At 40.3% G+C, this 126734-nt stretch overlaps 4 protein-coding genes across 4 annotated transcripts; 1 reads left to right on the top strand and 3 right to left on the bottom strand.

The window, feature by feature from the left end:
• Window positions 1-16203: 16203 nt before the first annotated feature.
• On the bottom strand, window positions 16204-45959 carry LOC139129876 (putative transcription factor Ovo-like 1). The gene is made up of 5 exons (XM_070695561.1): window positions 45824-45959; window positions 31661-31789; window positions 28968-29158; window positions 19069-19351; window positions 16204-17406 (listed from the first exon to the last, which is right to left on the bottom strand). Exons 2-5 carry the CDS (start codon window positions 31740-31742, stop codon window positions 17114-17116), a joined length of 849 nt encoding a protein of 282 aa, XP_070551662.1. The 5' UTR covers window positions 31743-31789; window positions 45824-45959; the 3' UTR covers window positions 16204-17113.
• Window positions 45960-69970: 24011 nt separating this feature from the next.
• On the bottom strand, window positions 69971-73194 carry LOC139129233 (uncharacterized). The gene is made up of 3 exons (XM_070694877.1): window positions 72949-73194; window positions 71277-72851; window positions 69971-71173 (listed from the first exon to the last, which is right to left on the bottom strand). The coding sequence occupies exons 1-3, from the start codon at window positions 73192-73194 to the stop codon at window positions 69971-69973; spliced, it is 3024 nt and encodes a 1007-aa protein (XP_070550978.1).
• A 109-nt stretch (window positions 73195-73303) lies between these two features.
• On the bottom strand, window positions 73304-74563 carry LOC139129232 (uncharacterized). The gene has a single exon (XM_070694876.1). It carries the CDS (start codon window positions 74561-74563, stop codon window positions 73304-73306), a length of 1260 nt encoding a protein of 419 aa, XP_070550977.1.
• An 8828-nt stretch (window positions 74564-83391) lies between these two features.
• On the top strand, window positions 83392-124784 carry LOC139129231 (scavenger receptor cysteine-rich domain-containing protein DMBT1-like). Its single transcript, XM_070694875.1, has 26 exons — window positions 83392-83487; window positions 91354-91442; window positions 92849-93002; window positions 95578-95753; window positions 103466-103619; window positions 105950-106102; window positions 107580-107680; window positions 107772-107910; window positions 109153-109322; window positions 109863-110007; window positions 110512-110690; window positions 111436-111577; window positions 112551-112723; window positions 113364-113508; window positions 114344-114516; window positions 114702-114852; window positions 115840-116009; window positions 116428-116566; window positions 117882-118069; window positions 118196-118346; window positions 119406-119575; window positions 121003-121147; window positions 121298-121470; window positions 121893-122037; window positions 122589-122781; window positions 123765-124784. Exons 1-25 carry the CDS (start codon window positions 83447-83449, stop codon window positions 122767-122769), a joined length of 3747 nt encoding a protein of 1248 aa, XP_070550976.1. The 5' UTR covers window positions 83392-83446; the 3' UTR covers window positions 122770-122781; window positions 123765-124784.
• The last annotated feature ends 1950 nt before the right edge of the window (window positions 124785-126734 follow it).

Below are 126734 nucleotides of genomic sequence, written 5' to 3'. Positions count from 1 at the left end.
GCAATGCATGAGGGTAACCGGCAGTTACGTGTTGTGTAAAAGGCAACCCAATGAATCATAATCCCCCCTCTCCCATCCCATCCATCCCCTCCTCTCTCTCTCTCCTCTCTCCTCTCTCTCTCTCTCATCTCTCTCTCTCTCTCTCTCTCTCTCTCTCTCTCTCTCACTGTCTGTTGAACTGTGTCACAAACTAACAATACTATGGAATTTTACGAAACGGTTTTTGAGTGACATCTCTAATTATATTCTTCGTCTCGATATTTCTACCCACAAAAGTTACACCAGTAGATATTTCAGATACCATCCTGGCTACCGCACGTTGGTTGCTATTTGTGGCCTTAGGAGGCTGTGAAATTTAGCGACCGAACACTGCCCTCATCGTGCAAAGTCAGGTACAGGTATTCCGTTTGTTGTGGACTGTCTTGAGTATCTGAAGGATATTGTAATGTAGAAAGAAGTAGTCCGTTATGCTCTTCAATCTCTTCAAAGACTACCTGAGTACAACACAAACTACATTCTTCATGAACTCCCGAAGTCCCATTGTAACCGCATTGCCGAAGAAGGTAACTCACGCGAATCACCGGTTCCTGGCCACCAAAGACGTCGCACTTTTTTCACGAATATCCGCTGTCTGTTGTACCTTAATGTTGAGAAGAATCTATTTATTAAATGTTTCTTGAAGAAGTTAAAATGTCTAATTGAATCGTTACGCCGCAACGATGCCACTTTGAAAACACTTTCACATCCTTTCCCCTTTTGTTTGTTTGTTACACAGATTGTGGGCTGCTAAACGTGATGTGCCTGTCGCGATGTCGAGCTCCGTCGGCCCCGTAACGTGAATGCTACCAACCCCTCCTTTCTTGCTCTTCAATGGAATTGTAAGGACGCAATCAGGCAAACTTGAAATAAGTCATAAAAATGAAATGTTTCTTACTGTTTTTGTTGTATTTCACAGCACATGTATGATCGGGGATAGCTTATTAGGTGGCTTTATTGGCGGGAATTTTCGAGATAATAATTTTCGCAAGGACACTGGGAAAGGCCAAGTAACGAAGCGACTGACGTAATCAATACAGAAAAAAGAGGAAGAAAATCATTGAAGCGCTAATCAACGGGGCATTGAAAGACCAACTTCAAGAAAAACTTGTTTTTAGGGCCAGCCGTGCAAAATTTGGCACTGGAGAAAAAAATATACAAATAAATATTTACCGATATTTGAAATTCAAAACGGCCTACATCCCTGTGTTAACTCCACGGGAAAAACTTAAATTAGCGATTTTCTCAAGGATGAGGTGCGATAAATTCACTAATACCGTGAGCTTTATAATGAGCCCCCAAGTGGTGGATCAAAAGAGTATTGTAAAAAGTTTGAGAGTCCGAAAATCTATCCTGAATATTTGTTCTACCTTAAACAGGAGTTGAATCAATTAAATTTAAAAAGAGGAAGGACAGTGACAAACAAAACAGATATAAATAAAGCGATAGCATGCAAGAGAACAGAAACTACGACAAATCCTTCCATCGGCCGTTGACCTATAAGGCACTTACGTCATCGGACGGAGAAAAGTTTTATCGCGAATTGAAAGTGGAGTGTTGCGCGATGTGGGATCATTGGCCCTGCCGACAGTGGAGACGTTTTAATTGGATATTATTGCGTGGATGTGACGCAATCGACGCGGAATAATCAGTTTGTCCGGACAATGTGAGGCAGAAGAAAAGGAATCCAGAACAAATACATCCACTAAGTGGCTAAGACAGATTATGCGAGTGAATTAGGACACCGAGAGGAAAATAAAAATCTTTACAGACTGACCAGTGATTGCATTGATTTCAACATAAATGACATAAGAGTGAGAGACAGACAGACAGACAGACAGAACAGACAGAGACAGATTGAGACTGAGAGAGAGACAGACAGATAGACAGATTGAGACTCAGACAGACAGACGACAGACAGACAGACAGATAGACAGACAGACAGACTAAGACACAGAGACAGTGAGAGGGTAGGGACAGAAAGGCAGAGACAAAGAGAGACGGAGGGAAATATTCACATTGTAATGAAATAGACAGACAGAACGAGAAAGACAGACAGACAGAACGAGAAAGACAAACAGACAGAAAGAGAAAGACAGACAGATAGTCAGAGGAGAGATAGAGAGAGATCCACACTATAGTAGGAGCGATGAGATCTCGAAGGGGATAATGAAAGCTCACGGGGACCGAAACAAGTGCTGACATGAATGTCCGTAATAGAGAAAGTATTTAGAAGAAGATATTGACAGTATATACAATATAAAACGAAGGGTAAACATTGGAACTATATTAAATTAACATTATTCAAAGGCACATAACACTTGATTGAGCCGGACGTCAATGGTGGGCGCTTTCAGTCCCACGGTAACCTGTCGTCAAGCGCAGGGTAGCAGTCGGCCGAAAGAACAGTCGATAAAAACATCGAGGGGGTAGTTAGCAGATCATTAGCCCATTATCGTTGCTTAATTTGCCACCGGGACACAATGGGATTGTTTTGACGAAACGCCAACACCCGTTGTTCAATGGTATGTGCATTGACGGAGAGTTCAAATAACGTTTGAGAACATCGCATGGGATAGGTATGTGACGGACACGGTGGGTTTCTGATATCGCTACCCCTAACAGAGGTATTGTCTCCCAATCCAATTATATGTCGAAGCACGCACAAACTCTCTCTCTCTCTCTCTCTCTCTCTCTCTCTCTATCTCCTCTCTCTCTCTCTCTCTCTCTCTCTCTCTCTCTCTCTCTCTCTCTCTCTCTCTCATATACATATAAATGTTGAGTGTCATAGAATAAAAAAAGAAAAATAAATTTAACAAACTGAAGAAGGTGACATTTTAAAACCAAAGTTTAACAGTATGATAGCAAAGCTTTACAAAAACAATCTAAAACAAAACAAATTGTTACAAACTACAACAAAACTACATCACATCGATAAACTTTACTGCAACTTATTATAATTCGACTCCTCTCACTCTTGAATTCGGCGAGATAAGGTTTATCGGAACTTGCAGCTGAAAAGTGATGGTATGGTGAGCCATTCCCTTCACAGGGACGACCTTATGCATTGTTCCGATAGGGAATGACAGCGGTGTACTCCCTTGGGGAAACAAGTATCAACTTGTAAATCCAAAACGACTCCATTTCGTACTTTTGTAAGAATGATCCGCGCGTTTAGCGTTCCGCAATAAGCTGATATAGAAGTCTTTTCTGCACGAATGTCGACGATGTAACGCTGACCAACCTGGCCGACAAGGTCGAGATCATGTGTAATAAACGCGTATTGCCGTCTGAAAGTCTCAGATCTATAAGGTGAGGGCTTGCGCAATTTAATAACGGCTTCGTGCACCCCTCCCAGCTGTAAAGGCTTGAATACAAACGCAGAGTTTTGATGATGGGGCAGGTGACGACTACTATAAGCTTATACACCTCCAAATATGGTACTATTAAAAACCAGAAAGTCAGCACTGAGAAGACGCCCACATCACTACATATTGTTACAATAAGAGCAAAACAAAAATACCTCTCGCGGAGAGTAAGGAAAATTATTGTGTAGGAGATCCATTACACGTCTTGACTGAATTACTTGGTGAGATAAGTATGTGTTTCTTCATTGGCAATATTTGCGTGTAGAAACCACAATGCTCCGCTCTCTCCGCTGCAAGAGAGGGGAGGGTGTCTGGAAAACACACGGAAGATCCAGAATTCCCACAGAGAGCTACGAATCCACGCTTTACGGCGAATAGCACAAACCATAGCCACCGGGATTGGATTTGTGAACAAGAAGACACGGGTAGTCTCAAGAAATGTTCACGGGTAGAGTGGGATCGATCAATAGGTACACGGGAAGACAGTAGATGGGAACGAACACACACACACACACGTCTCTGTCTCTCTGTCTCTGTCTCTGTCACTGTCTGTCTCTCTGTCTTTGTCTCTGTCTGTCTGTCTGTCTGTCTGTCTGTCTGTCTGTCTGTCTGTCTGTCTGTCTCTCTCTCTCTCTCTCTCTCTCTCTCTCTCCTCTCTTCTCTCTCTCTCTCTCTCTCTCTCTCTCTCTCTCTCTCTCTCTCTCTCTCACTCCCACACACACACACATACACATTACATACATCTACATACACCCTATGCTATGTCCGGAATTGTTGTCTCATAACCACTCTGTACATAGTGAGGCTCACATATACAGAGACACTCCTACAGCGCGCCTAAAACAGTCATAAATAACCCGAAATAACGGGTAAAGTGCTATAGTTCTACAACTACAAACGTTTCAGTATATACCTAGGTGATTCTGTAATTCACATTTCGACGAATTTAAATACGGCGCCTTTATGAAGATCGCACAATAACATCGGAAATTATAACATCAACGCGGTGAACGCCCAGGCGGACTGTTGCCAATATGGGAATATTGCAAGCGAACAACATACAACTGTCAGTAGAGAGGGAAGCATGTCCTGAGTAGTATTGACTGAGAGGAGAAATCGCTAGTTGATAACCTGGTCATTTTTTTTCAGACAGACATACAAGATGTCGTTAGATGTGGAGTTGTCGATCACGATGCGACGCTAAATTTGAATCGCATGGCACTACTACAGGCGTCCCGCCGAATCACTTGTATGAAAACGCGGATATCAAAGCAGACAGAAAAAAAAATCAAACAAACAAACAAACGAATTGATAACATCGACTTCAACGATTTAATATAGCAGAGGCTTGAATTTTTGTTATCAGCTGCCGGCGTGCATTGCGACAGTTACATATGGTTCTGTGTATCCGCTACCTCGTACGTACGTATGTGCGTGACGTAGACAGTTTTGTTCAGGTCTGTTTGATAAACGGGTTGACATTCCTATCGTTTTTAGGCCTACATGACTTTCCGTTGAGCAGTTTTATAACCACAAGTACATGTGCACAGCCTCAGGGCGGAGAACGAACGAGCCCTTACGATAAACGTCACGTCACTTGAATCCTGAATTCTAGTATGGAGCGGGATTTTGTACAGCGAGATCATGATGTTTAGGACCTCGCGTAACGACTCAACCTTATTGATTGCTTTCGAATACAACACCACTCATTCGTACGGGGTAAATTTTCACAACATTGTCGTTCGCTAGTTTGTAAACATTGACGAGCGCTTTCCAAATGAAACTTATTCAAAAGTCGCTTAAAATTATTCGAGTCCACTTCCATTATAGGATTTTCCACAAATGGTCACCTTGAAACCCCTTTTGTTAACCCGGCCATCCGATAACAGTGCTCGTCTGACGTTATTCACAAGATAACGGCGGTAGGCAAAAATCAACCCCGCAAAAATCCTGCCTAATTTTTACGAGAGAGAGATAGAGCGATTTGCAGCTTCTAAGCTTTTTCACAAAATCACGCAAACTAGAACATCGATAACCAAGTGTGCACAAACGCACAATCTAAACGTTTTTAACCCTTGGGAAAACCCGCTTCTGGGATCTCATGCGTTGGAATCGCAGTGGCTTTCCCCGTACTCTTTGATTCGTTCAAGAACAATCGAGTATTACTTCACCGCCAATAAGACTTGTCGCCGAAAAGAACAAAACTTGATGAATATTTCATTATTTCTAGGCATTATCTTTCTTTTAAATGAGTCGTTCTATACCTTCCCCCTTTTTTTCGTCCCCCCCCTTTCTTCCCAGTTGCAGAAGTTACTATAAAAAGCCAACGTCTAGACAGCCCAGTTGTTCCCTCACAAATTTCCTTTCAGGATGGCACTGTTTCCCAGGCAAGTCTTCGCCTATCTCTCCTTGGAAGGAGAAGAAATAGAATAGGTGATAATCGTATAACAGAAAGCCGTTGTGAAAAAAAAGCCCTGCAAGTTCTGACAATTCAAAACAGGTTTTCGCTCGACCATGCGACACGACAGCCGCACGACAATATGTCTGAACGCCTCATCTCTGCAAACGATGTGTGGTTCCCATTTTCGGAGGCACCTAGATTTTATGTCACCACTTCTTACTCTGTATTTTTGTGTTTTTTTGGTCTTTTTTGTTTTGTTATTTTGGCAATGGTAGCCACTCCATAGTCAATTGGATTCGGTGCTTCAAAATCATCCTGAAAGCTAAGAATTAACAACCACGAGCAAGTTTTTTTTCTCGTTCTTATGCAGTACTCAGCACGTGGATGCGGTGGCTCACTGGCTGTTCGGATATGTTGGTTTACGCGGGTGGATAATCTTGCGTGCGCGCGTAGCGTAGTGGGGGCATGATCCTGATACGACCATGAGCCACCGGTTTGGAAGATGACGAAGAAGGGGCAGAAAATAGCAAAGGAGAAGTCTATTATATCCGAGCAAAGTCCGTGAAGTCAGAAAAAAGGCCGGGACACAGCTAGCTGCAATGAAGCGGGGATTTCAATCAAGCGAACACACTTCCCTCCCCCGGAACACTGCTGATACTATTTAAGCCGCAATGAACAACAGGAATTTGTCTCTGCGAGAAAACAAAAACAAAAAAATTGTACAAGCAGTCAGAGATATCTTTTAATATTTCAGGCTTTTATGATTACAGCTATGAGCTACCTTGTACCCATCCAATTTTCTCATCGTTTTTATTTTGGGCTTATTATTTCGTCGTTTTAGTAATTACAGAGTGATTGTTTGATTGTATTTTGTTAGATACTAAAACTGGTGAGAAGTCGGGTGCCGACAGAAATTATGTGGGCGCTGGGAAAAACCAACCTCGCATCTGTAAATTTACTTTAATTTCTTGCCATGTGTCACCTGGGTCCGACGGCGATAGCTTGTGAAACCATTGTTTTGGTTACGAGTACAGTTGTACTGTCTATCCAAACAGACGAACGTGTGCAAACTTCCCGGTTGACAGACGACAATATGTGCACGGGGAAATTGGCGGGAAAAAAGTTGGCACTTTTTTCCTAACAGTAAGTGATACTCCCACGGGGCATTACCGAAAGCTGGGAAAATTGAAGCAGCTATTCATCAGAACTGTGTTGTCTGGGAATAACACTCCCCACTATTTGAAGAAACAGTTGATTAGCGTTGGCAGACAAATTTATATGTTTACGCGTCCATGTTAGACACTTGGCCCTCTTTATTCAATTACCGCGCCGCAAGGCTATAGAAACCTTCTTCTCCAAGATTTACAGAGACTGCATGGATACGTGCAGATACGGTATGAAGCCTGGGAGATTAAACTGACAAAAGCAAACGGTTAAATTGTAAACAATGCCCTGACTCAATGGATGGCAATAAACAGCTTAAAGGCCTGTGTCAGGCGTCGGATTGTCTTGCCAGGAAATTTACTTACAAGATCACAATTTTGGTGGGAAAACAAAAGGCTATGACACCTCCATAATCCTCTTACAGACTAGAACAAACTCGGTCCTTGGATCGAGTCCCCTGCCTTTAAACAGTTTTCTGACCACTGTGTCCGGCGAGGTTGTTTGTACTGTGCGATCACTATGTAAACATAGTTTTTTCTTGCCAAAAAATCACATTCCGACTCCCTGATAACTAAACCATATTATCCCCATTTTCCTGATATACAACTATTCATGTTTATATGACCAGTCTCTGACCGACACATATCAGTAACCAACGCCCACTCGGACTCTGTTCGCACTACGTTGACGGCAGTTTTCCCTTTATCTTGGCTGTCCCTCTTCCTTCTGTCTGTTCACGCTCTTTGTTCTCACAATCTTCCGGGACCCTCCCCTATCCCCTCCCTCCCTCCCTTTCTCTTCCATTAAATAATAAGAAGAACCATATATATATATATATATATATATATATATATATATATATATATATATATATATATATATATATATATATATATATATATTGAAATTTAAAATGCTGATCTCATAGTCTTAGATTTGGTACTATTATAGTTGAGCTAAACCTTTCAGTGCTGTAATTTCTTCCATCAAAATTTTACTGCAATTTTACCAATTTTTATAATTTTTCTGTAATATTTTTGATAATTTGGAGCCCATGAGATCACATTCTACAGGCTGCAATTTTGTAAATCAAATTTGGCAACAATCTGAAAAAATTGGTATATATTTTATTAGGGCGACAAAAACTGACTATGGCGTTCAAAGGGTTAATAGGGTGGACCGAAAAAAACGATAGTTGCAATTGCGATATATATTTGAAAAGATATTTTTCCTTTTGTCTCTTTAAGACTTCAATGTATCTTCGATTTGTTTTCGAAATCCTCCTTAATTTCTTCTACTGATAGCCTGAATATCGCCAGAAGTTCGCTTTGTCATTTGCTTGTCGTTTACAGAGTGAGGTCGCCCGGGCCAAGCGGGGAGTGACGTGGGCACGCAAGACCATGCCAAAGGTGTGTAAATCAACAACAACAGATCCAAACAAGGAATTAATACGGATTTCCCATTGTGTGTGCGTCAATGTTCACGATGAGAGTCAAATACGATATGCGGCAGTGGCCAGTGAGAATTGAATAATCGGACGTCTTCGGTTCCTCGTTCGCTCTTGCGGCGTCGAGACACAGCAGGTTCGAATTCTCGTCGGACACACGGTAATGTTATTTTGGCAGCCTGGCACGCGGGTGAAACATCGTCTGCAGATGCTTCACGGCGAGCCAATTGTCACGCAACTAATACGTCCTTGATATTTTTGACGCCATGCGGCTTGTCCACGTTACACCAAGTACATCACACCATACATTAGACGCGTTTGACAACGTCACTTGTATAATTTATTACTAAATGCTCGGCTTTTCCCGCCGGACTTCTCCAAAAAATATTCTTGCTCATATTATTTGAAAACTCGCCTTTGTTTTACTTACACATGTTCTGCCTGTAAATTAACTTCTGCGCGATGTCGCGCACGATCAGCAACGAGCAATTTTCAGCGGGTGTGAGCAGAAAAGCGCGCTTTACTTTGTGAGGTCGTTGATAGCTGGGTTGTCGTTCGTAACGACATTTTTTTGTCATGAAAGCTCCTCACAACAACCGCACAAGGCTGCGCAGAAATTCCACTTTCTCTTGGCGCCCTTAAATATTGCAACTATGGAAGACCGGTCTCACGACATGCGAAATGCGACCTGCGACTTCAAAACTGCGACCTGCGTCCTGCGAGTTTGAAACATGCGACCTGCGACTTCGGCATTTAGACCTAGGTGTAACCTGCGACTTCACAACAGCGACCTGCGTGTTTGTCAAACTGCGACCTGCGACTTCACAACTGCGACATGCGACAACAACACGTAACGTTTCATGGTGTTTTCCTCAGTATTAGATTGGAGGCGTCTTGCGTGAACTTTAATCCTTTGAGCGCCAAAGTCTATTTTTGTCCCCTTTATATAATAAACCCCTGTCAATTTTTCTCCAATTTTTGCAAAAATTTGGGAAAAACCTGTAGCCAATGAAATGTGATGTCGATTTGGTCCAAAATTATCAAAAATTACAGAAAATTCATACAATTGGTAAAATTTTGCACTAAAATTTTTGGTGGGAGAAAATTACAGCGCTCAAAGGGTAAAACGTGGAAAGGAGATTTAACGTTCAACATCGATCAATTAATAAGCCATTGCTTTCGCTTTGGTAAATCGTTCACCAAGTCTGGCAAAACTCAATTCATGTACACACCAGTTCACTCATTTTCATCTGGAGAGATAATTTTATGACGGAAATGTTGACAGTACGTGTTAATGCATGGAAATAATATGCTACGTGATCTAGGCATTTATATGTTTATATTATAATTTCAAATTATTTTAGATATTCTTCGTCTGCCTTACCTCGCTTCTTTCCTTATGTTATCGACAAACCTTTTGATTTTTAGATATCTCTGGTATTTATCCTCATTTCACTGTGGTATAACCATCTAGCTGTCTGTTTAATTCATTGTCCCCCTGTATCATAACTGCGTCAGTGTCATTGCAAACATTCGAATTTTCAGTTATTGTCGTTCATTTTCTAACATTTCCAGTTTTGTTCCAATTCTTCAGTGATTGATCATCGATGTTGCCATCTTTTCGTCTAATTTCATTTTTACTTTTCGTCAAAAAATCGAATTGATCCAACTTTTGTTCAGTTGGAAAAATAAAAATATCTTACTGGTTAACTTCGGACTACATTTGTCTACACAAATAACATATGCAAAGTAAAGCAGTTAAAATAATACTGATATTGACAGAAGTGCAAACATATTTGCTAACCATGAATAGCCAGAGACCGACTCAAGTTCTTTATAGATAACGCGAGTTAAAACTGTAAAACAGGACATAATTAAACCCTCCTACAATCCTATTTTCAGTCTTTAAGCCTAATATGTACATACTATAATATGTACATATTATTTTTTGTGTGTATATAATATTTTAGATCATGTAGGCAGAAAAGTTCCAGAAACTATTAAACACTGATGTAGACGTTTAAAACCCTATTGCTATTGCATTATTTCAGATCGGTTTGCCTTTCGTAAGAAGGAAAATAAATTTGTGCTCTTCGTTTGTGGAATTCTCTACCGTCACAGCTTCATGCACTTCTATCGCTGGTTGAATTCTTTCGCTGGCCGATTTTTGCGTAGGCCAGCGGTGCGAAAATTATGCTCTGGTCGCGAGAATGCGGTAAACCGGCTGTTTTAATATAGTGCAATGGTGTCCCTCGTGTTTTTCAGGCTCGTGTTCAGAGCAATGGTGCGAACAAATCAAGACTGATATCGCAGTTTGACAAACACGCAGGACGCAGGTCGCGTTGTGAGTCGCGGTTGTGAAGTCGCAGGTTAGGCCTACACCTTGTCTAATGCCGAAGTCGCAGGTCGCATGTTTCAAACTCGCAGGACGCAGGTCGCAGTTTTGAAGTCGCAGGTCGCATGTCGCATGTCGTGACCGGTCTTCATACAACACATAATAGTCTGCGCGCTAGACAGTTCGTTTACCGGTGTTTTCCCTCGGCAATGAAAGGTTCGGCGCCATTTTACAAGGTTCAAAGGTTAACTTGTAGTTACTGTAACTTTCCATGTATTTGCGTTCCGTTTAGCAAAATACGGTTTCATGAATTTACTGCAAAAACTCGAAATTGCACGGCGTCTGAACTTGTCAACACAGCTGGTAAGTATGCGATGCCGCTATCGTGTTGTTATTGACGTTCCTTCGCCAACAAAAACATGAAATACATTGTGTCGGCCAAGTTAATACCTGATATTTCCCCATTCTTGATGAGAAGAAGACAAATGGACTTGTTTTCGCAGATGTAGAAAAAAGATGAAAATATCGTAAGTGGTTATTGCAATTGTTCCTTTAAGCAAGGTAAATAAGAAAGAAAAATAGAACCATTGTTTGCGGAAACTTACAGAATTTTACGGTTTGTTTCCATAATTCGCGTATTCGTTACATGCAGACCAGCTTCACAATTTGTGTGATATTCCTCCGTCATGTCAATAAAGGACATATCCACCAGCGCACAGGTCGACAACTGGTTATATTTTGATTTTCATTTTGGATTTAGCGTTCTTTGAAAAGTTTGTCGACAGATAATGGGCTTTTTTTGCACGAAAATAGTGGACGTTTTATTTCGTAAGACCAGGTCTCTCTGTAGAGGGACCGTAGACAGACGTAGTACTGTACAGGCAATTTATATTTGTGCAGGGGAAGCTTGTACTGACAAATCCCTGGGTGCTTAACTTTTCCCACCAAACTTTAAGTGCAACATTTTGCCAGTTTCATGAATTTTTCTGTCATATTTTCATAATTTTGTACTAAGTAGACATCACATTTCATCATTGGCTACAGTTTCTTATAAGAATTTTGGCAAAAATCTGGAAAAAATTGACTGAGGTATATTTTATACCGAGGCAACAAAAACGGACTTTGGCGCTAAAGGGTTAAAAGCTCAAATCTTGCATGGGGGACTTTATGTTTACGGGAGACCGACCGCGCTAGCTGAGTGGACAGTCACAAACAAGACAAAAATCTCATAAGTAAACCTCAGTCGCGGGCAATTTCCCAACACAAAAGAGTTCAACACGAGCGTCACCTCGCCTTTTGACCGACCGGTAAGATCGGCACTGACGCGGACTTAATCCTGGCAGATTACAGCCGGGTTTGTGTTTCAGTAAATTAAAAGAGCGTTAACTTCATTTACACATCTAACGAGGACTAAGTAAGTGTCCAGAGATTTAAACACTTTCTTTCAATTGCACGAAATTACCCGGATATTGTTCACTGGTCCTCAAGTGAATGCACCCTGGCGATGGATGTCCACACTGCACAACATTTGAAGTCTGAAAGTGCATTTGTTGAAATAGAGAAACGTCTAATTAGATTTCCATGCCACCTTTCAACTTCTTACTTACAGACCGCTGTGGTGTCAAAGTCGTTTTTGTTCCAGGGGATTTCAAAGAACGATTACTGGTCGCTGTGTTTGTACAGCACCGTTCATGCCCTGCTACCAAAGTCTGCCCGTACCAGCACTCGAGTGATGATCAAAAAACCTTTCCGTCTGCGCCCGATTGGCTGACGCGCACCGTTGCACGCACAGCGGCATCCGGAGATTCATTACAATATGGCGCCTTTTCCGTTTTACGATCTCGCGACAGTATCACCTGTCGGTTGGTCTCGATGTCAACGAATGAAAACCACATTTTCCCTCCTGAAGTTTGTATATCCATGGAGGTACGAAGGACTCTTCCTTCTACCTCGATGGTACATCTGATGGTGGGTGACCCGGCAAAAACAGCACAAGACAAAATCAAACTCTTTGTATTTTCCCGTCGTGTAGAAGAAAAAATGTAAGGCGCCATGTATCAAAAACGCTCGTGTGAGCACAAGGCGGGAAAAGAGAAAGTGACAAAGCCGAGAGTAACAGGTAACTGAACACCTGAGTGCCGCGCCTTGACCTTTGACCCAAATTCGAGCTAAAATATGATTGGGGCCTTTTCACATCCCGTCCCAGGAGAGTGATTATTGACATAGTGTGTGGTTAGGCATGTGGAAACTATTTGAATGACTGCAGGGGTACGGCCATAGTGTCAACAGGTGGGTTATACATCAAACTGTGATATATAGCATGTTCGTCAGGACTGCTAAGACCAAAGACGGTGGTCATCAGTGTGTGGCCAAGCATTAGAGAGTAATCGTGGCCTTACATGCGGGATCCAAGTTTATTTTGGGCCATAAAAATTGGTGTTTGTTTACTTTTTAACGGGACAAGAATTTGTGATCGTCTTTCCCGCCTTCCTTCAGACGACATTCGTTCACTCGCCTGTCCGGTTGTTTGTAGCTATTCCCCAGTACACCCTCGTCTCTCAATTTTGTTTCTTGTCAATATTGCGCTTTCAGTGCATACTTGTCCTTTTTTCCGACAAAGGTCAATAACGGTGGACTAAATAGAGTCGTCAAATATCATTAACCAAGGGGTTCAATCGGTAGTACTTATTCTGACTCCTCAGCTATTGACTTTTGACAAGTACTTCTCACCATGTCCTGCTGGTCATTTATTAGTTCCCGTCTTCCTTTGTTCAGCAACGACCCTTCTCAGCGAGTTTATTAAAAAAATAATTGGAAAAAAACCGACTGAACATTAACTGTGCTTGTTCAGATTTATGAACTGTCTGGTGAATGGGAACGCGTGTAAAGTGGTGACTTTAATAGACATATTTGACAATCGGCTGCCCGTACTTTTGAATCGTCGCCTGTGAAATGTAGAATATTCCCATATACTCGTCCCGAGGATGGCGACGACAATTTTCCCAATTGTACTGTCATAATAGTAAGTTTCACCAACTGTATCCTCTGTCTTGGGAAAATTAATCAATGTTTCATGACTGAAAATATCTGAAGGACATCAGTTTTCTGAATATTCTTAATGCGAGGTACATTCCACTTGAAAGTTCAGGACAATTTTACTACTATTCGAACTGATGTCTCTACACTCCCCGAAACCACTCCTTCCCCTCCCCCGAAACCACTTACCAACATAGTAAACTCCCTGCTGCGAGTTAGTTTTTTTAAAGTTGTCAGCTCTGCACGAACAATGGCGTAAAAACGAGTGTAAATCTGGCAGAAAAGTTTTATTTGGACCGCTCTCTAATCATGCCACTTTCGACTCACAACAAAGCAGCGTGCCCTCACAGTTAACGTGCTTTACCACGGCAACGCTAATCCCGACTTAATCCGAGGTAAAATCGCTTCCTCCTCATCACCGTCTCGTGGCCAACCGATAGGAATTTATTGGGAGAGTTACCGAATAAACGAACAAACTCTTGGCGACATGACCTCAAAGATAATGCAAAATCGATATGCACTCTCGCACAATACGTTTGGCCAGAGTAATTAAATTCTTTGTTTTGCCTCCACTCAAAATGTCGACAGGTAGGCAGGTAATCGGTTATATACTAAACTTGAAGAACACACAGAACACTCTCAAGGTTTATCTTTACTTGACTGTCATTTCAAGAATAAAAGCACAATTTCTTTTTCACTTTTCACCTGAATATGACATTCTTCAAGCACAAACAGAAACTGAGGTCGTTTTTGTCTTTTGAAAGCCTCCAAAAACGTACGCGCGCGGGGACGCAAAACAAAAAAATCTATTACGTACTCCTGTCCTGTGCAAATTTTTTTACGAAACTCGCCCGTTGACCGTACTTTTGCTGACCTATTTGTACTGCTTTGTATGAAACAAACGCCTCATGTGGTGTTCATCGTGTTTTTTTAAAAGGTGATCAAATTTCGACATTGTTGTTCACACCATAATTACAGCATTAAGACTAAGAGTTCAGCCGTGTAAACTACCCGTTTTCTTTCACATAGCAACGGTGACCGAAAATCACATTATTGTTTCGGAACCGTCACGTGAACAGACAAGCCATGCATTAGTTCACCGCTTGAACAAGAAGTACACACAACCATTACTTTGACAATTTCGCAAGTCACAAAAAAATAGCCCGAGGCTTCCCAGTCAGTTTTCGCAGATCTGAAAAAAATTCAAACGGGAACAGCTTATAAATCTTGGCACAGTCGCACACTTTCCAGGTGTACACTTAAGTTAACGGACTATTTCTTTACTGAGCCGTCCAACAGGGATCATGGCGGCCGGCGTGCGTGTACTGCATTTCTATGTCAGCCATCCAAAATTCCCGCGCTATGGCTAAGTTTTGCCGCCTGCGTGCGTCTAGATAAAATTGTCGCGTTGACGGCAAAGACTGTAAAAAAATTGTACCAATTTACAATGAACATTATACAATATACAAAGTTAACACAAATACTTCGGTGACATGCCTTAATATTTGCACAATTTTCCGCTGACGGCGACCCACATTTGGCGCGTTCAACCACACGAGGGGTCGAAATTGAAGTTGGAGACACGCCGTCCGATCTTCGCAGACGTCTATGAGAACAGGTGCACTATTTCATCTCGCGATCGCCGTGTTTGCAGATGTCTGCGTTTCTGAATGTGAAAGCCAGTCATAAAAAATGTACCCTTTTCTCCCGCACAGCCAATAACTTTTGAGAGCAAACTGCCATAAAACGTAAACACTGGGCTCAGTGCTTTCTGGTTCAGTACAAATTCCACAGAAATAATATTCTCTGCGGTTTACAACCCAACGCTATCTGTACACGTCTATATATATGACTTGGACTCAAAAACACAGAGGTTTTACGGGATGTCGTTGTTAGAGTACTTGGCAGTGCATAAGTCATAACTCAGAGACGACGCGGCGCGAAATAGTCTACTTCTCCTCAGCGACCACCGATGTTTGTTCAGCAAAGCGAGACCGTTTCTTTTTCAATTGACTGTAATATTTCTTGTCTGAGACTCGGCATTTCAGGTCTACGAGTACTCACTCGCAGATGAAACTTCCAGCAAAAACATTCGCAGCAACAAAAACAGTAACAAACGGAAAACAAACGAATATATAAAAAAACTCCGATTGTGACAACAATGAACAAACAAAAAAACAAAATGGATATATCCACGAAAATGTCACTTTTCCCTGTCAACATCACACATACATACTTAAGCATGACAATACTTAATCTCTCTCTCTCTCTCTCTCTCTCTCTCTTCTCTCTTCTCTCTCTCTCTCTCTCTCTCTCCTCTCTCTCTCTCTCTCTCTCTCTCTCTCTCTCTCTCTCTCTCTCTCTCTCTCATCCGCATACAAATGAACGTCCAAAGGAGAACAATAAGATGAGGGCATGGTTATCAAATCAATAATCGTACAAAGATTTTTAATATTAAAAAAGCGGGAAAAAAGAGGCACATTGATACAATAGAAATAAAAATGTTACATCCAAGAAACAAGAAAAACTAAAATAGACAAACCTATTTGTTATTTTCTGTGAAAAGTACAGAAAACCATAGAGTGTGTAAGAAACAACATGAATATGTCAAAACCGACTGTTTCAAAACTTACTGATAAACATACCAAACAAAAACAAACAAACAAACAAACAAACAAACAAAAAACACTGATAAAAGTCGACAGTATGTATGTATGGCAGCTTTTGGTACCTTATTTGCATTCTAATATTGCTACTCCGTTTACACACACAGACAGTGGAAAGTTTACATGAGTCCACGAAATGCATTGCACTGAAATCTTGAAAGACTAATAGTATTGAGAAGGTGGTGTGTATATGTGTGTGTGTGTCTCTGTGTGTCTCTGTGTGACAGTGTTTACAGTAATCTTCCCCTTTTCCCTGCGTCGGTAGATCTATCTCTTTGATCTGTTATTGTTGACGTCAACTGGCCTACTTATGCGCCAAGATTCGTCCCTCTCCTTAACCGTCACATGTTTTCCTCAGTTCCTCATCAGTCCTTTGTCTGTCTGTCTGTCTGTCTGTCTGTCTGCCTGTCTGTCTGTCTGTCTGTCTTTCTGTTTTCAGTCGTTTCTATCAGTCTTGCTACCCAGCGAAGCAAGATGTAAATATGCTTTGAAGAACGCCCGTAGAACATCGGCAGTGCGTCAGGCTCTCCGGATTCTCATTCCATCACTCAACAAACGCAAGACATCTTCCGTTTAGTTTTTAATTTTACAAAAAAAAAGATGGCGTACTGACACAGTCTTCAGAGTTAGGGTACAGCACAATCAATGTCAGGTTCCCGGTTATGACATCCTGTTTTGCTGTTGCTGCGTCATGACGTTGACGTCGCTCGTGTACGTCTTCTTTTGGATTTTCTTCATCTCGGTGCTGAACGGGTGAGTGTCCCGGATGTGTGCGTAGTGCTCCTCGGCGCTGGCCGTGGTGTTGCCGCACTCCTCGCAGACGAACAGCTTCTCCCGCCGCTGCTTAAAGGCGTATGATAGTTCGACACAGTGCACTTTCCTCAAGTGGGACTCCAGCGAGCAGCGCTGCGTGAAGGCTTTGTCGCACTCGTTGCACTTGTATGGACGCACACCTGCGAGTGTTGGCGGGAAAACAAAAGAAGTATCGCATTATACTTGAAATTAATATTTGCTTTCCATTATTTTTCTCGGGGTTTGAGATAATGACCTCGGGAGTGATGCAGAAGATTGAAGTTATTTTCACCATATTGACCCATTTTTCTCGTTTCTAGTGATCAAAATGACGTTTCATTCCATGGCTAGATAAAGGAAATATAACCAAATTTCGATTTACAAAAAAAACTCACGGCAAGTACGTCTCCCCCTGGGGCAAATAAAGCAAAATATAAAGTTCCTCACTGAAAAAAATCGATGCTTTCGTGTTATCGCTTCGGTCCGATGATTTGTCATATTAATGTTTTCATATTTGTAAAGTACACAAACTAACCTACGTGCTTTACAAATAGTACATTTGTAATGTTGTTATCTTTTAATTTGTGATCACGGCAGATAGCATAAATATCATTTGAGTAATGGAAACAGCAGTCTAGTGTGTTTAATCACACACTTAGGTAAATGTTGGATATAAAAAAATCATCTTCAGTTTGTTTTTTTTTAGAGCACAAAAGGCGGGGACAATCTGGTTTTTTTTTCTCATCTCATCATAGATGGGGAACAAAGACTGTCTACCAAATGACGGAAAAGTTGTCTCGAAGGTATTTCGCGCCTCAAAACTGAAAGACAAAATTTTGCTCAAACTTTCCGCAAGGAAAGGTATCCCTTCCCTTTCAACATCAAGAAAAAAAATGGGTCTCCATGCAAACTTTGGTCCTACACAAACAAATTACCCAATATACACAGACACTTCAAATCCAAAATGGCGGCCATCCCTATGTCGACTCTGTAAGGGGGATAATTTAAAGGTTCGATTTTCACAAAAATAAGCCATTGAGAACTCTGTTTACTCAATGCGCTTCAAAGTGAACCCCCTCCCCCCCCCCGCACGAGTGGTAGCCCGACAAAATGTTGTAAAAGTTTGAGAGTCCGGATATCTGTGCCCGAGGCGCATTCTACTTAAAGTGCCACCCTGACTGGAATTACTTTCTATCCCTTTCACCCTTCTACGATAAAACATCGATGTCTTTTCAGCTTGTCCTCTCTCATTTGAAATTTTCACGAACAAGGGGGGTCACTGGGAAAAAAAAGATTGCGACACTGCCGCGGGTGTGAACTTATATTTTAACGGTTTCCTCACAGTCGGAACCGATATTTATGTACTACTTTTATTTTGATTTATTACACGTGTTTTATCGACCTAAAAAAGCGGGATAATTACAACTCAACCGACCAGTAGGAATACTTAAAAACAATGGCTCAGACTTTCCTCAACGAAGCATTAAGGCACTCTCTTTCAAAATCAAGAATAACACACTTGGAGTCACCGTGCAAAGTTTGGTACCATGGAAAAAAAATTACCTTAAATTTACCGATAATTGAAATTCAAAATGGCAGCCGTCTGCCTGTCTTAACTTTACGCGGGAGTTATTAGACTCACAAAATGAAGCCTGTGAACATTCAATTTGCCATATGAGCTTCAAAATGAGCCCCCACCCCAAAAAGTGGTAGACAAAAACGTATTAAAGTTTGAGAGTCTGGATATGTGTCCCCGAAGCGCATTCTATACCTCCAGATGACCTCTGTCTGGTTTCTTTCGTTGCGGGGTATTGTTGACGTACCTGTGTGAGTCCTCACGTGTCGTTTCAGGTCAAAATTGTCGTTAAATCCCTTGCCGCAGTACGAACAGTGGTGCCGCTTTTCGCTGCTGTGGCACTTCAAGTGGCGCGTCAGAATCCTCTGCACGAAGAATTTCTTGCAGCACAGCGGGCAGGTGTAGAGTCGTTTGTTCTCGCCGCTCTCCGATGACCTGGAGTCGTCTTCGGACGACGATTCAGAGAGGGTGGCCTCCTTGTCGTAACCCGTTGGATCCGGGGATTTGAGAGGGATGGTGTTCACTATTCTCTGAAAGATATAAAAAAGAGTGAATTCAGTGTGACGTCTCTAAGTCAGCACGTTCCTGGTGCTTTTTTATATCTTCTTTAATGATAAGAAAGCCACGTCGATTTTAGACGGGCTCAAGCTTTCAAAGAATGATGTCCGCTTTTGAGCGTCGCATGGTCGTCTGGCGGCCACAGAAGACTGACTTTAGGCTCTTGTTGTAAAGATTGTATTTACAGTAACCTATGTGTAATAGGAGTAAATACTTGACGTATGAACAGAAAATGGAGAGAGAGAGAGAGAGAGAGAGAGAGAGAGAGAGAGAGAGAGAGAGAGAGAGAGAGAGAGAGAGAGAGAGAGAGAGAGAGAGAGAGAGAGAGAGAGCTGATATGAACACAGATCGATGTACGTTAGATGTTCAAGACCGAACGTTTACGTTTGGAGAGCGCAGTGAACTAATTTTCTTAAAAGTTTTTTAGACAACGTTACTCGCCTGCTCCTGAATAAAATGAGGAAAACATTTTCTTGTCAAATTGTTTGTTTTGATGTAGACGTGTCCTTTAAATGTTTACGCAAGATCTCCAAACAAATTACACCCATGTTTTTCAAGCACACATACGAGGGTCCCCCATCTGTCGTTGGACTGCCAAACCGGATTCGCTATTGTTTCGATTTTTGTTTTTCTTCGATCCACTTGGCAAAAGTCGCCAGGTGCTGACACGAACGCAACGTCACAAATTTTCTTTGCCCGAACCTACATACTTTCTCCCTTTTTTGACTTCTTTCTTTGTTTGTTTGTTTCTTCGTGAGCAACCTTGCGGCACGTGGTCATCAAAATTTTGGACACATCATCATCTCTCGTCATGCAAATGAGCGTTTATTGGACTGATGAAGAGTCGGCGATAATCCCATTACATGAAATTAAAAGTCGCTCCACCGCGCTCGTTCACGATGGCTAAACACGACACATACTTCTCGAAATTATTGAATTGTGTCTGCGAGTGTTTGTCGACAATTGTTTTTGGCGCGTATTTTTTTTTCCATGTGTTATATTTGAAACCCCGACGGTGATCTAGCTCCAAGCTGGCTGCATCGTCTGCCCGATTCATTGTGCGCTCCCACGAAGCATGTCGGCTCTCTATCCCCGCAGCAAAACAGCTCTGAAACTTCCTGTATGGCAGTTAAGTCGCACAAAGAAAGACAAAACGGAAGAGGGTCTTTTATTTTGCCCGCGATAATGTATATCTAAATCTCCGACGCACGACATGAGCCCCGCCGAGACGTCAAACAGATGTTCTCGACTTGGGCGTGAACGACAGGTGAAACTGAAGTATACGTAAGGGATTACCTTGACGATCGGCGAGTTGTTGTTTTTTATATTTATTCCGTCGATCGTGTGCTCCCCCAGAGACGTGGGGGAGTGAGGGAGGCGTCTTGGACGCTTGTGTTGAGAGGTGTAACCTTTAGGGCACACGCCTGTATTATTATCGACTTGTAAGATTATTATGAACAGTGTCGCTCTATTTGCTGCTGTGTCTAAAGTCGCTTGGGATGAATGGCACTTCGCTCGAGTGGCGGAGGCAAATAAAACAAGATTGAGGGAAAATAGCAGACATACTAAAAGAAAACAACGACAGAGAAGAAAAAAGGTACACCCCATAACTCACGAATATTGACAGCATAACCACCCGAGCGAGCCGCTGGCTGCCGGCGAAAGCTTGGCTGAAATAAAAGAGAGAATAAAAGTGAGGGGACCCCCGATGTGAACCTGGCGATACATCAAGTGTTTATGGACAGGAACGGCCCCTCACAAAGGCAACCACGACAAAACAGCCGGTGACGGCGACACGACACGGGAGGCAAAGGTCGTGTTAGAGTTTCTCGCTAGCCCAGGGTCAGCATGGCCCGGCTTTTCCGTGCAGGGCGCATCAAGAAGCAAGACCCCCGGGGAAGCAGCCAATGCACAATGGCTGTGGTCAGATGAATGGCAAAACACGGGGTAAGCCTAGCTGGCGAACAATTGAACATCGCCTTCAGGTCAAGCAGCGGGTTTTTGTGTGCGAGTCAGGTGTTGTGAGGGACAGCCGCCATCATTTCGAATGATTGTGAGGAGAGAGAGAGAGAGAGAGAGAGAGAGAGAGAGAGAGAGAGAGAGAGAGAGAGAGAGAGAGAGAGAGAGAGAGAGAGAGAGAGAGAGAGAGAGAGAGAGAGAGAGAGAGAAGAGAGGGAGGGAGGGAGGGAGAGGAGGGAGAGAGAGAGAGAGAGGAGAGAGAGAGAGAGAGAGAGAGAGAGAGAGAGAGAGAGAGAGAGAGAGAGAGAGAGAGAGAGAGAGAGAGAGAGAGATATCTGGGGAGTATAAGTTGTACGTCGTGAGCATACAGGTATGGTATGCCGCTGCTGTATCTGTATTTGTCAATACTCATGTTTTATAGGAAGTCTTAGCCAACGAGCATTTATTCTTCAAGTCACATAAATAGGCCATCGACTCCAATGTACACTTACAACGAAATTGACACAATCTATTTCCAGAGAAGTTGTCACAAATATAACTTATCTTGTAAAGTATCATATCTACTATCTATCATATTCTTACAGTCTTGGTCTTACTCAGTGTATGGCTTCATTAAAGATCGGCGCTTCTCTGTTTTTATCGAATGAAATATACAAATTGATAAATTTCATAAAATACAATTATTTTATACTGTGTGGCGAAGTACTATAGTTATCTGTGGACGGAATAGTGTTCAATTTACACGGTAAGTATCTAAGTCCGAGTTCGTGATACGATCATGAACAGATCAGAAAAAATAGTGGTTTTTTTATGCTCGATACTGCGAGTGTCACAAAAAATTCATGTTCTGTCAGAACGGTTGCTGTGTGTGCGGATCTGTCGAATTCGATTCGCGGAGAAAGCGCTGGAACTCAAAATGACACATTCAGAGCACCATCAACAAAATTGGGTTACTAAAACGTGACTTTTTATTTAATAAGATGAACATTTGATTCCACGCTTGGCACCAAGCTCGGTGAATTCAAACAACAGGACTAACCGTCAGTTTTTGATCTCTTCATAGTTGCTCCGATATAAATATATAAACGTACTCTACAGACCCTCTTAATCGTCACGGATGATTAAAAAACATAGCGCCTAATCCCAAAGAGAAAAAAAACGGCTTTCATCTTTTCCCCAAACACTTTCCATCCCACCTTTGCTTCACTCTGTAAAAAGGATAGCGAAGACGACTTGATTTTGATGTTAGCAATTTATCTTCACAAGTATAGGTTAATTAAACGTTAACTTAAAAACAACAAGATGACGAAATTAAACCCGACGAGCCTGGCAGCGGTGTTATTTTTGACCCATGTGCCGCCAACTAACACTTGTTTGTCAGCGGATGTCTGAGTGGGTCTCAGCGGTGCTGTGAATAAATCGACTCCATAATTAGTTTTGTTGAAAATGGGGTACATGCGCTATCTTTGTAACACCCGTCGAGTATCAGTTTTAGACAGGGTGCATCAGATGTGTGTCTGCTTATCGTATTCGGTACAAAATAACAATTATGTCTTTCTTCCTCCATTCAGATTCAGATTAGCACAAACATCCATAAAGTGTGTCGGTAGAGTGGTTCAGAACGACATTCAAGCAAATGTCAAAAATTATTCCCTCGAGATATAGATCTGAGAAATAAAAAAACTTAATAGATGGATTGCAATTTGTTTAATTCCATCATAACCTGTATTGAAGGTTCTCATTTTTCATTTCATTATTTTTCACAATTTTCTGGGTTTGTTCGTAATTTTCGTTACTTCATAAATGTGGTTATTGTGCCAATATTGGCAATAGTTGGCAATAGTTGCCTCGTCTTGCAGCTATTCCTGGTTTCCTGTAAGTCTTGAATTTCCGATACAATGCAATGGTCGCCATTTAAATTAATTCAAAGTATTAATGGTTATAATTTTTATGGCAGAGCTCGATTACTGCCTACGGCAACTATTTCTCAGTCTTGTTCTCATTACAACACTGTGACAGCTAGGTGTTATTAATGAAGTGTTTTATTAACCACTTTGTTGTTTTCAAATTTTATTTTAGAGTAAACTATTATTATTATAATTATTTTGTTGTTCTTGCTACTATTGCTGTTGTTGAGCTGTTCTTGTTGTTGTTTTTGTTATTGTTGTCGTTGTCGTTGTCGTTGTCACTGCGTGTCTGTACCAGACTGTCGCCATCTCTCTGAGAAAGCAAGCGTGTCTATTTAACTGTCCCCACCATTCTCTGCGTGTTAACAGAAATAAACAAAATACAAATAGGGCTTGGCGAATGAATCATTCTTGCCACTCACAAATGAATAATAAATAGATAAATAAATTAAATAAATAAATAAATAAAATAATAAATAAATAAATGTGAAGTGCCCTTAATGAGGATACATGGACACATTCTTTAACTGATGAGAGAGAGAGAGAGAGAGAGAGAGAGAGAGAGAGAGAGAGAGAGAGAGAGAGAGAGAGAGAGAGAGAGAGAGAGAGACAGAGAGAGAGACAGAGAGAGAGTGTGAGAGTGAGAGAGAGAGAGCCATCAATGGTACATCGATGACAGAGAAAGAAAATCTAAAAGAGGGACGCAAAGTCTTGGAAACGTAAAGTACTCTATAAGCTTTATTCAACATGGAAATGATGTGTGTACTGGGCATACATGCTCATGATTTTAAACGTCCGGGGACAGTTTTCATCAGGCCGTGTAAATGTCTCTCTGTGTGGCAGAGCGACACACACACGGGTGAGTTGCTGCAAACAAATATGAACACCATCCCCCAACGGAATGGACTAGCGGCAGCTGTTTAGTAAACAACCACGCATCGTTTCAACAGCCGTCAAAGTGTACTTGCGTTTCTAATCTAAACTATGGGGAATTTTTAGTATTGCTTTTCAGCAACGTCGTCGTTCCTTTTGAGATACGATGAAAAAAAAGAGGTCTATCGAGCGAAGTCTTTTTTGACAAGGTGATTTCATGTACCTTATTGTTTGTTTCTTTGCCCGCGTGCCTAGTAGTAGCCATACTTGAGCGCTTTCAACATCGTACCATGGAAACAAGTTAGCGATGCGAAACCTCTGCAGTTCCAGCCGACAGTTTCTACACACGGTACTGGTTTTTATTGAGGGGTTTGTTTGTGTCCCTTATCCGGGCATACGGGGCCAGGTCGGGAGGGGTTTTAGAGGGGCAGCTGATACCACACCACGTTTACTGAAAATCCCTTCCTTTTTGTCTTCGAAGACCACATATTTTTTGTCACCGATTTCGAGGATTTTAGGAGTTGATTTGCCGTTACTCCGAGTCAGCGACGATTAGCGTTTGTCTTCGTGTACATCGCCGTTCGCCGATCTTCGTAAACAGCCTCAGTTGTACCTCAACCAACACAATGCTATATTTCTTTCTCTTTCCCTCCTTCTGTCTTTTCTCCACTCTTTTGTCGTCTCTGTCTGTCCATCTGTCTGTCTGTCCCTCCCAAAAGTGTAATAATGACGAAACGAACAATCATTGTTCATTGCCTGCCCGTTGAATCCGTTTTGATAGTTACGAAATACATGTACAAGCGAAGAAACGAACACAAATACATAAACACGTGCATTTTATGTAAGCTTACAAGCTTACATATATGAGCTGACATATAACTGAACATATATATATATATATATATATATATATATATATATATATATATATATATATATATATATATATTTACAATACCATATTGAGTAATGCAATACATACATTGCAATGCATTGTAAATTATAACATAATATGTGAATATATATATATATATATATATATATATATATATATATATATATATATATATATATAGCATACCATATTCAGAAATACAAACAATATGTTGCATTGTAAATTTTATATGTTACGTATTATATATGGCCATAAATAGTGGATACAAATATATTTACATTACAATATCTATTTTTTTGTTCATTACATAATAAATGAAGTTAGTTTATCGGTTTAAAGCGACTTTAAGTACCGCTTTGGCAAACAGTCAGTCATACCAATTAACGGTAATCGCTGGGACTCAATGAACTCATTGAGCAATGCTTCAAGAAAGGTGAACTGCTGAACTAGTCTGCAAACGCGGAGGTGTGGAAGAGGGCAAGGAGTCAAACAAGAGCCTTCTTTGTTTGAATGGATACTGTTGGTCATTTCCACCGTTGATACCTCGCCCGTTGTTCTGAATGGACGGTGAGTTGCAACAATACGTTTCAGGTCTTACGGTTAATTAAGTAATCTGCATAAATGAATCCTAATGCCAACCGCCTTCCCATTCTCATTAGCCATCCTCTCCAAAAAGGAAAAAAAGATAGGCACAGACGTGCACACAGGGAGCTAGAAACGTAGTAATTGGTCCGATCGATAACGACCAATTTGATATCCCAAAACGCAGCGAGAAAACTGGAACCCCTGATGAAATTTTCATGAACGCAAGTCAGTCGAACAAAAGTTTACCTTTTCGGTGACTTGGTCGACAACTCTGTCCGCTTTGCGCGAGGCCAGTTTGTGCGTGTCTACTTTTTATTTGCTTCATTGAAGGTTGTTACTATGTAAAGGATCTTGATATGGTGCGCCTAATCACTCAACCTGTCGCAAGGCTATGGAAATTTGACTCCTCTCTTTAGAAGACATGTTTTAATGTGACTTTGTTCCATTGCAACACCTTTCTCGGGGGAATTTGCGTAACGTTTCGCTTTGCGGTCGAAAGAGGGTATCTTTTTCCCCCGCTACACTGTCCGCTCTGCGCTATCGAATACAAAAACTTGGCCACGCTGTTTCTACAAACGTGTCTTGTTTTTTATCTCGCGAGGAGTATTATCGGTTGATTATCTCTTTGTTATCACGATTAAGGGTGTCATTAGCGTGTAAAACGCGGACTGTAAACATTTCAAGCCCTCCAAGAACCTGTCGCTACGCATCGGGTGGCGGACTCGACATGATCGAACATGTATGTTGCGACCATCGGTGAACGCTGCACCTACTACAAACGCCACGGTGACGCCGCTGGAAGCACCGTTACTTGCAGGCGAGCAGTTCGTGGTTGAAGAACTGCGAACGTCCGCAAATTACCAAACATAAAACTTTTATTGGTCTCTCGGACTCTCAAAGTAGAGCCTTGCACAGTGTTTATGAAGGCTTGGGTGCTACTGGACACTCAATAATAGAACCCAAAAGACAGAACCTCTGGGAATATTTTAGTGCCTTTTTTATGAATTCTATGATCTCTTTCCATCGGGATTGGCATGACCTCGAAGTTTTTGTTGCTAAGCAGTCGGGGACCGACTTCGCAAAACTTCAGGACAATATCTCAGGGCGAAGCATGACGGAGTCGGCTAACAAGCATGCGCAGGAGATTTCTTGCGACCTGTTTCACCTGGGAACGAAAACTCCTTACTGCTTAGCAAAGTATCACTTAACGACTGTTTTCAATTCTACATAATAATTTTTTTTTCAGATTTTCCGCAAAATTTTGGTCCAAAAGTGTAGCCAATGAAAAGTTATGTCCGTTTGGTCCAAAATTATAGAAAAAATTATGGAAAAATCCATAAAAGCTGGGACAATGTTACACTTAAAATTCGGTCGGAAATTTCACAGCAATCAAACGGTCAATGCGTCGATAAGGTTCGGATATTCTCCGGCTATCTGATTAATTATATTTTCGCGAAATTACACTCTCTTCAGTATAATCGCGAAATTACACTCTCTTCAGTATAATCCATATGGCTTTGTTTCACATTCTCACACCCGTCGACCTACACTGGATGGCAAAAATTCGTTTTGCCATCGTCTCTCGAGTAGAAAAATTAGATCAAAAATTGAGAGTGCGTTATGAACGGCGGGAAATGATAACGCCTGTAGATTACGTGTTTAGATTATGAGCAGTGACTCTACAGTCGTCAGTATACCGGCTGTCAGAATTACTACTGCAATGGCCTATAAACTGTAAACATCTGTTATGATATCAATCTGTCCTCAGCAAAATTAATATTTTCGTTTTAGATCAAAATCTCAGCACATTCGTTGCTTTTATGTACGTGGCCGAGTCTTGTGAACTCAAAACAAAACAAAATAAGACGATCAAAACATAAAACCAACGCGAAAATAAAGTGATAAACCGAGTCATTTCATCAGTTTTGTTACAGGAACAAGATAAGAAACAAACCCATTTGTTTTTTTTTATATTTTCCAAGTTTGTTCAAATAATTCGTCCGCTTGGCTCCGAATGATTTTGATGTAACCAGTGATGTGTGCCGACATCGTCGCAGCTTTGCCATCACTCTTGCCTTCATAGTTGACTTTTGCTCAAATCGCTACAACATTACAACATTTTGAATTTTGTTTACACACTTTGCGTATATGTTTGGGCCACCATTTTCGATGACTTAGTTCTATCATTTGGGGGACCGCTATGTCTGCTACAGCGTCCATGGCGACTATAGCGACTTTCCTCGGGGTTGTAAGACTGGGTCGTTTCATCTGTACTTCAATCTTGGCGAACTCAGGCTCATTTCTTCTTTCCCCATCGAGTTTATGTCTTCTTTCCCCCTTTATTTCCCCCCCTCTCTGTCTCTTTCTCTGTCTCTCTGTCTGTCTCTCCGTCCGTTTGTCTCGCTTCGCCCTGTATCATTTCTTTCTGTTGTTGTCCATCACAATTCTCAGAATACTACACGAATGTATTGTCCCCCCAGCCTCAAGTTTTCGCCTCTCCTGTTTCAATATTAGCCTGTCCAATGCCATCTCACTATCTCGCTCCCCCTCCCTCTCTCTCTCTCTCTCTCTCTCTCTCTCTCTCTCTCTCTCTCTCTCTCTCTCTGTATATCTGCAAACCCTCTACATCTCTGTGTGGTTGAGTTCTTCAGTCTTGTCTCCCTCATTCTTTCTGTCTATTCATGTCTGTTTTTGTTTCTGTCCCTACCCGTTTCCCCATATCTATCCATGTCTACCATTGACTGTCTACCTATCTCGCGCCTTTGCCTTGTTGCCTATAGTAACAGACCTCCCCCGAGCATTTAAAAAAACGCAGGGAAATATATCTCTGTCTCATTGTCTCGCAAATCCCTGAGGATTGAACTCCGACATGAACTTATACTTCTGTACGTTCACTGTGACAGAAATCTACACATTTCCAATTTCGCTTAAGCTTCTGCACATAAGAGTGTCACCTCCATTATATAACCACCCAAAAGAACGCTATCTACAGTTCCGTTTTACCCCCTCAAACAAGGGCAAAAAGTCAAATAAAAGACAGACATTCAAGAAAAAAAATACAACAAAGAGACCCCATTAAGGTCAGATACACGATTAGTGCAGAATCAACGCACATTTTTAAGCGAACCACAGTGGGCTATAAAAAGTGTCATTCGCGACAATAACGGCAACAGGTGATAGGTGACCGAGAAAACAACCCCCTAAGCCCAGGTATACACACGAACAACGAGAGTTTTCATTGTTAAAGTGCGCCCTCTTTAAAAGTGATGGATGGCGACATTAAAATAAACCAAGGTAATGAGAAGGCTTGGACAGGTGTCCTTGAAGATAGTCGATCCTCCTTATATAGTAGATAACAGATTTACGAACCTCAAAATGGGTACACAAGTTGCCGAAGGCGTCGCCGGTGGTTTTGTCTGCGCATGTGTAGTGCGCGTAGTCCCCCGGGATGATGCGGTGATCGTCCAGCGCATCTGCTGGGGGCCTTCCTCTAGCGATGGGCTGCGGAGACGGCAGGATGTTGACAGTGGAGCTCAGAGGCTTGATGAATCCCGTGTGATCTGAGAATAAGAAGAATAAAATAAAAAAATAACTTGAAGTGGCTATCCTATATTCTAGCAACCGCCTTATCAGATCATTTTCCGTCGGCAGACAGTTTTCATAATCTACTGAAACGGTTTCAACAGAAAATTAGAAAATTAATGTTGTAAAGAAACGGTTTTTTCCCAGTTTAGTACGTGGGTTCCAAGGATACAGATGAGAGACGGAGGGATATTTGCTTGTCTCCAGCATGGAGGCCTAAAAGACATGATAGCCTTAATGCTACCATTATGAATACTTCATAGACCGTTCAGTCGAAACGCTCAAGAGAACGACAGTCGAAGCCGCCCCGGCGTAGTTAAGCACCTTTCGCGCTATTCAGCCGTCGACGCGCTCAATGTGACCTTGGAGGTGACAAAAAACGGATCGACGAATTGTTTCTGGATACAGAGTGGACGGTTGTACACACAGTTTAACGGCAAATTTCACATTTAACGTAAAAATGCACGAGTTGTCCTCTCTGGCGGTGCCGATTCTCTTGGTCGGTAGCGCGCACCCAGGAATTTTTCGAACCCACTGTTCGCAACAAAAGGTGGCATATCGCCTTCCAATTACATCTATAGATGGTCTATCTCATCAAAGAACTTAACCAACAGACGCCAAAGTGTGCTACTGAGTGGACAAATTTCCCCAATCTTCTCCAAGACGATAACTTAACTTGCAGGAAAATGAAAGGAGATTTTTACCGTGGCTTTATTTTGTTTTGTATGACCGCGGACATCAGAGACTTCGCCGAGATACCTGGTCGGAAGAAGTAATGAATGTTTGAAAAAAGCATAGCAGATCAGCGCTCGGTGGCCGGGTACGTTTAACGGTTTGTGGACAACTGTTATGCATACGGAAGATGACGTTGATATGTCGGGTCAGGCCCGGGGCGTGTTTTGGTGAAGTTATAGCAAGGTAACAGGCTGAGCGGGTCCGCTTTGTTCCTATCGCATGCATATTACATTGAGCCCGCTCCAGGAATTCATGATTTACGCGCAAGACGCTTTAGAACGTCTTTAAGCAGTTCGCTAGTCTGTTAAATGAAGCGTGTAGCACATAGTCCGGCGTAATGGATGTCATATCTCGGCCGATGATGCCTTATATATTTTTTTTTCTACCCCTGCTCCTCGACACAAAAACCGCGAATTCCAGGTATGCGATTTGCGAGTCCCCCACTTAGACAAAATAAGGGGGCGGCCGCGTTTTGTCTTGTCGTGAGTGCACTAGCTATTAGTAAGTAGAGCGGTGCGTTTTAACAAGTTCGCGTTGGTGTGTGGGGCCATAGACACCCGTCAACATCCTTAATTGTGCCTAATTGGACTACCTAATTGGGTGAAATCGTGGAAATTACCTATTCATCGTTGTCCATGAAAGATATTCGTCGACCTAACTTTTTGAGTGTTTTTTTCTCTCTCTTTCGCATCGTTTGGAAAATGTATTCGTCCTCGCCTGCTTTCAAATGTCTCTGTTATGAGCCCATAAACAACACAAACACTTTGTGGTTCAATAACAGTAACATACACTTGTTAGAAGCAATTGCGAATCGTGTTTCGGGGGCAATTTCCCCTTTTTGAACGGTGGCCATTTTGTGTTTTAACCACCGGCTCCCTGAACACGATCGCTCGTATCGCAGAGGCCAGGCTCGCTAACAATGGCCTCAAACACACGCCATGGTCTCTTCGATTAGCAGTTCAATTTCTGCATGCATACCTTTGGCAGTGGCTGATCACCGTTTTTTTTTTCTTTTCCGTGAAAAAAGGAAGAAACGCCCTCACCTCTTATCTTCTCTCAAAGGAAGAGAAATCTCTTAAGGGACATTGGTTTCAAAATGCATAGATTAAACATCAAACGAGCTCATGTTCACCAAAAGATGCCCGCCGCGTCATTCAGGGTTTCGTTTCAACGGAGGGGCAAAACCGTGATCGTAAGAGATGAGACCGTAGCGTCATCGCTATAGACCGAAACTCGACGATTACAACAGAGCATTGAAGACGGAAGCGACATCTCTCCCCTTCGAAAAATTAAAGATTTGGAAGTTTTCCTTCCCCCAACTAGTTTTTTTGTACTACACCCGTCTTCTTATATCGGCAGTTTTAGGATGCTGCGCTTCAAAGGATCATCGTGAAAATTCGGAACAGCTCGGACATGGCGATTCTAAACGCCCATACACTGAAAATAACAGGTGTCATATACGCTCAGTGCGTTACATTTTTATCTCACCAAACTGGGTATTTAGCATGTACAGGAACACCATAAACCTAAGTCGATTTCGCTTCTGCTGTTGTTTAGTACATACAGCGGAATCGCATCGGCTCCTCCTTCCCAGAATTATGATTCAATACATCAGGATCGAACAAGGATCGCGCCGCCGGGATTGGGCGGAGAGAGTGGATTATGCCGATGCGACTCCAGTGGGAAAATATCACCGGCGTTCAACAACGGTGTCACATTTCAATGGTTTTAATGCTAAAACGTACCTTCGTGCATAGAGAGGCGAGCCCTCTTCGCCGAATGCGTCATGGCCCGTTTGAACTTCTTGATCAGGAAAGCCTTCGGCATGGTGAATCCGGTCGATTTTTTTAGCCCAGTCGTCGATTTCGATCTGCCTGGAGGAGAGGGTTGAACGGAGAAAGGTTGAAAAAAAAAGCGAAACCAACAGCTTGATGAGCGGAGGGAGAGTCTGTTGTCCCGCAGAGAAGAGCTTGTTATGTACCGTTGATTGGGCGAGTGTGCGCCCTGCGTGTCCTATGTATAGCGTGAGTGATTGGGCAGGTAACGGCGCTGGCTGGCTGGCTGGCTGGGCCAGGATGGGACACTGTTATATCGCTTTTCAAAAAGGGGACTGACTTCACGGCCCGCTGAGCAATTTGCATGGAATGCCGCTGAGACCAACACGGTGTGTAAAATAACAGATCTGGCGGGGCAAATAGCCTGTCATCCCTGTTTTTCAACAGGTGGGGCCCCGATGGGACCCCGTTGTCTGTCTAGGAGAAGTTCAAAGTGCGAATTTGACCGGCGGGCCAATTCAAAGCATATGCAATGACGGTGAACACTTGCGCTTTTTCTAACTCATTCGTCTCGGTGAAGATTTTGATACAGTAAATATACTATTTGATCTTTATTGTGAGTTCATAAGTGTTTGAAATTTAAGATGCTGAAGCTATCCCAGTACACTGTATACTACATACCAGCTGAATGATTCGGACAGAAAGGCAAAATATTGACACTTAATAAGGACCTACTGTCGCAATTAATTGTTACAAATGTGTCAGCTTTGCACTGATGTTGGTATGCAGTTAAATGGTAGACCTTGATACATACTTTGTATGCAACCAGATCGACAAACTGGAGGATAGTGACATACATACAAAAACGTACACATATACAGTGTCACATAGATATAAATACGTACATATATGCATATACATACATACATACATAGAGACAGACAGACAGACAGACTGACTGACTGACTGACTGACAGACTGACAGATACACACATGCAGCTGGACTTACGAACAGACAGACAAAATGGGATAGTGTAAGTATGTTGACAGACAAATAGATAGATAGATAGATAGATAGATAGATAGATAGATAGATAGATAGATAGATAGATAGATAGATAGATAGATAGATAGATAGATAGATAGATAGATAGATAGATAGATAGATAGATAGATAGATAGATAGATAGATAGATAGATAGATAGATAGATAGATAGATAGATAAACACCACTCACATACATGCGCACAGAATACTATATGTTGCCCCGTTCTTGCACAGGGCAATGGTATCGAAAGTGAAGCGTTAAGTTGAAACAACACACTCTTCCGTGTTTTTGTCCGGGGACGATTACCGATGCTAAGAATGTATAATGTGTTCGAGCTTCCCTGTTGCATAGCCGGAAAATAACTCGGCTCTTTGGAATCCGATTGAATTCGCGTTCAGTGTTGGCAGTATATTTTTGTATTTTTTTATTCACATTTTACTGTAAGAATGATTGAACTATTTCTATCAGTTGTAGTGGTGTTAGGAATTTAAGGGGGAACAAGTTAGCAAGGTAATTTTCGATTTGAGAAGTCATTCTGGTTTTTTTTTGGACGATACTGCATAATTTGATCAACAGAGCGGAGCCAACATCCTGTATTTGTGACTTAATTACTGTACAGTGATGGTGAGAGCGGCCATTTTTAAATTTGTGCGCCTGACGTGAAATAATTGCCAGCCCAGACCCAAACGGCAATCAGATTTCACCGAACTTGGCTTCTGTGGTTTTTGTATTGCAAGTTCCGAGCCGTAGAACGGAAGCGCCGTACTGCGTCGAATTTGTTTCGAAACAAATGCTACGAAACGCCTAAAACCGTTTATCTGCTCAGTGCTAAGAATTGTTTGTTTGTATGTTTGTTTCCTCACAACGATAACTTCTTATTCACGAGTGAGTGTTGTGAGGTACACGTCTCTCATCTCACAGAAGTACGAGTTTATTTTAAGCATGCGCATAACATTTTCGCTGGTCAAATACTCGGCCGAATCGTGTTCCAGTAATGTGCATGCCATTTCAAGAATACACAATGAACTTCCCGTTAAAGGTCCAGTAGCTGTGACCTTTGAGGATATTTTCCACTCTTTTTGTTTTGAATGTCAACTTCAGAATCTTGTTCTACTCGCCAAAGCACCTTGAGATACACAGTATTCCGCTTGGCAACTCATCCTGCACCTGTATAAACTGCATTGTTAGTTGTTGACGTGGGTATTCTGGTCCGGACTAGAATGCAAATGTAAACGGTAACATATCATTTCACATGTATGTAGACGCTGTACAGCTACAGTATAGACGGTAAACGGTGATTTTTTGCAACATGCAATGGTGAGTCGAACGAAAACTTGCAATATAGATACAAAACAAAAATAACGGGAAGAAATCATCAAAAATTATAGCTCGAGACCCTCTAAAAACAACATTCACCTTTTTCTATCATAATAATTGTATCATATCATGGAACATGGACATGGACATGCGCATTGGCAGATTGTTATTATTTACAGCAACTTAGGGATCTGAGAGTATCGTTTTCCTGTACCTGATTGGCTATTTGGCAAAAGACTCTAAAACGACCATGAGTTTCAGCCAACGAGTTGGCGACAAAGCTTCACGACGCTGCACATCAGCCCGAAATCACAATATCTGCTCGATCGTTGGACCTGGCATGCTGAGCTGTTGTAAGAAAATTTTCCCACCTGCCCGTTCCCGACCTGTGGTACAGGAAATATATATTAAGTGCCCACCCTTAAACCCGCCTAGAAATCGTTTACGAACAGTTTCATTTGTTTGTTGTTTCTTTTTCACGACGAACAGCTTTGTCGGATGCCCCTGATTTCAACATGCTTTTCGGAGTAGAACAAGAACGCGCGTCTTATTGCAGAGCAAAAGTAATCGAAATAGTTCGAAAGTCACCAGTAACGAAGTATCATAAGATGTCCTTGCCAATTATCTACAAAAAAACCGCGAAATGACCCTAAACAAATTCGGGATCGATGATTACCGCTTATCGTCTGCCTCTCACCATGCTCAGAGCGAGGCACTGCGTGGGAGTACAGCAACACACGATTTAGTTTTCGAACATCGCCATCGCTTACATTCTGTGCCAATTATCCGCTGCCCACTGTTAGTACGGTTCGGTTGTTTTCGGGAGTTGCAGGCAGTGGAAAAGCCTGCGGCAAAAATGGTTGGAAATTTCGTCATGGAGAGAGTGCAATGGGGAATTTTTTTTATGTTAAGAGAAGGAAAGCGGAGAAATTTGCTAAAGGGCAGTGGGGGGACGTACGAGCGGGAGTGGATTTTTTTTTTTCAAATAGTCGCGCGAGGACAGTTACAAACAGCTATTAGTTTTCCCTCCAAATTTTGTGTTTAACTCATAATACGACAGTATAGCATACTAAGATGGAAAAAGAAATATGCTTAATATTTCTCAAAATCGCCTCTAGGAAATGCCAATTTTCAACTCGTCAACGCAGCCTATATGATGTTGTTCAATGTTTAGGCTAAAAATATATATTTGAAGTCATGGCTTCCTGCCAATAATGGAGGTTTTATGTAGTTCGGTTTGTCTTCTGCTTTCCGAGCACATAGTCAACAATCCATGTCTTATGTTGTACGGAGTTCGGGTTATTTGAATGCGGGGGAAGAGGTAGTATACGATAAGGCCAAAATTGTTTCTGGTCCTTGACATTCAGCAAAAGTGATGCGACGACGCAATTTTCTTTCTTTTTTCTTTCGTTTTTTTTTATTCCTAACAATGCTGGTTTGGCACTATTGATGCTACAGTTGTTGTCTTTTATTACTGGCTGCATAATACTTCCGTTTTCCTTTTAGCATTATTTGACATGCAAACAGGGATATCAAGGATAGCTGTACTGATGAGTATGTAACAAAACAAAAACCACATGACGCGCAGGTTCTGAAACGACGCGCGAGATGACTAGAAGCAACCTTTTTTTTAACCTAAAGCACACAGTCTTGCCACTTATGAGTGGACCATTATCCTTGGGGCTGGAAGGTCGAAGGGGTAGCATTATTTTTTTTGCCTGATCCATTTTACATTTTTTCACTCTCTCACCTTTTTTGTGTGTCAAGCCTTCTCTGGCGGATTTTCCTTTTCATTGACATTTGCTGGGAATTTTTTTTTATAATCTAACAGACCCCCAGGATATCAAATGGTCCACCCCTTAATCATCTACATCGCCGATCTCAGCGCCGCAGAAACAGAGAAACGTTGACGCAAAGAATTTGAATTGATTAATAGCGTAATTACCAGAAACGACTCTTTTTTGACCTTTATATACTTGACAACTGAACTCCAGTCAGGCCTAGAAGTCATTTGTCGACACAACAAAAACAACAACATACTTTTGTACCTCGACAAACCTTACAAATGAAATATGAGAGAACACGTAAGTGTCCACGTCACACAAACAACGAAAATGTTATCAAAATTAACATCTATTGTCCCTCTCCTTTTCAGAATTTATATTCAGCTGCGGAATTCATGGTCGATTAATTAAGTAATTGGACTGAGTGTGTACATCCGGGAAGCAGGGGACTTCGGGGACTACGGTATTTTGATAGTCCTCCTGGTAAACGTCATCCACTGAACAGAGTCAAAAAGCGATGATTAAAACAACAAATTTGTCCCTTAAAGGGACAAAGTCGGCCATTTTTCATGAATTTCGTTTGATACGAGATACTACTTATAATGTTTGACAAGTTGAAAGATACTGAATAATTGGGTGACCATGCATATATTTGACCCCCGGTTTTAGACAAATTAAATGAAACCATGGTGAAAATGAAGTAATGGTCTTGACCATTAATTCATTTTCGCGATGGTTTCATGTATCGTGTCTAAAACCCGGGGTTGAATATATGCATGGTCACCCATTAATTCAGTATCTTTCATTTTGTCAAACATTATAAGTAGTATCTCGTATCAAACAAAATTCATGAAAAATGGCAGACTTTTTCCCTTTAAAGAAAAAAAAAACAAGAAACGAACTACAAATAAAAATAAGGCGAGTTTTTTTTCGGCATGTTTGTTTGTTGGTCATTTTTCCCCTTTCCTTTCATTTTCCCCAATGGTGCACACTGCAGCTGAGAAAATAACGAAAGGTCAACAGTTACGAATAAGAGAAAAAGAACCAAAAACCCAAGAGAACAAACACACAGAAACAAAATCATCGTTACAAACGACCGCTTCATTTGTTACTATATTGCTGAACAAGTATGTTTTAAACCACTTCACTTCAATGGTGAAGTGCGCCTTTACAACGCACCTGCTTGAGTATAAATAAAATTGCGCGTTGAACTTGAAATGACAAACTATAAAAAAGATCATGTTTATCGACGAGGCACTTTTCCGACGGAGACCGTACCAGAAAGAGTAAGACGTACAGCTTTCCAGACACGCACGAGATAAATCGGCGAGAAGACACGTTGCGCGCAAGGAATTTTTTTACTACAATGGAACTATTATGCTCCTGCGTTTCAAAAATCTCGGAAAGGATTTCGTCTTTCAGGAAAGCAGGTACCGATTCAACTATTCCAGCATTGGATAGAAAATATGCGTTTCCTGACAAAAGAAATGACAATAGCTGCGCATGTGTCATACACAGGAGCAAAACAGGAAACAACGAGACATGTCGGAACAATTGTTTCTATTTTATTCATATTCTCAGGATGAATTCAATGCTGAGGAACAATTGCTAACCATTTTTTTTTGTTCTAAAAATACCAGTGTAATTTCCGCTATAAGTTCCGTTAATGAATATTTTTGGCTTGGGAAGGGAATTTTTTTCATTTCTTTTCGAAGTTCATATCTGGAATTAATTTTGTGTCGCATGAGTACTGAGCTTTGACCATGACTGCTTCTCAGCTGAACGCCATTTTCCTCGCCGTAATCAGTCGCTCAGCAGTCAAAGATTAAATCGACATTTTAGCTCGATTGAATGAAATATTTCAACGGACTGTATAAGTACAAAAAATCCACCTTCGAAACATTCAATTCATTTCAAAATTTAGTCACATACGAAACTCGAAGTCGAAGGAAACAAAGCCATTAAATTTGGCCTCGCAAATGTCAAGACACACTGTGCATTATAAGGCTAAACCCGTGTTAAGCAAATTGAAGTTAACGGTGTACACCAGAGGTTAACTTGAAACAAAACAAACTTGCTCGGAGTCGACCATTTTATTTTGTCTTTTCTCTCTCCTTTTTCTTTTTTGTTGTTGTTGTTATTATAGTGTATATTCTTAATGAAACAAAAGGTGCAGACTACAAGAAGCAAGCTTTTAAGAATATGACCACATCACGGCTCGCTTTCCGTCATTCGTCACTCACGTCATGCCGTGCAAATTTAGGCGGGAATTTAGTACGTCCGATACCGCTGACTATACACGTTACTATCGTCTGCTTCACTACAGTGAAATGGGAATGAGAAAGATCGGGACATGGCCGTGGATCTGACCGTGAGATCGTCGTGTTCAATACAGTTTGGGTCAACTGCAGTGGCACTACGTGAGGCTGCCGTTAAAAGTAAAAGCAACACGGGGATAGATATCGGACTCTCAGAGTTTTACAATTTTTTTCTGAAATACAACTTGTGGGAGCTCAATTAAATCTCTTGAAGTAAGAAAAAATGTCACTGTCTTAGTTTTGCGACATTCGAAAATTTAATTTTTCCCGACAGAGTCAACATCGGGATGGGAGCCATTTTGAATTTCAAATATCGGTAAATGTCAGGTTATTTGTTTCTCTATAGTACCAAGCTGTGCACGATGACACCTGATTTTTATTCTTGATTTTGTAAGAGAATGGTTGAAAGTTTCAATTCAGATTTGTCGAAAGTTTCAGTGGGGACATGTTGAGGAAAAAAAAATCAGTTTTACACTTTAGAGGCACTTACTATATTGAAATTGCAAATGTCGAACTAGTGCGGTTGGTGGTCTTTCGAACTGTTTTTCTTGCTTCTCAAAGCATAAAGCTTGTTAAAATCTACATGACACAACTTATTTACTATCGTCCCTTTTTCATCTTAATCGTTGATTACACTGAGAAGAACTTTGAAGGACTGTCTTTGAGCTAAAGAGGGAGAGAATTTTTGACTTTGTGTAATAGTTCGGTGTTAGAGATTAAATTTGCTAAAAATGTATTTGTTTTGCAATGATGGACAATCACATATGATTGGAAAACGAACATCATTGTTGTTTCACTATAAAAGAGAAAGAACCAGTTGAAAAAAGGAAGAATAAACTCGAAAACACAATGTGTTGTAACAGTGCAGTGTTGTTGTCGTTAAACATGAATACACCGTCCCTCCATGAATGCAAGCCCTCTTTGAAATTCCGTTGTACGCAGCATTGGGGATTCCGCACACACGAGCTGTGTTCACAAACTGACTCTACGCATTTTGATACACGTTTCAGACGTGCGGACACAAGAGAAACTTGTACTAAACGTTTGACAATATCCCAGAATTAACAGTTGACAGGGGTCAAGAGCTTTATATCACGCCAGCCACAGTGACAATGAAATTGCAAAAAACATCAGATTTTGAGAACGTTCGTTGTTAAGAATCTGAAAATGGCTCCCTAAAATTAGAACCTGTTTTTTTTTTGTAAATAAACTAACTCCAAAGCAAAGACCCAGACACCATACAGACCCGCATCGACGTAACGTAAAATGAAAAGGGTTTTAACCCATTTCTTTTCAACTGGTAATTTTGCGAAACTCCGGCTTCCGTCGTTTACAGATGACGACACAAAAAGCACGGCACCAAAATAGCGGGAAATGCGGGCCACGACACAGACCAAAGATTGACATGTTTTTATAACCTTTGTCTTTTTCAAAATGCTACCCCCTTTACGGATATATAACGAACCCAGTTACAAGAAGACCTTTTCTGTTGCACGAAAGCTTCTTGCTTCAACGGTCATTTATTAAAATCGACAACCAGCCCTGGCTTGAGGCTGCGCTGTAGCAAACGCATTATTAAGCAGCAAACGTATATAGAAGTAAAAGAAAGTGGAGTCGCGGACATATTCCTGCACGTTTTGTCGGCCACTCTACCTTAGCCGCAAATTCGGTCAATAATTTGAAGTATACCGCGTAGCTGTGATATCGAAAAGAAGGTCGTGAGATTTCTTTCGCCATGGTTTCAAACACCGTGACCTTCACGTATTCAACGCCTATCATATCCATTAGCACAGCTCAGCACCGTTGGCCATGCGAAGTCGTGATCTGCATGGCGACAACATTCATTAATTTGGGATAATTACCAGATCTCCAAAATCTCATGAATCTTTTCAAAAACTCAAAGACATAGACAGGTATTACAATTTCCATGTGTCTAGGCAAATCACAGAGTCTCTTCCATGTTGTATGTCAGACTGTCAAGTGCGGTTCTGTTCGTATCTGTATCATACGATCAGACCTAGTGACTTGTCGCCAAACACACTGCATGCCTATACAGTGTCTCTATCCTCTGTTTCCCTTTCTTTCTTTCTCTCTGTCTCAGTACATCTCTTTATACCCTCTTTCTTCTGCTCTCCCTTCCCTTCTCCTTCTCCCCCCTCTCTCTCTCTCTCTCTCTCTCTCTCTCTCTCTCCTCTCTCTCTCTCTCTCTCTCTCTCCCTCTTTCCCCACCCCTCTGTAAGTTTCTCTTGATGATCAATGCATTCCTGACAATGACATTCGTTTAAAAGGCCAATTGTTTTCTTCAATTCATTATATCAGGGTAACAAAAAACAACAGGATGTTCGCAGGAGTCAGTAAAAGACGCTTTAAATGCGGCATTGGGGAGGTCAAACTGTGTAACACTGACCTTCAACTGAAAAAAGACGATTTCGCCACTATCGCACACTACAAGTGTGCAAATCGTACGTTGGAATAAATTACTTACCGAAAGAAGATTTGATGTGTGTTGTTAGCAAAAGAAACTTGAACGGCAATCATGAAGTGTCCTGGTGAGGGGTCAGAAAACTGTCGTTCCGTTATCTCCGAACTTCACTGGACAAATGTAACAAAGGTGATCAAGTGATATAATCAGTGCATGTGCACATCAGTACTTGCCTCAAAACCTGTTACGTCAGTGATGTGCACATCAGTACTTGCCTCAAAACCTGTTACGTCACTAGCTGTAATTTCCCGAATTAAGTAGGTGTGTTATTCTCTTTTGGTCAGAGGAATATGCGTAACAAAATTGCCTTTATTTGTATCTTTGTTGACTCGATGGCCAGATTTTGGTACCCCCTCCCCCGCCCTGAAAAAAAATCACTGTACACAAAATTTAAATGTGTTGATCAGAGGTGGTGCTGACAATAAGACGAGAATGTTAAACAAAGCATACTTCAACGTATTCCAATCCATCCGTTCAGACGTGTAGGGCGCTTTTAACATTAGATTAAATTTCTGAAAGTTTACATGAAATTGTAAAAATATTAGTTACTTTTCATTTACACGAGTCGGACTGTCAGTTGTCAAAAATACTTCTTCAGAGTAGGACTCACACCGACAGATTAGAACAAAGCAATCTGCTCATGCGCACGTTGAAAAGGTGCGATATCACATACAAGTAGCCATAGACTAGTGAAAATTGCAACAATTTATATCGACGACTTTCTTCATATTACAACATATTAGTTTTTTTTACTACAATCTTTGTTTCAAGTAAATTTCAAAATGGTGCCAGCAACTTGTGACAATGTCCGCGGTGATAGTGAAAATAAAAGGAAACACGATTGAACTAATTTCATAGAATAGGATACTGTGGCAATGTCGATTTAATCAGCAAATTTAATCACATCAAGCTTTTCTACATTTTTGCAATTCACTTGTTTTTTATGAGTAATCTATAACGTTGCAGCTTACAGCTATATGGCACCTAACACGTTTGATAAATTTGAACAATTAATTAGATCCAATTCACCCAAATTAGTGGTAATCGTGTTAGGTGTAACTGCTAAACTTTTCACAGTCAACAATAAACATGAAGGGGCGGTGAAACTTAATTGTGAAAGCAACTTACTCCAAACACTAGCATGCCACACCTTTGATTGACTGGAGGGGGTAAAAACAATACAAATTTTCGAGCTTGAAATCAACAATAGCAATGCTGTTAGAAGTTGACTCTTTTGTCCTAAATTTCTAACCCATACAAGCTGTAGGTCAGCAAAGCATGTTTGACTCAGGCTAAAAAAATCTCATTTCCGTCCGACGCGCAAGCCACTTCGATATTGCCATGGCATGGATGGTATCACGTGATATTTCTATCGTTACCTTCCGGAGAAAATGACAATCCTTGAATTTTTTTCTACAGTTTCAGTGTCGCTATTCAAAGAGACGGCACGACCCCTATTCTACATTTTCGGCTTCGATAGCAAATACATTCAAGCGCCTTCTTCAATTTATTCAATGTTACTAGGGTCGTCCATACCATGTATAGTTAGGTTTCTTCAACGTGATTTAGTTTGCCGTGATCAATTCTGGCCATACTGCAATGTCGACTTTTGCGGATATACAATGCATACATGTGTGAGTATGTTCATTCGCCGTCTGCACACTTGAAGAAACCTAAAAAAAAACACTTGAAGACTAACAAAGACCTCGGCAAATCGTAGCGATATCATATAAGTGTATCATTATTTGTGTAAATAAATAAATAATAAATAAATAAATAAATAAATAAATAAATAAATAAATAAATAAATAAATAAATAATAAGGTCTTGGCTAAATTTGGAAAAAAAATAAAAAGAAAGCTCTCCTTCTCTCGTCAGGATCATTGTGTACCTACAGTGCGTTTCACATAGGTACCGCAACTCAGCGTATGAGACGGACACAATCCACGTACAAAACAAACGATAAGCTTAGGTATCACGACTCATTTGAAAGTCACCGACTCATTGATTAATTACAGTAAACAAGCATGGGGCAGCTGCTCTGTCTAGACTGAGAGATACACTTGATGTACAATGTGTGGTTTTTTAGTTAGTTTCTGTTAAGTTACCTTCGCCTCTTGGACTCTTAACTGGAATCGTAAAAGAAACAGTTACATTGTAGATCAAGTCTAGTCAACTGTTTATCTCTCAGTCTAGACAGCGGCTGCTCAATGCTGGTTTAGTGAAATTAATCGACGAGTCGGTGGCTTTGAAATGTGTCCGTTATACCCAACTAATCGTGTGTTTTGTACGTGGATTGTGTCCGTCTCGTACGCTGAGTTGCGGTACCTAGGTGAAACGCACTGTAGATGTGTTTTAAATGTTGGACAACGCAGTTTTCATTTCCGTGCCACTAAAGTGTGGAATTCATTACGACCTGAATTCAGAGAACTATCCAGCCTGAGTACATTCAAATGTAAATTGAAAGAATATGTTCAAAACAACGTGCCTTTGTGATTTAATTTTGTTTGTATTTAATCTTTTCCTTTTCCTGGCGTATTTATGAGTCCCGATGAAAATTACTTCACCAGTAATTCGGTCGCTCCATAAAAATGTAATAAATAAATAAATAAATGGGAAATTCAACGCTTTCCTTGATGTAATGAAGTGATGATGTATGCTCAGCGCTGCTTTGGAGTCGGGAAAATCTGACTATATTGATTTTTCATCCCCAAAGTAGTCCATCTCGGTAGATAACTGAAAAACAACGTGCTATTTTTGCTTTGTGTCCTTCTTATAATAGACTCTAGAGAGTTCTGTACAGTCAGTGATGTTCTATTGTTCCTATTGTCAATTTATGCAAATAATGCCACACCCTAATTGTCCCTCTGATTACGATGCATTGTTCTTCCTAGTTATCCAAAAATTGACACCGACACAGTTCATGTGAAACAAATTTTCTTAGTAATGGTAAACTGTATATATATTTAGCCGTGTTAAGGTACACAAAACCTAAGTGATAGATTGTTACTTCGTACTCACAGTGATGTTTTGCTTGTATTGCCATATGTTTGCACTAATGCTTTTAATTCTTCCCAGAATACAACCAATGTTATAGCAGCGATACCAATCTAAAACCAATTTGCGACAGTTTTCGGACGGTCTATCCGGACACAAAATGACATGGCCATTAATTGCACGCTCTTTCTTTGTCAGATACTGTGCCGCTTTTCAGAAGTCATTTGACCCCATGTGATATCATGTGTTGGTGCTATACTGTCCCGCAGCCTATCTTAACCTGTTCACCCCAATTCCCTGTAAACAGGTCCAAGATCACCATCGATAACAATGGGTTTGGGACAAACCATGGTGGTGAAAGGGTTAAACACTAGTGCCCTATGGGTATTTTATGAAAATTTTCGGACAGCCGATGCTTGGATTGAGCGGGACGCGACAGCCAAATGATACGCGTTTCACAAATCGAAATTTTTTGCGACTCGCCACGCGTAAAATGTAAAATGAGGACACAATCGAAGTGTACACTAACATTCCACGCGTCGTCAAATGTGACATTAGCATTTGTTGGTTTAAAATTGTTCCAAATTTTCAAGAATATCAAGGCCGCACTACAACGTCCAGTTTTTATTTCATTATCCGATCAGTACACCCTCAACCGTCCAAAATTCTCGTTTCGTTATGTCAACCCGTCGATAGAAAAACAAGACAAAACAATAGAATTACTATAAAATCGTATGACTGGTCTCTGCAGATTTTGCCGTACATTTATCGGCAATCGTCAAATTTTGTTTGGCCGTCCACAGCAGCGTTGCTGTGAGAGTATATGTCCTCAAAAGATACTCTACCGTGGTGTTTTAGCTCCAAGCGAGACACTTCAACCCGTCATTTTTTCACACGGTGTTTGTTAGCAGTGGTACTTGGCCTCATAATTAATTTTGCTGTTGACTGTTTGGTGTTGGGATCAAGTAAACGTTAAAAAAGGAGAAACGCGTATTTCTGGAGCGAGCGGATCGTTCACACAACGCCGCGGGTCAAAAAGTCGTAGGCTGCCCGATAATCTGCCATAATTGATGTCGCCGTCGAGGACTTTAACGGTAATAACGGGACGGGACAATAGCCTGAAAGGATGTTTAATGTCCACTTAAACTGTTAGTCGGAGGTGTCGCAGTCATTTTTTAATGGCCGGACAATTGGCCAGCGTTGCCAAATGACTATCACCGGTCTCCGCATTGATGGCCCGAAAATTGAAACGTAAACTTGTTTTCAGGTCCCGTTTATTCACGGCTTTTGTCCGGCAACCTCGGGTCAAGAAGTCGCATTATAACGGGACCATAGTTTGCGCGAAGGTGTGGTTGCCTCGGTTATGCCTTTCATTCCACAGACGATAGTGTTACACAGTTGAGAGCGCGGCGTTGTTATAACGAGCCCGGCGTGAATGGGGTGTCGATTGAAGCGGTTGTAGGTACTGAGATACGACTTTATGCCAATTCCCACACCCAAATTTTGAAATAGTCTTTCTGTAACCCACACACACGCACAAAAAGAAACACAACACCAGAAAACCTCTTAATTCTGGCTACATAAACGTTGACAAGCGATGGATGTTATTAAAATAATTGAAAACTTCACGCGGTGGTTTTCGTTTGAAATTAGAAATAAACATTTTCGTCAACTGTCTGTTGTCTGACATTGTCATATCCGCGTCATCAAATTATACGGATTTCTACAACCCACTGCCACAATATAGGCGGACAAAATGACCATCAGGGCTTATATGTATAAAATACCTTGAATAATAACAGATTAATCGACGTGAAACGAGTTAAAATGCAGAGAGAGAGAGAGAGAGAGAGAGAGAGAGAGAGAGAGAGAGAGAGAGAGAGAGAGAGAGAGAGAGAGAGAGAGAGAGAGAGAGAGAGAGAAGAGAGAGAGAGAGAGGAGAGAGAAATGGGGTACGTTATGGTGACAGAGTAAGTGATATTGTATCCTGTATGTTCGACCACAAGTTACGTCAATTTGTCGATTCCATTCGATACAAAAACACGGACATGCGGGCAGCAGCCCGTAGTCCGACCAACCGAGAGTAACCAAAACTAACGGATATGCATACAAGCTTACAGAGGCATGTAAATCCACAAAAATACTCGATCGTCCCAAGTGACAGATAAAACAGAAGTATACACCTACCAGCTGGATGAAAATTAACGCCGCAGGCGAGACAAGCGAACTTTGGGAAAGTTACAGTAACTCGTGACTGTCTCTGTGGACTTCTCCCACCAAATGAAGACAGCCGTTTAATTGAGGCGTGGTCGTGTAAGTAGAATCTTCAGTAGTGCATTGAATTCACGACGTCAACATGAGTTATGGCATTTCTTAGCTAGCGACGTTTTGATGACACTCATTTCAAAACAGACAGTGTTTATCCTATCCTCTTCTACGTAATGAAGACTCCGAGACGGTCACATGAGATACACCCCACAAAGACGGGGGTCAGATGGTGACGAAAAAAAAAAGTCAAAAGAAGACAAACGTCGTTCTCAGAGTTAAAAAAATGCATTTATTAGAGAGTTAAAAGTATCTGTTCTACGGACCAGACCGAGCCAGGTTGGCCCATTCCACAATTTCGGGTTTTTTTTCCAAAATGTTTATACCTGCAACACTGCTCATGTTTAACACTGCGTGAATACAAAAAAAAACTTATATACACACGCTGCATGTTCCATTGTAAGAAAAACAAAATACTTATAAAAAAGAGATTCATGATCAAATATTTTTGGTACATGTCACTACTCAAGACGAGAAAATTTTTCAGTACATGAGGCATTTCGCACAGGATCTCTTGACAATGTGGGAAAGTACTTTAGGAGGCACCGTGGACCAGTGGTTAGGGTAACGGACTCACTATCGGAGGATGGTGAGTTCGAGACCCGGATCAAGTCCCGGTAGATCCAGAGTAACGGATTCACTGTCGGAGGATGGTGAATTCGAGACTCTAGCACGGTGTTGTGCCCTTGAGCAAAGGCACTTTACTCCTTAGTGCTCAGTCCATTGGGGTAGTGGGTTAAGGGTACCTCATCCTGTAAATGGGCTAGCACCCGTTTGATGATGGACTGAAAAAAAAACCCCAAAAAACAACTTTATAAATGATTAAGAAAAAAAAATTAGGTAGAAACGCGCCTCGGGGACAGGTACTGTCGGACTTTCAAAGTTCTACAATTATTTTCTGATCTACCACTTGTGGGGGCTTATTTAAAAGCTCTTGGAGAAAGAAAAAACTTTCACCGCCTTAGTTTATCGAAATACAAAATGTATTTTCCCTTATAGAGTTAACACAGGAATGGCGGCCACGTCGAATTTCAAATATCGCAAAATGTTGGATGACTTGTTTCGCTAGTTCCAAACTTTGCACGATGACCCCCGAATTTTTTTTGTTTATTTGGTAAGAGAATGGTTGAAAGTTTCATTCAGGAAAGTTCGAACACAAGTTTAAGTCTTCCACTTTCAGGGCGCTTACTACCTTAACGATCTACCAACCCAAGTTTGAAGCAATCTCGCCCGTTGAAGAAAATTGTTTTCACACACAATAGTGCTGGGAGCTTCTATAGCTTTAGAATATATAAATACATTTTTAATGAAAAGAAAACATTTGGTGAGGTTTCATAGTGGGCTGGCACGCGTTGAAATCGTGTTGCCAACAACATGTGGAATAAACATGTTTCACTTTCCAAAAGACAAACTTATACAGTTTTCAGTTCTTTCTACGTTTTACTTGACAAACAAAAAACCCATATAGACTATTAATTACTCATTTAGGTAAATCAAACATACATAAATGCGAAGTTCATTTATACATGTACATGCATACATAAATTACGTATGTTATAGTATATAATATACACAAATATAGGTAATCATAATTGAATGTATTTGTTTCACGGATCTTGCCATCATCAAAGAGGCAGAACGATATATATATATATATATATTATATATATATATAATATATATATATATATATATATATATATATATATGTGTGTGTGTGTGTGTGTGTGTGTGTGTGTGTGTGTGTGTGTGTGTGTTTGTAAATATATAGACACATCAGCATTACGTCGCTCTTATTGTCAGTAATCCTCTTGCGTTGGCGGGAGAGAGAGGAGAGAGAGAGAGAGAGAGAGAGAGAGGAGAGAGAGAGAGAGAGAGAGAGAGAGAGAGAGAGAGAGAGAGAGAGAGAGAGAGAGAGAGAGAGAGAGAGAGAGAGAGAGAGAGAGAGAGAGAGAGAGACAGAGACAGAGACAGAGACAGAGACAGAGAGAGAGACAGAGAGACAGAGGCAGACAGAGAGAGACAGACAGACAGGACAGACAGACAGACAGACAGAGAAACAGACTAACAGTGAAATATTGGCCAACCAGCGGGGGATACAATACTTGTTAAAAGGCAGAGGATGAAAACCGCATCAAGATAAAACAAATACAGTAAACATATTGACCGACCAGCGGAAAATAAAACACTTGCAATCGCAGAGACTAAAAACACACAGATGTTTCGGGTTCAACCTTTCGTCAGTACTAAAACTCGCTAGAGAAACGTGGAAACACAAGATTTTAAAACAGCCAATCAAACAAGAGAACGATCAAACGCATTAAAAATGCATTCATTCCGGCTGGTACTAGAGTGCCAAGTTTATATATTACAGCCCAAAGATGGGACTATGTGCCCGAGGGTGACCATTTGTTCGACGTAAGGAGGGCAAATGGTCTCCTGCCCCGAGGGTACATAGTCCCTTGTTTGGGCTATAATGTTTTATTACATGCCTCTCTTACACACATTTTTCTCCCAAAATATTTAGATTTATTGGTTAATGATAATCAAATGCTTTTATTTCCATCTTAGATGAAAAACTATTTAAAATGGAACGATTTTTACAATGGAATGGCGCATTGATATATTTAACATACTGTTATGGGGTTTATCAATTTTTTTTCTGCAAAATTTGTCAAAAACCGGATTTCCTATGTAAAACATGAAATTTCAACATTTTACATCATAAAGTTTTCAAGTTGAAAATAGTTCCGGTTCACTTTCAGTCAGTGATGACTATGCGGCCTGCGACGTCATCAACGAGTTACCATTGACTCCTATGGAGCGCGCGACGTTAGTTATACGAGGCATGTAATAATAAAAATTGTGGCCTGTTTGATTTTTATCAGACAGACAGATAGACAGACAGACAGACAGACACAGATACAGAGTCAAAAAGAGAAACTTCAGGCAGGCAGGCAAAAGAGGGGAAGCATCAATGAGATAAACGAAATGACAACAGTTTGAAGACAAGTTCGATATTTAATCTTGAAGAGCGACAAATGATTTTTATCAATGCAACAATGAATGTGAATCCTGGCTGTTTTTATCAAGGCCCTTTGTTCGCAAGGTGCAGTGTTTGCTACAAACGGCGTCTTGAAAATACCCGGTAATTGATTTTCAAGACAAGGCTGTGACAACGTTGTCGCCGCTGTTGGCAACTGAATTTGAGCTTCGTTTCGTTTTGACAATTCTGACACTGGGTCTCACATTCCAAAATTATTTGGTGCGTAACCAATTCCCGGGGAACAAAAATACGGGGAAATGTCAAATGTCTCGATTTCGTTGGCAGAGTAATTGATCTCCCTTGTGCGTTTGTTGTCGTTGTTGATAGTTAAAGTATATTCGTGCCTCGCACATGAAAGACTATAAAACTTTTGCGGAAACTTTTTCTATCAAACTTTACACCAATCTCTTTCAATCTCTTTCGAAATAAAAAGAATTAATGTTGGGAGGTGGGGGTGTCACCGTACAACTTCTGGCACACACAGAAAACAAACTACCCAAAACACGATTGGAACTAATTTGGGATAATTGGATAGTGAAGTAATGTTGGTTTAATCTGCAAATGTAAGCTCATCTGCTTTTCTTTGTAAGTTATACGACTATTTTTATAAATAATTTTGCAATATTGCAACATTCAGCGGCAGGGCGCCTGACGCTTTTGAGAAATTTGAACAATATGAAAATACGACTATAACAAATTAGTTCCAATCGTGTTCTAGTATCTGACCGATACTAGAATTGAAAATGGCCGCCATCCCTGTGTTATCTCTGTATGCATGGGGATATGTAATTTTCAACTTTCACAAAAATAAAGAGGTCAAATTACACTTATTCCACGAGTTTCAAAAAGAGCCTCCACAAATAAGGCCGAAGGAAAATTGTAAACGTTTGAAAGTCCGAGTATCTGTCACCGAGACGCCATCATGGGACAGTATTTGTAAGAGGCATGTTCCCATTATGTTTGTTCCGTATGGAAGACCGGTCACGACATGCGACATGCGAGTTTTTTTTTAACTGCGACCTGGGAGTTCTTAAACTGCGACCTGCGAGTTCTTAAACTGCGACATGCGAGTTGCAAAACTAATATGGCGTTTGCATACATGTCATTTTGTTCTCCTCCTAACGATGGATTACAGAGGTAGAGACGAGCTTATTTCTGCATACTTCTACAATGGATACACCCTGGGAGAAATAGCGGCCACGTTAGGACTCAGACATGTATGGAAGACCGGTCACGACCTGCGACATACGACCTGCGTCTTTAAACTGTGATCTGCGACCTAACCCTAACCCTAACCCTACCCTAACCCTAACCCCTAACGCTAACTAACCCTAAGTTATGCCGTTACAATTTTTCCCTCCCTTGGCCTAACCTCCAGGGTTGAGAGCGAAGTAAGGCTTTTTACCAGAGAAAACCTAACCTCTAACCCTAACCCTAACCCCTACCCTAACCCTAACCCTAACCCCTAACCCTAACCCTAACCGCAGATCGCAGTTTTAAAAACTCGCATGTCGCATGTCGTGACCGGTCTTCCATAGTTCCGTGAAATAACAAACAAACAAAACCAATAAAAATTATTTTATCCTTCTGCCTTTCAGATCCACGAGCTTTGATTTTCGATGTTACTAAAGAAGCAACGTGTTGTATATAATATGCGATTGTATCGTTGATAAATTCATTCTTATCCGGACCGAAATTCAGCTTTTACAACCCCCCCCCCCACACACACACACAACATTAGGCATTACAACTAACATTCGGGTTTTGCTGATGAGTTTAATACTGGGTGCTAGTATTTCAACATGATGTTTAAAGTGGATCGAGAAAAAAAACTGTATTTGACAAACGAAACAAAAAGAAAGGCAATTAAATGAAAAGCTGCACCCATTTAATTTAATTGTGTACAAAGTCCACGTTGTCAATTACCGTAATTATCAATGTTTTCTAACTCTACTTATTTTCCGGCAGTTGAAATTGATCATACCCGTTTGGGGGAAGCTCTGCTAGGATACCGATCAGCTAGACAGACAGGAGTACGTCTCGTGGACAGATATTCAGGTTCGCTTCTACGCGACTTTTCTGGTCTGATCCTTGCATCGATGCGCTCCGATGCTGGCGACTGAAAGCAAATGAAATTATTACCACTTGTATTCATGGAAACAGAAAATTTATCCACCCCCCCCCAATTTAACATATGGTATGGCGGCCATTTTGAATTTCACATCAGATCAATTTTGTTTCAATTATTTGTCTTCCAAGTACATCGTTCCCAAACCACATTCTAGTACCAAAATCCGCACGGTGACCCCTAATTTCTATTCTCGATTTTGAAGACAGTGGTTTGAAGTTCCCCTATGTCAAAATTTAAAGCAAAAGTTCAGCCAAACGTATTTAAAAATTTATTGAACTGTGTTAGATGTCGCTGAATGTAAAAGCGCTCGAGGGCTATTTTACAGAACTTTGTCGGTTGAGGAACATTTGTCTTGTAGAAGAAAGACCTTGAATCACATCTTCAAAATGAGGGGAAAACAATCGAATAATAGAGAGCATGAATCGACCGGGGACATAGTGTCTGTAATTCTACTGGTGCTATGATCTATTAATAGAGTTTAGAAAAAACAATAGCTTTCTATCAGCGTTTAATGAGCTCTGTGTCGTGATCTATACTTTGTTTTCTGTGTCAACAAGGGTTTTGTTTTAATCTGAGAAAAAAAATACCTGTCGAAACGCACGCTTGATGAGAGAGAGATACATACATACATACACACACATATACATACATACATACATACATACATACATACACACACACATACATACATACGTACGTACGTACGTACGTACATACATACATACATACATACATACATACATACATACATACATACAACATACATACATACATGCATGCATACATACATACATACATACATACATACATACATACATACATACATACATGCATGCATACATACATACATACATACATACATACATACATACATACATACATACATACATACATACATACAGACAGACAGACAGACAGACAGACAGACAGACAGGGGCAGAGACAGACACACATAGAGAATACACTCAATGTATTATTGTCGATGCGTATTGAATCACTGACAGATGGCACTGCGTTCTATTATTAGCGCGCAAATATTTATCTATTATTTCTTAAAAAAACATTTACTATTGAAGGAGCTCTCTTGGTCAGGATTGTGAGAAAATGTATAAACTTTCCTTCTAATTCCCGCAAATTACTCCAATCGAGAAATTGCTAATTGTCTCTCAGTTTTGTTTTGTGGATTCATTCACATATATTGTGTTGTTCCCTACAATTTGTTACTTTGCATATTTAATCATGTGACGGTTGGATTTCGTCGTTTTTCATTCAAACACAAAAGCAGAAAGGGAACGGAGAGACAACATCCAACGCTCAATTTCCTCTCGCAACATCCACATCGTGTCAGGAAGAAAGCTGAAATGTTTATCGTCAGCACGTCGCAGGTCTTAGGCCTGATGAAAAGTCAATTCATGAAACAATTCCATTTTAAAACATGACGAGTAGTGATTCAATGTTGTGCGTCGGATTAGTAACACGAAATTATTTCCTTGGTCTCAATTATCACTTGCACTATTCAGTTTATCATAGATACTTTATTTTTGATTTGTTTTTATTTTCCAGCAATTGAAATCCAATAGTATGCCGATTTCCACGTGATCAACTTTACTTCGCTCTGACAAGCATATTTTAGAACAAAGAAGTTCTATTAATGCAAGATGCGGGGTATAATGATACTCAAATATGCAGATACATTAATGAGCATTGTTTCGGTATTAAAATGCTATGCTAATGACCCTTAATCAATGTGGAATATTCATGTATCTCGGATCTTGCATTGTATAAAGAAGTTCCCATTAGCAGTATACATATCTTTTTTGCATTTTTCCCCCGATGAGACGTTGTGAAATCTAATGCACGCGCCTCGGGGACTGGAATTCGGGCTTTCAAATTTTATCAATTTGCCTCTGACCTACCCCTTATGGGGGTTCATTTTAAAGCTCAAGATGAAAGAAAAGTTTTCACCGGCTTAATTTTTCGAAAATCGAAAATTTTATTTTTCTCCACGGAGTTAACACAAGGAAGGCGGCCATTTTGAATTTAAGATATCGGGAAATATTAGGTAATTTTTCTTTCTGGTAAAAGTTTGCATGGTGACCCCTGATTTTTATTCTTGCTTTGATAAGAATATGATCGAAAGTTTCATGAGGAAAGTTTGAGGAAATTTCTTCACTTTCGAGGCGCATATTACCTTAAGTGAAAAGTCGTGCCGAAATGTGACCACAGAACGTTTTCCAAAATTGGCGACGATCGCATGAATTAGACCTGCAACTCAAATGTGCACGACGCAAATATACGCACATAAGCGCCCGAATTTAGTCGACCATAGCAATCAAGTGATGGAATTGGGTGGAATCGCGAATCGTGACATTTTCAAAGACAACATGGCTTAATAACAGGAATCAAATATCATCACCAAAGATTGAGAGTTATTATCTTTTGGTGATTGAAATGCAAAACGCTAATGGAGCGTTAAATAAGACGGAAAAGAAATTATTCGCCGTACGTTCGACGAAAGTCAATAAATAGGATACTGTGACCGAGATCTTTTGCAGGGATCACCAATATGTACATGTAGTACCGGATCTTGTCGTGACATGGCGGTGACTCCAACCGTATCGTTCAGTGTGTTAACGATAGTTTTGTTTGATAGACTGGGTTACTATAAATACAATATTTAGTTCATTGGGTGAAAAAACGATGGTGTTATCTCTGCAGTGTAAATTTTGGTAATGCGTTTCCGGGACGGCGGTGGCTGAGCGTGCATGGCGTGCCTGTAAATACTTTCGTTTTCTATGTGAATGGCCATAGATGGCGCTGCAGAGAGTGGCAGCCTCTTAGAGGTTTGACACACTACTCTGCGTTATTTTAACGTGACTGTATTTCATTAATTATAAAATTTCAGGGAAAACTTTAGGTGAAACTAACGAATGAAACAATTTTATGACACTGCCGCTAATAAAACTTACATTCTATATGTCAATCAATCAATCAATAAATTAATCCATCAATTAATATATCAACTTATCTAATATCTAGCTAGCTATGTATGTATGTATCTATCTATCTATCTATCTATCTATCTATCTATCTATCTATCTATCTATCTATCTATCTATCTATCTATCTATCTATTTATCTATCTATCTATCTATCTATCTATCTATCTATCTATCTATCTATCTATCTATCTATCTATCTATCTATCTATCTATCTATCTATCTATCTATCTATCTATCTATCTATCTATCTATCTATCTATCTATCTAACCATACTATACTACTTTCATCTCTCCTACACATCTAATCTCACTGCAGGCTTTTTGTTCGTAATTTATTGTGCACATAGGGTTATTGTTTGTATGTATATATGTTTTATATCCTGTCTGTCTGTCTGTCTGTCTGTCTGTCTGTCTGTCTGTCTGTCTGTCTGTCTGTCTTTTTCTCTGATATCATGGTCAATGTTGTTTATTGCTGTTATTTTGTTTGAGCAAGGCCGCTAGAAATGACTGTCTTAAGACTGATTAGACACTGTCATCGGACCATAAAAATTAAAAAGAGGAGTCTGCGCAAAACCTATGGCCAGTCATAATAAGGCTTCCACTCGCTGTGCTTCATGCACACACCACAGCGATGAGTGCCGACTTTTGAATAGCGCCACCACCGGCCATTTTGCTAAACGATGGTCTTGCAGCTGAAAAAAACCGGCATGAAACCGAGTAAGGTCAAGAATCGACAGACGAGCGTTGTTCCCACTCAACGACAGATAGTCATACAGGAAGCAGAATGCAAAGACTAATGCTTTCTTGGAAATCAAAAACGCTACTCACGTAGAGTGATATAACCCTTTGAGTGCTGTAACTGTTCCCGCTAAATTTTAGTGCAACATTTTTACCAATTTTTATGAATTTTTCTGTAATTTTTTGATAATTTTGGACCAAATGGACACCACATTTCATTGGCTACAGTTTGTTATCAAAATTTTGACAAAAATCTGAAAAAAATTGACTGGAGTATGTTTTCTAAAGGTGACAAAAATTGACTTTGGTGCTCAAAGGGTTAAAGGAAGCGTAACCAGGAAATAATCTGCTCTCTCGTCCAACCAACGATGTTCGCAGTGACCCTTGATTTTCGGAGAAGAAAATCGTTTCCGTGGATACAGTCGCTGATCCGCATTACCTCACAAATGACTTCACGTGCTTTATAGTTTCATATGCGTGCAGTTAATCCATTAGATTAAAGTTTAAATGTTTTTCCCAGTATTTCTGTTCTGCTCTAGATATTTATGTTAACATATTAGTGACACTGTTCATACTTTTAAAATAGTCTATGTGCGTACAGCCTGACGTTATTGTTGACAACTGAATTTTGAGTATCTGTAAATTTTGGGTTATTTGTTTCTCTAGTCCAAAATTTGCTCGGTAACCCCCGATTTTATTCTTGATTTGGTAAGAGAATGGTCGAAAGTTTCATTGAGGAAAGTTTAAGGCTTTCACTTTCGAAGCGCACGCTACCTCAATTATCCTGATGATCGATACTTATTGTAATTTCTTAGGTCGAAATATGTTTTATTGGAAGCTACGATTCAGTCTGCCCGTGCACTTGTCAAAACGCGCTTCGCTGTGAAACCAAATTGTCAGATTAACGATAGCAACATGACTTGCATCAAACTGGCATTGAAATCAACATAAAATCTGGTTGTTGAACATTCTCACCTCCAAGGAAGAAATAATAATAATAATTATTATTATTATTATACTTTATTTCAAGAGGGTAATCTGATAACAATAGATAAATATTGTAATTTACATCAGAGCCCTCGCAATTGCGCAAACGTAAACAAAGTATGTAAAATATTGCCCCTCGATCCTCCGGTGAATATTATTTATCGCCCGCCCGCGTGGATTCACACCGTCGACAATATTAATTGAGTTCCAGGGAAAATACCGGCAACATTAAAAGCAAAACTTTCAATATAATGATAATTTTTCCTCTCGATAACGATGAGAATAATAAATAATTGTGATGATGGCCATGATCTTTATATTAACAGGTGTAAAATGCCAAATATTTAAATTTTACGTGCCACCCTGACTCGGGAACGCTGTAAATTTTAACCATTTATGACGATATAGACATCACGTTGGCACGGTTTACAATCGCTTGCTGGGTAAAAAAAATCGTTTCTTAAGCGCAGTTTAAGTTTTATAGGGCGTGATTTTGATGTCTTTAGTCGTGAAAATTAGCATTAGGTTCCCCGGCGTGGAACATACACTCATTAAATACGACCATCGGACATGCGTTAAATCGGATTCGGCGCGTGTTCGTAATTTCCAGCCACCATTTCGTACCGACACTATAAACGTGCCGTCCAATGCCTATTAACACAGACAACGAGAACACGGCTGTTATCCGTGCTTTCGCGCAAAAATGGAACGCCATAACGCTTCAATTGTGACTGAGAGTAAGCAAGCAAGTAAGCAAGTAAGCAAGCAAGTAAGCAAGCAAGCAAGTAAGTAAGTAAGTAAGTAAGTAAGTAAGTAAGTAAGTAAGTAAGTAAGTAAGCAAGCAAGCAAGCAAGCAAGCAAGCAAGCAAGCAAGCAAGTAAGTAAGTAAGTAAGTAAGTAAGTAAGTAAGTAAGTAAGTAAGTTAGTAAGTAAGTAAGTAAGTAAGTAAGTAAGTAAGTAAGTAAGTAAGCAAGTAAGTAAGTAAGCTTAAGCAAGTAAGTAAGTAAGTAAGTAATTAAGTAAGTAAGTAAGTAAGTAAGTAAGTAAGCAAGGAAAGTAAGTAAGTAAGAAAGTAATTAAGTAAGTCAGTCGGTCAGTTAAGTAGATTAGTAATGCTAATAAACAAATTACTTCGTAAATAAACAAATAACGAATACGATATATTATAAGGGACCGTGGATAATTAAAACACGCGCACGGTAAACGCATCTTCTGTGTTTAGGGGGGGGGGGTTGGCTGTTTTTCGACTACCGTGCGCAAAAATCGCACTTCACGTTTTCCTATCGCAACATCTCTCTACGCGTTTTGATGTATCGCAAAAAATCGCGCTACATTGTTTGGCATATACCAGGCCAGTACGGCACCGGCGCTACACCTGCATTCTTTTGACATACATGTGAATCAGTAAAATAACGTAACAATCATTTTGGATACACAGTTTCATTTCATTCTATTGGCTGCGTCATTGTTGAGTTGGCACTGAACAGAGATTGATTTAGAGGGGGTATGCGGGGAGGGGGGGGGGCGATCGGTAGTGTAGGCATGATTTCATAGCGACATAATTACCGATTGTTGATGATGCAGACACAGAATGAGGCTTGGTTGGATATTCACACTTACAAACTTTCGTTTAGGGGAGAGAGTTGAGGGCAAACGTACTTAGTTTCGTTTACAATGCGCATGCTTTAATTATCCGCGGCCCCTAAACTAATTAGTTCAGAAGAAATCTTGCTCGCATTTATCGCCTGTCTTAGTAATATTTCAGAGAGAGAGTCAAATTTTCACCTTCTCTGCATACAGTACAGAGAGAGTTCGTCACGTTCATTTATAATTTAACTTTTTATATCGGCAAGTATTACTGTGAATTGATATTTAGTGTTGAACGACGGGGAAATAGTGAAAGTTTACGAGTACTTTTGCATTGCAATGAAAATTTTATCCTAGTATTTTCTGTCTGCTGGTTCCGTCAGCTTTATTGATTATTGTATTTCTCATGTCGTACACATCATCAACAAGAATTCGTTTTTTATGTTCGCTTTTACGACGGCTGGCCTGCTGCGTGTGGGGCCCGGGTGACACCGACGCCGTTAAGTCCTCGCATTTACAGTACTTTCCCCGCGTAATTTCGTTCGCCGTTCGTTGGTGTACAATAACTCGTTAGAGCCCTTTTAGCTGCATCTTTATGCGTTTTATTCCGATAAGATGTTTTTAAGACTGTTTACCGCAGTGTAACTGCCAGAATTGTTTCTAGAAAATTGGCGACGAACGTTATTTATACGTACATTTTCGAATATAAAAGCTAAATAACTTCGACTTTCAAGTCATTTATGGTGACCGCCGCTCGAGCAAGTACACAAAAACTGTGACCGAATCCATCGCCAAGGATTGAAATGGTGACATTTTCAAAGACAATACTGCTTATACTACGCTACTAGCCCACACTACCCGTCTCTCCGAAGTTTGAATGGTATATTTTGTAATCAAAATGAAAAGAAAGAAAGATACAGTTAGTAATAAATAACACATTAGTAATAAATAATACAGTCACATGATTCGGAATTCTTTCCCCCCGGGGAATTTAAACTTGGACCAGACCGCTGGTAGAACACAACAAAAACTACAAAACAGATTAAGAAAATAAAAATTCATGCCCCGTATTGAGATTTCTCTTCATACATACTTGGTAGGCCAATTTTAAAAATCGCGAGTCTACGTACATAACATTTTCTCAATATCGCATGCGTCGGTGGGAGGAGGTGGTCATCTAGGTTGCTCGTGGGTCAGAGGTGGAAAATGCAGCAGTAAACTAAAATTGGCAACTGAATATGACAGAAGGTGTAGTAACAAGAAGTGGTACAAAGAGAACACAAGAAGAGCCTATCATGAGAAGAATTGACGATATGCTGCAACCAAAAAAGGCAAAGCCTACAGCAAGATGAACAACGTGGCCAACAAAGTTCACATAGCGGTGACCTCCGTAACGCTATGCAACTGTCTCAGGAAGAAAGAACCGAATTGATACTGAAATTGTTGTTCGAAATCTAGGCAGATATAGCAAAAATTGAACTGGTGAATGCTCGAGTAATGGTAGTCGAAAAACAGGTTGAGGATATTGAGACTTCACTCAACCACGTGTACGAAAGACTTGAAGAAAATGAGAAAGCCGAGCAGCTGCAGGTGGTTGGCGAACAAGACTTCAAAGATCTCAAGGTAAACTCTATGAAACTGAAAAACGTTTAAGCAAGATGGAAGAAAAAAGTGAAGACATAGAAACCGAAGTCGTAGAGTTAACTTAATTTTAGAAATATTCCAGAAGGGGCAGAAGAGGGTGACAGTTGCGAAGATTTTATTCGGAAATTTGTCGTTGAACATATGCATGTGAAAGGCGTAGATAAAGACATTGCTATTCAAAGAGCTCACAGAGTTCCAGCAAAGCCACTTCCGAATAATTTGCCAAGGCCAATAAAAGTTGCATTCGTCAACGCCGCAGAAGCTAGGAAAATACTGTACTCTCGCCCAAGCTGTTTGAAAGATAACAAGTATAGAGGTCGACATGTGTTTGTCACCGATGACGTGTCCAAGAAAGTAGCAGACGAGAGGAAGAAACTGCTTTTATTTAGAAAGAATTTTAGAAAAGAAAACCCGATGAGGAAATGCTACATAGTATGGAAAATCCCTGCTACACTTGCAGTACAGAATGAAGACGGGTCAATGAAAGAGGTGACACATAATGACATTATGTAGGTATCGATTACAACGTAATCGAAATACTACCTTGAACAATAGACTGGACAAACCACCTGTTCACAGTGTATGAAATGTATCATTCAGTAGCCAAAATGAAGTAATGATTTGGTAAATTCCTTTGTACACCTCTAGCACTGAGCTTTTTGCGGGCTGTTTGCCTTTTTTGATGGACGGTGTCAGGTTTTTTGAGATTTGGTGTTTTTGCGTTGTGCTCTTTTTTCTGTGTTCAGTGTTCTTTTTTTCTGTGTCTCTAAGTTGGTGTTCAGAACTGCAAAATGAGGTAATTTATTTACAAACTACATGGAAGTTAGACTTATAACTTTAAATACAAGAGGGCTTCGTACTACAGAAAGCGTAGAAATTGGGGTTTTGGCTTAACCATAAGAAAATTAATGTGGCTTTCTTTCAAGAGACACATAGTAGTAGTGCTGACATTCAATTTTGGAAAACACAATTTAGAGGTCAATGTTACTTTGTTCATGGGTCTACAAATAGTAAAGGTGTGATGGTCATTATTGATTATCCAAATTTAGTTGTTAAGGATAAAATAATAGATGCAAATGGAAGGTATATTTTGATCTCTGTTGACTTGGATGATTGCCCTTATATTTTTCTAAATGTGTATGCACCTAATAATGAAAAGAACCACCTTTCTTTTATGAATACCATCTCCAAATTGTTAGTAGAGAAGTGTTTAAATCAAGCGACGACAGTGATCATTGGAGGGGATTTTAATTTTGTTTATGATGTAAATTTGGATAGATCAGGGGGGAACCCAAGGCCTTGGAAAGGCTCAATCAGAATCCTTGACGAAATCTGGGATGCTCACAATTTACTCGATATTTGGCGGGTTTATCATGGTGATCAAAGGCTTTTACATGGAGTAGACAGCAGCCTGCCTTAATTCAGAGTAGGCTAGATTATTTCATTATTTCTGATTTCTTCAGCAAAGTGTGGAAAATATTAAAATAGTTCCAGGTATTGAGTCTGACCACTGTGCGGTCTCTCTAGTTTTGCGGGATGAAAGTTGGAAACGTGGGCCAGGGTATTGGAAATTTAATGAAAGTTTACTTTCTGACAAAACCTACGTAGTCTCTTTGACAAATAATATTAGAAATTGGATTAACAACTACAGTGAGGGTGATAAAATTGCTATGTGGGAGTACATTAAATATAAAATTAGGGATTATACGGTAGGGTACAGTAAAGATAAAACCAAAAATAGGAAAAGTAAAATTAAGGATCTTGAAGATACAGTAAAACTATTGGAAAATATCTACTCTGTTACTCCAAATAATGAAAATTTTAAGTTATTAGAAGATGCTAAAACTGACGTAGAGAAGGAGTATGATTATATTACAGAGGGATCCATTATCCGCTCTAGAGCAAGATGGTATGAAAACGGAGAAAAGAATAATAAGTATTTTCTTAGTTTAGGAAAGATTAATAAGAAGAATTCAACCATTCAATTCTTAAAGAAAAATGACGATGTTATTTTAAAGAATGCACAAGAGATTAAAAATGAAATTAAATCTTTTTATGTTAATTTATACAGTGAAAGAGAAGTGGATAATAGAGATGTGGATTATTTTTTGAATGAAGGGCTACCACAGTTGCTTCCAGACCAGAAACTCATTTGTGAAGGCCCGTTAACCCCGACTGAAGTCTTTAAAGTTTTAAATGCCCTTCCTAAGAATAAAAGCCCAGGCAATGATGGCCTGACAAAGGAATTTTACATTGCCTTTTGGCCAGTGATAGGTGATATAGTCATTGACGCTTTAAACCTAGGTTATACCCAGGGTAAATTCTCAAATTCACAGAGACAAAGTGTTATTACCTTAATTGACAAACCAGGGAGGGATAAACAATTCTTAAAAAATTGGAGGCCGATTTCATTGATTAATTTTGATATGAAACTGGCTTCAAAGTGTTTAGCGCGTCGATTAGAACAGTGCCTTCCCTGGCTTATTGGACAAACACAGTCAGCCTTTGTTAAAGGTAGAAATTACGTTTCATTGATGAGATGTTCGACTGTACCTCAGAAAATTCAATTTTATTGGCCATTAACTCTGAAAAAGCTTTTGACACCAGGTTTGGAATTTCTTTTATATTATAAAGTTCTGAGTCATTTTAATTTTGGTGATTCTTTTATAAAATGGATCAAGGCTCTGTCTTGTAATATTGAGTGTACTGTTATGAACGATGGTTACAACACAGGTTATTTTACATTAGAATGAGGACTTCATCAAGGAGATCCTTGTTAGCATGCTATTTATCTTGGTTCTTGAAACACTTTTATGTTCTATAAAATCAAATAAGATATAACGGGTGTAAACATTCCAGGCACTGAAGCAAAAGAATCTGCTTTTGCAGATGATATGACCTGTTTTTTAGGGTCTATGGACTCTGTTTCAGTTCTTTTTGATATCCTTAAAAAATTTCATAGTAGTTCGGGTCTGAAGATTAATACTGAGAAATGTGAAGCAATTTGGCTGGGGAAATGGCGAGATAGAAGGGACAGGCCGTTCGGGGTCACATGGCCCACCTCCACCATCAAAATCGTTGGGATTCATTTTTCATATAATTCTGTTTTTGCTCAAGAAAAAAACTTTTGTAAGCCAATAGAAAATTTAAAAAATGTGCTTAAGATTTGGAAAACTAGAAAATTGAGTCTTATTGGTAAAATTCATGTGCTTAAGACGTTAGCCTTATCCAAACTTACTTACGTAATTTTAAACTCTCCGGTGTCCAATGATTTAAAATCGTTTATAAGTTTCTGTGGGAGGGCCAAGACAGAGTTGCAAGGAAGACTGATTGGGGAGGGGGACGGCTCAAAATGCCAGATCTTTTTATCATGAAAAAGGTTCAAAGAATACCTAAAATTAAACAATTACTTTTCAGCAATTCGCAGCACCCATGGAAAAGGCTTTTAATTGATAACTTTAAAACAGTGGGTGGTTCATTGTTATTTCAGTGAAACTACAGTAAGAAATCACTGCCAGTCACATATACCAACTTTATCGGTGAGTGTTTGGATGCATGGTCAGAGGTCAATCAGATAACAGGGGATAAAGACCAGTTCATTTGGAACAAACAAGTATATTTTGTTATGTGGAAAATCCATTTTTTATAAAAACTTCAATGATGTTGGAATCCATTTTATTTCGGACCTGTTTAAGGGTCAAACAAAGATCCCATGGAGAGAATTTGAAAGGAAAGGTTTAAGTTTGAATAATAAGTTGAAATGGATGGGTTTGCTGAATTTAATTCCCGATTCTCTGAAGTGTAGAAGAATAGAACAGTTTTCAAATGAAATTTTCATTTGTATCAAAGATGAAAAACTGTTACTTGAACTCTTTATCTAACCCAAACTCAAAGATATGTTGCTGAAAAAGATTATAACCAGACCAAAATCTGAAGAGCAAATAGAAAAATCTCTTGAACTACCAAGTTTAGAATGGGATAAGATGTACAAACTGATTTATAGAGTCTCAATTGATAGCAAGTCAAGAGTGTTTCAATTTAAACTTCTTCATAACATTTTGTACACAAATCAACAGCTTTACATTTAATTCTGTTAAATATCCTTCGAACTTGTGTGGAATTTGTCAGAATTTTCCAGAGACAATAGAACATCTATTTTACAACTGTAACCATACGAAAGCCCTATGGCAAAATATTATGCATGCAATAGGTCGATCACTAGCTCTCAGTTCGACTCCATCAAAGCTTTGTATGATTCTTGGTGATCCAGCAGATAATCTTAATGTGAACTTTATTTCTTTGGTAATTCGTAAATATATTTACAGATCAAAATTTGCAGGGCAACCCCTTTCTTTTCGGGGTTTTGTTTTATTCCTCAGAAAAATTCATGATATTGAATTATGTATAGCCAAGTCCAAAGATAAGCTTGACACTCATAATGAAAAGTGGTCGCCTTTTCTCGACCTTTTTCAGCAAATTTAAAAAGCTGACTCTGTACACCACTCTGTTCTTGTTTCCCAGTTTTGTCTTTGTCTCTTTTTTGCTTCTTTGTCTGCTGTTCTGTTTTTTTTTTTGTCAATAAAAATTTTGTTCATTGCAAAAAAAAAAAAAAAAACAAAAAAAAAAAAAAAAATAATAATAATAATTATTATTATACTTTATTTCAAGAGGGTAATCTGATAACAATAGATAAATATTGTAATTTACATCAGAGCCCTCGCAATTGCGCAAACGTAAACAAAGTATGTAAAATATTGCCCTCCTCCGGTGAATATTATTTTTCGCCCGCCCGCGTGGATTCACACAGCAGACAATATTAATTGAGTTTCAGGGTAAATAGCGGCAACATAAAAAGCAAAAATTTCAATATAATGATAATTTTTCCTCCTGATAATGACGAGAATATAAATAATTATGATGATGGCCATGATCTTTATATTAACAGGTGTCAAATGCCGAATATTTAAATTTTACGAGCTACCCTGACTCGGAACTCTGTAAATTTTAACCATTTATGACGATATAGACATCACGTTGGCACGGTTTACAATCGCTTGCTGAGTAAAAATTCGTTGCCTAAGCGCAGTTAAAGTTTTATAGGGCGTGATTTTGATGTCTTTAGTCGTGAAAATTAGCGTTAGGTTCCCCGGCGTGGACCATACACTCATTAAATACGACCGCATCGGACATGCGTTAAATCGGATTCGGCGCGTGTTCGTAATTTCCAGCCACCATTTCGTACCGACACTATAACGTGCCGTCCAATGCCTATTAACACAGACAACGAGAACACGGCTGGCCGTGCTTTCGCGCAAAAATGGAACGCCATAACGCTTCAATTGTGACTGAGAGTAAGCAAGCAAGTAAGTAAGTAAGCAAGCAAGTAAGTAAGTAAGTAAGTAAGTAAGTAAGTGAGTGAGTGAATAAGTAAGTAAGTAAGTAAGTAAGTAAGTAAGTAAGTAAGTAAGTAAGTAAGTAAGTAAGTAAGTAAGTAAGTAAGTAAGTAAGTAAGTAAGTAAGTAAGTAAGTAAGTAAGTAAGTAAGTAGATAAGTAAGTAAGTAAGTAAGTAAATAAGTCAGTCGGTCGGTCAGTAAAGTAGATTAGTAATGCTAATAAACAAATTACTTCGTAAATAAACAAATAACGAATACGATATATAATAAGGGACCGTGGATAATTAAAACACGTCCACGGTAAACGCATCTTCTGTGTTTAGGGTGGGGGTAGCTGTATTTCGACTGCCGTGCGCAAAAATCGCACTTCACGTTTTCCTATCGGAACATCTCTCTACACACGATTTGATGTATCGCAAATTGAAAATATCGCACTGCATTGTTTGGCATATACCAGGCCAGTACGGCACCGGCGCTACACCAGCATTCTTTTGACATACATGTGAATCAGTAAAATAACGTAACAATCATTTTGGATACACTATTTCATTTCATTCTATTGGCTGCGTCATTGTTGAGTTGGCACTGAACAGAGATTGATTTAGAGGGGGTATGCGGGGAGGGGGGGGGGCGATCGGTAGTGTAGGCATGATTTCATAGCGACATAATTACCGATTGTTGATGATGCGAGACACAGAATGAGGTTTGGTTGGATTTTCACACTTCCAAACTTTCGTTTAGGGGAGAGAGTAGAGGGCAAACGTACTTAGTTTCGTTTACAGTGCGCATGCTTTAATTATCCGCGGCCCCTAAACTAATTAGTTCAGAAGAAATCTTGCTCGCACTTATCGCCTGTCTTAGTAATATTTTCAGAGAGAGAATGAAATTTTCACCTTCTCTGCATACAGTTCAGAGAGAGTTCGTCACGTTCATTTATAATTTAACTTTTTATATCGGCAAGTATTACTGTGAATTGATATTTAGTGTTGAACGACGGGGAAATAGTGAAAGTTTACGAGTACTTTTGCATTGCAATGATTTTTTTTTATCCCAGTATTTTCTGTCTGCTGGTTTCGCCAGCTTTATTGATTATTGTATTTCTCATGTTGTACACATTAGAAACAACAATCCGTTTTTATCTTCGCTTTTACGACGGCTGGCCTGCTGCGTGTGGGGCTGACACCGACGCCGTTGAGTCCTCGCATTTACAGTACTTTCCCGCGTAATTTCGTTCGCCGTTCGCTCCATGGTATACAATAACTCGTTAGAGCCCTGTTAGCTGCATCTTTATGCATTTATATTCCGATAAGATGGTTTTAAGACTGTTTACCGCAGTGTAACTGCAGAATTGTTTCTAGAAAATTGGCGACGAACGTTATTTATACGTACATTTTCGAATTTAACAGATAAATAACTTTCGACTTTCAAGTCATTTATGGTGACCACCGCGCGAGCAAGTACACAAAAACTGTGACCGAATCCATCGCCAAGGATTGAAATGGTGACATTTTCAAAGACGATACTGCTTATACTACGCTACCTAGCCCACACTACCGTCTCTCCGAAGTTTGAATGGTATATTTTGTAATCAAAATGAAAAAAACAATTGACACAGTTAATAAACAATACAGTTTAATTAAATAAAAAAATAATGAAATGGTGGGAATTCACATGATTCGGGATTTCTTATTCCCGGGAATTTATACTTGGACCAGACCGCTGGTAGAACGCAACAAAAACTACAAAACAGATTAAGAAAAAAAAAATTCATGCCCCGTATTGAGATGTCTCTTCATACATACTTGGTAGGCCAATTTTAAAAATCGTGAGTCTACATAACATAACATTTTCTCGTTTTGCTGCAATGCGCGCTAGCACTTTCGGTGCCGGCTTGAATTTGACCTGTTCGTCACTTTCGTTTATGTATGCATATTCATTTGTTTGAAACAAATCTGTGGCTTTTAAGTCGTTGACGCTTTCGCGCCTCGCTATACTAGCAAGCAGCTTCTTCGGTATGCGACAGACGTTTCTAACGGAGAACCACATGGTGTCTGCTGACAAGTGTGTTTATTTGACCATCGTCGCATTTGGCTCATGGGAGGCCACGGTCAAGGACAGCTACAGACGTAAAATAATGTGCGACCAGACAAGTCCCTGGAAAATGTTCTCTTCAATTGTTATTATAAAAGAATTGCCCTAATATGACGGTTTGTAACCAATTAGAGGTTGCATGAGCGTTAATATGAAGATGTCAATAAATACAAACCTATGCACTTGTAAACCTCTCGTCTATCCTATACATTTGCATGTAAATGAATAGATACAATGATTTCCACGCATGAAGACAGACTGACAGATAACTGCGTACACTAACATAGATATATAAATACATACATACATACATACATACATACATACATACATACATACATACATACATACATACATACATACATACATACATACATACATACATACATACATACATACTGGAAAACCTGTTTGTATAGCTCCTTGTCATGCTGAAGGTCGAGGCAGTATGACCTTTTGACCTATGCTTACCTCACTTGTAGGTCAATTTGTCTTCGGAACTATTGTATTTTAATGGATGACAATAAAACGCGAACGGATCAAAACATTTATCCTATAACCTGAATCTCTCGGGAGTGCTCACTTCCAATAATGCCTTCATAAAAAGAGTGTCGACAGGCCACCCATGTTTTTTATTCACGTTCTTTACTTCAAAACGATACTTTGAAACCACTGGACTGTCAACCACCCTTGAAGATTTCTTGAGACAAACGACACATTTATTACACGTCTTTTGTCTTGTGTCCTTCTGGTACAAAAACCGCAGCTGGAGGCACCTCTCGCTTCTACGCCTGAGCGGCGCTCTGTGCAAAAGAAGGACCGTTCATTTTGGGAGCGAGTACTCGCCGTGAGTGATGACCGTGCTAATTTAATCTGTTGCAACGGCGTGTCTATACGGCTTTCAAGATTGACCAGAATGTCGTGAAAGGCACGTGCAGCGACCACTACAAAGACACTTAAAAACAGATACAATACCAACATCAACATATCCCAACATACGGGTAGGGGGACAGATTTTGTCGATAGAGAAATCGATATATCGATCGATCGGTAGATAGAAATACACACGGAGACTGTGAGTGATGTCTGTTACACACGGACATGTGTACATACCTACCTCTGTACATCAATCGATCCATCCATTCATACATACACAGATAGATACATACATGAATATATGTATGGAGATCGATAGATAGACAGATAGATAGATAGACAGGCAGATAGATAGATAGACAGGCAGATAGAAGATAGATAGATAGACAGGCAGATAGATAGATAGATAGATAGATAGATAGATAGACAGATAGACAGATAGACAGATAGATAGATAGATAGATAGATAGATAGATAGATAGATAGATAGATAGATAGATAGATAGATAGATAGATAGATAGATAGATAGATAGATAGATAGATAGATAGATAGATAGATAGATAGATAGATAGATAGATAGATAGATAGATAGATAGATAGATAGATAGATAGATAGATAGATAGATAGATAGATAGATAGATAGATAGATAGATAGATAGATAGATAGATAGATAGCCAGGGACTTTAATTTCACAAACCACCAATGATGTGAACCGATATTCATCACGTGCAAGTTTTAAGGTCGACCTTCTAGACTTTCGTCGATATGAATCGATTCTGTCGTCGCTTTCTTTGTCGGTCTACAGAAAACGTGATACCAGAAGCAGATGTTGGCAAAGTGTTGGTGTGCATACGCTGTCACGTCACAGCCAACGCTGCACGTGTCAGTCAATAAACACACTATTTCAGATTTTATCGCCTGCTGACAGATTATGTGTGACGAGAGTTCTGCAGAAAGGTCAGCTAAACCCAGAAATCTGTTGTTTTTTTACCTTTCCATTGCCGTTTAGATGTCGTATGCCCCTTCTTTCCCATGCAGACGACCACTTCAAATTTAGCCGCTGGAAATGGCGCAAAGTGACAAGGTTGGACCGACAAATTCAACGATGTTGCATTCTGGGTAAACTCTGGCGAATTCGATGAACCGGGGAGCCTAGACCTTGTCGTAGAGTTAAATATCTTCCTTCACGGGGGAGCCTTGTGCCCGTCTTGAACTGTCCGAAAATCAATTTATCGTTTTCTCCGGAGATTTGCTTCTGTGCTGAACTGAAATAGATATACCTAAACACCCGACATCGCTTATAAAACCTCATACAAGTGCCAATTATAGCAATTACACGTGTACTTGAACTTGAATTATTATTATATGTCAAGAGTGTCTGTGTCAGGATTAAAAGGGTTGATATCAGAATAGTGAAATCTAACATAAACGATTGTCATGATTTTCAAAATGTCTCACCATTCTTCGGCACTTGACTAATTTTCAAAGTCTGAGATTATTTATCTATTGAATTCTTTAGATTTGCGATACAGATAATGCAATGGTATGGAGGCAATGTCGATAACTGCCTTAGACCAGTATGGTTTGGGTTACAGCAAATCAGAAAATCTGATTTAACTCTCCTAAAGTGAACGCGGCGACCAGTAGTTCTCATTTTCATGGTATGTATGTATGTATGTATGTATGTATGTATGTATGTATGTATGTATGTATGTATGTATGTATGTATGTATGTATGTATGTATGTATGTATGTATGTATGTATGTATGTATGTATGTATGTATGTATGTATGTATGTATGTATGTATGTATGTATGTATGTATGTATGATGTATGTATGTATGGATGTGTGATATAACCGAGGTTACGTTGGTATTGACGGTTATGTGGTAGCGTGTCGGGGCCGGCAAGGCTAGTATTCCAATGATGAAGGGATGTAAAGACGACTGGAAACAGCGAGTACAATATAATCTAAGATGCTACTTTATTACACTAAGCTCTAAGCTACGTACATAGAGTGATGGTAAGCTGGAGACTGACTTGAGTACACGTGGGCCAAGAGAGATATACATGCCCTCATGAATAGTAATGACAGCTCATGAATAATAATCACATGACACTACGTCACATTCCTCCCTCCTTATTTGATGGAGACAGGGAGTCTACATCACTAGTACGGCAAAATAATTCAGAAAATCAGCAAAACTCAAAATGAAATAATACAATGCTAATACTACTGAATCTAAAGGAAAGTACATGACAATAAAAAAAACTACTGACTAAGTCGGGTACAGCAACCTGGGCAAACACCATTACTATAAGGGTTGAAAATTCAACATGCATTTTCGAAAACAGTGTATATCAGGTCACTACAGCCCTTTCACTACATCATTCATGCACCTTCACACACTACCGTACATCCGAGCTCCACATTCGCGACAATGCGTCTGCATTTGTATTTTCGCTGCCCTTCTTGTACTCAATCTTAAATTGATGCTCTTGCAGTATTAAACTCCATCGCAACAACCTACGATTTTTACTACACATTTGTCTAACCAAACCAACGGATTGTGATCTGTTTGAACTGTAAACTCTCTCCCGTACAAGTAAGGATTCAAAGCTTCCACAGCCCAAACAATGGCTAAACACTCTCTTTCTATAGTTGGGTAATTTCTCTCCCTGGGGAGGAGTTTTCGGCTAATATACTGAACCGGATGTTCCTCTCCCTTGTCATCATACTGACACAAAACCGCACCAATACCATGGTCAGATGCGTCTGTCTGCACCACAAACGGCTTATTATAATCTGGAACTGCCAGAACTGGTGATGATGCTAAAGCATCTTTCAGCTTCTGGAAAGCATCAACACAGCTCTGAGTCCATTGAACATTGGCTGGGCTATTTTTACATGTCAGCTCAGTCAATGGGGTCGCAATGTCAGAGAAATTTGGGATAAACTTCCTGTAGTATCCTGCTAATCCTAAAAATGATCTGACATCACGCTTTGTCACTGGTGTTGGATAATTGACAACAGCATTAACCTTATCTGCCATAGGTTTTATTTTTCCACTTCCAGCACCGTAACCAATGAAAGAAACCTCACTGCCACCAAGATAGCACTTCGTTGGTCTAGCAGTTAGTTTACAACTACGTAACCTCTCAAATATGCTACGCAGGTGTTTAACATGATCTTCCCATGAATGATCATGTGGACCCAAGTCATCCATATATGCTTTTTCTCTTGGCTGATTAAATGTCTTATCCATTAACCTCTGAAAAGTTGCTGGCGCATTTTTCATCCCAAATGGCATAACAGTAAACTCATACAGTCCAAAAGGAGTGATAAAGGCAGACTTCTCCCGAGCACGTTTGCTCAAGGGAATTTGCCAATATCCCTTCGTGAGATCGATCGTCGATATATAATTCGATCCGCCGATTTCCTCAATCAATTCATCTGGTCTAGGCATCGGATATGCGTCAGATACCGTGACCTTATTTAGACCTCTATAATCAACGCAGAATCGAACTCCGCCCTGTTTCTTCTTGACTAAAACGAGAGGCGAGGCATAGGGACTCTTTGATTCAGTGATAATTCCAGCTTTCAGCATTTTCTGCAGTTCCTCTTTAACTGTCTGTTTAGCTGCCTGCGGTAGACGATATGGTTTCTGACAAATTGGCGTTTCGCCAGTGGTTATCACATCGTGTTCTACCTGATCAGTACAACCGGTACCCGTCAGTTAAAACATCACTGTACTCTTGCAGTAAGCGTAACAGTTCCGCAGGCTGATCCGCAGTTACAGAATCCGCAATTACTACATCTCTCCAAGTCTCTGTGCTCTGATCCTCCGGTGTGAAGTACATAGAGTTTTCTATGTCCTTGTTGCACACAGCATCAACAGTGTCAACAAAATACACCGGTTTATTTCTTTCTTTCCATGCTCTCAGCATATTGATATGATAAACCCGCTTTGGTTTTCTACGGCCACCTCGCTCAATTTCGTAATCAACGTTTGAGACTTTCCTCACCACAGTGAATGGTCCTTGCCACTGAGCACTCAACTTATGCGTGGAGGAAGGTAAGAGTACAAGTACTTTATCACCGTTCTTAAAAGAACGTTTCCTTGCTCCCCTATCATACCACCGTTTTTGTCGTGCTTGGGCTTTTTCCATGTTCTTTTTGACAATTTTTCTCATGTCGGCAAGCCTTTCTCGCATCGTTATTACGTATTGCGCCAAGTTTTCCTCCTGTGAACTTTTCTCAGTCCACTGATCCTTGATCACAGCGAGTGGTCCTCTTATACTTCGACCATACATTAGCTCGAAAGGTGAGAAACCGGTACTCGCTTGCGGTACTTCTCTGTACGCAAAAAGAAGGTACGGCAAATATCGGTCCCACTCCTTCGGGTCTTCCGCTACGAAACGTTGCAACATGGCCTTGAGCGTTCCGTTAAAACGTTCCGTTAATCCATTGCCTTGTGCGTGATATGGTGAAGTACGAATTTTTGAGATCTTCAACTTCGCACACATATCCGTCATAAGGCGTGACATGAAGTTTGTACCCTGATCTGTCAAAATTTCACCAGGTAGTCCCATCCGACTAAAAACTTCGATCAACGCTGTCGCAACAGTCTCGGCTTCCTGGTCTGGCATAGCCAAAGCCTCTGGATACCGAGTCGCATAATCCACGATGACTAAAATAAACTTATTTCCTCGTCGAGTTCTTTTCAATGGACCCACAATGTCCATTGCAATTAACTCAAACGGTATATTTATAATAGGCATCGAAATAAGAGGCGCTTTCTCAGACGCTCTCCGTCTTGCAGATTTTTGACATGGACTACAAGTCCTGCAGTATTCTGCAACATCCTTAAAAATACCGGGCCAATAATAGTATTGTAGCAGCCTTTGTTTAGTCTTTTCAATGCCAAGGTGTCCTGACAGAGGTATGTCATGTGACACTCTTAACAATGCATTGCGACATTCCGCCGGTACTACAATTTGTCTAACTTCACGCACCTTATGTGAAGAAATCCACTTACGATACAATAATTTCTCGTGCCAGAAAAATCCAGTTTGATTTTCCGATGATTGATTTGCATCTGCATGCTCTCGCACCTTTGCAAGAGTAAGATCCGCCGATTGAAGTTCTCTTAACTTATCCCGATCTAATCTTAATATTTCAGCATATTCCTGCTGACATTTTAATCCAGTGGAAATATTCTTGGACACTTTTGAAGTGACGTCATCACTTTCCTCGTCATCACTGATGTCACTCAGATCTGATGAAGTCTCATCAAACGGCTCGTCAAGGGCTGATGCATCATGGGAGGTATCATTACACTCACTCTCACTGTTTACATCATCCGCTTTCAAATCGTTTAAATTGTCCTCATCAAACAATCTAGAGATACCCAGTGAATCATCACGTGACCCATTTACCTCTTGGATTTCATTGACCTCGTCGATGGTTTTGAAGCACTGTTACTTTCTCAGATGATTCTACTTCCTCATCGAAGTCATCATCACTTTCTTCCGCTTCACTGAGAGTCGGCAATTCCTCAACAGGTATTGCTCTCACGCCAGACGCCAATTCATTTTGCTTAACTATAGCCTCGCGCTCGTCCTGCGCTTTCTTTTGACGTCTTGTGACCACTAATGCACGGCGATCCTGCAAGGCAAGCGCGTCCTCACCTAGCAGAACGTCCTTGGGTATACCTTTCCATACCCCCATACGCAAAGGTCCAGTGAAAATTTCACTTTCGATGTGGGCTTTGACAACAGGCGCCTCGTGCACTGTTTCGTCTGCAAAACTAATATTGCAAGTCTCTCCAGGCAAATAGTTAGATTGTTGTACGGCCTCTGGCGTTATCAAAGTTTGACAACAACCTGTCCCTCTGTATACTCACTGGTTTACCGTCTAAACACCCAATGTAAGTATTTCTCCCAAGTAGATAATCGTTACCAAATTCAGCCCAAATATCATAGCCTTTGTCATCCTGACTTTTGACATGGCCAACGACCTTTGTCTTTGCTGAACCTGCATTTTTATCAGACTTTTGTTCGGGACAATTTCTTGCCAAATGACCAGTTTTCCCACAAGTATAACACGCAGCTGAGGGCTTTGACTTCTCACCACTCTGAGATGAGTTATCAAACTTCTTTCCCTCACCCTTTTGCTGCTTATTTTTATTGTTAAAACTTTTGAAACCCCGCTTCCGCTCAGTCTGATCGCTAGCAGCGCCAGAATGTGCAGACTTATAAGTCTCACCAAGTTTTACTAACTCCTTATAGTTTTCAGGATCTCTTTCCTTCAAATATGTTTGCATTTGCTTGGGCACGCCCTCAACTAATTGCTCCATAAATAGTTCACGTAACCGTTCATATTTTTCTTCACCACTTAAAGACGGAACCCCACTTGTTTCCATCCAGCGGTCAAAAGTATCGGCAACAATATCACCCCACATACAGAATGTCTCCTCATCTGTATGTTTGCAAGCTCTGAATTTAACTCTGTATGACTCTCTGGTGAGCTCATACTTCCTAAGTATAGCAACTTTGACCTTATCATAATCTAGGGCATCGTCTTCTCTCAACCTAGAATATGCCTCCTGGGCCTTACCTACAAGAGTCGGAGCTAATTTCTTTGGCCAAATCTTCTTAGGCCAACTGTACGTTCGAGCTAGCCTCTCGAATGTACGCAAATGTGTGTCCACATTGTCACCTTCCTTGAACTGAGGGAGCTTAGCAGTCCAATCATTGAACTCACGATCCGTATCAGGCGACTTTGCTTTCGCTTGTTGTACATCTAATTCTTTCATTTTCAAATCGTGTTCGCGCTGTTCCCTTTCTGCCTTTAGTTCAATCTCTCGTTTCGCTTTTTCCAGCTCAAATCTTTGTTTTTCTGCATCTAGACGCATGCGTTCTCTCTCTAAATGCTGCGTGTGATTTGCCTGCTCCTGTTTATACAGATTCAATTTGAGCTGAAGAATTTCTTTTTGATGCAACAGGTTTTCAGCTAATTCTTTTCCACTTAAACCACTTGTTGCGCCATAATCATCGACAGGCTCTTTTTTAACTTTAGGGTCTTGGTTTTCTGTCATACTGGGAAAGTATACTTCATGATCACCCTCCGTATCGGACATACTCATTCATTCACTAGCACACGGCTGTAGTAAGAGATATACACTTACCTGGTCACCCCTAGAATGCAATGGTATCAACCACCAGTGTGTCGACCCCACCCAGTCAGTGTAAATTTCTTAATTGAATGCAACTGAATGATAGTGTTTCCCACGGCTTCTTATCTTTGTTTTTCACTGCTAATGAAAAGATACTCAAGTGCACAATCACAGAAATGCAAATTTCTTGTCGTACGATTTGCACAGGTACTTAGTTAAGGGGCGTTCACCCCAGAAAAACAACCTATCTTTAGATCGTTAAGACTTTGTTTCAATAAGTGTTTATATTAGTACTTACAGTCTTTTGTGTCAACGGGTGTGTCTTCCCGCGTATACTGAAAGATTAATTAAACACTGAAACAAAAAGATTGTGAAAATTCTCTGCACACAGAAATTTTTTGAGAAATTTCAAAGTCATAAAAAAGCAAGTCCGGTTGCTTCATTGACAGTGTCCACGGCAAGGTTCAATTAAGTTCACTTCACACAAAAGTTCTTTTGTCTTCTTTAATTGTCCCCCGTCTTCTGTGAACTTGCTTCTGCTGGCTTATGGTTGAGTTCTCTTCAAGGTTGACACTGCTCACAAAATCCAACTTCTCGTCTCTGGTTTATCAGCTACGTCCACACGGCGACGTCTGCACCAGTATTAAGTTGATCAGCAAATTCAGTTCCCTGGGACTATCTCAGGTATCGGAGATTCTGCTATGATGGTATGTCCACATACCAATGCATACATAAAAATGACGACAGTTGATCTCCCCCTGCAGATAACTTTCCAAAGTTCCGGCAGATATTTAACTTGCTGCTTGTAGCAAAGTCAGGTTAAAACAACCATAGAAGCGTTCGTTCCGAGTCTCTCAGCTTTTAGTAGCACACAGTTACTTTTCAAAGTTCAGAGTGTGTCTTACACACGGCTTATAGTGTCTTTAAAGTACTCACGGGTTAAGCTTCGTTACAACCAGGTTTCCTCCAAGTCCGTCTTGAAAATGTGAGTTAGAATCCCAACCGCTGGCTCCAATGTGATATAACCGAGGTTACGTTGGTATTGTCGGTTATGTGGTAGCGTGTCGGGGCCGGCAAGGCTAGTATTCCAATGATGAAGGGATGTAAAGACGACTGGAAACGCGAGTACAATATAATCTAAGATGCTACTTTATTACACTAAGCTCTAAGCTACGTACATAGAGTGATGGTAAGCTGGAGACTGACTTGAGTACACATGGGCCAAGAGAGATATACATGCCCTCATGAATAGTAATGACAGCTCATGAATAACAATCACATGACACTACGTCACAGTATGTATGTATGTATGTATGTATGTATGTATGTATGTATGTATGTATGTATGTATGTATGTATGTATGTATGTATGTATGTATGTAATATGTATGTAGTATGTATGTATGTATGTATAAATTAGACATTTCAAATATCTCGATTTAGGTCACTCTGTCATGTTTAATGTACACATGAAAACCAATGCTGAAAACCGAAAATTATATAAATTTCAACCTTTATGCACGACTAAAACAGCACGTCCGTCCTGACTCATCGATCGGGCATTTGTCCAAAGTTACTCGGCAAGTACGGCGGATGTGAGTATTTGCACATATGCGTGTCCATCGCTGGGTGTGTTTATTTAGGACTCATGTGGCCTTGGGTGACAGTGATCGATTGGTTTCAAGTTTAAGGACTCACTTGACGCCATTGTAAATTTTTATGGCCCATGACATGCTCACTGTCCTAATGACGAAGTGTTTGTCATAGAAAAAACAAAATGTATAAATTCACAAACATCATAACTTACAGCGATACAGGGCAGCAGTCGACCTCCGTACACGCGGGAAATTGAACTTGACTGGTGTTCATTTTTGCAGTCCCGTGTTTGGGTAAAAATTGCGATTTGTTTTTCAGCGGCGGATAATTTTCGTTTCTCACGTCAACTAATGTTTTTTATTGCATTATAATGTTACATAAGTATTCTTTCAACCAGCTACATCTGAGTATATACACCTTTATTTGACCAGGGGGTTGGGTACAACGCTGGAATGTTGTGTTGTAACGGTGCAGCTGCAGTAAATTGGCAACTTTCAGCATCTTCATTGTGTTTGACTGCCTATCACGCTGTCTCCCCAGGTATTGGTTGCGTCAGGAACAGGAGTACTATACTGTAAACAGCTTGAGCACTGCTGGTATCGTGTGTGACGTCAGAACGTAACTGCTTGACAATGACACTGAATGTGCTGAGGAGATCCGAAACCTGACGACAAATTTGTCATCATAAAGATTGAAAATTGTGGCCGAAAGTTTTTTAATAAAGTTTGACGTACCTCTGAGTGACGTATATATCTGCAAGACGTAGCTAACTTTTCTTTTGCTAACCGATTATATGAACGGTCACTCTTTTTACAGAGCAATAATGATTTCTCATGAGAATACCAACTACCAACCATCGGGGATCTGCACCTGTCCAGCGTTTAAGCGCCCTTCTCCGAATTCCCGTTGATATATGGCTTCACACGGTTTCTCACGAAAAGAAAACTCATTAAGTTTTTAATCATAGCCGACGACGGACAGAAAAGTCTATAACACGTCACGGTTCATCTCTGATTATTCTCCGAGGTCCACTCAAAAGCCATATCAGCACTCCTATTTGGAAGTGTTAACTGCCGTGTCGTCGAACGCCGTTCTCGCAGAAAAGAGGACGTCGAAAAATTCCGCAAAAATCCAGAAATTTTGTGATCACCAGTTGGTGCTGCCAAACAAACCGACTATAAAATAGTGTGATGGCATTAAAATCCGTCCAAAATGAAGATATAAAAATTGAGAGAAGAGGTCACCATAAGTTGAAACACATCAGTGAACAGACGGCGGGAAAGAGTTAGTTTCTCATAATACTAATATAGGTTACCATACATCAGTGGGTATTTGATCGGAGCGCGTTTGATAATTCACAGGAGCTCAAAGATTAGTATCTTGAAATGTAGCGTTGAAAGCCGTAGGTACCCCACCGCGATACACGATAAACGGGTAACCGGAGAATGTAAAATAAATAATTTTCCGAATTAATGCCTTTATGAAATACATATACTTTCCCTTGAGAAATTATCTCAGAGTGCATTCGAGGCTATGACAGACGGCGTGGCATTTTGCAAGACGTGGTTTGAAAATTCTTTGATAACGAATATTGCCAGACTTAAAACAGATAACATGTGTCGGGGAAAAATAATCCTTGTGGGCGAAATGGAAAAAATGAGTCTAACTAGAATTCAAATTTTGCATTGTCCTCACCACCAGCCAATCACGCCTCGAGGAACGAAAATGTCGGTCAACGCGTTTCTCTTTGAAAGATACGTCACTACTACACTGCACGGAGATTGCAACATCGGCTGTGGTTTTTTTTTGAAACGATCCAGTCCGTAGAGACTTTAAACAAGAAAACAAACCCGGACACATTCGGATAAACAACAGAAGTTAGCATATGCGAAACGACCTTTGACACTGGTCAGCGTTGAATGATAAGAGAGCGTTGAAATTGTCAGTTGGACGCGTTAAGCAATGACAAACAAACATAACGAGTTAGGAGTTCGGCGGCTTAGTTCTGAGAGAGAGAGAGAGAGAGAGAGAGAGAGAGAGAGAGAGAGAGAGAGAGAGAGAGAGAGAGAGAGAGAGAGAGAGAGAGAGAGAGAGTTGGTAAAGCAGAAAGGATTTTGAGTTATAGGAAAATGTCGGAAAAATTGACATCCTGGGAACAAAACCCGGTAGCCTGTTCAGGTGAAAATAATCATGTTTTCACAGCATCAGAAATATTGTATCAGGATAGAACTCTTAAAAGAAAAAGAATGTACTTTATTTGATGAAAATCAGATTATCCATTTTGAAGATATGGATTTTTGAAGAATTAAATTTTCAGCATTAATTTGGAAGGGTCTTTGCCATTGTTAACCATTGTTGAATAGGAAAGACAATGGCACCAATTTAGACAAAGAAAAGTAGTTAAATGCTTGTAACTTTGCCATTTCATGACCGATTTGCATCAAATTTTCAGCAGATGTAGTACTTAGTGAGATCAATTTTATTAAGTTACGTATACTTTTGCATATCCACAAACACATTTCCATATAACCATGATATTTTATTGAAAATTATTTCAAAACAGGCCAGTTCCAACTTTTGTGTACGCTCCAAACATCGAAAAATTAGTTTGAAATGAAAAAATGATCGTTGGTCAATATTTTACAGGCCACAATACTGGATCGAAAGGTTAATTTTGGTAAAGTTTCATGTCAAAGTCTTATTTTGATGCCGTTTCCATATTTGTTAGCCCAGTGTCGATTGTGACCCCTCATTTTAAGGCTTATATACTGTCCCCTCCAACTGTGTTACTTTCATAATGGAACATTCCACATCAGCCTTAGGAAATACATTGGCAGTTTTGTGTTTGGCCCGGCTCATTAGAAGAATGGCGGCCATGCTTATCAGTGGGGCAGTGTGTGGATTTGAGGCCCGTTTTCAAACTCATTACTCAATCCACAGTCCGTTTTGTGGAGGGACCGTGCTCAATCTTGGCTAAATGTATTGGACCAAACTTTTTCACAGGTTATAGTATATTTACTATAGAAAGCCATAGGCTATTTATTTCTTTATTATTTGATTTGAGCATACTCAAAATATGGACAAATAAAAATGGTACATCTGTAATCCAGTGTGTTCTGAACACATTTGTCATGTCACTGAACAGACTAACAAAGGCTGATTCTGCTTTAGAAAAAGAAATAAATAGAGAAATTATATCGATTTTACTGGTTCATCGACCTCAGTCGAGCGATTTATAATAAAACAGGCGTATGCTAGTTTAGAACGGTTACCATCGCTAGCTTTCATTTCAGATACGTCAGGTTGTGGTCGCACAGTTTGTATGACTTTATTTGAACTACTTTGCGAACCATTTTCTTGGTTATAGACCTCTTTCTCTGGTAACTCAGCATTATCAGAGCTTGGTACAACAGGTAGTCGGCGCGGAGGCTAGCAACACAGGAATAAACTATACACAGATCTGTATGTGGGATCGACTACAAGAAAACTTGGGCGTTGATTGACAAAGAGATAACTTGTTAAATTACTTCCAAAGTTCTCTACCCCTCCTTCGCCAAAATCTTGTAATACAATACTTTTTTAATAGTTTTCTTTATTTGTCCAATCCCTTGCCGCTTTCTTAAAACAACGGATACTGACGTTGAAGACGCTGTCTTGCGAACGGAATTTCAGCCATACACACAAAAAATTAATTTTCCTAAATTGTACAGCTATTGACTGACCAGACTAGAAATAAAAATGTAAGCGCTGAACATGTCAGAATTAAAATCTTGGTTTGATAACCAGTTCGCTTTTTCATCTCAGTATATACCGTGACAGTTTTCGTGAAACTTTATATGTTACGGCGAACAGTACATGGAAAAGGTCACATTATCTGCAGTAAGATAGAGTTCGTTAAGGACAACTAAATTCTAACATACGTCAAACCTTTACATGTTGAGATGACTTCTTTAAGGTAGTATGCGCCTCGAAAGTAAGTGCCCTAAACTTTCGCTCAAACTTTCTTACATGAAACTTCCAACATTCTCTTACAAGATCAAGAATAAGACTGAAGCGTCACCATCCAAAATTTGGAACAAGAGAAACAAATTACCTAAACATTTACTGACATTTGAAATTCAATATGGCCGCCATCCATGTGTAACTCAACTCTACGGGCAGTATTTTTCGAAAAACTAAGACCGAAAATTCTTCTTACTCCAAGAGCTTTAAAATGAGTTCTAACAAGTGGTAGATCAAAAACGAACTGTAAAAATATGAGTCTGAATATCTGTCCCAAGGCGCGTTTTACCGTTAATGTGATTGTTGTACACACAATAATCAGGAACAAGGCGAGATTCGTAATACACTGGGACCAAACTGCTAAATTCCATTCTTATGGCTGTTTTTTTGACAAGTAAAAAGACAATTCTGCGGGGTCCCTTTTACAAGGAAGGTTTGGTGTTTATTACAGATTTGATCGCAAAAGACCGCGACTGGATAATTACGAGCGTGCAGCTCAGAGGGCATTCTCAGGGAGAATGCGATTCAGCGATTCGAGCGATTCACCCGATTGGAATGTAACTTGCTGAACGAACATGACGAACGGCATCTGAAGGACAGAGTTTGGTTAAGAAAAGAATGCAAAGCAGAGAAATGAAAATGTTGTGGAAAATAGTCAATCAAGTGATATCTATGGGGACGTGAGGAGCCAGGAGTGGCAAGGAAAGGACCGGGGAATCTTACTAAGGTAGAACGCGCCTCGGGACAGATAGTCGTACTCTCAATTTCTACAATTCTTTTCTAATTTACCACTTGTTGGGGCTCATTTTGAAGCTCTTGAAAAAAGAAAACTTTACCGTCTTAGTTTTTCGAAATCCACAATTTTATTTTTCCCCATAGAGTTAACACAGGAATGGCGGCCATTTTGAATTTCAAATATCGCAAAATGTTAGGTAATTTGTTTTGCTGGTTCCAAACTCTGCACAGTGACCTACCGATATTTATTGTTGATTTTGTAAGAGAACAGTTGAAAATTCCTTAAAGAAAGTTTGAAGTTTCAGTCTTTCACTTTCGGGGCGCATACTACCTTAAAGGCGTCTTTTCAAAGATATTTGGATAATCTCCAGTTTGAAGATAGGTTTAGTGAGATAACGCGCGCCACAAAAAGAGCAAAGTATACATACAGAGTTGGGATAGGGATGGGGGGGGGGTAGGGGTCATTAATACCTAGAACACGTGATATCTTAACCCTTCACCACAGGGGTTTTTGTAACTTGCTTGTCGCTCCAAAAGAAATTATAATTCCACCAACACGGGAAGAAGGTGGATGTGGGTTACGGATGAGCAGTACCCGAGAACGAATGATGTTATTTATCGAGCAGTGTGGGTTTTCCTCTTGGAACCAGAAATGTCGACCTTTTCCAACGTCAGTGGATAAATTGTGTGGTAAATGTCATGAGCCTGGCTGTTTAACTTGATCCCCTCGCAGCATATATCCCCGCGATATGAAAATTCTTCAGATAATTGTCATCAGTGGTGTTCTCGCCCCAATGGTTGTGACGGGGGATGATTACCATGGTAACCGGACAAACCCCCGATGCCGACAGGCGGGGTTATCTTCGCATCTCTCTTCGCGAGCTCGAAAAGAAAAGTGCTGGTTCTTTTCCGGATAGTGTACTAGGGGGTTATCTTTCGAATGTGCGATGGTGATGCGTTTGAACGTCCATATTCGATATATAATCAGAGTATAGAATTTCCATCGATATCTATATCATCCCAACCTTTCATCAACGTGTTTGATTTGTAGGCCGTGAGGTGATCCCCCACACAGATGTAGGCCCCTTCCTCTGACTCAAGACAAGCCCTAATATACGGGCAGACTGGACGCCAATCTGCTTTCAGTCGCAGGGAAAAAAACAATAAATCTGCTTCAACCTAGGAACTGCACAGCTACCATGTGAACAAAGTGCAAAAAGTTCGCAGTGTCGACGCTTTGACAGTTTACAGGGGGCGCAATCAAAACAGCAACACTGAGCAGGCAATGGGGATATTGGCCCAGCGACGGACATAAACAAGATCGAACATGAGTTTCAAGATTTACACATATGAATATCAAAATTACGGCCCCCGTGCCTCGGCATATTTATGTTGCGAAATAACCGTTTAACCGCTCTGTTTTCTTTTCGCGCTGTCGCATCAGCGTAAAGAGAGTCCTGCGGTAGCTTGGAGGAAACAAGTGTTTGTGTGCGTGATTGTGTGTGTGCTAGGATATATGGGCCGGAGAGCGGACACTTGGAATTTGCGCACGTACACCAAGCGATTGACTAATCTAGCCCTGTAGTGGGCGCCTGTGGGATCACTTTGCAGGAAGGTTTTACCGTGGTGAAAGTGGATAGAAAGCGCGCAGAGGACCAAACCAATCCCAGTGAAGGTAATGGCGAATTTCGTTTACATCCTTAAATAGCATTGGCTCATTTCCCCTATCTTTGAGCACAGGGTACTTTCTTGGAATCATGTAGCATCTCTCGTGCTGACGGGCTAAAGCTGTATCATGCAACGGCTCTTGACAAACACTTTGATGCATATGCCAAGTGCAATAGAGAGAGAGAGTTAAGTGTAGGTCGCAAGCAGCACTGCATCGATTCGAAAGCATCCCAGGCGTCAGAGACACTTGGCCCGTGAAGACAGATGGATAAATTACAGTCGCACTGCGGAGAAAAATCATAAACGGCACGAATTAGGAACTTGCGTCGAGATACTAATATCCATCGACTGGTCTGGTTTCGTTCAGGTTTCGCTGCGTGGCGTCTCCATTGCGGTTGAAATCTAAGGAAATGGTTCGAATCGTTTCGATAACCTATACGTCCATGTTGACATGCAAAAAGTCAAGTTGAAGCCAGTGTTTTCTTTCTTGCTTGCACTTTGGTCGCATCTTTCTCTTGTTTTGTTTCGTTATACATTTCTTCGGTTTTTAAAAGGAGAACACCGTAAGTCTCCCTGAAAAGTTTGTACAGTAAATTTATGCATGCGTAAAACCCGATACAAGACGCATTCCCATGATTCAGCTGTGTTCACAGCTTGACTGTGAAACTTGCTACTGTTCGGTCGCTCAAAGTCGCAAATGTTTTCCCGCCTTGTAATTGTTGATTTGAAAACTCGTCAGCGCGTCAGCTGCAGTATCTTAAACCTCCTGGTCCGGAGAATTTTATCGCGACAGCCTTACTGCGCATGCAATACCGTCGGTCGGTCCACAACCACAATTCGTGCACGTAAGTCCATTTGTCTGTTTTTGTTGTCTGTTTTGTCTCGCTGTCTGTATGTCTTCTCGTCTGCTGTGTTCTTATCTGGTTGTCTTTCTGAATGTGCCAAAGTACAAGCTCTCCATTTGCCTTGGTATATGTTGCACGTAATCGTTTCATTTGTTTTAGTTACCATGCATATGGAACGTAAAAACAAAATCTTTTGCGGACTACACACGCAAACCAAAACATTTTCTAGAGCGAACCGACCCTCCTAAATAAGCAAACTACACAGCGAACCCTCAGAAACTTCATCGATTGTATGTCGTATACACTGATCTAGCATAACGGAGGCAAAAATCTATGATGTTTAGGGCGAAATCCTCGGTAAACCATTTTCTTGTGACCCACTTATTTTATAGAGTGCTGGTACCACGTGGCTCCTTCATAAACAGACCACAGTTGAAATATCGAGTTTGATGAACGCCCAGGTCTAGGGTGATATGGCAAAAGGCCATCTCAAAGAAAACTAAACACGGGTCTTAAAATGTCCAAGTCCCGTAGAACGAAGACAGATTGGCGGAAAGTCTTGAAGCTTTCGGCTTTGTGGTAAATTTTCTCGTCTTGGTAGCTTTTTTTGCTTTCCGCGGTTAGAAAATGACTTGCTGGAATCATGAGGCATTCGATCCGAGTGACACAAACTACAAGATCAATCATTGACGAGAGAGAGAGAGAGAGAGAGAGAGAGAAGAGAGAGAGAGAGAGAGAGAGAGAGAGAGAGAAAGAGAGAGAGAGAGAGAGAGAGAGAGAGAGAGAGAGAGAGAGAGAGAGAGAGAGACAGACAGACAGACAGACAGACAGAGACAAAGACAGACAGACAGACAGAGGAGAAAAGAGAAGTTATACAACAGAAGCGGCCATACCATTTGCCTTTCATATTTGACATTATTCTTTCGGCGAATGCACCATACACAAACGCCCTCTCTTGCCGTCTTTATTTGGAAGAAGCGCCGAGTACCTACAAATCACGTGATGACAGGCTGAAAAATCAATGTCGCCGACGCTATATTTATTCCGGTTCAATACAGGCATCCAACATGTACAACTAATAATGCGTGAATTAGCACCGTCGGATATAACGATAGTCATCCTACGCGTCTGAGATCACCATTCCTTTGGAAAAAATGTCGCTGGTTCACCCTAGCGAGAAGATGTATAATTTAGTAGGGATTTAGGAGCAAACAAACATAGCGTAAATATAAAACGATCATAATCGTAAAACGCCGAAGCACAACATTTTTATATGCGAATAACTGTCACGTCAGAAAGGACGGGAATTCCTCGGCTCACATTAGGGTCAAGTACGGTGTCCCTCTCAAATCACGTAATTCGGCTTTATGTTTCCCTTGTTAGCTGGCACCCTGCCGTGATAATTGCAAACTGAACTGACAGCATAGTTCGTGACCTGGAGGAGCGAAGAAGACAGCTCGTACAAAGTGTGTCACATTCTGAAACATTGTTCTGTCTCCAAAGGGTCGTGAGCCCGGGGCGTTCTTATCACGGCCGAGTAGAGAAACTATCTATTGCGCCGTGTAAAATCAAACAGCACGTCGGGCAGAGCCGAACACTACAGTATGTAGTGTAAACTATATATCTCTATACTCAAGTTTGGGTATCCCGATTGTATATTGACACTTATTATCAACATTTAGTTTAAATTTGTTGGAATTGTCTGTCGGTTTCATTGCAAATATTGTTTTGCAGAGACACTGAATATTCCGGGTAAATATTACAGTATATATTAGGACTGAGAGAGAGAGAGAGAGAGAGAGAGAGAGAGAGAGAGAGAGAGAGAGAGAGAGAGAGAGAGAGAGAGAGAGAGAGAGGAGAGAGAGAGAGAGAGAGAGAGAGAGAGAGAGAGAGAGAGAGGAGAGAGAGAGAGAGGAACACGGAGGACTGAAATTTGTGCTTTGGGATAGAGAGACGGACGGACAGACAGACAGTCAGACAAGTAGACAGAAATAGAGAGACTGAACATTGGCGCTTTGGGGTAGAGAGGACGGAGGGACAGACAGACAGAAAGACGACAAGTAGACACAGAAATAGAGAGACTGAATATTGGCGCTTTGGTCCAAACTTGCGGGTTTTTTCTCGGACGAAGTTGAAATATGGGTGCTCCAAAAAGTTACTGAATTTGCAATATGCGTGTTCATGATGTCTGACCTTTTGAAGGCTAACTACATCCACACGCCTATACGCTCTTAATAATGTCGTTAATAATGTTTGGAATGAACGTTGTTATTTCACGTCGACAGGAACGGAAGAGGAATGTAATAAAAATTATGACAAAATACATTTTACTTTCGCAGAGGCCGTGGGTTCAAGCGATCAGAGTTTTAGGATAAACTTTCTCGGACTCAATAGAATTTTGCTGTTTCATTTCAAAAATATTTCTTTGTTTTAAAGAGCTCTTTCGATGAGGTAATATATCGAAAATACCGAAAAAAAAACACGGAAGCTGGTATGAGCGTATCAAATGTAATCAAATCCCTGTGCATGTTTCACAAAAGGGTGCGTTGTATACGTGCAGACATTTGGTATTGTTGGAGGTATGTAACGCATGAGGGCGCTCGCGGTATGTCACTAATTCTTTAACCTGCTTCCAGGTGGCCCATTGGGCGCCAAGGCAAAATCTTCATTTCGTAGAATTACTTCATGTGAGAAAATAACACACTTTAGAGTAAGGAATCAAAAGTTTGTCAGCTCGGATACTGAAACATACACACAAACAAACAAACGAACGAACGAACAAACAAACAAATAAACGCGTGATTAAGAAGTACTATGGTTGCTGAGCATTAAGAAAACTAGCATGTTTTCAAACCTTAATCTATAGACCCCGAGGAAAATCTCGAGGGTCTATGCTTAATCCGAGACAGAGGAGACGCGAACAAATAAACCACAAAACCAAGTAAAACGTAATGCGAAAAAAGAAGTATTTCATCAGGTCGACAAGAATGCCATATAGCTCTAGCAGGCTGGCAGATGTGATGACAATTATGCTTCCTGAGAAAAAAAAATGTAACTTCCAAATATCTCAATCGAACACTGTCCGTGACAGTTGGTGTTTCGTTTCTTTCTCTAGCCTAAATTTAACATTTCTGTTTTTTGTCAACCATGACTGCGCATTGTTTTGATAATCTACTGTTGAAGATATTAATAGTAGTTCAACCCCTTAACGTTAAAGCCAAATACATTGGCAAAACGAGGTTCTGAATTTCATAATCTCGTGTTATGTCGATTGATAGATAGATAGATAGATAGATAGATAGATAGATAGATAGATAGATAGATAGATAGATAGATAGATAGATAGATAGATAGATAGATAGATAGATAGATAGATAGATAGATAGATAGATAGATAGATAGATAGATAGATAGATAGATAGATAGATAGATAGATAGATAGATAGATAGATAGATAGATAGATAGATAGATAGCAGCGGGAATGGCGGATTCTGACAAAAATGCTAACTCTTCTCAGGCAGAGGATCCGTGAGGGTTCTCAGCACTTTTTTGCGAATGACATGTTTAGAAACAAAAGTAAATGTATTTGGGGACGGTGGTGACTTTTCTTCTGTCCCTTCAATCACATGACCGCGTTTACTTAACCTCGAAGAAACCCCCCGCCGGAGGAGTCAAGAACCCCCAACAAATAAGACGGTTGGTTCTGCACTTGACGGGAAACACTGGGGGCGGTGTATACTTTGTGTCGGTACTGAAAGGTGCGACAGGGTCATGGCCAGCGCCCTCTTAATGAGGACAAAACCCTAAAATAGCAAGTGCACAGTGCATCCGAAGATATATCTCGTCATAATATGCCACTTACATGGCGTGTGATTCTGCGCACGTAACTGTGATTTACTCCAAGTCAGCGCCACCGCACAAGTGTAACACCGCTGTTAGCGGTGAGAGTTGCTCAAACGAGGGTTACGCCGGGAGGGCTGTGTTTGTTTGTTGAATTATGCCAAGAGTGTCTGGCAGGGGCGAGTCGTCTTATATTGTTATCAAAATAAATTTTGGCTGCCCAGATGTCATAGTTGACACCGAGCAATGGCAGGGTGGGGAACCCTTTTTTTCCTTCTTCTTCAAGGAGTTGCACATGTGACTGATCGGTACTTCCGTGAGAACGAGCGCGTTCATGTGTGCTGTGCGACACGTAAGTTCTGATGCGCACTTGAGCGTAGGTAGAAAGAAGCCAGGCAGACTGCAGCTTCTCAAGACCTTTGATGGAATTCTTCAAAGGAAACTGAGGTTGCCCCATCATTCACGAATGCCTGTCCGTTTGTCTATCCATCTATGCTCACATCAAACACACAAACGAACAAAAAAGCAAAACATTGAGAAACACAAATTTAATTCAGGCAAAAAAAAATCCCGTTGCCATTACCAGATATCTTTGTAATAAGCTGACCAATATAGGATTTCATTCTGGTAGCGGCTAGCTTATTTCCTTTAATTTGTACTTACTAATTTTATCGAACGCTGCAGGTGTCTGTCCAAATATTTATCGAAAATACTCGCAGCATTCTCTCGGTCTTTTAATGTTGAACAAGTGACAGAACGTGTTAAAATCATGCTGACATTACTATTATAGTAAGTCGAGGGAAAATTGAGCGACTGTATTGAAGCAATTGGCGAAGTCGTGCTTTGCTTTTTACATGACCGTGTATACTTATATACTCTTCAAAATTCGCGAGAATTCTCTTTTGTACTGAGACGTTCCGTGTAAACTTTCACAGTGGCTTATTGTAGCACCGACAGAAGAAGTATTTCCGTGGTTTGCATACCCCAATGAATGACGGGAGTGTTGTGACTTCATAGCCAAGACTACTGATTTTTTTCATGCAGATGCGATACTAAAATCCTGCGACATCTTAGCCATTCCACTCACATATTTGTTCCATGTGTATCATAACGCGCATCTCATAACCATCGCTATTTCATAAACTCTCAACTGGCTTCGAAGTTCGACAGATTATCGGCTGCATCTTAACAACTAACCACAAAGTGACTTTGAGTTATGCCTTCAAATACTTTACGTTGACTTCAGGTCGGAGATGTCACATTCGTTTTTTATGAGCGTACCATCATAAACGTCAGATAAGTTGTCGATTTTAAACAATATGAGCTCAAACGGTGACTCCCGCGATGGGGACTTGTCAAGACAGAAGACAGAGTGCTTGTTTTTTGTTTGTCTTACGCACACCCATCTCCACCAAAACAGTGCTTTCCCACATCGACTCAACATCTAAGATTTTGATACAGCCTGTAATCTTAGTCATTTATTTTAGCTTTCGATTTACTTATGTTTGTTGTATTCGAAGTTATTTGCCTTTAGAGAAACATGATAGAATAGTTTTACTGTGGAAAATCTGACGATGTTGCTTCGTATACGCGCTTCGGCGCATGTTTCATAACATCGTGTTCTTCTGAATCTTTGAAGTTTGAGCAAAGCAAACCACACAAAAAAGAAAGCAACAAAACCATAAAATCAAAAATCAAAAACAAAGTCAAAAAAAAAAAAGAAAACGTCAAACATTTCCCCGAACAGTGTAAATAAAGACATTGAAGATTCTTGCAGAAAGGTTTACCAAAAAACAAATATACACGCGAGCGTTTACTGAACACAATTTTTATTGAAACTTTCAGCAAGTGCAGGGGGAAGATTTTACAAAATTTTCAAGTCGCTCTGAATTATCTCAGATGCTATCGTTATTTGTCTACATCATATATATATATGCTACTGCTTGCTTATTCATGTATTTGTGTCTGCCTGTCTGTTTGTGTCTCTGTGCCTGTCTGCCCATTTATGTGGGATTCTGTCCACCTGTCAATTGTAAGTAATTAGTCGTGTATCTGCTTCGGTTCTGTCTCCATGCGTACGTTTCGCCAGACCCTCACCGGAACAGGTCATCTTGGTACATTTTATTAGTCGTCCAAAATTACGCACGCTCGGTTTTAGTACCGTTCTGCGTGATTTACACCAGCGTAAATCTCTCCACCGCGGTTTTCTGACGTCCATCCTCCGCCAAGCTATCGACGTGAACGTCAAAACAACTGAAAAACGATTTTCTCGTGGCTAAACCCGCAAGCATTTCAACAAACTGCCAAAGGAGAATCCTTAAACCTTTCCAGAACACAATTGAGCTTGAACACGCATCGTGCGATGCCGGACACTGCCAGTCTATCATACCACCCACAACTATGTCTTCAGCGAAAAATTATTACTTCTTTAATTCGCGTAATTCGACCTTTCCCACCGGAGGTCAAGTACCCTCTTTTCAATTTTGACGGCGAATAGAAGTCCAGGCTTCGCATCTGGGAGCCTTAACCCCAGGGTCGCTGCTCAGGTCACGTGTGTTCTGTAATTTTGTAAGTGGAACGTGTCGGATCGCTTTTCAAGTCGTTTACGTCGGTGTCACAGAATGACCCCCCGAGTAGGACTTTTTCGACACCAGAGCCCTTAAGGCCAATAATATTATGCTTCCTTCCGAGACTGATACATAGCGTCATGTCTGCGGTGCTTTAAATCTCGCCATCGCGCCCAAAATGTCCAGATGTGTTATTTTGGAATAAATCTGAAGAGGGGTGCGATAGACGTCCCTTCCCATCGCTTTTGAACACATGGTTCGACAGAAGGAGAGAAACGCAAAATATGTGTTGTGATTGGGTACTTTTTTATTGCTCAAATTCCGAATTCCAAGCTGTCACCGCGGCTGAAAGGAGGGCGGGTCGAGGACAGGACGGTGTCGAGATAATCAATTTGTAAATGAATGAAATATTTGGTCTGCTGGCTAGCGCTACTAGGCTTTAACCATCCGCTGTCAGAGACAGCAGTTTGTAGCAAGACTCAGGTCCCCGACTGCCTCTGCAGAGAGATCGCACAGAGTGGATAGAACACGTTCAGTTCGTCCCGAGCGCTTGCAGTAATATTCACACTGGGAGATCAGACAATCGGTAAGACGAACCATTCCGAAAGTGAACCACCTTTCGTCGGCTAGCTATGTAATTTTTCTTGCAATTTCGGCGCTGTTTGTTTTTTCTTCTTGATGTTTGTATTATTCTGTACACACAGAATAAGAACTCTACACTTACCTTTCACTCACAGGTACTTCAATTCTTCGCCTAAAAACATACTGGAATTCCACAATATAGATATTCTGATGCGAATGTAGCCAAGAAAGTTTATGGACAAATGCATAGGCAATTACTATGAAAGAATTCTATAGATATTTTGGTTGGGACGGGCATGTACGCATGCATGTATGTATGTATGTATGTATGTATGTATGTATGTATGTATGTATGTATGTATGTATGTATGTATGTATGTATGTATGTATGTATGTATGTATGTATGTATGTATGTATGTATGTATGTATGTATGTATGTATGTATGTATGTATGTATGTATGTATGTATGTATGTATGTATGTATGTATGTATGTATGTATGTATGTATGTATGTATGTATGTATGTATGTATGTATGTATGTATGTATGTATGTATGTATGTATGTATGTATGTATGTATGTATGTATGTATGTATGTATGTATGTATGTATGTATGTATGTATGTATGTATGTATGTATGTATGTATGTATGTATGTATGTATGTATGTATGTATGTATGTATGTATGTATCTATGTATGTATGTATGTATGTATGATAGTATGTATCATTGTATGTATTATGCATTGTATATATGTATCATTGTATGAGAATGAGGCATGAACAATTCAACTTTTAGAAAATGATAAAACAAATATAATATCGGCAGATTTGTAAATATCTATTAATATTTTGTTTTAATGTTATAATGCAGATCTTCAAAAGTAACGATGCTCTTCATACCGTGGCTTGCCGTTTTCTTATATACGTCATGCGTGACGTCAAAGCCTGCTCTTCGTTCAGGTGAGTAACAATTTTTCGCTGATTTTCCGTCATGTTCGTCAATTCTGAAGAGGGCGTCACATGTCACGTGTGTCTGTATTAAAGTGCATCATGAGAGAGTTGGCAGCGACGGCTATTAGCGGTAGTTTTAGTTATGATTATCTGGATTTTTTTAAATGCAAGGCTCGTAAAGTTCCCACGAAAATCTGAAAAAAGGGAACTTTTATGAGGATTAATAAACATTAGCAACACATGCAACAAACTAACTTCAGTCAGTCTAGACATCCAGTAAAACACGAGCTGCTCATATTCAAAAGTTCCAGCCTTGTGTGTGTGTACAGCCAGAAATGTTCAAATTCAGTTTGCTGCGAAAATGTGTTTTTAGAATTTGAAGTGGTAGCAAGATTGGGGAATTCTGGGCCCACACTGAGCAATTTCACATATACCCATAATCCTAGAGGGTCAAGTACACCCGTAGATGTGGAGGACCCCTGGGAAACCCAGATTGTTTGCGTGATACAGTTTTGGGCCCGGTATTGTTCAGGTGCACCGAAGTGATATTATTCTGGTCAAAAGATCACAGTTTTGTTGTTAATCTCAAATCAGGTCAAAATGCACGTCAGTTCAACTTGTCTACTTAGACTATTAAAGGTATACAGTCACCTGTAATCTAAATATACCCATATATGGTCAAAGGGGCGTTCCTTGGTATTCAAAATACCGATGTGAGGGCGCTGTTTTTTAAAAAGCGGCCACCTGCTTATAATCTGTGATTGGTCATATTTTCTCTTTCCATGGTAACTGTTGCAAAATTGGAACAGGTGACAGTATACCTTTAAGGTGCATAATGTCCAATCGTTTTGTTCTTTCAAACTGATTTTATAAGCATCTATCAACGATAACATAACAAATTGAACACAATGTAACGTATTTGAAAAACTGATACTGTATACTTCTACCATACTTGGAGCAGAGGTCTGTCCCATAGGGTGCCAGTAAAATAGTACTTTTATCGGTCCCATGATGCATTGCGCACTAGGGTATACAAAGCCTACGTTTAGACTTCATAGAACTTTTTAGCCGTAAGGTATACGCAGGGTAAGTTACCATAGGCTAAAGTGGCAAATCACACCCTGACCTATATTTTCGTCCCCAGTGGATGCAAAATAAATGAGACAACTTTTGGCATTGTAAACAATCCGTTGTACAACACGAAGTCAGTATGTTTTTGTTGTCTTGAGTCACTGGGTGGAGGGACTGTTCTTGAGTGTCCACGGCGTTTGATACAGCCACAGCAATGCATTGTGGGATAGCCTGGAAAAGGTCTATTGAGCCTGTGTTGACTGACCGGAGCTATGAATTTTCAATTTTCTTGACTCCTGCAAGCTCAAATTTGATTTGGCCCTTTCCCATTAAAAAAAATTCAGTACAGGAAAATCAGACGGTAGTGAGGCTGGTCAACGGTACTGTTCCGAGTCAAGGAAGAGTTGAAGTCCTTCTAGACGGTGTATGGGGAACTGTGTGCGGCGACGGGTTCGATAACACCGCCGCCCACGTGGTATGCAGACAGCTCGGCTACAGGTGAGTAAACAATTTAGGTTCTTCGAAACAAGCAAACAAACAAACAAACAAATAAATAAACAAAAGACTGACACATGAACATACAACAAACAACGACGACATGAATGAACTAAAACAAAAATACTGGTAGTGATTGCGTCGTTATGACTTTGTTCTTCATATTTGAAGGCTGTAATATGCGTTCGGGGCGATCTTAACTGCATGAAATGGTAGTTTATAGAGGTATTGTCATATTACCGTTGCTAAGACAACTTGAGTGTTGAGTGAGTGAGATGCATTTATTGCAGTCGTTGGTAGTTTTCAACGAGATTACAGTGACCTTTCCGTGTGTCTCCGACATGACCCTGTTCAGGAATGCTGTTCTACCGAGCATTTGAACTTTTCTTTGTTGCCGGTGGCTATTCCAATCATTCTGATATCAAATTTAGCCATACTTGATATGAAATGATTTCTTTGTATGTTCTTTTCGAACCACTTACCTTTCAAAATTATGAGTGGACGCAGAAACAAAGGGTTTACTATACTGTACTATTGATTACCGCTATGTTACTGAAGTCACTTTTTGATAAACCGTTATCTCCAGTTTATGGTAAATTTAGGTTTTGGCGTCGCACTTCACAAATACTACAGTATTTTTCAAAGCAATATTTAGATTCGAAAGGTCTTTTATTCAGTGATTTAAGGCCATCGGCCCCATACACTCTAACATTACATGAAGGAAATTACATAAATTGACATGTAAATAGTACAAAAATGTACTCAACATCTCAGTACTGTTCAGTAGTTTCTTTTCTAAATTTCATAGCAAGGAATGTAAATGCTGCCAAACGCTGAATTATATGTGAATCAAGTGATTGTCAGATTGCATCAGAGATGAATTTTCTCTCTGTCGGAGGGTTGAAATAACGGGGAATATGTGACCCTTTAACTATCGAAAAAGTTACACAGTAAAACAAAGTGATACTCGTTTTCAACCTCGTTCCTATCGCATAACAAGCATATTCGTTCATGTACATCATTTTTAGTTTTCTATCTGTTTCAATTCGTAAGTGATGAGAAGAGCGTCTCAGACAAGCTAGCATAACCATGTGTATCTTAATTTCACAGGGGAAATATACTTTTCCGGTATAAGAGAACTCTTAAATTCCCGATAAAATGAAAGTTCAAAGCAATATTCTTGTCAAGATGACATGGAAACCCCCTCACACTATTTTCAAATACAGAGAGCCTAACGTTTAGTATGGTGGTAATAATTTACTCGAAGAATGAAAGCGATACACACTTTGGGTAGGAAACCTCAATTGTGGCATTAATGCTAAAAATTTAGTTAAACCAAAGACGGTACTACTTTGTGAAATTTAATAGCTCATTTTAAAGTAGTATAGTAGAAAAAAAGACAATTTTTTTTGCATTATCTATTTTCATTCTTAAACAGTAGGGCTTAAAAGACTGAGATTCATCATAGGTGATCGAAATCTTGATAAGCAAATTTGAAATGGCTCTGTCATTTAAAATGTAGGAACTTTATTGCCAATTAAAATTGCCTTTTTATATATGGTATTAAAGAAGATATTTGAAAATTTCACAAAATTCATTCAGTTATAGCGAAGCTAATCTTTTTGCAATGTTAAATACGGGGATAAAGGAAGCTAGGAAATTGCGTGATTTGCATAAATTTGCACTTCTTTCACACCAAACTTACGACAGTTTGTCATGCCAAAATGTGGACCAAACAATATCCCAATCTTTGATTGAAAATTTAATGAAAACTAAGTGACTCTTTGCATAAAAAAACAAAAAACAAAAAAAAGCAAACAAAAACAAAACAAAACAAAACAAAACGATTAACGCATTTGGTGCAACGCCACCGTTTAGAAAACGCATTTTCTGACTAACATTTGAGGGGAGAGGCATTCATGTCTCCCTCTCCTATTGAATGCAATGACAGTGAATCCTGAAACTCCTCTTGTCAGCACGAAAGGGCCCACCTCGTCATCATACGCTCACAGCTGTCACGCGCACAGCCGAGATTCTGGTTTTGTTAGACCCAAAGAAATACAGTCAGCATAAGATCTTGGGTGAGATAGGTCCACCGTGACAGAGTAGCTACGTTTGGTCTCGCACGGAGCTATCTGCTGCAAACGACGTCGATAAATTGCTGTCTGGAAATTAGACAAACACCATATATAAATCGATTTGACCATTCGAAGTAATGAATCGGGTTCTCGTGTTTTCCCGTGGGCTTGAAACAAAATCGGCACAACTTTGGGCAGACGTTCGATGTGAGTCATCGTATGCCGATATACTTTTGATAGAAGACATACCTTCAGACATGTGTACGCGGTATGGTAGCCGTATTTGTGTTCCTTCTACTCTGGAGGTACAGAGAGAATCTATCTGTTCCACCGTGGGCTGTCTCGCACGTGGCCATTCTGGACTAAAATTGCTCAGGTCACAATGCACGAGACATAGGCATAACAAGTTTGATGATTTCCACACACTCAAATTTCAAACGTCTCGATACACAATACCGTAAACAGTGATTCAATCGTTTTGTTTTTTGTTTTTTTTTCAGCGGCGGGAGGGTAAACATCAACGCCATACTTGTTGTAGGAAACGGCCCAATATGGCTCCACGACGTTCGCTGCACCGGAAGTGAAGCGTCCATATTCTCGTGCGAGTACAATGATTGCAGGTCACACGCGTGCGTACATCACAGGGATGCATCTGTCATTTGCAACACCTCCCCCCGTAAGGAATTTATTTTACTGCATGTTGAGCAGGTTTTGTGTCTGTAAAGCAACTCGTTAAAACTCTAGATTTACAAGATGTCTAATTACAAATAATGTCACTCTTGTTTACTCGATGTCTACCATCTCCTGATATCAAACATAGGCCAACTTTCCCATTTATACACAGTAGTGTGTATGTATGTATGTATGTATGTATGTATGTATGTATGTATGTATGTATGTATGTATGTATGTATGTATGTATGTATGTATGTATGTATGTATGTATGTATGTATGTATGTATGTATGTATGTATGTATGTATGTATGTATGTATGTATGTATGTATGTATGTATCTTTCTATGTATATATGTATGTATGTATGTATGTATGTATGTATCATTGTATGTATCATTGTATGTATCATTGTATGTATGTATGTATGTATGCTATGTATGTATGTATGTATGTATGTATGTATGTATGTATGTATGTATCATACATATGTATGCTTGTGTGTATTCATTGCCTATAGCGTAGGTCGTTTAACCATCGTCTTTGCTTCTGTGTTCTCTACTTTATTACTTGTCTGTCTGCAGATAAGATGTTTTTCCCAACTGTCTTTTGTCATCAGCGTTCAACAAATCAATTGACAGACATGAAATTTTCATGCAAAACATCAATTGCGATATAAAATCTACATCTCCGAATGTACACCCAATACCCATCTGTGAAAACTCATCGGAAACGCCTCTTGAGGGACGAGATCTCTTTGATTGGAATTGATGAAAGATTCGCTTGCTTTTGTCTTACGTAGCCATATCATCTCGCTCTACGGTCTGTGGTTGGATCTACCCGAGACTTACAGACACAAAGAGTTCTAGTATCTAATCACAGACCCTGGAAATAAACCAGGGTCTGTATAGCAGCGCAGTTATCGTACTGAACAGCCCCTGGATGGTTAGCTGTACCGGGACGAGCCCCATCGACGCGTGCGGTACACAGATGAACTCGGGTTCACCTCTCCCTAATAAGGAATTTCCCCAGGTCCATACGTCACCATGAAGGTGACAGTTATGACGATCAGGAGTCATCGCGCAGCGGATTTATACTCTACGGAAGGGTGGCAGTCAACACAGTGGCATAAATCTAGCCCTGTGACAAGACATGGTAAACTTAGCTTGATTCGAACACGATGTTCGAAGTAAAGTGTTTCAAGAACCTTTTAAACATGCAAACAAAGAAATCTACCTAATTATTTTTCACGCGTGGGTGTAGTTTTCGCCACTATTGTTGTATGTTTGGCGCCAGTTCTTGTCGTCTGCGCCATTGTAAAAGAGGTCACAGTCACATAATTTTGTTTTATTTTCATCATCAAAATAATCAACGCCGCCCTGCACTTTGTTGTTGACGTCGTCATCAAAATTGATAACGCGTCATCAGTATTTGCTGTCTCTTTGTCGTTATTTTGGTTGCTGGCTCCAACCCTACGCTATACATCAGACTCACCATCATTTTTTTTGGCTTGTTTGATACCGACAGTGCCGTAATGCTCCGAGACTTAACAGTCGCTTTCTTATCGAGGATGCCGCTATGTTGTTAACATTTACCCAACCACTCCTTCCGATCTTCACACTTTTTTGTTTGAAATGCTCTTACGTCGGTCAAATTTACAACTATTTAATCAACCACACTTAAATAAGAAGAAACAGCTGTATTTAGGTCTCGGCCGACAATTTTTACTGCTCAATTTAAGTCGCATTCAGATGGCCGAGCCTGGGAGGACTCGACATTTCAGCATCAGAAACCGCAACACCTACTCTTTGTGGATCTGACGGACTGGTTATGTTATAATGAGAGACACGATTAAAATTGAAATGTCAAATCAGGTGGAAAGTATGGGGAAGGCACGTATACAACTTTGAAGAACAAATGAACAAAGACAGAATAGCTTATTATTACTTTGTACTCGAAAGAAATTGTAGCATTATTTATAGCGCAGTGCTTTTAGCATCGAGAACTGAGTTATACTTATATATAATATATATATATATATATATATATATATATATATATATATATATATATATATATATATATTTTGCCTGAATACATGGGTAAGGTGCCCGAGAGCAGGTGACAATTTGCCCGACGCCAGGAGGGCAAATTGTCTCCTGCTGCGAGGGCACCTAAACCCATGTATTCAGGCAATAATATTTTTATTACATGCCTCTTCACAGTTAATGCTATATAACATTTAGTTACATGCAGGTCATTTTCAAACAATTTTACCATTATCGACCAGCATCAAACAGATTTTAACGAAAGTCCAAATAGCAGTGCGCGTATGGATATTTTACATCTAGCGTTAAGCGTCTACTTTGACGTCGAAAACATCGAACGGCTTCACTGGACCGGGTAACCATGGAAACCGGTCAGTACATCGTTCACCGGCCCGCTAACATCCCGGATGTTCCTATTCAAATCAATGCACTGATTTGCAGTCTCCTCGAGGCATGTAATAAATCTATATAAGCTTTAGACACATTCTATGTAGTTTAAAACAATACAGAAAATTCGAGCACGAAACTTGATTTTACAAAAAATAGCACATTCATATGTTAACGCCCATGTATCTTTTGTGTATTTGGTATCGAGTCGATGAAAGAATTTGCAATTCACCCATGAACGCATGACAACCTTCAAAGCCCTCGGGGACAGATTGTAGTCGGGACGTCACTTTTTCCATAACCTTTCTGATCTACCGCCTTTGCGGGCTCATTTTGAACAACTAGAAGGAAATAAAAATTTTCATAGTTTTGTGATAATCTAGAATTTAATTTTCCCCATAGAACTGACATTTTGAATTCCAAGTAGCGGTAAATGTTGTTACTCTGTAACCAAAATTCGCACGGTGACCCATGGTTTCCATTCTTTATTAGAAATGTTGGGTGGTTGAGAGTTTCCTCCAGGAACGTTTGAGCAAAAGTTTACATCTTTACACTTTCGAGGCGCATACTGTAAGTACGGTATCGAGTATTGCAACGATACGAGGTTGGATTTCCCGCCAGCAACACTGAGAACTGTGCAACACTTTGCATCAATGGGAAGAATTCACGCAGATCGAGAATGTATGTAGCACATGAACGTGTATAACTTTCATGGGTATCTTCGGTCAGATATCCACTTTTCGATGCAGTAACCCCGTTTTTGACAAATTTTCTGTCAAGCCGGCATCGGAATGCCAAAGGTTGGAATCCTGCGGTTTTCAAAATACCAGCTGCTCACTATGGTTTGTGTTAAATTGTATAGCAGTTCTGTCATTGTTTAGCTTCGGTGTCTCGACTAGAAGGCAAATATGAAAAACCAGTAATGATATTTACTTTGTGCAATAGTCCGGCGATGTCTTTAGGAGTAATGTATCATTCACCGGAGAGAACGGGGCCTTTTTGGCGCCGTCACGCATCCTTGATGTAGGTAAAACGAAATAAACAGATCGAACACGACGGAGAGAGGAGGCATATACATTAAACACCTCGGCCAGTCCGTTCTCACATCGCGAAAAGTATCCGTTGAAGTCTTTTCGACCCCTCGGGGTGCAAACAAGCAATATGATCCGTCATCGGACTTCAAAAGGTCGGAGATTTTTAATAAGGAGAGAGACAGCCAGGAACTCGGGTGACAGGCAGGTTTACAGAATGAGATTTTGACACCCCCGAAGAGGACAAAAATGATATTTTGTTCTGGTACATCGACGATGGAGAGAGAGAGCTGAATGAGGCAAGGAACAAAATGACGAATGCTGGCTGAGCGTAGTTCGCGCTTCAAGGTAGTACGCGCTTCATAATTGAAAAAGAAAATAAACGTTTGCTTAATTTTCCTTAGGAAACTTTCAACCATTTCTTTCGAATCGAGAATCAAAATCAAGGTCACCGTGCAAGAATTCGACACTAGAAAACAAATTACCCTGATTTACACGACTCTTAAAATTCATAACGGCCACCATTTCTGCTTAACTCTTTCGAGAAAAAAATCAATTTTCACAACAATAAGTCGATGAAAGATTTCCTTTCTCTATAATCTTCATAAAGGACCCTCTCAAGTGGTAGATCAGAAAAGAATTGTGGAAGTTCGAGAGTCCGAATAATTGTCCCCGAGGAGCGAATTCTTTTCACCCCTTAGTTTTTCAAAAATTTTATTTTTCGCCACATAGTTAACACTGGCATGGCGGTCATTTTGAATCCCAGATATCGGTAAATGTAAGGAAGTTTTTTTACCTAGTGCCAAACTTTGCACGGCGACCCCTGATTTTTATTCTTCATTTGCTGAGAGAATGGTTGGAAAGAGAATAGTTGAAAGTTAAGTTTTATTGAGGAAAATTTGGGCAAATTTAAGTAAGTATTGCAAGTACGTATCACCTTAAGTACGGTGGCGAGTATTGCAAGGGTATAAAGTTAGATTTCCCGCCAAAAACGCTGAGAATTGTGCAACACTTTGCATCAATGCGAACAATACCTTCATGATAGAGAGGAAATCTTATGTAGCACATGCGCATGTACGAATCAGCAGTGTACATACCGGCAATTTGTTGCAAAATGTTAAAAATTTGATAAAAAAATGCCGTTGCGGTGACTTTAAGTTGTGAAATTATACTGTTAACCTACGTGTAAAATAACCCATTCTGAACAGAAAGAATTGAAAATATCGCACTCATTATTTCGCCCTTAAATATTTGATTCAAACCTAAATGACTACTTTCTAGTTAATCACTGCTAAAAAGCGCCCTCTCACGAAAAGTCAACAATTATGAGGATGGCTTTTTCTTTAGGAATCTCTATTGAGACTGAAAGATTAACTGCTGATGTGCACCGTGCTAATAAGGTTATCTCTAATTGGTCAAATACAACGGAATAGTGGAAAAGTTTGACACTAATAACAAAAAGATATGATTACCAAAACCCCAAACTCATCTTAGTAAAGGAGGAAGAAAGTGTTGTTTGAAATACAGATGGATGAAGAACACCTACAAAAACAGGAAGGATGTGCTATAGGGAATAGTCATAAACAACTTACCTCTCACACCTGATGTGAGAGGCAGGTAGTAACTGTGCAAGAGAGAACGAAAGGTTGGCAACAATTAAAATGAAAGACAAAAACCGGAGTCTCACTGCAGAGCAACAATTAACAAACAAACATATCTCAGACATTATAAGACCGAACTGATAGATCTAAATTGTTGAAGACTAAATAGTACTCGGATTAGAAGCAAAGACTCGATATCGGTGTGTGTAGCTGGCACTTTGGGTGCGCACAAGTATACTACAAGAAGAAACGCCAGACGAGGTAGCAATGTAAACTGTCACCAGGTTTGATTTAAGTCTTTTACATCAGCATGTTTATTTGGAACCTGTGTTTGTAAATCTCTCTCAAACTTTCGTCATAACTGAAGTGACCCTACCGTCAACACCACACATCAAAATAAATGTAAGGACAAACCACTCGACATAAGTTCCCACTTCCTTAATGGAGGAAATCAAAATTTGAAAAATTTTGCGTTTTTAGGTAACCGTGTTTATTATTATAGACTGACAATAACCGAAAGGCACTTAGACGAGGTCATTTTGGTGTCAGGCGCGGGCAGTGACACTGTGCGATCCACACAAACTCACTGTATCTGGGCAGAGTGTCGATTTAATTTAATTCGCGCACTGCTTACATTTTCATCAAATAACACATACAGAAATATCAACGGACTATCCACCATAAAGTGACCTCACTTGTGTGTTATATTTCATTCGTAACTTTTGACGCGATGTGTTTTTTCCTGCTCATCTCCTTGGCGCAACTCCAGTCAATCCATGATGTCAGAGCGCGATCTCGCTGCTTAGCAACAGAGTCAGCTTTCTTCAAACTTTCTTTCCATAGTTGAGAGAGAGAGAGAGAGAGAGAGAGAGAGAGAGAGAGAGAGAGAGAGAGAGAGAGAGAGAGAGAGAGAGAGAGAGAGAGAGAGAGAGAGAGAGAGAGAGAGAGAGAGAGAGAAGAGAGAGAGAGAGAGAGAGAGAGAGAGAGAGAGAGAGAGAGAGAGAGAGAGAGAGATAGACAGACAGACAGATAGGGAGAGAGACAGACAGACAGACAGGCAGATAGACAGACAGACAGACAGACAGACGGTTGGCGAGGGGAGAGAGAGAGAGAGAGGGAATCTGGCATTCTTCCAATTAGCACTTGACCGAGTCAGAAGAACTTGTAAGTTGCCAGCCAAAGAGGATATCAATTTATTTGAGTAAGGATGACATGGCAACATATGATCTGGTCATATGGAGAATCCCATAAACAAAGAGTATATCATGACATTTTTATATTTATTACGTGTTTTTTATTAGTTGACGCCAAGAGTAGTGTGGGATAACATGAGCCTGAACTCAGCAAACGCACAATACGGAAAGACCATTTTCTTTCCAAGCTCAACACTTGTCTCTGTAACTCCTGTGTTTTGGATTTTGGTGGATCATTATATGTTTTTACCAACCTTGCTCGGTCTGTAAGATTATGTCGCGAGAACTTGACACAGCAATGTCCTTGCGCTCTGGGACAGAACATAGCTGACAGAGCATCGTTAGTGAAATAAAAAAAATCTTGTTCTCTGAAGCGGTGATAAAAGGCGAAGCTCTGTAAACTTTAGTCTTCAGAGTGTAAATAATTTGGCGAAGTTTATCGCGCGCTGTCTGAAAGTAATATACACAAACACTGACCCCACATGACCTACACGTTTATGGAAACGCCGGCGTCAAAGCGGATTTATTTTATTAAATAAGAGTTTTCCAAATTCCTCTGCCTGTCTACTGTCTACTGTATGCCGGAGAACTTCTTGTCTGTTTGGTGTGGCAGAATGTTACCTGGATTTTAATACCGGGTTGGACTTTCCAATGGGTTGATCGGTGTGGTGCACGGTGAGCGGGTGATCGGCGGCTGATGATGATGCTTGCCCGGGGTCTCTGGTCAATGGCTCCGCACGGTGTTAGTGTAGTCCGCGACCACGAGAGAACTTCCAGCCCACAGGATATAAACAGTCATATCTGTATGGAGCACCTCTCTCACAAATTAATCAAAATATCAGTGACTAAACTAAATCTGATAAATAAATGCGAAGCTTCTTGTTCATATGGCGCTCGAAATATCTATTAGTCTAAACAGTTGCGAAATTTTAATACACTTGCACCGTGCAAGAGAAATTTCAAAATTCTTTGCACTTGCAAATGTTTTCCCTCGTGCAGTTGTCACCTGAGCCGAAAAGTTTTTCCAACGCTGGCTATGATTGGTAAAGTTCTTTGTTAGACTGAAAGGTGAAATCGTAAAAGAGGCTTCATATAGCACATAACAAATAACATGTTTTTCGACACATGAATGGTGCCTGTCCTCTGCTGTGTCTTTTCTTACAAATAATTTTGGCGCGTTTTATAGATCAAGTTATAAGACGAAAATCTTCTACGTAAAAGAAAATTATCTGCAAAAACTGATAATCAACAGCAATACATTTATGTTTAAATTCCTACATATTCCGAAGGCATTGAGAAAATAGCAAAACAGTTGAACGAACAAGCCAAATCAACAACATTGCAACCTTTTGAAGACAAGTGTCATGTCGGTCCCCACCCTTCACCGACGTCAATATAATTGCAACCTGTTCGGGTAGCTGGTTATTTATTTGTAATTTCCATTTATTTTGCCAGCTTCGAAAAGCAAGACCGTGGTTCGACTGGTAGACGACCCGTCGCCTAACAAAGGAAGGGTAGAAGTCTTTCTTGACGGTCTCTGGGGCACGGTCTGCGGCGACGGATTTGATGAAAATGCAGCCAGAGTCGTCTGCCGGCAACTCGGTTACAGGTAAGGGGCGGGCGAGCGCATGCGTGCATTTATGCAGATGGTACACAGCTTTGCATCGTTTTGGCAGCCAAATTCTTACATATTTAGAGCGTGGGAAAGTGGGTCTACTTGCGATTGTACCCTGCCCTCGTGACGTCAAGCCCGATTTCATCCCCGACAACGTCTACATAACTTGAAATTTTTCCCGCTAAAATTTACTGGACACAATTCTTGTATTTTGTGCCAAGTCGATTCAAAATAAATTCTAGGGAAACTGCATTGCACGTGTTCGTTCTCATTTCGTTGAAAGTAATAGTTTCCGTAACTTGAAATGTAGTGTCGACTCGATGAATTATGTAAGTGTTAATTTTAGGCTCCGAAAACAGGACGGCGTAGTGATATTTCAAAGGCAACGCAGTAATTTGATCGAGACGTTACCAACGTTTTACGCCAGCTAAGGTAGAGGACGCGTATCTTTTTGTAAATTTTTATATTATTTGCACAATATTTGGGTATTTTTTTGGTTTATATCCCTTAAATTAAGAATGTTGAAGTTCAAAATAGACTTCAACTTCGTAACAAGATGCATTGTGTTTGGATATGTAAAATTTTAACAAATTAATATAGTCCGGAAGTAAAAAGTTACAGCATTGCCTGGAAAGTGGATCAAAGCTCGGTACTGTGGCTATTTTTTCAGCTACTACCGAGGTTCGGCCGTCGGCCTCACGCTCTGGCATGGCGTTCGGTCTTTGCTCGACTATATCCAGGCACCGCTGCGAGCACCTGTGGGTGTTGACTTGGTGAACACTTGGCGTTTCAGTATGATTGTGTGAATGGGATAAGAATCTGTGATTTCAAACACAAAGACAACAATGAAAAAAACAAAAAGGACTGTTGCTTGAGCTTCAAATGGTGACAAATAGAGATACAAGTATAGAAGACAAGCAAAAAAGAAGAGTGGGGCTATTTATATTATCATACACCATTGGTAGGCTAAGTGGGAAAAAAGGCAAAGCACTCTCATTATCTACGGAAAATCACCATATTAAGGTCCCTTCACAACCGTGACCATAATTATACTCAAACAAGGCGATTTAGACAGCCCTGAAAGACCAGTCAAAATGCAGTGTTCAATACCACCCCACCCCTCTTATATGCTGTGTTCGTTAGCGTCTGACAAGAGGTCAAACCAGGTCAAGTTATCCATGGAAATATGGGTTTTGTTCGCTGAGAACCAGGGCTCACATGAACTGCTGAGCGATGACGCCGATAACAGTCTGAAAATCTTTGCACCCATGGCCATAATTCAAATGAATTTCAACACAAGATATTCACCAGGCCTGCTTTAATATGTCAGGGTTTCTGGGAAAGAAAAATGTCAAAAGGTCATAAGGTCATTTCTTTGTGGACAGTAATTATTTTGCTTCATCGTAATATTACCAAGAGCCTCGCATATAATTCTCTCTTTTCTGTTCATCTCTGATGACGATCTAGCTTTACGCTGAAATTGTAAATTATGTAAACAATATGACATACAATGAAATGTACATGTATTTATCTCAAGTTTGCTTCTCTGACAGGTAAAAGTATCCCCCTAGAGCATGTTACCTTAGAAAATTTTGTCGTTGTCCGTGCCAAATATCATTACTCGTTGATAATATAACAAAATGAATTCTGATAATTATGAAATTATGAATATATATATTATATATATATATATATATATATATATATATATATATAGTATTATACAATGTCACACAGAATGCTGTGAATGTATGTATATTTGGCCAAGGAATACAGTAGAAGCACAGCCGCTCACACGAGACAGTGCAGAGCAGACAGACAGACAGACAGATAGACAGGCAGACAGACAGACAGACAGGTACATATGAATTGTTAGACAGACAGACTGATAGACAGGTAGGTAGATATAACGTATTCAGAGAGGACATTGTACGTGTAACATTCGTGCATGCTGTCCGCTATTCGCCCTGCATCTTTGCAGCTCCAAAAGGCCAAGTTTTATTTATTTTATCTGTTGCTATCGTGTTTGGATAATTCAAGCGATGACGCCGCACTCTTTAGTCAGTAGTGAGGCTCTTAAACCGCTGAAGGCCGTTTCGACATCCGCAAAAAGATGACACCCTTGTAAGGCGAATACACGGACAGGATTGAATGTTTAACATTAAACCAATGTTTTCAATTGCAGGGGATGTTGTTTTTGAATCCGATATCCATGAACGTGCTGCCGAATAAGCGTTCCGTTCGCTTTTCTTTCCCCCTGATTTAAAGTTTCCGCCTGCTTGCCCGGCTTTAACAACGTCTTTTAAATATTTTATTATTTCCAGAGGCGGAAGAGTAGACAGAGACGCCAAATATGGAGAAGGCGACGGACCAGTATGGCTGCACAGCACCAGTTGCTCGGGTGACGAAGCGTCCATTTACTTTGCGCGGGCACTCGGCACGCGACGCACAAATGCGCTCACTATCAGGACGTTGGAGTGACCTGCGACACCTTGCCGAGTGAGTAGCGGTTTTCACTGAAAACGAGACTAATTTATGCAAATTGTTTCTGTTCCCGTTTCAACGCTTTTCCAACAAACAGTACCGTTTGGGCGCCTCTGATATTTCCTTGCTATTTCTGTTGGTCCCTCGATTGATTCGTGCATCGGATGAGACTTGTCGCCGCCACAAAGCACAGCAACAGGTGGTGAACATCTAAAGATGGCGCGGCTTGCTATTGTGTAAATTTGGATGGTTCTTCCATTTTCCTTCGATACCCATTACTTGAAAGAGTGATGATGGGAGAACCGGCTTCCTTAAATCAATCAGCCTCTAGCGTTTCCGTTAACACTTGTTCGTCGCTTTATTGCAGAGGAATATAATTAGTAAAAATAAATAATCTTCACAAACACTCTGATAAACAAGTCCATAAAAAGTAGAAGAGATGTATAAAAGTTTCCGCATGCCAGTTACACAAATCTCAGTCGTCGACATTTGTAGGTCAGTGGCCTTCAACTCTTTGATTTTGCAATAAGGCATATCTCATTAGCGTTATTTTAGATTGCTTTGGCTATTGTTTACCCGCGGCGAGACCTAGGCGATCTTAAAATAACCCAGCACCAAACAGTGTATGAAACAGCTGCGAGCGTGGACGATCTAACACGGTATTTATACGAGGCAGTGTGGCCCTCTTGAGACAAACGCTATCTTATGACCTATTGTGAATTATCAAAAAACTGTTGTGTATTATCTTTGTGAACGGTATTTATATTTTACATCATAATTTATGTGTCGCCTTGCTGGCATTATTGCACCGCTTACACGGAGACATTGTAACGTACCAACACAATTATTGTTTGTAGATAAACATGCAAATCAGTCACGTGATTGATTTGACGAATCAGAAGAGGAGATGGTCAAATCTTGTCGTCTGCTCCCGTCTGCCCTTCTGGCGTCCTTAAACTCGTGACATTTTGAACAGAGTTGGTAAACATTAATCACGGCTTGCACTTGTTCAAACATTTCCCAGAAAACACAAAATTGAACATGCGGTTCGGATCACCAGACATGCGCACATATGTTTAGCGTTTCGGATGGAAATAACACAATGAGATTTATTAAAACCACAAAGCACTGAACGAACGTCGCTTACCACACACCTTGCACAGGATGACTTTCACGATTTTCAAAGACGGGAGTAGTTTGCTTTTAATAGATTCAAACTACTTCTATAATCTGTTTCATAAAGGGTCTGTCTAGTATACAGATTACAGTCGGCGAGAAATTGAGAAATGATACCGGTACTGTTGATTGTTTATGATTACAATGGTAATGGTGGCGCTGTTGCTGCTGAAGTGATGATGATGGTGATGATAATGACGATGACGATGATGATGATGATGACGATGATGATGATGATGATGATATCGATGCAAAAATACACATCCCGGTAATTTAAACTCTACATTTGTCCAGCCCGCCAAAACGCTATTTTCCTGGCAGGGTTGGTACATGGCTCAGGGAAAGCTTCCATTTCCTATTCCTCTGCTTGCCATATGACACAAATCAACACGGATGTAAGTTTACAAGCGAATCGAACCAAAACGACACTTGATTACAACAACTAATCCTGTCTCTATGTTTTTCAATTTTTTTTGGCTGCACCAGACGAAGGAGACGTACGACTAGTCGGCGGCCAATCTAGGGGGCGGTTGGAAATATTCCATCAGGGATACTGGGGCACTGTCTGTGACGACCTTTTCGACAAGCGTGACGCTGAAGTGGTCTGTCAACAGCTTGGATTCGGGTCAGTGTAGAACCAACAATTATCTATAGCATCCTTGGTGCCGTGGTGGTGTATCTTGTGGTCCCTCGTTGCATTTGTGTCGAGAAGTCTCTTGCCCCGTGACTTGGTACTTTGATTTTGTGTCTGCTTGCTCATCTGTCTGTTCGTCCGTCCGTCCATCCGTCTGCCTGCCTGTCTGTCTGTCAATTCATCCTGCTAGTTCTGCCAATATCTTAAGTTGTATCTCTATCTTGCTTACTTAACCGATCGTTTTTGTGTTTGCGTGTCCTTTTGCCTATCTCTGCCTCTGCCTCCGCGCCTTTGTGTCGTTGTCTTTCTACTGTTTCCCCCCTTTTTGCCTGTCTGCCCTTCCCTAACTTCTACTCTCTCTTCGCCCACTCTCCCGAGTTCTACAATTCTACTCTGTGTTTCAGTCGCATCCACATTCAAAGGGCTTGCATCAAGAAAAGCACTATTGCGTAGATTCGATGCAATTTCTGTTAACATAATTAATGCTTTTGAAAATTCATGGACACGGGAGCATGAGTACTGTTTCAAGAGCGTGATGGCGCGCCGTGAATGTGTGTGGCACCTGTAGCTATTTGCGCCGTTGAGCTGCCGGTGCTTGTATATATGTCCGGCCACTGTGTTCGTTGATCTCATCTAGTGTTTTGTTTAGAGCAAGGGTGCAGGGTTTAAAACGTTCATTAAGGGTCTGTAGACATACATTTGGCATACTAAACATGCAAATTCCACTCATCTGAGTAAACGACACCAAAAGTGACTGCTGACAACTCTACAGTGGAAATGAATTCATACAGCTTCAATATGTTTGGAGTAGGTTAACGTTCGAGAATATGACGTCATCAACACTAGTGTCGCCAACAGACGCCTCTTTTGACTAAAACTGTTGATAAAGAACATTCAGTTACTGTAATACATCACTGGAAATCAGTCGTTTTGCAACGACGTTTTCTTTTCGATTTTAGCGCAAGCTTAAAGTTAATACCATAAATTTGCTACGATATACTGTGTTAGTGGTCATGTATGACGTATATTTCGTGGGCGTTTCAAGATAACATGGCCGATTTTATCTGTCTAAAGGCTTGTTCTACCTTCGGACCGGGGCTGATGTGTGGTCCGAAATGTTTTTTCTCAAACCAGTGTTTTTCCCACGCTTGCACAGTCCCAGACACACCGCAAAAATTTACAATATGCAATCTCTAAAACGCCTTGCACCCTTTTATTTATTATGCTTCACAGTTATAATATCGGGAGGGTGGACAGTTTGGTTCCAGCTGGCCACGGCTCCGTGTGGTTGGACGATGTTCACTGCACGGGATCAGAGAGTCACCTGACCCAGTGTCGTCACAAGGGATGGGGACAGCACAACTGTGACCACTCCGAGGACGTTGGCGTCAACTGTGAACCAGGTCAGGAGGTCACGCCATGCGTCATGTATATCAACCCAGTTAGGCGAGAATTTGTACACATCATAGTTCACTTTGACGTCAAACGCACATTTTGTCTTTTCTATATTGAAAACCTTGAGGTCAGAGAGGCACCCGACACAAGTCTGTGAAATCAGAGAAAAATAAGTGTACAGTCAGTTTTTGGTCAAAAAGTATGCATTGTAGGGGACAATTTGAATCCCTTTCGCCCAAAATAATAACATATCCAACGGAAACGATGGCAGAAAAACTATAATTTTAATAAGAACGTTCGAGCGGGAAAGAGATAAATTGCGAATGGGTCAAGGGTCAACACACGGTGTTTATATCCAGTTGGCAAAATGTGTCATATGTGATTGTAGGGTGAAGGTTAATGTATTGGGACAGACACTTGCAAATTATTTGAAATTTAATCATATTTGAAAACTATGCAACGGCCATGACGCTTTATTTGACGAATCATCAAACTTGCTCTGTGTTTGCCAAACCGCACAATCTGACATAATCTCGATTTCGCGGCAGAGGATGGCGACATTCGTCTCATTGGTGGCGCTTCACGGTATGAAGGACGGGTCGAAGTTTTCCATGCGAACGAGTGGGGTACTGTGTGCGACGACGACTTCGACAAGAACGATGCCAGAGTGGTTTGTCGTCAACTTGACTTCGAGTAGGTATTTTTCTTTAATAAAATGAAACAAAAATGTTACTGTTCCATGAGAATCTCGGTATACTGTTTACCAGTTCATATGGTGAGCTCTGATCAAGCTGGATTATCAACTTTGTTCACATCTTTACACCCTTTCACTGCCGTACTTTCGACCAAGTTCTTCCGATTGTGATCATGAAATTGTCAACAGGGAATCAGGTTAAACAAGTTAAAACAGATCGGCTGCAGACATGGAAAGATTGCGAACACATTCATTTACATGGTATACGAGGATCGCCACACACGACATGTTTTCAAGGTCAAGTGCAAGGGCATTTCAACCAAACAACTAGGAACTGCCAATCTCATGAACGATACTTTTCCTTCAGTCAGACAACAATCAGTTCGATTATCTCTCAAGTATTTACAAATACTGCCGGTATATATTTCTATGAGTGCTGTGCTATAAGCAGACCGCCAGTTCTCGTCTTGCGAAACACTGACGATTATTTTTTCTCCTTTCAGTGAGGGCGCCTCCGCTTATTCTACTGGTCGCTTCGGTTTGGGCAGTGACCCCATCTGGTTGGACAATCTGAGCTGTGGTGGACACGAAGACGCCTTGGCCAATTGCACCCATCAGGGCTGGGGCGTCCAGGACTGCGGTCACCATGAAGATATCGGTGTTGTGTGCAACGCCGCCACAGGTAGAGTTGCAACTGCTCTTCCATAGTTTCATCTCAGTCTATTCGTACAGACTCCTTGTGACGTAACATCCTTATCACATGCATCTCTCTACGTATAGACACTCCAATAAGTGGTGAAGACGCTTTTTTTTCAGAAAAACTTTATCAAATAAATAATTATTGACAAAATATGACATATATATTAAAATTAACATATCGGTGCAGGTACATATATCTTGTGTGTTAAATTATTCGTTCGTTTGAAAATAACGAAGTAATTCACCACACTAAGGCAAGTTGTATCAATGGTATCGGTCCTGTCAGGGCAACCACCAAAGGTCACATAAAAACTACAATTGTGCAATAGAAGAAAATCAGACTATAGCCCGAAACAGAGTCGACGATTCTTTTTGCTTGACACTACGTTTTACTTCGTCATCTCTCTATTAGCGTTTACCTCATATATTGTCTTTATGTTAATTCAATTCTGATTAAGTTCTTTCAATTTTTGTCACCATCGTTGTGTTTCCAAACTTTATTTGAGGGATACCGCTTCGATAATCAGCGACATCATGACGTAAGTACTTCCGGGTCACCATAAAACACGTTAGCCGCGTCATCCGTCATTTGCTAAAAAAGCAACACGCTAACAGGTTCTCGTAAATTATGTTACCTCACCGAAAAGTAGTAACCCCAGGCGACGAAGGCTTTTCAGTGAGGAAACGCCAGCTAATTTACCCCATATTGTTTTTTTTTTATTTGATAGATGGTGATGTAAGATTAGTCAACGGTAAAACTCTGAACAAAGGAAGACTTGAAATATTCCACGGCGTAAGTTGGGGGACTGTTTGTGACGATGGGTTTGACGAAGACGAGGCCAAAATTGTGTGCCGGCAGTTAGGTTACTCGTAAGTGTCAAATTAGTCACGTGAAACAAGAAACTGTGCTAAATACTGGGCATGATGGGAAAAGTAGTCCTCCAAACAAAATGCTCCTGTGTTGGTTGGACTTCGTGGTCTTAATATGTCGTGGATTTCAATATATATCCGGTTTGTTTAGGCAAGGAACTAAAGACCCACCTTGTGTATGACTTGTTTGCATAAAGGTATCTCTATGTTCAAACAGTGTACTGGGTGTTCCAATAAAGACGGGTGCAAAAGAAAGTTGGTCATGTGCATAGGCCAAGCTATTGTCAGCAAAGCTCGGCACAATTGTCAGAAAGTGGTATTCAATCAACACAGATAATCTTTCAAATGGAGTGAAAGATTATATTGTACATCTGTGGATTAGAGGAATATCCGGTACCTCAAACTGTTACAATACTTTTTTTGTCTAGCACTTGTGCGGGAATCATTCCGAAGCTCTTAGAAGAACCACTTAACATTTCACCGGCGTATTTTTTTTTGTGAAAATCGAAAATTTAATTTTCTTCGTAGAGTTATCACAGATATGGCCGCTAGTTCGGATTTCAAGTATTGAAAATAGTTGGCTATTTGTTTCTCTAGTACCACATTTTGCACGGTGACCCGCTTAATTTTAGTGTCGATTTCGAATGAGAATGATTTTAACTTGCATTAACGAAACTTTGAAAAAAATAAGTCTTTCGATTTCGGGGCGCAAACTACCTTAGAGCATAAAGACTCAAATATGCTGTACAGGGAAAAACGTTCAAAGGTTCGATGTCTCTGGGTGTTTCAATCGTCGTTAACAGCATTAACACCTGCTATTGCACACAAACGTTAGAGGAAAGAAAGAACAAGCAAATAGACCAGGTGCGAAGCTGTTATCACAGCGCGGTGGTGTGTTACCTTAAAAATTAGCAATATCTTCCGTCTCCTTCTACCAGAAAAATGACGGCGCTTGTTTGTTCTCATGTCACAGGGGAGGCACCATTTCACCAGCGGGTATGTACGGAGAGGGAAGCGGTCAGATTTGGCTGGACGATGTGGAGTGCAAAGGTCATGAAAACGAGTTATCGCAATGCAAGCATAGAGGTTGGGGCACAGAAGACTGTCGACACACCGAAGACATAGGAATTATATGCGACATACCAGGTAAAACAACATGCCTATTAGTGCGCCCTCTTACGTCCACTTATGTAGTCAGTTTCGCGCCTTTTTTCGTAAATTGTCACTTTTCAACATAGAAAAGACTGTAAATGGGAATATAGACTTCATCTATTGCTACGAGCGATCAACACTTTCACATTTGTGGAAATCTTCGATCACTCTGCTGTAATTTCCCCAACAACACTGCCTGATATGTTTACCCTAGTCTCTTAACATCTCGCGAGATAGTGGTATCTCGCGTGATGTCGGCAGATTGATGGTAAGCATCTTGATACGGTGAATTTATTCCAGCCATATATTGCGTGTGTAGAGTTTGCGCAGATTATATCACTTACAAAGGGTTTCAATAAGTGTGGAAAAGAAACAGGCGACTGTTGGCGGCTAATACACTATATTTAAAGACCACAAGTTGAAAACTAGGAACAAGGGATACACGTTCCCACTGTTTCTATTGTATTTGACCCTGAAGTTTCATCCAACGATGGTCAGCTTTCACCCGATAAGAGAAATAATCCAAAATAAATATTCTTTCGTACACTTCATATCTTATCAGCATTCTTAAATAAGACAATCCCTTCTAAAGCAATAAACACTCAAAATCAAAGTCTTTCATCTAAATGTCCAGAAATCGGTGAATTGCGACTCGTAAACGGCGACGTGGACTTCGAAGGGAGACTTGAAGCTTATTACAACGGACAGTGGGCAACGGTGTGTGATGATGAATTTGATTACAAAGACGCGGCTATTGTCTGCAGGCAACTGGGGTACAGGTTAGTGTGTGCTAGGTTTGCTCTATATTGTTTGCTTTCTAAATGGGTAGGTAGCCTATCGGCTGTATCACCCTATTACAGATCACGGTCAATGACCTTGTTTGTTGAATACTGTCCATGCGGCATACATACTGTATCTGAGATTATTTGTTGTGTATATACAGCTTGCACTTACCGACAAACTCTCCTAAGTACCTACATACCTACATATCCATCTATATTCCTACCAACCTTTCTTACTACTTCCTGGCGTAGTTATTGGTTTTCTTGATTATTCCTACTATATAGTTACTTACTTATTGCGTATTGCAAACTGCCCCACGGAATGACAGACTTGCCTACTTACAGAACTACCGACCGACTCATTAATTACTCACTCACTTAATATTTTACTAACTCACTCATTTTTCAAGCACACATTCACTTACTCATTCCCGTGCTTGCTCGCTCGCCCAGTCACTCACTTTACCTACCTACCTACCTACCTACCACCTACCTACCTACCTACCTACCTACCTACCTACCTACCTACCTACCTACCTACCTACCTACCTACCTACCTACCTACCTACCTACCTACCTACCTACCTACCTACTTACTTACTTACTTACTTACTTACTTACTTACTTACTTACTTACTTACTTACTTACTTACTTACTTACTTACTTACTTACTTACTTACTTACTTACTTACTTACTTACTTACTTACTTACTTACTTACTTACTTACTTACTTACTTACTTACTTACTTACTTACTGTCTCAACAATAACTCGCTCATTGTCACCGGGCCAGACGATCTAACTCAGAGAATGCTTTTGGTCTCCCTGCAGTGGCGGAGAGATACAGCCACGCGGTTCATACGGTCAAGGCAACGGGCAAATCACTCTCGATGACGTCCGATGCACGGGCCACGAAACGTCACTGAAAAAGTGTGGCCACCGTGGCTGGAACGAGCATAACTGTGTCCATGACGAAGACATCAGCATCAACTGTAAACTTCCAGGTGAGTGCCGGGCATGCGCAGATCGTGACATAGATCGTAATCTCATCTCGTACTAGAAATGCAAGCAGTTATCTGTGCCCTGCCAATACGTGGTCTATAAGAATAATTTCATGGAAAAAAACTTACGAAATCCCGAATTTGAGTTGTCCTTTGTTTGTCAATTCGTTCTCTTTTTGGTTTCACAGGTGAGGGCAGTATACGTCTGTTCGGTGGTTCATTTGCATATGAAGGACGTCTGGAAATGTTCAACCCCGACGAAGACCAGTGGGAGACAGTCTGCGCCAATACAATCGACAGCAAAGCCGCCACGGTGGCGTGTAGGCAGTTAGGTTACAGGTAGGCTTTAGATGTTTTCTATCCACACAGCGCAGTGATTTGTTGAGAGAATATTGGTAGACACGTCGGTCAGTTTATTAGGATGTACCCAGGTGCACTACTTGTGCCTTCTCACTACGAAACGGGACATATAACACGTGCCCTTCCACCCTTGGAAAGGTAAACACCTCAAAACATACCTCGGATCGGAGATGATTTGTGCTGAAGGTGACGAGTTGGGAACCACTGATAATCTGCTCGTCAAAAACAAACCAAATATGGATTCTCTAGCCATTGCACAAGTAATTGAAAATAAGACAACACTACGCATTGTATTATGGGTAGCTGTACACACTGTGCTAGGTTCCCTAAGGTATAAAGTTTAACCGATGAGGTTACTTCCAAAACAAAACTGAAGATCCTAAAATATGATATGTAGTTGGATAGTGACAGGTGCTTGTGTCTCATACCCTCAAACTCAAGAATGGGTCATAGTAAAAATGTACAGTACAGGAAATTCCTATCCTTAAATGTCAATAGCAACACCGTAAAGAGAAGTAACAAACAAGCAAACAAACAAAGGACATGTACAATGAAAATCTACAGCCGAGCCCATATCGAGAAAGAAGGCTTTCGTTGACACTGCGAATAACTAAACCATCGCAATGTATTTTTAATGATTAAGTAGTATATTTCCAACACGTGTCTCACGCTGTGATTACAATTGACAACAAAAAAATATTGTTAATAGTTATTTCTTGTACGAAGCCACGATAACATATTTTTGAATCAGGCCTGTTCCGATACTCAGCTATACCCTGTTTTATCGACAGTTCTGTTTTTCCAACCGTCGTGCTTAATTTAAACGAAAGCCCCCTTTCGCACACGCAGGGTCCTATCTTTAATGAATCACGCCCATCCAGTTATATATTATTATTGAAAAAAACGTATCACTGCGAAATGTTGCGTCGACAAGAATCCCAATAAATCCCGATCACTTATTTACAGTGGCGGTCGAGTTGAAACAAGTGGTAAATACTCAGACAAACGAGCGAAGACGGTGATGATCAAAGACGTAGAGTGTAGTGGGCTTGAGAACGGTCTTATGGAGTGTGTCCATACTGACGGAGGCGACGGGTGCGAGGGGAATTATGCCCTCATCACGTGCGAAATACCAGGTATTCAAAAGTGTTTGTCCAGCGTCCGTTACCACATTTAAACGAGCAGAAAATTCACTTATAATAAATATGCAAGACCTAATTCAAGTAAGGGTACCAGTATTAAAAGTTTAAACAATAAAATTAACAACCAACACGGAGTTGTCATACAGAACATTGGCATTATGAGATGTATACATAATAAAGTGTTGCTTAATTGCTACCTTGAAAGTCTCATTGAAGTACTGTACATGATCATTAACTCATATTTCTAGATAATGTCAGTTGTCGTTCGAAAATAGTGGACCCGCTTAAAGTTTTCAAACTGTCGAGAGATCCATGGAGATATACAAACAATGGCTTTTGGATGGTCACTCGTATTTTCGAATCTAGATCGATGTGTCATCTTTTGTTTTCTACTTCCTTATCATTGTTTCAGAGGAAAAAGACGTTCGTATCGTGGATGGGGAGGCAGCCAATGAGGGCAGGATCGAGGTATACCATGACGACACGTGGAAACGTATTTGTGACGTCACAGATGACATCACAGATGTAGTTTGCAGGCAGCTTGGATACAGGTATACAGCGTTTTCAGATGTTAGTCTGCAGTGTTCGTTTTTTTTTGTTTGTTCGTGTGTGTGTTTGTTTTTTACCACCTCCAGTTCAATGGTGTCGAAAGATGTCACAAAGTATTATCTTGAGATGATATGTATATCAAGGAGGCATGTAAGGTAGAATGCGCCACTGGGACAGATATTCGAACTCTCAGATTTTTACAATACTTCTTTGGTCTCCCATTTTTTGGGACTTATTTTAAAGCTCTTAGAGGAAGAAAGATTTTCACCATCTTCGTTTTTGAAAATCGAAAATTTTATTTTTGCCCCAAGAGTTACCACAGGGAGGGCGGCAATTTCGAATCTCAAATATCGGTAAATGTTAGGTAATTTCTGTAGTACCAAACTTTGCACGGTGACCCCTGAATTTTATTCTTGATTTGCCGAGAGGAATGGTTGAAAGTGTAATTGAGGATAGTTATAGCAAAAGCCTTTCCTTTCTCGAAGTGCATACTACCTTAAAGTATGACTGCAGTTTAGGAGACAGATTGATATAACTCCACACACCAACGGTCTGAGATCTTATGTTTCACGCGAGTTCAGGAATTTCAGTGAGACACACATTCCACGACTCGTGTGATACATTCTGTCACAGCCCATTCGGATTTTTTCTCACTTCCCATGAATATTCGCAAAAAATGGCAGATATTGTATATTATTATAGAGGACATTGCTGTCAGAAACGGATTTCCTTGTTTTATATCCTTATTCCCTTCGAAAAATATCGTCTACATCAATCCAATGAGTAGATATTGTTTCTTTTATATGTTACTCGCCGAGAGCAAAATGGTAAAATTTAGGAAACTCGTGTACTAATTTGTAAATGCAGAACAAAAATTGTTGTGCAAATCTAAAATATGAGTCGAGTTATAAAACCATACAGGTTTTTTGTTTTCGCCTTAGAGATATACGTTTCGACAGGTGACCTCTAGCGTAACGTAAAGTTAAAGAACGAGGATAGACTTGGTTAGATAAATGTGTCATTAATTATCAATCGTCAATTGACGATGACGTCATATTATTTTATGTTCGACATTGACGAAGAATCCGTGACTGCAGTCATGGGAAGTGAAAGCCGATCAATCGTCAACCAAGCTTGCGTATTAAATGGAGGGAAGCAACATGCAAAGACCGTTTATCTAGAACCAGTTTATACAATTCTTGACGTGCACGCTTTCAAAGAGTTACAGAATTAAGCTACAAAATAATTGCTCTCAAACCGTTTAGAATAACAGTGGTTTGATTTGTGACTAAATACGTTAATTTTGTGTTTTCACAGCGATGCAGCCATCAACAGGCACAAGCTACTCAGCGTAACACACGTCGCACCAGCGCCATTCGGCGTCCGCTGCAACGGACAGGAAAGTTCACTGGCGGAGTGTGACGTAGACGTTGATACGTCATATGAACGGTGTACCAACATTGATGACGTATACGTGGAGTGCAAAGTGAACAACACCGTCATAGGTAAAGTAAACCATGAATATTATCAGCACACTTGTGCTGTAGTATATAAAATATAGTCATATGATGAAAGAAATTTTGGGTTTTTTTATGAATGGACTCCCACAGTTTGTTGATATTCACTTTCAGATGGTAATAGTGTACGTCTTGTCGGGGGTAACCTTGACTACGAAGGCCGCCTGGAGATTTACAACAGCAGTGCCGAGCAATGGCAAACGGTGTGCGGGGACACCATCGATACCAAGGCAGCGAGAGTGGTTTGCAGGCAGCTAAATTTCCGGTAATTGAAACACCATTCTTTTCGTGTACCCACGGCCCCTCCTTAATACAATATAACGGTTGGGTTAAGGTGGAGCTGCACGTTGCCAACACAGTATAGTAGCATTAGTTTATTCGAAGGATGAAGGGGTGTATATTCAGGGTAAAACACCTCAACTTTGTTATTATAATGATAAAAATTAATTTTAAGTAAAAACCTTGACACTGTTTTCTGAAATGTAATATTTCACTTGAAAAATGTAGAAAAAAGGGACTATTTTATTTTACATTATCTATCCTCATTCTAAAATGACATGGGTTGAAAGATTGTCACTCAAAAAAGTGATTAAAAACATGATTAGCAAAATTAAAATGCCTCTTATATAAGATTTATTTTGCTAAATAAAATAGTAGTTTTGTCATATGGTATTTAGAGAACATATCGTGAAAATTTCAGAAAATTTGACCCAGATAAAGTAGAGTAAAATTCTTTTGAAATCTTTTAAATTTCGACAACAGAGAAGCCAGGAAGCATACATTTGCATAAATTAACACTTTTTATCACACAATATACGACTGCTTGACAAGCTAAAAGGTGAACCCAACCAATATTTCTTGGGTTAACAAATTAATTAAAATTGATTGAATATTTTCAAAAATGTGATGTTGAATAAAATACGCTGTGTTGAACGCAGCGCCTCCTTAATGCCTTCGCCACAGCCGACAGTTCGCATTTACAACGATTGAATTATAGCACTGTGAAAGGATTTGGCCGAGGTCTTACTAGAGATATTGCAATTTGCCATTTTCTTTTAAAGCTTAGACGTTTCAAACTTTACGTTGAATCGCTGAAGTCCAAGCCGTCAATACAGCGAATTGTGGTAAATTTTGTAGCACACGACTATACCAGTTTTAACACCAAAATGACTTAAATTTCCGAATTATTACATTCTCCTTTGGCTTTTCCCTTCCCATGACTGAAGTCATACATTCTTCTTGAATGCCGTACATAAATACTGACGCCATATTGTGAGAAACTACATGTAGTTATTACTTTCATAATTCCTCTTCTAATTTTCAGAGATGGTGAAATTGGAAAGGACAAACTCCGGTTTGGACAGAGTGACTCTGACGTCATGATCAGCGATGTATCATGTGACGGTCACGAGGACAACCTGATCGATTGTCCTCACGCGATTGGTGGCTCTGGATGCAACAAACGAGACGCGATAATTATCTGCCACAGTCCAGGTCAGATTTTCCAATCATTTCTTCGTTTTTATTTCGCAGTATCCACCTTCCATGAGACACTGCTAATAAATTTCCAAGGTTAAAAATTAAATGTAACATCGTACGTAGTGCCTGGAATTTGTTGCGTGGGAATTGTCTCGGGGGCAAGACGACTGATAGGAGAGGACGCTGATGAACTTTTCATCACAAAGGGTTTTTTTGTATCAGACCGGACAAAATATACCGGCCACGCCAGGCATTAGGAAGGATGTTAAAAGTGAGCGAGCGAAAGTTGTTTACGAAATAAGCCTAGTTTATACTTTTGAACTGAAGTAACTTGAAACTAACCGAAATGTTCGAAAATTCAGGGAAATCATGCATGGTCTATCCGTTCCAATAATAGGAGGTGAAAATATTGCACGTCTTTGTGATGGCAACCCCTCCGAATGGCTAATAATGGACCGTTCCTTACCAACAAGCATAGTGACATGCAGAAACCTAGTTGTGTTTCGCGTCGACCGTTGGTCATGGTCAACCTAAATAGAATTTGTCAAATGATAAATAAACGCGAAACGACGAACGAGAATGCAGTGTCGTTTGCCGCTGAAAGGCAAAGAAGTATTAGCGTTTGTGTCGCTTGCAATCATTTCTCTGTTTCTGTAAGTAGAGATCAACGCGGAAGAAAGTGAAGTATTAATTATCGTCACATGACGGTGTTCCTTTTGCAAAGTACATCTTCCACAACATTTCAATAACTAGAATATTGTATAAAAGACGGGAAATATATTGTAAACTATGTGTTTGATTGATTTGGGTGGCCCCTTTTCTTGAAAAAAGCCACGGCCACAAGCATTTAATCTTTTCTGTCTAGAGGGAAGGGATCGTCCCGTCTAAAGCTGTGCTCAAGTGACCTATAAAACCATAGAGAATAGAAATATATAAAAGTTTCAGCGGCGTCGTCATACGAAACATCCCAAACCTCCTTTGCGCTTATCCAAAATTTTGAAATGGCGGCCGCACCAAAACTGGTGACCGCGGTCGGAGCAGCTTCATACTAAACGAAGGGACGCAATCAAAGTTTATTTTGCGAAAGTCTTGCAGTGGTTGGAAAGCTACAAAACTTGTGAACTATGAACATGCATCAAATGATGAATTTGCTTCACATTTGCTCGACATTCATTTCTTGGAAGGGGCAATGCTTATCAACAAGAAAGTCGCACTGCCGCAGACGAGACGACTCCCGCCATTTCAGTGTATACATGTCAGATTGAAGTGAGCGTACGGCTTTGCACCATGCCGCAAAAACTAAAACTCAATATGGCAGTATGTCGCTCATTAACTTACAAAGTGAACAATTTTGACTCTGAATTGTTTTACTCACAAGTCGATGAACCAATATTATTAGAGCTTTCCGAATCTTACTCTTTTTTGTGTAATTTGCATAACAGAGGAGGGAGATTTAAGACTGACCAATAGCAAAGACGAGAACGAAGGCCGCTTGGAAATATACCATTCCGGCAAATGGGGTTCGGTGTGCGATGACGACTTCAGTCAAATAAACGTCGACGTGGTATGTCGGCAGCTCGGATACCTGTGAGTAGTTGCTGAAGGCAAAAATAACCAATCTTCCTATATCATTTGATTTTATTTTTCATTGTTCTAGATGTTTGCAAAAGAGTTCCAGTTTAATGAATGATTTACATTGTGTGTTTTATCATATTTATTTTCAAACGCTACTCTCAGTCCGGGGACGTTTCGCGTGCTGGGTGGCCACGGAGAATCAGTTGGACCTATATGGCTGGATGACGTCAATTGCACCGGAGCGGAGACGTCGTTGTCGGACTGCCCTCACACCATCTGGGGCTCGAACGATTGTACGCACCGAGAAGACATCAGTATTTTCTGCAAGCTTCCAGGTGAGAGAACATAAACTTTCACTGATGTATGGATTCAGTTATTAATACATAACAGGTCTCGTCTATCTTCGGGTAAGTGTTCCTACGCTATATCCTTTGGTAAAAGTCATCAAGTTTTTAAATCATTGCTTCGTTTGATGGATGGCGATGCGAAAGTCTTCTTTTGGGTTGTGCGGTTGCGCATTGCGCGTTCCACATATGTGGCAGCTTTTCACCTCAGTGATAGGTGACGTCAGCCTGTTCTATTCCCAGACGACATTCAAAAGTCTGGTACGAAAAATGGAGTGTACAGATGAAATAACCGATTGCAATTCACTTGACTGAGTGACATTGTCCACCAGTCATTATAGTTTGTAATGACATTATCATTCAAAATATTCCAGCGTCAATTGTAAATACGAAGCGTTCACTTTTCCTGGCAGACGACAACGACATTCGTCTCGTTGGCGGGAGAAATCCGTCGACAGGTCGGTTGGAAATCTATCACAGCGGTGTCTGGGGTACAGTATGTGATGACGCGTTCGATGAAAAAGACGCCGAGGTTGTGTGTCGGCAGCTTGGCTTTAGGTACGTATATAACATGTTTGATTGAAAAAAAACATTTTAGAAATTCAAGTGCGCAAAATCAAGCAATCGTACTGAAATTTTGAAATACAAAGTTGATTAGTTTGGTGAGTAACGCTTTCCCGCCTGACGCAGTATAGAGGCTTCTTTCATAGTTTCATGACGAAGACCATGTTGTAATTTGGTGAAAATGTCTTCTTTACGACTTAAAACATGTCATTAAATCGGAAATTTAAGTATCGGATTACCCATGTGTAGTGGCATCAGCAAATGCCATTCTTTTGCACGTAGAAATGTGAGGAAACTTGCCCGCAATATTGCCAATTTCTTGAGACTTTGAATAAGCAGTTCTTTTGAAAAATATGTTTAAAATGATAATTTTCTAGATTTCAAGATAAAATGGCGAGCTTATTCCTTTCTGCACATAACAATCGTCGAGACAATGCTGACTCGGTATTTTCCATAGGTCTGTCGTGCGGACTTTTTTTTCAAATGGATATCAAACAAGTTTCTGACATTAGTGTCTTTCTTACTTTCGTTTTTCGTCGGCGCAGCAGTGGTGGCGCTGTTTCAAACAACAACGCTAACTTCAGCAATGGCACCGGCAAGGTATGGCTGGACGAAGTGGAGTGTACCGGCGACGAGCGAAAACTGGCCGAGTGTGTCCACCAGGGTTGGGGCGAGAGCAACTGCGACCACTCTGAAGACGTATTGGTCACGTGCACCATTTCGTAAAACATTTTGAAGGTTTGTTGACAATTTTCCAGCTAAGAATTTCACCCCAGCGCATTCAATGCCTTATTTATTCGACAACTAGAGAGAGGTCAAGTGAAGTGCTAGTTTCATGCCATGCAAATTTTCAACCACCCGAAGTACCGGCGAGCCTTGACAATTCTGTAGCAGTGTTATCGCGTTGTACGTGTATATCGCGAGATTCACTGAAACTTACCTGTACCTATCGCGTTCACCAAACACATCATTCGCAGATGCCGAGTTTTCATTTAAGGCGCTTTAAATAAAATCCTTGGTTTGCCATCCATGCTGGCGGATTTTCAGAGAAAATTAAGAAAACAAACATAGTGTTCACACTTTTACAAACACAAATATTGTTTTTCCAAAAGAAAGCACATAAAATGAGCTTACCTTAATACACTTGTGTTTTTGTCTGTGTTTGTTCGTTTACCTGGATGGCTGGTGGGTTTTTCAAAAATATAAGAACGGCAAACAAAGAATTTTCTTTAAATGGCCTAACTCGTTTAAAACGGCGTACGGCCTGTCGTATTGCAGTTACACGGGCCAAATATTTTCACATAGAAAAGTAACACCAATGGGCAGAGAAAAAAGCAGAAGTTACATTTCTGAAAAAGGACAGTGACTCTGGTGGACGGAAAATTTTATATGAGTGCCGTGCAGTCCAAATATCCCATAACTAGGACCACACACGGAGTGAATGGAAGGGAATCAATATGTGTATAGATTGTGTATACACCGAACATATTATGGATTTAAAAAATAATATTTCCTTCGCGCCCATATCATTTAGAATTAATGATAACACATCTGTTCTGTGACCTTGGGCTGCAACCCGAGGCTTTCCCTATTTCAACAGGCTCAGTATGTATCTGCAGTGTAGCCATAGAGGGCGTACTTCATTTTATCGTGAGCGTTGGAGGGAAAATGTTTACAGTTTTAGCCAGTTAAAGTTAATTGAATTTTGCTTTTCTTCACAGGGCATCTGTTCTATGTCACCGAGAAAAATGACTAATGCCATCGAGAGTGCGAAAAGTGCGGGAAAACCAACAAAACAACGGCAAATACGATTTGAGTCAGGCATGAAAAACGAAAAGTTTAACAGAGACATTTTACAGACATACTTCGAGGGAGGGGAGAGGGTACAGAAAATTACTCATATTTTAAGCAAAAATCGGTTGTGTGGAAAATTACCACAAATCCTCATTTTCTATGAAATAAATGTCACTGGGAGCAGGTCCAGCGATGTTCAGTAAAATGCTTGATCTTACGACCAATGGATCACATCTTCTTTAGTAAAATTCTGAAATAGAATCGTGACACTTTTAATGGAATATACTTTGATATAACACTATCGACGTTTTTCTCTTTAGATTTCTATATTTTTCTAAAATTTTTACCGCAAAATTCACATATTAAATCGTAGAAATAGTGAAGGCGTAGTTAGATTGCCTTACAATTTTGCGTGGACGTTTTAAACTGTCAGGCAGATACGATTAGCCAAAGCAAGCTGACTGTCACAGAAACAAGAAAGCTGACAAAAAAAAATATATTTCACCGTTTGAAATGAAGTACACTTTGCAATTTACGCATGAAACAGCAAAATAGCGATGATCGGTTTTTGATCTATAGTATCGCATCAGTGAAAGCTTTACACTTTTTATTATAATGTTAATTTTATTGTCTGTGAAAATTTTATACGAATATTCAGGCAGATTATTGTCACATGTTATCTCAATTATACCGAACCTCGTAACGTAATTTTCACATTTTAATATAAAGATTGCTAACCTTTTATGCAAGTTTCATTGAGCTTCAGAGAATTTACAAAGTGTACTATAGGTGTAGAAGAAGTGAGAGTTAAGTTTTTCATAGACAACGATCATATTTTGTAACTTTTCATTAAGTTTCCTTTGTTTTCTAGATCTCTCTGTATGTGTTCGGTATGTGAATACGGTAATGTATTAAACTGTTTCTCCTAGAGGGCGTCAACTCACATTACGTGACAGAGTTGTTGATCTGTGAACGAAAGATTAAAGAGTGGTTTATATCTATGCTTGATTAATGAGGGGAGATTCCGTTCGTACAGTGTGATTCTCGCTACCTTGAGTAGCTTTGTCTCGCGCTGGGGGAGGAGGGCAGGGCAAAAAATATTGAAATGCATGATGGGTAAAACTTCGACTCTCACCGAAAGCAAGAGTTTGAGATAGCGATCTCGTAAATACTTTTAACACAAATGCAATTTCTGTCATACTTACTTCTGTAATCATGCGTGTTTGGCACGTAGAAATCCGTCACAAAATATGGTCGACCGCCGGAGACATTTATGACTCACTTAGGTGGCAAAATCTTATTTAAGGTACCGAGAATTACAAATGGCTGTAATACACAAAATTCCTGCAGTGCGAAATAAACGTGTGGAATCAGCGAAAATCATATATATATATATATATATATATATATATATATATATATATATATATATATATATATATATATATATATATATATATATATATAATATATAGACGAAAAGATCTGTAGAACGGCAGGTTGTTCTAAGATTGACCTTACTTCCAATCCCAAGCTTTTCACTGTTAACATAACGAAGACGAGCAGAGAAAAAGAGAATTGTTCATCTCGCTAGTATCTCGTTGAAATCTCGCGTGATTTTGACAGATTACTGTAATCGTCTGATATATCGGGCGTTGTTGGAGGATGGATTTCAGCAAAGGTGAATATGAGTTTGTGATCAAGGGGTCGCAATTATGTATAAAGTAAAGGGGGGGGGGGTCAGATTTTTCTAGGAGCATCATGGATTCAAAAACGGAGCATAAATAGGTCCATATCTGCAGTATATGTCCTCAGTATCCCAGATGCATAAGGTTTAGTAGCACACACGACTCGCCAGTTTAACATTACATGTTATACATTCTTTCAAAGAAGTACATTCGTACTCCGTCCAGATTGTCTCGCTACTGAAATTCAAAGTGCTGTCTTACAACAAATTTTGCCGTAAAAGCCATTATTTCAAAGAAGTCGCTTCGAAATGTACCTTCATTACCGTAAGACGCTGTCATCCACTTACCGATAAACCGAAATCTTTTGCATCAGATGCCATCTGTATGTTATATGGACCTTACAGTGCCGCCTTGGGTATTCCAAGATTAAATTACATGAAATTAAATCAACAACTGAACATATCTTGGATATTTGGCAGGTTTTATTTCTCAAACGTAGCATATGCTAGTGTATTAGCTGACTCTTTACAAATGTACGATTGATGGAGAAGTCTGCCCTTGGTATAGAGTGGCCTAATTCTCCGGCCAACTGACCCATATAGACCATCTGGATTGTCATTCATGTTTGTGTTTAGCTTGCTGTCTTATGGGTTGTAGCCGACATTTGACATCGGTATGACGTCACGTTTCTGACCATGTGTGACCTTACTCTGTTAGTTTTGCTGTCATCATTGGGTAGTGAATGTTATTGCACTAAGTTGTCACTTGGTCAGAATCGTTCCATCTACTCCACATGCCTACATGCTTTTAAATGCAGACTTTTATACTCCCCCTGTTTCACCGTATCCTTATCTGTCTGTCTCTCTGCCTCTGCATGTGTTCTGTCTGCCTGTACTCTTCTCTGTCTGTCTGTCTCTGTCTCTTCTTTTTCTGTCTCTGTGTTTCTGTCTCTCTGCCTTTGTCTGTCTGTCTCTCTTGTTATCCACTTTGGCCCTCTATACGGCTGATTTGAAGTTATAAAATGTGCATTTCTTGTCACCTGACAAATAAATGAACATAAGGTCACCATGTTCTCTTGTAACACCATTGGAACTAATTTGGGATAATAGGATGGTGAAGTAATGGCGATTTACTCTACAAATGAAATCTCATCTGCTTTTCTTTTCACAGTACACACTTGTTTTTATGAGTAATTTGTATTATTGCAAC

This window comes from Ptychodera flava, chromosome 3, assembly GCF_041260155.1.
Source record: "Ptychodera flava strain L36383 chromosome 3, AS_Pfla_20210202, whole genome shotgun sequence".
Classification (NCBI taxonomy): Eukaryota; Metazoa; Hemichordata; class Enteropneusta; family Ptychoderidae; genus Ptychodera; species Ptychodera flava.
The sequence above is the reverse complement of the archived record's forward strand: the minus strand, read 5'-3'. Positions and strand labels throughout refer to the sequence as shown.

Excerpts from the sequence above, each read along its gene's own strand:
- LOC139129876 (XM_070695561.1), bottom strand. The coding sequence starts at position 31,742 with ATGCCGAAGGCTTTCCTGATCAAGAAGTTCAAACGGGCCATGACGCAT. Across the intron at positions 29,159-31,660 it reads TCGCCTCTCTATGCACGAAG|ATCACACGGGATTCATCAAG; the intron begins GTACGTTTTAGC and ends TCTTATTCTCAG. Across the intron at positions 19,352-28,967 it reads ACTTGTGTACCCATTTTGAG|AGAATAGTGAACACCATCCC; the intron begins GTTCGTAAATCT and ends TATATCTTTCAG.
- LOC139129232 (XM_070694876.1), bottom strand. The coding sequence starts at position 74,563 with ATGACAGAAAACCAAGACCCTAAAGTTAAAAAAGAGCCTGTCGATGAT.
- LOC139129231 (XM_070694875.1), top strand. The coding sequence starts at position 83,447 with ATGCAATACCGTCGGTCGGTCCACAACCACAATTCGTGCAC. Across the intron at positions 107,911-109,152 it reads TGTCAACAGCTTGGATTCGG|TTATAATATCGGGAGGGTGG; the intron begins GTCAGTGTAGAA and ends TATGCTTCACAG. Across the intron at positions 109,323-109,862 it reads TGGCGTCAACTGTGAACCAG|AGGATGGCGACATTCGTCTC; the intron begins GTCAGGAGGTCA and ends ATTTCGCGGCAG.
- LOC139129233 (XM_070694877.1), bottom strand. The coding sequence starts at position 73,194 with ATGGGGGTATGGAAAGGTATACCCAAGGACGTTCTGCTAGGTGAGGAC. Across the intron at positions 72,852-72,948 it reads AAGTAGAATCATCTGAGAAA|GACAATTTAAACGATTTGAA; the intron begins GTAACAGTGCTT and ends TTGTTTGATGAG. Across the intron at positions 71,174-71,276 it reads CAGAGACTTGGAGAGATGTA|GTAGAACACGATGTGATAAC; the intron begins GTAATTGCGGAT and ends TGTACTGATCAG.